Source organism: Pomacea canaliculata, linkage group LG4 (assembly GCF_003073045.1).
Source record: "Pomacea canaliculata isolate SZHN2017 linkage group LG4, ASM307304v1, whole genome shotgun sequence".
NCBI classification, from domain to species: Eukaryota; Metazoa; Mollusca; class Gastropoda; order Architaenioglossa; family Ampullariidae; genus Pomacea; species Pomacea canaliculata.
In genome coordinates this window covers 18,036,663-18,174,707 of record NC_037593.1, presented here as the reverse complement: position 1 = coordinate 18,174,707, position 138,045 = coordinate 18,036,663, and the positions used below count along the sequence as shown (strand labels likewise).

At 38.8% G+C, this 138,045-nt stretch overlaps 12 protein-coding genes across 20 annotated transcripts; 5 read left to right on the top strand and 7 right to left on the bottom strand.

Moving 5' to 3' along the window:
• Positions 1-237: 237 nt before the first annotated feature.
• On the bottom strand, positions 238-3,440 carry LOC112562440. Its single transcript, XM_025235718.1, has 6 exons — positions 3,179-3,440; positions 2,798-2,886; positions 2,007-2,170; positions 1,579-1,776; positions 1,181-1,274; positions 238-905 (listed from the first exon to the last, which is right to left on the bottom strand). The coding sequence occupies exons 1-6, from the start codon at positions 3,394-3,396 to the stop codon at positions 514-516; spliced, it is 1,155 nt and encodes a 384-aa protein (XP_025091503.1). The 5' UTR covers positions 3,397-3,440; the 3' UTR covers positions 238-513.
• A 3,455-nt stretch (positions 3,441-6,895) lies between these two features.
• LOC112562576 lies at positions 6,896-9,884 on the top strand. The gene is made up of 4 exons (XM_025235890.1): positions 6,896-7,521; positions 7,901-8,064; positions 8,284-8,575; positions 8,963-9,884. Exons 1-4 carry the CDS (start codon positions 6,927-6,929, stop codon positions 9,313-9,315), a joined length of 1,404 nt encoding a protein of 467 aa, XP_025091675.1. The 5' UTR covers positions 6,896-6,926; the 3' UTR covers positions 9,316-9,884.
• A 456-nt stretch (positions 9,885-10,340) lies between these two features.
• Positions 10,341-35,159, bottom strand: LOC112562575. Of its 2 annotated transcripts, none has more exons than XM_025235888.1 (20): positions 34,890-35,159; positions 32,945-33,006; positions 32,532-32,779; positions 31,123-31,462; positions 30,203-30,813; positions 29,789-29,942; positions 29,347-29,533; positions 22,071-22,490; positions 20,760-20,926; positions 20,121-20,296; positions 19,628-19,787; positions 19,108-19,172; positions 18,730-18,772; positions 18,519-18,592; positions 17,865-18,005; positions 17,544-17,759; positions 16,443-16,552; positions 15,454-15,619; positions 14,339-14,490; positions 10,341-13,914 (listed from the first exon to the last, which is right to left on the bottom strand). In XM_025235888.1, exons 3-20 carry the CDS (start codon positions 32,769-32,771, stop codon positions 11,883-11,885), a joined length of 5,454 nt encoding a protein of 1,817 aa, XP_025091673.1. In that variant the 5' UTR covers positions 32,772-32,779; positions 32,945-33,006; positions 34,890-35,159; the 3' UTR covers positions 10,341-11,882. The 2 variants fall into 2 exon arrangements, with proteins under 2 accessions (XP_025091673.1, XP_025091674.1); XM_025235889.1 differs by lacking the exon at positions 34,890-35,159 and adding an exon at positions 34,186-34,340.
• Positions 35,160-42,892: 7,733 nt separating this feature from the next.
• LOC112563065 (megakaryocyte-associated tyrosine-protein kinase-like) lies at positions 42,893-50,563 on the bottom strand. Of its 3 annotated transcripts, none has more exons than XM_025236778.1 (11): positions 50,349-50,563; positions 48,398-48,641; positions 46,874-47,030; positions 46,192-46,375; positions 45,526-45,960; positions 45,107-45,273; positions 44,557-44,732; positions 43,960-44,119; positions 43,787-43,851; positions 43,485-43,516; positions 42,893-43,029 (listed from the first exon to the last, which is right to left on the bottom strand). In XM_025236778.1, exons 2-11 carry the CDS (start codon positions 48,635-48,637, stop codon positions 43,011-43,013), a joined length of 1,635 nt encoding a protein of 544 aa, XP_025092563.1. In that variant the 5' UTR covers positions 48,638-48,641; positions 50,349-50,563; the 3' UTR covers positions 42,893-43,010. The 3 variants fall into 3 exon arrangements, with proteins under 3 accessions (XP_025092563.1, XP_025092564.1, XP_025092565.1); XM_025236779.1 differs by having other exon boundaries at positions 48,398-48,638; XM_025236780.1 differs by lacking the exons at positions 48,398-48,641; positions 50,349-50,563 and adding an exon at positions 47,871-48,183.
• Positions 50,564-52,110: 1,547 nt separating this feature from the next.
• LOC112561306 (zygotic DNA replication licensing factor mcm3-like) lies at positions 52,111-63,538 on the bottom strand. The gene is made up of 22 exons (XM_025233708.1): positions 63,383-63,538; positions 62,827-62,939; positions 62,242-62,364; positions 61,272-61,357; positions 60,908-61,038; positions 60,525-60,599; positions 60,202-60,285; positions 59,896-59,975; positions 58,741-58,846; positions 58,277-58,407; positions 57,979-58,035; positions 57,688-57,785; positions 57,059-57,267; positions 56,641-56,730; positions 56,150-56,234; positions 55,718-55,847; positions 55,395-55,548; positions 55,086-55,226; positions 54,681-54,787; positions 54,278-54,375; positions 53,776-53,884; positions 52,111-53,595 (listed from the first exon to the last, which is right to left on the bottom strand). Exons 1-22 carry the CDS (start codon positions 63,449-63,451, stop codon positions 53,394-53,396), a joined length of 2,478 nt encoding a protein of 825 aa, XP_025089493.1. The 5' UTR covers positions 63,452-63,538; the 3' UTR covers positions 52,111-53,393.
• Positions 63,539-63,675: 137 nt separating this feature from the next.
• LOC112561312 (tRNA-splicing endonuclease subunit Sen34-like) lies at positions 63,676-76,711 on the top strand. 2 transcript variants are annotated; one of them, XM_025233717.1, is made up of 7 exons: positions 63,676-63,825; positions 65,570-65,707; positions 65,987-66,087; positions 66,329-66,539; positions 67,061-67,222; positions 68,340-68,488; positions 76,568-76,711. In XM_025233717.1, exons 1-7 carry the CDS (start codon positions 63,690-63,692, stop codon positions 76,589-76,591), a joined length of 921 nt encoding a protein of 306 aa, XP_025089502.1. In that variant the 5' UTR covers positions 63,676-63,689; the 3' UTR covers positions 76,592-76,711. The 2 variants fall into 2 exon arrangements, with proteins under 2 accessions (XP_025089502.1, XP_025089501.1); XM_025233716.1 differs by lacking the exon at positions 76,568-76,711 and having other exon boundaries at positions 68,340-69,021.
• Positions 69,551-76,609, bottom strand: LOC112561309 (F-box only protein 43-like). Of its 2 annotated transcripts, none has more exons than XM_025233712.1 (5): positions 76,427-76,609; positions 74,422-75,122; positions 73,901-74,012; positions 73,475-73,639; positions 69,551-72,589 (listed from the first exon to the last, which is right to left on the bottom strand). In XM_025233712.1, the coding sequence occupies exons 1-5, from the start codon at positions 76,427-76,429 to the stop codon at positions 72,347-72,349; spliced, it is 1,224 nt and encodes a 407-aa protein (XP_025089497.1). In that variant the 5' UTR covers positions 76,430-76,609; the 3' UTR covers positions 69,551-72,346. The 2 variants fall into 2 exon arrangements, with proteins under 2 accessions (XP_025089497.1, XP_025089496.1); XM_025233711.1 differs by having other exon boundaries at positions 74,422-75,125; positions 76,427-76,607.
• Positions 76,712-79,632: 2,921 nt separating the features above from the next.
• LOC112561313 (tetratricopeptide repeat protein 32-like) lies at positions 79,633-80,968 on the top strand. Its single transcript, XM_025233718.1, has 3 exons — positions 79,633-80,005; positions 80,184-80,341; positions 80,726-80,968. The coding sequence occupies exons 1-3, from the start codon at positions 79,854-79,856 to the stop codon at positions 80,872-80,874; spliced, it is 459 nt and encodes a 152-aa protein (XP_025089503.1). The 5' UTR covers positions 79,633-79,853; the 3' UTR covers positions 80,875-80,968.
• Positions 80,969-81,235: 267 nt separating this feature from the next.
• LOC112561311 (U5 small nuclear ribonucleoprotein 40 kDa protein-like) lies at positions 81,236-87,166 on the bottom strand. Its single transcript, XM_025233714.1, has 9 exons — positions 86,957-87,166; positions 86,136-86,265; positions 85,838-85,931; positions 85,134-85,299; positions 84,599-84,721; positions 84,141-84,261; positions 83,272-83,354; positions 82,722-82,887; positions 81,236-81,605 (listed from the first exon to the last, which is right to left on the bottom strand). Exons 1-9 carry the CDS (start codon positions 87,062-87,064, stop codon positions 81,553-81,555), a joined length of 1,044 nt encoding a protein of 347 aa, XP_025089499.1. The 5' UTR covers positions 87,065-87,166; the 3' UTR covers positions 81,236-81,552.
• A 1,240-nt stretch (positions 87,167-88,406) lies between these two features.
• Positions 88,407-96,569, top strand: LOC112561310 (zinc transporter 2-like). Its single transcript, XM_025233713.1, has 9 exons — positions 88,407-88,839; positions 91,895-91,962; positions 92,266-92,394; positions 92,588-92,734; positions 92,963-93,116; positions 93,890-94,187; positions 94,663-94,768; positions 95,044-95,178; positions 95,450-96,569. Exons 1-9 carry the CDS (start codon positions 88,802-88,804, stop codon positions 95,593-95,595), a joined length of 1,221 nt encoding a protein of 406 aa, XP_025089498.1. The 5' UTR covers positions 88,407-88,801; the 3' UTR covers positions 95,596-96,569.
• Positions 96,570-98,502: 1,933 nt separating this feature from the next.
• Positions 98,503-111,986, top strand: LOC112561307 (zinc transporter 2-like). 2 transcript variants are annotated; one of them, XM_025233710.1, is made up of 9 exons: positions 98,503-98,845; positions 106,164-106,222; positions 106,602-106,724; positions 107,940-108,086; positions 108,368-108,521; positions 108,776-109,094; positions 109,464-109,569; positions 109,804-109,938; positions 110,373-111,986. In XM_025233710.1, exons 1-9 carry the CDS (start codon positions 98,646-98,648, stop codon positions 110,516-110,518), a joined length of 1,389 nt encoding a protein of 462 aa, XP_025089495.1. In that variant the 5' UTR covers positions 98,503-98,645; the 3' UTR covers positions 110,519-111,986. The 2 variants fall into 2 exon arrangements, with proteins under 2 accessions (XP_025089495.1, XP_025089494.1); XM_025233709.1 differs by lacking the exon at positions 98,503-98,845 and adding an exon at positions 101,738-102,467.
• A 521-nt stretch (positions 111,987-112,507) lies between these two features.
• Positions 112,508-130,149, bottom strand: LOC112562889 (membrane-bound O-acyltransferase domain-containing protein 2-like). Of its 3 annotated transcripts, XM_025236473.1 has the most exons (13): positions 129,953-130,149; positions 124,518-124,658; positions 123,531-123,676; positions 122,833-122,910; positions 122,139-122,231; positions 121,615-121,731; positions 121,236-121,374; positions 120,589-120,633; positions 119,415-119,505; positions 117,767-117,972; positions 116,504-116,701; positions 116,064-116,215; positions 112,508-114,944 (listed from the first exon to the last, which is right to left on the bottom strand). In XM_025236473.1, exons 2-13 carry the CDS (start codon positions 124,593-124,595, stop codon positions 114,794-114,796), a joined length of 1,494 nt encoding a protein of 497 aa, XP_025092258.1. In that variant the 5' UTR covers positions 124,596-124,658; positions 129,953-130,149; the 3' UTR covers positions 112,508-114,793. The 3 variants fall into 3 exon arrangements, with proteins under 3 accessions (XP_025092258.1, XP_025092259.1, XP_025092257.1); XM_025236474.1 differs by lacking the exon at positions 129,953-130,149 and having other exon boundaries at positions 123,572-123,676; positions 124,513-124,973; XM_025236472.1 differs by lacking the exon at positions 129,953-130,149 and having other exon boundaries at positions 124,518-124,966.
• Positions 130,150-138,045: the final 7,896 nt, after the last annotated feature.

Below are 138,045 nucleotides of genomic sequence, written 5' to 3'. Positions count from 1 at the left end.
TTTATAGATAACAAGTTTATTAAGAGTCAAATGACAGAATAAGTGTGTGTGTGTGTGTGTGTGTGTGTGTGTGTGATATATACATATAAAAAGACGATGACCACATCTATGCACGTACATGTGGTATGTAATACTCTCGGTGTTAACACGCATGCTCAAGCATATAAATGCATAAGCGCGCGTACACACACATACACTCAACCTTACAAAGTTAATATCCACTCAACATAACTTCCTAAGTACTGCTTTTTATTTAGAATAGAATTACAGAATAACATGAGACATCGCATTTTGCAAGTATGCCACAGATGGAAGCTTGTGTTGCTAAATCAGAAAGTTTCTGTAAGCTAATCCTCATAGTTCGCTCCCTACGGCCATACTGATGCTCAGGGACTTTGTCTTTGAAGCTGGACGTTTGACTATTTCGATTATGTCATCTTTTATCTAACTAGATGGGTAAGTGCGGGCAAATAGACATCGGTAGGGTCGACACCAGTTGAAGGTGATGACAGCTCAGTATTTAGCGAGGCGGGTGCCGGGCCCCATGAAGCACGCCTGCCAAGCCACCTCCACCGACACACTCTCAGCGACATTGAACCCCAGGTTGGACAACTGGAGGGTGATGGACTCTGGTGTGGCCAAGGCGAGAACAATGTCTCCCAGAGTTCCTGGTTCTCCCACGCTGTATGATGGAGAGCCGTACTGAGGGTACCTGGGATCGTAGGCGTTGCCGTAGCCGTAGCCGTAGCCGTACTGAAACGATTTGGAAGGTTTCTCGCCTACGAACTTGCTCTTAAAGCCAGTAATGCCATACTGAATCTGAGGCACGTTGCCACCGAAGTCTGTGTTGAACACAACGGTGCTGCGACGGTCATCAGCCGTCAGCGTGGTGACACCAGTCTCACCTGAAAGACATAACATGGGAACAAACAATCATGTAATGCAGCATATCAACATACGATTTACTATATCCAAGTTGCTTTAAAAATCCACACACACCTCTTAAATTATTAATAATTACAATGATAACAACAACAATAATAATAACAACAATAACAACAACAACAATAATGACAACTTCTTTTCATTTCAGTTGATTAATTCCAACTCGAATTCTTGTTGTGTAATTTTAATTTTCACAACGACTTCCTCCCGATCGTTGTCAGTGTCATGTACTCACACGATTCGAAGGATGTTAAGTCTTGGATAGAACTAAGCTGCCCAACCAGCTTTTCGATTTCCTTGTCCAAAACAGTGAATTTCATTTTGGAGATCTGTAAATGTAAATACATATGATTTCATTAACACTCTTTTTACACGTTTGTTTTCACGTGTTAAACTGTGAGGATAACAGAACAATCTCTACGAAGCCATTCGTAGGACGAGACGCAGTTTCCAGAGGTTACTACAAAACATTAAAGATGTTTAAATATCATGTATGCAATTTATAGGAGATTAATGAACAGGTTGTTAAGGAATAAAACGTACCTGCTCTCCCTCTTCCTCTCTCTCTCTCACACACACACACATACACACCACACACACACGCACACAGATAATTTTCTTAATGACACGTACGACGGTCAGTTGGGTCTTGAGGTTCTGAACGGCCGCCAGGAGCGAGGAGATGTTGCGATCTTGATTGGAGTCGACAACCTGCTCTTTGGCTAGAGCGATCTTCACGTCTTTCACGCCCTGGACGTTCTCAGAATTCCTGTACTCCAGATCCTCCACATTCGCCCTCAGGTCGCCAATGAGGTCATCAAGGTCAAGCAGCTAAAAAAGAAACGCATTGCACTAGCATAGTCGCAAGTGTGTTTTGGCATGTGTGAATGGGTGTGTGCATGTAAGCGTGTATATCTGTATGTGTGCATGTAGATATGATTGTATATAGATGTGTGTGTGTGTGTCCACAAAAAGCTTTCAAAACTTCAAAGTATACTCAAGCGATTTCCTTCTCCATATCTGGGTTAACGGTTGATGTCCACGAAGCAGCAGTTACCCACCTTCTGCTCCAGCTTGTCAAGCATCTGGCCCCGGACGACGTTCTCCTGCTCCAAGTCCGGAAGGTCCAGAAGTGTCAGCTGTGTCACCAGCTTCTTCTGCAGACTTTGCTGAGAGTCCAGGTTAGACAAGGTCTCGGCACTGAAGTCCAGTTCAATAGACAGTGCTGCAAAAACACAAGACAGAAATACTCAGCACCCTGTTGATATGTTCACCTAGCAACTCAAAATATTTTTTAGAGTCACTGACTGCACGTGCACTTTTAAAACGCGTAAGCAACGATTTTCTTTCAATTTACAAAATCTTGAAAGTATTTTAGAATTTGTAATACTTATATGATAGTGAGGACAGCGATTTCGACAATGAGCCCAGAAGACAAAATTAATATGTAAGCAGATGTAACCCTACGGTGGAATGAAGCGGAGAGGAATAATTATAGAAAACTAAATTTGTGAGAGCAAACCTCGTTAAAAGTCTTTCAGAGATGTAGAGATGTTCTCTTTGACCACTGACAAAGGAGAATAATAATAAGTTTTCATAGTGACTGCCATTTGTGCGATCACATAACTAGCAAACCTTAGTGCCAAGAGGAGAAGCTGAGTGGAAATGTTAATTAGACATTCTGTGAATATTATTACAATTATGGCCTTCGTTTACTACATCAGATTTAAACACACGTGAGTGTGTGTGTGTGTGCTAACTAACAGAAACACCCACTAAATGACCCACTGCAAGTGGAAACATCAGATGTCTAGTGTTAATGCAAGTACATCAGATGTTTAGTGTTACTCACCGGCAAGGTCTGCAAAAAGTCTGTCCAGCTCATCGACCTCATCTTTACTCGACACTGGGAATGATGGGAAGGATGGCGGCTTCAAGTACCTAGATGGTTTATAATGCTGATCAGAAACGATAGTGAGCTACTGAGTTATCACCTGTGCATACACGTGCAGACTTACAAACAAACGTTCATGCACCCACACAAGCAGTTTACATCCTGCAGTCTTCAAACTTTGACCTTTTCCACTTACATCACTTTTACAAGAGAACAGTGCTCGTGTAGAAAAGACATTTACAAAACAGAATGTGCATACGATGGCAACAGTTATGTTTTAAATATCATTAAAATTGCATATTATGAAATTTATTACAAATAAAACTAGAATTTTCATACCTTCCACTCGCAGACCCATAGACAGGACCATCCGGGTACGGTCCTGGTGGGGGCACGTAAGGTCCTGTGGCTTTGTTTGGAGCTTGGACCGACTTAGGAGTGGGGTAGGGCTGTGGAGTTGGAGGTGGAGGTCGAGTTGGCGGCGGCGACGTTTGAACAGAGACCAGACTCGCCAGGACGAATCCCACGATCCCCGGGAAGGCAAAGAAAGACACCATTGTGACAGACAACTCTTTCTTCAGGGACAGGTCGTCAGCAACGTTGAGGGGCTTAACTGCAGTACAATTATGAAGAAGTAGACTTACTTATATACACACCATGAAGTTTAAAAAAATCCTGAGCTTTTAAGAGCGAAACAATGGGATGGGAAAACTGATAAAGCTGTCTTATTTTTGTTTTGACGTTTTTCCAAAGTTCTTTCCACTCAAATTTATATTCATGTCACTTTTCAGTAGCCCTCAGGCTTTGTTGATGTTATCATCGCCCTCTGTAGGAGTCGTCACGATGGTTTAAAGTGGTACAAGACAGTTTCGTTCTGATTATAGTTTCATATTATTAATGTCCTGATTTTATTCATGCTCCTATATGAATAATGTTGTAGTATAGACCATATTTTATAGTAAAAGTCTAGTGAAGTGCAGCAATTTTTTAATGATTGGGTAAGGCTGAGTGTTCTAGATGTCTGTTAGCAAACAATACTAATATGAAAGTCTTTTTCTAAAACGTTTACCGTTACCGGGTCTTTTCTTGAAGGTGGTTGCATCTTCAATCCCAAAACTCGCGAGAGAAGACATGAAGAAAACAGTACATGTTCCAAACATGTTCCCTTATTGAACTGACAAAATTAGCATCTGCTCTTGCTTATCTTTGTCTATGGCTTTTTGAACAGTTACTCCCGCTTAGCTGTAACACAGTCAAATCATGCTCGCCATTAGACATGGGTGACCAGGACAAAGCCGTTATTGTCTCCATTGTAGTCATCTGTAGCTGAGAATAAAAAGCTGATTAAAACTGCAATTAATGTGTACAATGCCGGAAGTCACAATGCTGACCTCTGCTCTTAGCTGCTGAATGAGATTAGGTAATTGTTCATTGGATCCCTTAGTAAACCCTCAGAGAACGTTCGAGGGATTTGTTCTTTACTTATTTTTGGGATGAGTTCAGGTTGAAGACTTATCTTCCTTTTACACATCGGTAATAACATTGGATCTTAAGTCGAGTTGAAAAAGCAATGTTCAGCCAAAGAAGCAATTATTTTAATATACTTCAAATTCAGATCAGGTTCTTTATGGATCATAACGTTTCTATCTCTTTACATATTAGGCTTTCACAAAGACAGTTTATTGTGTTTATAGGCGACAGCTGGCATCTTTATGAAAAGACATTTTAGAGAAATAATGTTAGGTTTCTCAAATACGTATTACCACAAGCATGGGTGTAGGCAAATATATTTTAATTTATTCTCTGACAGCGGTATCTAGAGGAGAAGAAAACATGCCTGCAGGAAGTGGACAGGCCGTTGGTTTCTATTTTAAGTCAGTAACCGCCTCGGTCATTAAAATTCTAAAAGAGGAAAGTTTTGTGATCACGTGATAAGGACAATATTGCACATAAATATTATGAATACAAGTCCTGTTTACACAATATTTCCTGAAGCGATATTGCTACGAAGGCAATGAATGTCGGGAATCGTCTTTTATTGCTTGTATGGACATCACTGTGGTCTCAGCCCCGGGGATAGAGCCAGTGCAGACAATAAAACAGTCTGACATCTGACAATGTACTGTTTACCTACCCACATTAATATTTCTGTACATGGATCGTCAAACACTCAGCACCTTACAAACAAAAGAATACACACTAGGCATCATTATTTTGTAAGTACTACTGTACTCGTCAGGTGACTTAAAATATAAGATGACAAATCGCATTTTCCAAGTTTGCCATTGTTGGAAGTTTGTGTTGCTGAAGTAAAGAGAGATTTTTTTTTTTCGTATCCTCCATTTGTAGACCCGAGGGAAGAACCATCCGGGTAGGACTAGCTGTTCGTACTCGGGTACGGGTGAGACCCGTAAGGTCCTGTGGCTTTGTGGGGAGCTTGGCCTGACTTAGAGTTGTGTAGGGCTGTGGGGGTGGAGGTCGTTTCGGAGGATAACCAAGATAACCAAGAAGACTAAGGAAGAGACTATTGTGACAGACAACTCGTTCTTCGGGAGCAGGTCCATCAACAGTTGTCAGCAGTGGCGGGGGGAAGGACGAATTGCAGTCCTGAAGCGCTAATATTTCCACCCTGGAGCTACAAAACTGAGCTTCCAGTAGTGAGACAGTCGGATGGGAAAACTGATAAGGTTGTTTCGTTTTTGTTTTCTTGTTTTTCTAAAGTTTTTTCCTCTCAAATTTATATTCAAGTCACTTTGTGGTAGCCCTATGGCTTTATTGATGTTATCATCGTCCTTCGGATCAGTGGCGTTAATTGTCATCTAGAATTAATGTGTTACAAGACAATTTATGTGATTTATGCTAAGGATACAGTTTGGACTTTCGTTTCATACTGTCTCTTAACTTCGGCAATGTATTTATATTAATAATATAGTTTGGATCACAGTTTTATATTAACATTTTAATTGGGTGCAGCATTATCCTCTAATGATCTGACTGTTGTAGACCTTTGTTGGTATATATATATAATATAAACGCTTGTATTTCTTTATCATTTCAAGGTTTCTTCTGAAAGTTGGTTTACATTTTCTTAATTTGAAAAGTTTCGTCTGTTTCTGAGGAATGAGAACTCATGCTTATGTGTGAAAATTTGTTTTATTATATAAACACATTAATCTTGAAATTCTATTTTCAATTTCATTGCCTGTTGTGATTCAGAGAGTGAGTGCCTGTCTGGAGAATGTCATTTGACAAAACGAAATTTTTGTAAGTCGAACGAGAAGGCATGAAACAACCAAGGAATTTTCCAAACATGAGCTCCAGTACTGAACTGACAAAAAGAGTCTCTTACTCGACATGGATTTTTTCTCCATTAATCTTGACACTTTTATAGCTAAACATCACTCCTGGCTGCTTGTAGTCCTCTTGATGTCATAATCATTCTTAAATCATTAATAAGTTTAAACACGTGTTGGAGTCATATAAGTTCCTTCGAACTCGGTCCAGATTATTTTAGCCAAGATTTATCTCAAGAATTTCTTATTCTTCACTGTTATTTACAATCGACTTCATAAAGTGCTGCAAAACACCTGCAGTATAGTTAAAAACGAACTCAACATAAAAAAATATTACTCGATAACTATCAAATGAACACAATGTTTAAATCAGTCTTTAGTGAGAGTTTTACTCTCTATTTTCTTGTTGTTTTAACAGCACATCACATTTTTTGTTGCACTTACCTTGCGGCAAGATTATATATTGCAAACTTTATCTCATCAGTAATATTCTGTATGAGACATGCATAATAATTAAGCGCCATTAAAATTAAGAACCAAAACTTAAAATAGCTAGTCTTTAAAAATATTTGGAATATTAACGTGTGTCGACAAATATGTATATTTTATTATTATCTGATAGCAAAGAAATAACCCCTAGGCAACTGATTCCACTGTTGTGCCGTGTCTTGTTTTACATCAACAATCGCTGTCAAAGGTCACAGCAATAATAGACGACAGTGTATAAAAGCGCCCTCTAGCTGCTGACGCCCTCTGACGACTCTGAGCCTCAGCCTCGTTACTCAGCACTAAGCATGAGTGGCTCACCTGCCAACAGGTCCTCCCCAACATCAGCGATGACAGCGCTTCACCTCCTCGTCGTCGTGCTCACGGTGGTCACGGCAGTTGCTGAGTATCACCCGCCCGAGCTGCCAGCAGGTGGCTACGGCAAGTCTTCCAAGTATGCAAATAAACCCGACTACAAAAAGACTGAATACGGAGATAAACCTACCTATCCTCCAGTGTACGACAGTAAACCCGACTACACAAAGCCCGAGTATGGAGGTAAAACCACCCATGCTCCGGTGTATGACAGTAAACCCACCTATAAAAAACCCGAGTACGAAAGTAAAACCACCTATGCTCCAGTGTACGACAGTAAACCCACCTACAAAAAGCCAGAGTATGAAGGTAAAACCACCTATGGTCCAGTTTATGACAGTAAAACTACCTACAAAAAACCCGAGTACGAAGGTAAACCTACCTATGCTCCAGTGTACGACAGTAAACCCGACTATGAAGTCAAACCTAATTACGGTCCAGTGTATGACAGTAAACCCTACGAAGATAAGTTTACCGCTGGTTCAGTGCCAGAGGCAGATGTTCAGAGGGCCAACGACGTCGTCATAAGTGAGTATATAAACATCTTCCTCACCTCATTTTGTATTACCTGTAGTTTTTACCTACACAAGGCGCTGTCCATGACCGTGTTTGTATGTTTGTGTTTGTGTTCATTTAAATGTTTGATACATTTTTTTCTTCCCGTGTTAAACGTTTGCAAATAAAAAATGATGAAACTAAACAACACTGATCTGTAAGAAAATCACTATAAAGATAACACTAAAAATACACTAGTAAAAATCCGGTGTAGCACGGATTACATAATTACACGCTAAGTTCATTTATTGTAATTTCTCTGTTTTAGTTTTGTAATCGTGATTCTGTTTGTTGTCAAAATCATACACAGAGCGACATTTGGTGTAAAGGTTCATGTTGTGTGTGTACCCAGCTTTGTTTGGCTCTACTGACGAGCTGATTAAAGAGTTGAACACTTACCAGACTCTCATTGGAGTTGCTGCCGAGCGTCTAAGCCTCATCAACCAAAGAACTCTCCCAGCACTCACACTCGACAACTCTCAGACAGACGCTGCTATTTCTCTCTTGGTGGAAATGGTAAGATTTGTAAAAGTCTCTGTTTATACTTGGAGTAAGCCTGAAGGCAGATGTTTTTATTACACTTAGTGTATATTATTATCAATACTTGTTTCCTAGTTACTGTCACGGATCGCCGGTGTGTAATGTGCGCCATTGGATAACACGTGACTTTAAACTTTAACATTCCACACTTCATCACAACTTGTGTTACTCTTCTTGTCTCTCTGCTTGCCACAGATTGACTCACTGCGGGACCGCGCAGCCCGTGCTGACGTCACAGCAACCGCAGCCCTTGCTTCCGCCAACGCCTCCAGTGACGTCATTAGGCAGCAGCGCGCCCTGGTGGCGCAGATCTCAAAGAACAACACGGACGACGCCCGCAGCATCGCTCAGTTCCAAGGCGACCTGAGGAACTTGGAGGCTTACTTCCTGAAAGAACTGGACACACAGATCGGCCAGCTGACCTCTCTGTTGGCAAAGGAGCGACAGAACCTCAAGACCGTCACCGCCTTCGTGAACGGCCGCAAGTGTGAGTTGAAAGTCTGTCCTTTCCACTCACCTTTCACCTTAATTACCTGTATGTTACGTGCGTCCGATACCCATCCGTCGACCTTTGACACCGTGAATGTCTGGGACTATGTTCAGGCTGTTTCAGTAACAGGTTGTTAGCATCCATTGAGTTTAAACACCTATTACTCTATCACCGAGAAAGGGTGAGGTGGAGGAGGAAAGGGAAAAAGCAACTCCAAGCAATGTTTTGAAACAAGATCAGGAATCGCAATCACTAGTACAAAGACTAGGCTGACAGTGTGGTTTCGTGGATCTGAGAAAATGAATTTGAATATCGTTCGTTTTGCTACTCTGATGTATTTGATTCTTTCTGTCAATAAATGCTGTTTGTGTGACATTTGTGCAGGCGAGTATGGCTTTGTCGTCTTGGTGTCTGGGATCGACACAGTGTCAGTACCGTTTGAAACCGCGTTTACTCAACCCCCGACCGTCGACTTTGTCCTCTCGGGATATTCTTCATCTATCGACGCCCAGTTCTTCTCTCATGACGATTACCCACCACGGGCCACCAATGGCGATAACTCTCAGGGAGACGACTCATCACACAAAAGCACCGACCAGAATGTCCAGATTGTAGTCTCTGACGTCACGGCTCGAGGGTTCACGGCTCGGGTCATCAACTCAAGTCCGGACAACTTCCAGTCTGCACGTGCCGTGTATGTAGCGTGCCAAAACCTCAACAATGAGCTCCGCCTGTAGGTTTCCTGTCACCATGACAACGGTCTATATGGTGCCCTACCTTCCCCTATGCTGGGATCTGTGCAGTCACCATAGAAACTGTAGAAAATCCTTCAAACGACAAGCTTACAGCTTACACCTTGATGATTAATTAACGATGAATATGATTGTGTAGTTATGCATTTATGTGATCAAATTTGGAAAAGTGCAAAGCAAGCATTTTTATTTGCTTTTGTTCTTATTTACTATTTGGGAATTTTTTGTCTACAATCTTTTATTCTTGTTCTAGTGGAAACAAGTAGATTTATTATTATTTTCTTTAATTGTTTAGTGTTTAATATGCAACTACTCTGACCCAATTTTTAGCAAATATTAGCTGCCTTTAGCTACTTAAATATTGTCTTAGCTTGTAAATATTCTTGGATTTATGTGCTATCAGTAAGACGTTTATTCACCTGCCAAATGCACGCCTGTTTCATTATTCTTTGATTGACCAGAAAGTGGAACTTCATCCCTGTAACCTGTGTTTTACGCCAAAGTCATGAATGTGTCTTGAATATAAAATGTTAACAAACCAAGATGTTGTGTTTATATGTTTATGCTGTCATTAAGGAGCATGTCAAAAGTGGTGTGTTATTCATTTCCCCTGTAAACAAACTGCAAGACTTCAAGATAAAAACGAGCAAGAGACGGCCTAGTACTAGGAAGAGTCAATTGAAAAGTAGCGGACAGCGAGTTTTTGTACATACCAGACATACAGATTAGCAAAAAATGCTTTGTTAAAAGAAAATTCGACTTTAATGAATAATCAGGGCTTCTGCTAAGGCTAAATTCTTTGGGGTCCCAGGGACCCCTTCTTCAGATTTTGGGGGGGTCCCTGTTCTTCGCCCAACTTTGGAGGGGACCCCATTGACGAAAATTGAAGGGGTCCTCCGAACTTTTAATGCGTACTGTACGCAATTTTTGGCGTAAGCAGAAGCCCTGATAATATTACAAAGATATCAGTAAATAATTCTAAAACTCAAAGCGAAAAGAAACAAATATTGATTGAACAGTATAGAGTCAAACTTGTAGAAAATACTATAGAAAAGGTATGTATATATGTATATATACTGAACCATAATTAAAAAAATAAATCTTCATGAGATGCAACAGAAGAAAACAACTCTTTATACAACGAATCACTATTTTCAACTACATTTATTTCTTTAATAGTGTTGCAAGACAGATGAAGACATATTGACGCTGTTCTAATATATTGTATTAAATTAAAAGCTCTGACATAATTTTATTGACTTGGCAATTGAAAGGAGAGACAGAAAGAGAGTTGTAACACACCAAAATTAATCTAATCACAATCTTAATGTTTTATATATTTGCTACAGAACTGTGTATGTTACGTAGCAAAGTATTTTGATTTTTCTGTAGAATATCATTTCTTGAAATGGATTTCATTAGCTAAAACTGATTTTATATACAATGCAATGGTTTCAGTTTTAACTATTAAGTATGATTGCAAGTAAAACTCTTACTTGACACGTTTATTGAAATACTATTTCATAAACACTTATTTGGTTCTTTGATTTTCTTACATTTTTTGGATCAGCTTTCCATTTTAAATAGACTGAAATATAAGATATAAGTATATAAGTATTAGAACACAAAAATTTTAACTTCAATGTAGCATGATTGATTATTGAAGTTGTAATAAGTACATATGGAAATACAAAAAAACACACAAGTGTGTACAAATTTAAATGCATATATAATAATATTAAATTTTTCTTTAAATTTTGTTTAGTTTTGTATGAAGCAAATCCAAATACAGATGAGTATACATGTACCGTTGAAAGGAAACATCTATTGTATCTATTGTATTGTGTGCTTATAGACATTGATATACACTATTTAAATACATTAAATCAGTTATATGAAAATAAAAAGCTTCTTTAATCACACTACTTTCTTCCATTTTTAAACAACCCATGATTCGTATACAGAACAATTAATCTGCTAAAGCACTAGATTTAACACGACTAACATTGCGATTTAAAACGGGTATACTACTGTAAATGTTCATTTATATCTACATGCATGTATATAGGGAGAAAGTGTCAATGATGTAAGTTACATTTGCCTTAACAGAAAAGACACTGCGTGGCAAAGACATAGCCCCGTCATTGAGTTTGACATGAAACATTTCTTTCAACTGTGATTCTGATACTAGTTGACAGATTACAGATGTAGAGACTACAGACTACAGTACTCAACTCTGAAAAACAATGATGCACTGTGTTTCATTGAGTATTAAAGATGCATGGAATTTCCTTAAAATTACATAGTTTATTACAAAAAAGGCTTCATTATTTCACCAGAATGACAGTCCAGGTATTTTCCTAGTGGGCTGGGAAGTTTGCAGGCAGACAATTGTCTGATGTCGGTTTGGCGTGGTATTTCCTGACAGAGATTCCTTCTATTGTATCTGTCATGCGTGAGTATCAGTCAAGGCATTCCTTCAGTGACTTGCTGGTCAAATATGCTTGCTTGTCTTGTGGTCTGGGAGTTACTAGAAGAGATCTTCTCTGGCTTCACAGTGTGTCATCATATGGATCATCTGTTATCTCATTACCAGGTGTGTTTCTATATACTGGATCTATGGCCTCAACAGCTTGAGTGTTTGTATATACTGGATCATCCATTGCCTCAGTAGCTTGGGTGTTTGTATATACTGGATCATCCATTGCCTCAGTAGCTTGGGTGTTTGTATATACTGGATCATCCATTGACTCACTAGCTTGAGTGTTTGTATATACTGGATCATCCATTGCCTCAGTAGCTTTTGTTCTGGCATCTATTGCCTTTATTGCCTCACTTACTGGTATACTTTTATCTACGGGATCGTCTGTTGCTTTGTTGTCTGTATCCTCTGTTGTATGGAAGGCATTGTGTGTAGGTGCATCTGTTCTCTCCTTTGCTGTAAGTAAAGTAGAAGGTAGGACTTTTAAAGTATGTTCCTCCTTTTTGTTTGTAAGATTTATATTCTTGACTTCTAGCTGAATTGTACATGTAGAGGTGTATTTCGCTTCACCTGCCAGGTGAGTGGACTCTCCACCTGCTAAAGAACTTTCACAATCCTCTCTGTGTGCTTTACACGATTGTAATTTATGCTTACGAGGCTTAGGATGCGGTCGTGATAAAGATGTATGTCCACACGAAGATGATGCTATTGTCTGCTGAGGCATCGGCCGTGATGTCGCTGCTGGTGAAGATGATGCCGTTAGTGAAGTAGAGATGGGTGACTGTGGCAAAAGAGCTGCTGAAGGTTGATCCTCTAACCTGAGAAGTGACTGGGGTGGGACAATAGGCAGTGGTGACATGGGTGGTGATAAACCGGATGTTGCAGGTGGAGAGTTTGACTCTTGAGGCTTATCAGGTGTAGAAGGAGGTTTCCTCAGAGAATGACGTGGTGGAAGAGGTGGAGGATTGGATGGAAGTAAGCTAGGAGTGGATGAGAGTGGGTCTGAAGGAGTTGTTAAAATTGAATTTGAAGGAGTGGGTGACAGTGAGCTTACAGAAATGGATGTAGCGACCAGCCCAGACCCACGCGCTGGACGAGGTGGCGGACTGGAGTGTTCAAGTGTAGATGAACTGCTAGGCCGGCGAGGCGGAAGCGGCGGGGCATTGGTGGAGGACGATGCCCCTGATGCAGCTGACGGTGGCGAAGTAACGGGGTCTGAATGTTCATAGTCTGCATAACGGCGAGGGGGGAGGGGTGGCGGACTGACCGACTGTGGCTGTCGGTGCTGGGAGGAAACTTGCGCCACGTGACGATGATGAGGCAGAAGAGGGGATGGTGGCGACGCTGGTGACGAAACAGGTGTTTGTTCTGCCAGGTGAGTTGATCGCGATTGTTCGTGTGGCAACTTTGGTTCCAGTGTTGATGGAGGTTGCTTCGCTTTCAGTGATAGCTTTTGTTCAGGTACAGATGTTGGATATTGTTTAGTTGTTGATGCTGGCTGCTGTTGTTGGACTGAGAAAGAATTTCGCTTACCAAATGGAAAAGATAAAGGACCTTCTGCCAAGGATAAATTTGATGCTAAATCTGATCCCGCTATTTTTCTTTTTGTTTGTCCTTTCTTGAGACCCGTAGCACTCTGTGCATCATGTTCTAGGGGTGTTTGGTTTCTAGTGCTTCTCGTGTTATATCCTGAGCCCGTTTCAACCCGATCCGCATGACTCTCGCGATCCTGGGTCACAGACTGCGAAGGTGGCGGAGGCAGCGGATAATGAGGTCGGGTAGAAGGCGGGAGGGACCTCTGTATACCCGAGGCGACCACTGGCTCAGAACCGAAACTTTCGTACAGCTCATTGGAATCGTTATTCCATGAAGACTCTGACTCGGGCAATAAGCAAGACAAGTGGTAGTCTGGAATGTCACTGTATCCTTCGGCATTATCATCTTCTGCTCTTTGGTTATGACATTCCACATTGCATCCTATTTCTGAGTTAATTGTATCAGGGTTGTTATAAACATCATCTGTTTCTGCTTCACTGTAACCTTCAAAATAATCATATTCTGAGGTCTGGTTGTGGTTTCCAATGCGCGAGCTGTCTTCCACTCTGTTTTGAGAAAATCCGAACAATAAATGAGTCACAGAACAGCTATCTCTTCATTCAGTAAGTTGCACATTTAGGAGAAGAATGCAAAACTATTTTACATATAGATTTTATATAAAGATATATGTATTGTAATTGCGTGTATTTTAAGATAATAAAAAGGGAACGATTGCACAAGCTCGTCCAAACACCCCCTCGTCATCACACACACACACGCCCACGCCCGCGCATCCATACACATGATTATATATATATTTATATAACTATAGAAAAGTGCATGAATGCTTAATTAGGTATGATGGATAAATTCCTTTTATATACATATATACATATTTTATATACATTCCTGACGGATTTTCTCTCTCTTTCTCTCAGCTACACATATATCAACGCGTACACCCCTCCCATATCTCAAGTTTATACTCACCCAGTAAGAAGTTCTTGTAAATCTTGTATTGATGGTCGCTCTGATCGTCGTGGTTCCCAGCATTTCAGCATCAGGTGGTAGAGGACAGGCGGACAAGCAGGAGGTCTCTGTACTAATGCTGCTGCGCCCAGGTCTGATATTCTCGAGTACAGCTGTGATCAAGTCATGTTAATCTGGCTTACAACATTGAGATCTTTATACAAAATACATGTTCAATGTGTGAGCGAGGAGCTTACAGATATGTCCCGCATTGCCTTCTTGGATAAATAAAGTGAGTGTTATCTTAAAAGCTAGGGATGCATTTTCACGTTTTCGTAAGGATTTTCAAGATTTTAAGGTTCGAGGTTCTTTATTAATCTGTCACACTCTAATGGGTACCGAGATATTCAAAAAAGTAAACATGCACATATTCACACATATTCCTATGTACTCTCTCTCAAACACACACACACACACACACTAATTCTACTAGGTCACCGACTCAGTAAGAAATCTACTCTCAGTTAATAATAAATGGAACTTATAACCATTAAGATCGTAAGTAAAGAGAGAACTTATGTTTACGTTGGTCAACAATTGTTTTTAGAATTATAAAAGATAATAAAATTCATCCCATACATCCTTGGTGTTACAGTCTCTACAATGAATTTCGTTTCTATGGATCTTAGCTTGCCTACATTCATTCGCTAGAAAGTAACTATATGGTTATTAAAGGGAGATATTAATGAGGAGAAATTATTTTTAAATAATGTCTTCGGAAAAAGGTGTTTTTGAACATTCTATAATCTGAGTATACTTGTTTGGAGTCTAGTTCTCCTAGCCAACTTTGGATATACTGATCACGAAAGGCTTTATCTATTCTCTTCTGAAACCAGTAACAGGATACATTTATTGGTCTGGTTTTATTCATATTCCACTAAGGCCAAGATCTTTCATGGTTGTCAAGACAGTTCCAGCCTGCATTTTGCATTCTTACCTAACATGCCCAGATCAAAATATTGTTCTGTACCCATAGCCATATAAAATAAAAATACTGACACTGTAAGTAAAATAATACCATGATAGCGGTTAGTCCGTAGTCTCTACAAGTAAGTAACAGCATATTGTGTTCTTACCTCGGAGTCGTCGACCTCTGCGAACGGGTCCTGTGCATGTTTATTTACTTCCTCGCCAACTTCAACTCTACAAAAAGTGTTGAAGACCCACCACATCAGGCGGCCGAAGCAAAAGACATCAGAGGCTTGAGAGTACAGTCCATGCTTCACAACTTCCGGCGCTGCTCTGATGATACAATTTTCAAACAAAATAACCGATTTATTATGTATTCTGCATGTGTTCGTGTACATATCTTGCAAGTCTAAAGATAGTTCTGGTTTGCACGTGCACGATATTACATAATCTGGTAGCGTGCTTTATTATCTTGAGCAATAATGATTTGTACAGGCCGTTAAGGAACACTACCCCCCACCGCCTACTACGCTTCGCAGTTAATACAGTCTGTGTGGCAGAAAAAGTCCATCTATTTGTAGGTGCGAATACACCAAAATGAAATAATTTATGATGACCTCAGTAGATTTGTTTAATATATTTATCTGAGATAAAGTTTGAGATATCCGAGATATTTTTCAAAATAATTTTAAAACACACATAAGACATCTCATGATCACACATAAGACACATAAAGAAGTAAATATCGTAGGGTGATAATGTAAGGTCCTAAGTTTTTCTACGGTTATGAAAACAAATTACGGATCCTATAAATAATGAAGCATCCATTTTGTTGTCTTATTAATAAAAGACTTTTTCTACACATCGTTCCCATATTTCTTTGTGTATTGCATAGGACTTTTTTGGTCACGCCCTCAGAGTACGCTTCTATACAAGAGCTATATCATCGCACATCGCACATCATCAGCTCTGAAATTTCATTTCTGTAGACTGACGCAGAATTTGTCGCCTACCTAAAGACTGATCAGATAATCATAATGGTTTACAAGATTCAAAAATTCCGTTTTTTACAGAGGAACAATTCCAGTTACCCCTCCCCTTTCTCACTGCACACACGTACAATAAAATCTCTTAAAGTAAGAAAATAAAACTGCACCTGCGGAGAGCTTCGCTGTTTTGAGGGGGAGGAACTTCTATCAGCTGACCACTCGCGTTGACGTGGTGTTGCATGCTGCGGATGTTCGCAATGGACGCGAACCAGACCACCTGCACAATAAACTAGTAATGACGATTGTTTCCCTGTTAAATATGACAGATCTAAGATTAATCCGGTGGCATGAAGACAATTACATTTCTGTCCTCATTATCGTCATAATTGTGGTCATCTACATTAATATGTTCAGTTAAAAATAGTTTCTGAAAAACCTTGCCACTTTATTTGAATCCTTCTTTTGTAATTAGGTATCTGAAGGTGGGAGTTATGTACAGGTTTTGCTGGCAGCACTAATGGGCACACCTAATGGTGTATTAATGAGGTTTACAGTCTGTTCTGGAACCATCTAGTTCCAGCATGTGTTCAAGCAAACATTGCCCAGGTTCATGGCTTTAATAAAAACTATAAAAATTTGGCAGTGTTGCATATACATAAGGGTTAGCCTATTGCGTATGTTACAGTCGTTCGAGTGAATGTAACAGTCCTCACGAGTGCAAAAAATTTAACATGTTCCATATACAACAATCAAGCAATTCTAGACAGACAATAAAGGAGAACGTATTAATAAACCCAATAAACTCGTCTGGCAATTTTGCTCACGGTCATTGTCTAAGTAAATTCATTAGAAACGTAATGGAATGGGGTTTTTTAATTTCGGAGTAAATCTGCAAGAGACAATGTAACATGCACAGACGTAGTTCAGATACTGCGCACATGTCGATGAGAAGTCAAAGAAGCCAAACGGCCACTAGGGGTGAAGGTTACGTGCATTCATTATCTCTGAAAAGGCAGATAACCCTAACCGTTCTCTCTAAATGCCAGTGTAGGACTTTAAATAAACTTGTCAGCTAGTCTTCTCTATTCCTTCCCCTGCCTCACTCTCTCCCCTGATCAGTCCTATTTCTCCTTTCATCATATATTGACCTTTTAATTAATCAAATTAATGTGTACAATCGCAGACTAGTCCCAGTAGTAGCTAAAAGAGATGCTACATGAAATAAAGAGATAGCATCTCAGACACTGTCGACATAACGCAGTACTTACTTTATTTATCTCCCCAGTCGCGGTCGGGACCTTCTCAATGAAGATTTTGTCAGCACAGAAATCACACAGGACAAGTCCTCGTGAGTGGAGCTCAGCGATGGCGGTAGCAATATTTCCCAGGCACTCGACATACTCCTGGATATCATTCCCCAGCCATCTTCTCACCACCGCTCGTTCAAGGGAGCAAATGCTGTACTTTGCAGGAATGGCAAATGACTGAAAAAGTATTTTAAAAAATTACTGTCAAGAAGTTCTTGTTTTTGAATTGTCTACGAACACAATGACACATTCTTTATTACCAAAGGTGAAACAAGAACTCACAATCTCAAGCTCTCTTTCTGAATTCCTCTTTGGCTGACTGATCAGCGGTGATATTCCCGGCAGATGACCTTCAGTTAGGACAGACCAGACATCAGAAGAAAAATCCTTTGGACATAGCTCCTTGATTGACATTGGGCTTCGCTGTAGATACCAAAAGTATATCGGCGCGAATTCATCACCTTACTGTGAAAAACATTTTAAGAATAACCAGAAAGAACTAAAAGCTCGTTGTGACAATTTTGTTGGATCAGAAGGAAAAAAATAGAAGTTGGAGGTAAGAAATAGTAGGTAGAAAAGCAAAACACTAAATAAAAAAGCGAATGATAACAAGAATAAAAGAAACGGAGAGTAATGATATGTACGAAAAGGAGAAGGAAACACAAATTAGGACTCGGGGCCAGTTGGTGTTTCACGCAGAGCCAGGTACTAAGGCAAAGCAGCCGACTCTATAAACAGGTGCCACATGCAAAGAAAGACCACTGGTCCCAAGACGAAATCTGAACCCGATTCAGCCAATGCTCACTGCCAATGTAGAAGAGTGGGTACTTGTAGAAGGAAGAGAACGGGAAAGATAGATAACATAAAACTTAGAGAGAGAAAGAAAATTAAACTAAAAAATACGACTGCTTTATTCTGGGTGCAAGAGGCGCTTACTACAGGTCTCTGGTGTCTTTTGGAAGTGTTTACATAGTCTTGTCTTTCCTCTGAAGTTTCATCTAATGTCTCATCTGGAAAAGAAAAAGATGGACGATACATCTGTTCTCAGTGGGCTCAAATCTTTGTTGACTAATTTGCCAGTTGAATATAACAGCATTAACTAGCACTCGAGTCGAGGTGTCAGCACAGATTTGTCAATTTTACTTACTGAAGCCTCCAAAGAAAGTGTCGAGCATTGAAATTACTGGACCCTGAGGAAAAAATCACACAAAAATAACATCGTAAAAGAAAAAAAATCATTGACACCTCATATGCTGACAAAATTAAAATGCATGCATGTCTAAAGGAAAGAGGAAATAAAAGCCACAGACAAATGAGTAGCAGTAGAAAATATCCACAGCCCGTAATGATTCACGTGCAAAGCTCCGAGCAAAACGGATCCATATTTATAGTTATTTATATTTATAAACATTATGTGTACCCATTTTTATATAAATTTATACACAGTTTTTTGCAATTTATTTTGTCCAATGAAGTGCAATAAATACCAAGAATTATTATAGACTTTTCCAGGAAAGCACTATACCTTCCTATGTTCTGTTGCTGCTTGACCTTCTGCGTGTATGTCCGGAAATTTCACGCTGTTCAAGTCTGCAATTAATCTTTTATCAATTTATTTTAACATAACTTGCAAATCGAGATGTATAAGTGAAATCTTATATCAATTTTTCATCATCTAATACTTCGTAAAAAATGCAGGTCAGAAACCCCCTAGAATACTACAGTTTGAAGCTATAGAGGGGGGCGGGGACACCATATGGTCTTCGAAATTTTAGGAAATGCATCTGGACTGGACCGAAATGCATCTGGACTGGACCCTGCAAGAATGACCCGTGCCACCACATGGTCAATAATGTTAAGGGTAACAAATAGCTTTTAAAATACTTTAGTTTGATTTCTTTCAGCTCAGAAAATGTTCCTTGGAGATAAAGAGAAAATGTTCTTAGACAGTGAGGATCAAATAACAACAGCAATATGTTACCACCAGAGAGCACAATATTACAAATTAAAGAGAAGAAGACGAGACTAAAGATTTCAATGACAACCTTCATTCATTTTATCAACAAAAGTGGCCAGGACATCTATGACGGCCTTGACCTCGGGCAGACGTGACGAGGGTTCAATGTTGGTGAGCTGGATGATGACTGAATGGACAGGACCTGGAATGCAGGCTTCGTCGCACAGTGTTCTCCTGCCAGCCACCACCTAAACATGTCGAAAACTGTCTCTTTTTGGTTTTTATCAATACTTACAGAAGTCCGTATAATCATTCAATACTATATAGTCATTATATAGTCTCTCTTTCAAGCTACAAGATAAAAGGTAGATAAAAAGTGTGCACTGTAAACGTTCCGTAAGTCAACAATTGAAAGACATGTTACAGGAGTAAACTTTAAATGATTTTGAAAATGTGATGGACCATATAGAATAAGAACTCCAACAGCGTCAATTGTGGATTTGATGAGACTGACTTGTCAAAGACTACTTTTTGAATTGTCACGTAGTATGACACACTGTTATGACATTTCTGTAACTCACCATCGGGATCAGTTCGGAGTCAACTGGCCCCACGTCAGCATAGGGCAGTCTGCCGTGTGTCAGCATCTCGTAGATCAGATGGCCCACCATCCACATGTCGGACATTTTAGAGAATTGACAATGCCGCAGGGACTCGGGAGCCGTCCATCGCGTAGGTATGAAAGAGCATTCAAAATCTGCAGAAACGTGGGTGAAACAAAGTACACAAAAAATAATACATATCATGGTCTCCTCAAAGATCCGCAGTCTAATATGTCTATATTAATGCAATTTCTATCTACCCTTGGTAGATTCAATGCAACACAAATTTGTGGGGGTTGATTCTGAATATATTCTGTACGAAGATTGCATGTTAATAAAATCCTGGAATGCTGCATAAATGTCGGACAATACCAAACAAGACGTTAACTTGACAGAGGCATTTGGGTGAAGCTGCAGGTTGGCTCTGAACTAGTTCTTGTATTTCCTTTTCGTTACACGAAAGTGTTCATAGTAGCCACTCTACCCTTTCAAAGAACACTAAAATAAAGGAAACAAATAAAAGCTCATTCAACGTAACCGAACTTCGTGTCGCCCAGTGACCAACAGTTGTTCTATTCTCCACTGGGGGTGAAAAGGAATAAGAAGTGAGCACCTGACCTCTGATTGTGTCTCCTGAAGGTCTGCGCGCCTGCATGAGTCCACTGAGCTTGACCTGCCCACTGGCGGTGATGAAGACGTTTGCAGCAGTCAGATCCCTGTGCACGATGTTGTGTTCATGAAGGAACTGAACCCCCTTCAAGGCGTCGATCACAAATATCAAAAGCCTGCAACAATACAACGAACACTCTTTAACCATAGCTACTGTCTCTATGAAGACTTGATTGGTGTTTAAAATCTTTGACGGAAAAATTCAAAATACTCTCTTTATCAGTTACTTGTATCTCCCGATATTAGTTCAGTCGGATTCGGATTATAGTGAGTTCAGTCATTATTAAAAAACACTCTGTAGTAAACATTTATTGTTCCTTCTTTTGTTCTTTTTCACGTTTTTATAGTAGTAGTAGTATTGCTGTTGTTCTCTTTTCTCTGAAAAATGCTGTGCGTTGTAGCCACTTCCCACCGAAAGTCAAGAACAAGCTGAAAGAGCTGTACTTAGTTCCTTGAGCTGGTTAATGAAGTGAGTGAATAGATAGATATCTTCAACTTCACTAACGTAGGGAGTTAGCAAAGTAACTATTTCTCAGACTGCTTCAGAAAAACAAGCAAAAGTACATCTCGGCACATCACCCACATTCACACATCCCAGCAGTCTATGCTATGTTTACAAAATGTGATTAGAAGTCGGAATATTAATGACTTTTCCTGTTTAATAAAACAAGCGACTTGTATATACATTATTAGAGCTGGGTCTTATATTTCGAGCTGCTATATGGGAAAAGTAAAACTAAAACGAAGAAATTTTAACGATTATTACCAATGTTTCTTGTAGATTATTATTCTAAACTAATTACAGAATGTACTCACCTCACAATGGTTGGATGAAATGCATAGAATTTTAATACAAACATCGTCAGATTACACAGATCTCCTACTGTTGAATGTCTTCTTGTACTAACCCCCCAACCCCCAGTTGATCATAGGGCCGCAACTGTTAAATATACTCTGATAAAAGTCATTCTTCTGTCCTTCACAGTTGTATGGAGTATCTCCATTATACAATATGAAGTATATTAAATAATCAAAGTCGGATGTGTTGGGTCGGTGTATCTTTTCAGGTAAAAGCCGCCAAAATGCAACAAATCGCAAGATTATTGTTCTTCGCAATGGCAAGATGTCAAATGACAGCAACAGAGAAAGGCTATTATTTCAAAATAATAAAAGCTAATAAAAACGATAATCCAAATGAGGTGATAAACATGTTAAGAAGACTTTTAAAATATATATATATAAGTAAAATGCCGTGCTTACTTTTTCAGAGAAAAACAGTTGTCATTCCTGCTTTTGTTCACAAGCATTGACTGCAGAGCGTTGGTCGAGTAGTCCTCTGTGATGTAGAACTGCGGCCAGCACATATCACAGAAGGCTCGAAGCTCAACGAGGTGAGAATGCTGGAACTCCTTCAGCAGTCGAAGTTCATGAAACCTCTTGTCCTTCAGGCTGCATCGGACTTCGTTCCGGTGCTCATAGGTCGAGGGGCGCAACACGTGAGTCAAAACGCCATCAGCACCAAGCTTGTGCTTGACCACAGTCCACCCGCCGCGCACCTCGTCCTTGTCCTCGTCCTCGTGAGAGTTCTTGGTGTTCCTGTTGTCTTGCAGAAGAGGATACAGAAGGTCTTGCGTAGTCAGCACCAGTCTTTCCCACAGAATTGTCGTCATGCTCCCGTACCTTTGTTGTCGTGAAATTTTTACTGTTAAGACATTTCCTTGTATAGATATACATTGCAATGTGATTATGTACATTTTCACTTCACACATTACACCTACGTTACACTATAACAATTTTTAGACCTCATGAGTGATGAGGTAAAGCAGCGTCAAGTGATATGGTGGTGGTCTCTACACATGGTGCATGTCGCATGTCAGCCATGTTTCTGTGTCTGTGTTTCTCTCAGCGCTGGGGACGCTGGTAATAGAAAGACCGCTCACAGCAGACGACATCTGACGTCATATTCCAGGCTATTTTTACCCGGTTCGAGGGGGGAAAGGTCGAGGTCTTTTTTTCGCTGACTGTAGCAATGCCTGACGTCATGCCCACGCTACGTCACGCGTCGTCTGCTTGATGCTGAGTCTGCTCCTTGTTGCACCAATGGGGGCTCGCTGTTCATTGCCCCTCCCCACCCTATCTTCAGTTTTGTAGCGTCACGTGGGCAGGGCCGCCGAGAGCCAGCCCGGGCCCCGGGACAGACGACCTCTCCGGGCCCCTTGTACTTGTAATCGTAAATTATTTTCCCAGCATATAATGTATGTTTACAATTCGAATCTCAATATCTACACTTCATTCAGTGTCACGACCGGTAGTCGGACATTGCGCATTCTTTACGAAGAACGACAAGAGATCACTTCAGATTGAGACGTTCTGTTATTTATTATACACCAAAAAGAAAAAAATACTAAAAAAAACATAAATTGTAATACAAGAATTTCCAGCAGGTCAAATTAAACCATACAGCACAAGTTCACTGTTATCCGTTCTAAATCAGAAAGTATACATCCTAGGTTGGTTCAACACCGACACTACGGCAGCGCGCAGGCTGCTACAACAGTTCTCATACATATGTCCGTTACAATACACATCTAACGATACGTCTCTCCGAACACCTTCCTAGCCACCAGCAATGTCGGTGTGCTCATTAATGTTCATCACACACATACACACAGTCCGTGTAAACCGTCTTATTCTCCCTCTAACGTTGACGGTGGAGATAAACAATGGGGGGTACGACCTTCCCCCTCTCTCTCTCTCTGGAGGTAAACTCAAAAGGCAAAAGTCTTACTTTGAGTTGTCGGCACCAGCGGACAATCAAATCGTCAATGTCCTCGACACTCCATTGCACGACTTTTTAAAGACGACAGCGACGGCCCTCCACACGGTCGGTGTGTCGTCGTCGTTGTCAAGTACGAGAGTGGAGCCCACTTGCTCAACACTCCCCAGCTGTGATGAGATGCGGCCCGCCTATAGTCGTCGGCTCGGGTTGTTCTTCTCTGGAACTTCTCAGCTCGGCGATGTCCACCGCTCCCAGTAGCAGATTCGGCGAGGAACCTTCAGCAGCAGTTCTACTGAGGTTGCAGTCCCCAAAACACAGCAACAGCAGCGGCTCCGTAGCAAACACGGTACAGCAAGTCCGTCATCAATACACTCCACTCACAATTAACACAATTAACAGCCGCCGCTGTATCAATCAGCTTCTCGATCGCTGGATGGCTCTCTCCCCCCTCAACTCGCTGCTCGATACGTCCTCTTGTTACTCGTTTCTCCCTCCCCCCCCCCCCCCGACCGACGCTACGGTCCGCCTTAAATCTTCACCCCCAGTCCCCTAGACCAGGTGTCGCATTCTTTCAGCCGCACGTGAAGTCCGAAACTCACGTGGGGTTCACGACCTCTATATCCGTCAACTAATTACGCCGTTGACTGTCCATCGCAGAGGGGCAACACACACACACAGGGCTGGCTACGCCACCCCGCTCCCCCCTCCATTTCCTTTCACCAAACTCAGGCGCAATTGCCACAAAAAAAAACAACAACAAAGGAGGCACGGACTGATCCGTGACATTCAGTAACGAAATATAGACTGCAAACAGTAGGATAAGTGCACTAGGATCTACATCACTACTTGAACATAAAGTTGTTTACATGCGAGTGGTTAGTAAATGAGGACAAATGATGTTAAAGGATCAGACTTGTAGCACTTGAGGGGTATGTGCATGAGTGCGTGGTGCGCATGGCACTGGCATCGATATAAATCCACACATTTTGTCAAACTCAACTAAATTTGACAGGAAGATTATCAGGCAAACGGACATCACCTGGACAAAATGCAGTACCCATGCTAGTAATGAATGCAAGAAAGTGAATGAAATTGTACCCGTTACATTTTACTCTACCGTGGGTAAGTAGACCTCTTCGTTGCAAAGGCGTAAACTTTGAAAAAGATTGCTTATAAGGCCTGCAAGATCTCGCACACTGTTCTATTTAGTAAAAAAAAATAGTAAAATACAGTCAAATCTCTCTACTATTCCACCCCGCTACTATGCCACTCTCGGTATTGTGCCACTTTTGCTCGGTCCCGACTATAAATTCAATGTAAAAAAAAATTTACTATGCCACTATTGTGTGACTGTTAAAAGACACAAGTTGTGAAATTCCACGCAGTGCTCGATTATTATACTGTACGGTAGTGTGGGACATGGCAGTTAGGTGGGATGGAACCTAGCACGCACACAGGGAGGGTGGAGGCTGGCGATGTGTGGGGTGATGGTCGCTGGCCGGGTGACAGCGGGAGAGCGGGAGGGGGTCGACTAGCGACAGGATGCAGGTGTGCGGATGTGGTTGGGAGGGGTGGAGGATGAAGAGGTGAGGGGGAGAATGAGAGGAGACAGCTAGCGCCAGCCGACGATTCTTGAAAGCTTTGGACTGACAAGTAACTTGAGCAAATAAAGCCGTTTTTACGAACCCTCGCTACTATGCCACTTTTGCTCTGTCCCGGTAGGTGGCATAGTAGGGAGATTTGACTGTAGTGTCATACAATAATCACCTTTTAAAAACTGCCTAGGGCTAAGACGTATCTCTCTCGTAATCTCGTTAGTACCTCTTCTAATTGTCTTCTGTCTATCCCAACACTGTGGTATCACATCGCCCTTTTGTACTAAGCTCACTGACGTGCAAGGAAATGTTCTCTATGTAAGTGATTTATACTTCTACATGTAAAGAGGAAGAACCAAAGAAGTAAATGCCTAAACAAGTCTTCATCGAATAACCTCATTTAAAAAAAGTGTTTGCTGCGACGAACAGCAGAGCACATCAGTTATCATTTTTATCAACTTACATAACAAACACGCAGCACCTATCGAAAGTCCCTTCCTATATTATTCCTTTAGCAAAACCGCACGCGCGCGCGCACACACACACACACACACACACATTTTGAATTTATCCAACTTTTTACGAAGCATAAACTCGGTCAACTTCAACCGCCATCAGTCACTAGCCGTTAAAATACCTGCTCAGTTTTAGAAGACAAAGCAACTGTTTTAAAGACTAGTTAGCTAGTAACTGTTAATACTTTTAATATTTAAGGAGATTAGAAGGTTTTGTAAAAATGACAGAAAAATAGAAATGTTTAGCATATTTTAGCTGAATCGTAATAGTTCATAGAACAAAGTTATACAAGACTAATATTGTCATTTTACCTGCTGACTAAAAACTTGTAACCAACATGTCAAATGGCTACGTAGAGTGGGCTGTCGTACCAGAAATAACACCGAGATTGAATTCCACACTGAAGTTTTTTATTCAGTTTTGCTCGGCGTCTGGTCTAACTGCTCTCTCTCAAATTCACAAAAGCTGCCATCCCACTGTCAGTCCTACTATTTCTTCTCCCTACCCTCGAACATTCTAGCCCTTCTTCGCAGACATTTTACTGTGAACATTGCTACATTGTTGAACATCATTTCCTCCCTCGCACAAGACATTTTACTGTGAACATTGCTACATTGTTGAACATCATTTCCTCCCTCGCACAAGACATTCTACCTTTTACATTGCTGCCGTGCTGAACATTCTGGAATATAGATGCAAATCTACAACCCAAAGACATTATACTTCGTACACTACTAGAGTGCTACAAACTTAATGAGCTTTTCTCACAAACTTCATTATTGTCAGTCAATTTGAGACGCTAGTCACTCTCATTGACACTGATGTTCCTGCCTTGTCAAATGCTATTTGCCAATAAACAGAAAATCACAGAAGCATAAATAAAAAACTAGTGTACTTACCATAATAACAAAGTGCAGCGTATCTCGGCTTTTCGAGTGTAGAAGACAGCGTGCGACAGGCAGGAGAGTGAGTGTGAAATTAAGTGACTATTGCTATCTCTAAGGTCCAACTGTCCAAGCTTTCTTTGGTCCAATGACTCCGATCGAAAGGGATGGGAAAATTAAATGTCAGGTCAAACACACGGCGACTTTACCGCTGACTCGTCTATCTCATAAAAATGTCAGTCTACACCTCCAATCAGGGCCGTGCTTAGGGGCAGGCGGACGAGGCATCTGCCTAGGGCCCCGCGCTTCAAGGGGCCCCGCGCTTTTGATTGATATGTGACTTTAGATCCCAACTAAAACCGTATGATCGTGGCGTGAGGGCCCCGCACATGCCCTTTGCCTCGGGCCCCGCGGGGGCTAAGAACGGGCCTGCCTCCAATTGCTCCAAACCCCGTCCATTTAATTCCCAGTCCATTCCGTGGAGTCTTCCAGAAACTATCACACCCCCACCAACTTTCCATTTTGTCGTGTTGTCAGCAACAATGCATTACGGCCCACGATGGCCGGCATGGGTGGAAGTTGCTGTCATCTTAGTCACTGGCCTCTAAACTAAAACATAATTTGCCTCTACCTTGATTGTGGGGTTCAAGACATGGAGAAATTTAATGAAAACGTGGACAAACTAACACTTATGTCATAACTCATAACACATCTGTAAACCTTTCTTTTCTTCCATTCTTCATCGTGAAACAAATATACGTTACACGAAGCTCCTTTAAAAACACATTCAAATATATGTGATAATTCGAAAAGCAAATGTCGCAGCCACCGCAAAACTCAATATACAGCATCATATATGACAGCTTCCTTGACGACAACTAGCGCACAATCAGAAAGATTCCGAGGTGGCTTTGGGGGACGGATGGTGGATAGATAGTATCTACTTTTCACCGGGGGCTTTGTCGGCAAAGAGCAAAAGAACCACCGTGATCAATTTATAAACCTAATATTTGCGGGACAGCAGTTTTTAAAATGTTTTGCAGTAATGTGTTCTATTTTGCTGGCTGCGATAGTATTACAGGATAATATAGTCTCATTGTATCAAGGATCTACTGTGTAGACTAATGTAGTTGTTTGTTTGGTGATGGAGATACGGTTAAGGAAAGTCTCAGTGTTGCTTAGTAACTACGAAAAAAAGCAGCCTTGATGTCTCTCGCTTACAGGCTGCAGCGCCAGGGGCGGGCCCCCACCATGTCGGTTCACAGAGTGGCCACACATCAGTAACATACCTGCCTGATCGCCACTGTTAATTCCGATTTGCTTGCAGGGCCCGCCCCCTCCTCCATTCCCCCCCCCCTCCCGTAGTGACACCTGTAGCCAGCAATCTCAAGGCACGAACGTTCTTCAGGGCGGTTCACACGCGATAAAATCTTTGGTGTCCAGCAGCCGTCGCCTCTTGGCTTGTCCAGCGAGAATATGATACCCGCTGACTACACTTCTCACGACAGGCCCCGGTACCCCGAAATTGTATTCTACAGACTTGAAACTCAACTTCTGCATGTGTAATGCTTGAGTGTTCTGTCCTTAGACCTTTCTTTAAAAGAAAAAGAAAAGGAGAAGAAGAAAAAAAAAAAATCCACTGACCAAGGCCGGGCCCCCTTGACAGCCGCGGGCCCGGGTACACTAGACCCCCCTGTCCCCCCCTCTCGTCAGGCCTGCACGTGGGTGTTGCGGGCTTGTCATCTTGTAACTCTTATTCCTTTTTAACTTCTTATATTCTTCATATCTTCGTGTGATCTTGTCGATCTGGTCCTTGTTCTTGTGTCGTCTCTTCAACTTCATCGTCTCATTCTTCAGCACCCTTTTTTTTTTCCTTCCCCACTCCCTTTGTGTATGCGGAGTCTTGACTACGTTTCGTCCTTCCTTCATTTCTTCGTTTCGTCGCATTCGTCTTCCGGTCCTGTGCAGTGGTGGTCAGCGCGAGGCCACAAAAAACTAAAGTAGTGTAAACAGAGTACACGGTGTTCTACGTCTAGCGAGAGGCCATAGGCCTCAGGGGCAAGAACTCTGACAGCACTGTGCCGCAGTGTGTAAGGGTGTCTTTTTTATCTCCCTTATTATTCTGTCTTTATTTCTGTTATTATCTCTTAATTGGGTGTGGTGTAGTCCTGTATTTTCTCTAAAGTGTATGTGTGTGTTTTCCTTTTTTAACTGTTTATCCACATGTGATTAAACTCACTATTTGTACCGTTCATTTCCTCTGTGTTGTGGTCTACATTCATCAAAGGCTCGCTAGGGTCTGGGCGAGCGAGTGGGTACGTGTGTGTTCGTGTGTTGGTGCCGCATTTGACGACCCTGGCGGCGATCCGCGACAGTTTATGTGTGCGAATGTATGCCTACAGCGTTCTTTTCTTCCTTTTCATATATCCCTTCTGTCGGTATTTTCAGGAAGTTAGGATATACTAAAAGCTCTATAAGCAATACAAAGCTATGACACTCGCCTGACTTTCAGTCGGTAGTAATAAAACTTATTAATAAATAAAACACGATTAAATTTACTGTAAATATACATGCTTTATTTTTTTAATCAAATTTTTTTTTATTCATTTCTACGCTCAAACTTATTTAAATTTTGGCTTTCCGTGTGGTTTACTTACAGACCATATTTCAAAAAGTTTTGTTATCAATTTGCCAAGGTAAAGAAAAAAAAAGGAATTCCACAGATAACCGTTTGGTCGGTTGAAAGTCGATTCTCAACTTACGTGTTATCAAGGACGAACAAATGAAGTGCCTGCATACGAATATGCCTGTTATGATGAAAGAGAAGTGTTGTGAGCTGTTGAAACATCAGGCTTTTGTCCTCTACACAGAGAGATGACAGAGCCTCAATAAGGCGGGATGCTGCCTCCCGGCAAACTTCATTGAAGTTAGAACTGCATACCAGGTCCGCTGCAAACAAGTTCTGTAAATGAGTATCAGAGGGATTACACATCTTTGAATAATTATGTATTTCATAGCTTTTCGATCCAAGGAGTATGAAAAACCAGTGAATACTAAATAAATCTCTAGGATCTAACTCATCTTGTTAATTATCTTACATATATGTTTATTATCTTACATATATTAAAATATTTGAATCCTTTAAGAAAAGTTTGCTTCTGACACTTTTTCCGTCTAAAAAAAGTCACTTTTTTTAATCTTTACTTGTTTTGTGCTCCAAAAGCGCGGTCATCCCGCAGATAGTAACATTTGCAACCAGAATAGTTATCAATCCTCTTGTTGAATCTTTTCCTCTGCCTTGTATGTTAATCTGTGAGCTGGGGAAAATGCGGAAATCAAAGGGACAATTTCTGTTCAGCTGTAAATAAAACAACAGTACAAGAGAAAATATTAAAATGCAGGCAAGATATTAATTACATTTTATAGCGAACTTTTTTAAAGAAGAAAATCTGTTATTGTCGATGTCTAACTATATTGTTGTATTGATGGATACGTAGCATGTACTTTATATATTTATATGACCGGGTGATCAATTGAATATACACAAAATATTTTTTATACGTTAAATGAAAATTATTTGTTACAAATGGTTTACATTTTTCTAGGTTGTCTCTTTACCTGTATAATTCGTGAAATAAAACCTAGCAGCTCCATTATCCATTGCTGTTTAGGTTGTTGTTTAAATGTGACATCCCGCTTCTTACTCTTCTGTTCTCGCCAGTGTGATACACAGAGGTGTAAAACTTTGATCCATAAATCTGCAGTCCCTCTGACAGACTTCCTTTTATTTTTCTTTAATTCTGCTGCCTGGAAAAGTGGTCGGCTGGTGATGACACCAAAGTGATCATCGCATTCTTTCTCTTTATTCGCTTCTTTACAGGCCATGATATAGCAGACGAGTGTCATCAGATATGTGACGATAGTATTGACTGGCATGGTGTCTTTTTGTAATAAAAGTGTATTGAACATGGCGATCTCAGTCTCCTTTAAGTCGGTTCTTGACCACGGGGTCGGGTCGTTACTGAGAAGTAGCAGCTGCACAAAACGCAAGGTACGATCGCGAAGTGCGGGAATGTGAGTTCCTGCCAGGTGAGCGAGGTGAATGATCTGGCGTCTCCTGTAGAGCTCTGGCAGCACTTTATTGAGAATAAAGAATAAATCTTGCGGTGACGTTTGGTTGAGAAAGGTGGACCACTGTTCTTGATTGGTACATTCAAGTACACTTCTTCCTGAAAATATGCATTGACAGATGTTGCATCACAAACATTTGATTTTCGAGAGCAGAAAAAAAAGTCGTCCAAGGAAAATTGAAAATTAAATAAATGGCTGAACAAAGAATAATTTAGTTTCAATTGAAATCACTCATGTACGTTTATATAAAAGATGTAGAGAGATACGAGCGATAAAGACCACCCCCATCATCATCATCATCATCATCATCATCATCATCATCATCATCCATCATCCATCATCCATCATCATCATCATCAAAGAAAAGGGCAAAAGCAGGGTCTAGAAGAGAAAAGAAAAGCTCTTACTTATTTTCTCTTCAGTAGCTGATGAAAGAAACAGTAGCTTATGCAGACACACCACTGGATGTTCTGCACCCCGATGTATAATGTTAATAGGTGTAAAGACTGTTTTCCTGATCGTATAAACTTCCTCGAACGAAAGAGGTATTTCTTGTGTGAGTGTCTTAGAACTCATTTCGTAAGCCATTTCCTTGACAAATGTTTCCCTCACAGCTTCATCAGACAGATTCCAAACGTTGAACATGTGGACATCCAGGTCGTCTGGGAAACTCGATGGCGAGCACGGGATGCGAAAGAAAGACGTTTTTTCTGGGTCCCTCATCAAAACCTTTTTCACCGGCTTAACCTATGATATAAAAACAGTATCTTTAATACAGAAAAGGATCGCTACATCACTTGTTCTAACCTTTTGTAGATCTTCTGAAATTTCGTGTACCCATATATTTCATTGTCTTTTTTTTAAAAATTTGATCTAATTGTTCCGAAAAAAAAATTTGATGGCCCACTGATCTGTTTTATTAGTCGGACAAAATTAGTTACTCCTTTGTCCTTTGCCTACTTTTCCATTTGTTTGTTTCATTCGTTCTTCTTAATCTCTAGAATAGTCGCTTGCGATTTTATATACACACACTTCGAAACACCCGTTTTATTAATATCATCTTTTCTACCGTATTTGTCGTATAACTTTTAGTTTTAGTTTAGTTCTTGTTACTCTTCGAGGAGCTCGGAAACCTAGCATGTGTCCATATCATCTTCTTCCCACTACCAAGGACCGTAGTTATGTAGTGAGAGTCAGTAGTTTTCCCCAGGGTAAAATAAGAAAACTCAAGGTAAAGCGTCTTGATTTTGAAGTTATAAAGCGGAGTCCAGAGCCCGCGGACACTATTTTGTTTCTTGACCCCAAGACACATTTGTCACCCCTTTATAAATACTGCTCCAAGGGAAAAACAACATCTTGAGGGTCTGAACACCGCTTTAAAACAAGGCGCTAGTCCATGAATTATTTACTTTGCCCCAGGGCAACAACTTACCCTCCCTTCATAACTACGGTACCATGTCTTAAATATGGAATACAGCCGATAAAGAAAAGATGTAAAATAGTTGTATCTCTCTCTGTCTCTGTCTCTGTCTCTGTCTCTGTCTCTGTCTCTGTCTCTCTCTCTCTCTCTCTCTCTCTCTCTCTCTCTCGCACACGCGCACACACACTAATAACACATGCGCACAAACAGCATGTACACCTACAATCATCACAATGCATAGAAACATGTGGCATAATCTTCACCTCATATTTGTACCCAGATACGCCTAAACAACACAGTAAGAGTTTCATTGGCTGAGCAGATACCTGGATGTAGTGTAGTAGGGGTACTTTTCATTTACCCATTAAGTTATCATAAAATAAATAAGGGTCATACCATCTGAAGACTTTGTGGACAAATATGGATGATGGTTCTCCTGCATCTCTTGAAAAGGTTTATGAAGTGATCTGAAAACAATCCTCCGAGACCGTAGTCACCTCTTGCCTGGTAGACACACTTGACCCCTCTCTCCTCCAGAAGGGCGACCAGACGATCCATGTGTTCCTTACACTCGTCATTCAAACAACACGGCACGTGCACCGCGTGCGACATCCCCTCCTGCTGCGCACTGGCCATCCTGTAAGCTTAGATATCGTAGAAATATATCATCAACATTGAAAGATCACTATATTCAAAGTTCATCCTGCTTCACCGTGTTTTATTATCACAGCACATACAATTTACTACAACTAATTCTGAAAACCATTTTACCGTAAGTGGTATCTTCTACAGAAGAAAATCAAACAAACCTTTGGCGCACCCTCTATCTCATTGAAGATGGAGGACTGAAATTTCTTCCCGGTCAATATTACTGCAGACAAAATATAATAACTGTGAATAAGACATTAAATTAACAGACAAAATTTCAGGGAAATCTTTAAACAAAACAAAACAAAAATTGATCGCTGTTTAGAACAATTGTCACTAACCCACACATCAAAAGCAGCAAAAAGTAAAAGATTGCTGTCAGATATAAAGCAGGACAGCAAGAGAAGTTGTATGACATTCGTGTAGGTCTAGTGTAAGCACATTCAATAAAACACACACATTCTCTCCTTCCCTCTCACTTTCTACCCAGTCTCTCTCCACAATCTCTCTCACAAAAGAAATGCCACGCCCAGATTCATTACAAGAAATAAGTCAAACTCTCAAAAATGAGTATAGTTCTACACAAGGAATAGTTTCACAAAAGAACCGGGTTGATGCACAAACATTTACGCTGGAATAAAGTTTGATAATCGAGGATAGTAAATCACTGCCATACGTGGTGGGGTACATGCCATGCTCGGGGCACATAGGGGCTGAGAGACCCAGAGGCGCAAAGGTCAAATTTTTATCATAGTACAGTAAATATTGGCTGTCATGTGTTGAAACGACTTTTTCTTCGCCTAACATCTGATTACGGGTACGAGATATAGTCTCAATGTCCGACAGCGCAAAACACAAATTCTTCCTCCTTTACTGGTGGAGGGATATTTCAGGTCTGATTTTTCAGAACTGTGCTAGTGTCCTCTTTTCTGAGAAATGAAACTCTCGCTATAGTTTTTTAAAAGCTTTACTGTAAATTCATACCAACATATTTTGCGATCCGAACTTTTTTCTTCTTTGTAACTGTTGGGATTCGGTTGCCCTCAGTACAGATTAGTTATAGTACACTTATTTCTTCTTGCCTTTTTCTGTCCTTATTTCAAATCTCAGGTACAAAGGGAGTAAAGAGGTTCGAGGACGGCAGAGGTGGAAAGGGAAACAATCAGAAAAAAAATGTCAAAATTTTAAAAATATATATGTAAGCCCTATCACAATATTAGTCTTTTTCTTGAATATCTGTTGTTTTATGTTTATTAAAATAATAATAAATGCAAAATGTTTAAAGCGCATACTCACACTCCTAACAAACTCTTTTCTATGATTAAAAAGTTATATTTTGTCCCACTAATGGACGGAACATTGTTCAACAATTCGGCAAATATTGGAGTCATCTGTCACTTACATTGCATTGCCAATGTCCTTGTTTGAAGATATCTTCAGTCATTACCCCGCACAGTTAGATTCTTATCTGTATTTGTACTTGCCTGAGTTATTTGTGACAGAAGACATGAGCGCAGTAAGTGGACAAACATGTTGTGCGGCATATTCGGATATCTCTGAGCTGTGCTATTTTTCTGTAAAAGTAATGGGTGGGGTGATAAGGGAATGTCTGAAAGACGACTGCATAAAGGAAGATCCCACTAGCCGACATCACAGGGGGCACTCGCTTTTACAGATTTCAAAACTCTCTTTGGTGTGTGTTTGTGTTAAAACTTAACCCTGACAATTTGCCAGAATCATGTGAGGATCACAGAATAACTCAAATCACATGACTAATTTAAAAATAAATTGTCATCCTTGCTCTTTCTCTCTTTTTTTTTTTTTTTTTTTTTTTAGTCAAAACGACGAACGAACGAACACAACCCTGATAACAACCAACCTCCACTCTACTTGTTAGTTGATGGCTGGCAAAACATTGGTACAATTCTTCAACATTCTTCTCTACTCTGCCTTCATCCACTTTCCCTCTGTGTGTCGTGATGATGATGATGATGATGATGATGATGATGATGATGATGATGATGATGATGCAGTCTTATATAACAAGTCCGGTTACAGCTGAACGTCCACTACAAGACAGGTGTACATGCATAACGTATGACTCACCGGCCAACACATCCTCCCCACCGATGACAGCTTCACTTCCTTGTCGATGTGTTCATGGCGGTGACGGCAGGAGCTCAGTACCCGCCTGATTTATACCTGTGCACAACCGACTGTGCCACCTACCTGTTGTGTGCTCAAGCGTATGACAGTAACCCTACACCCCTAGAAATATTATCTACCTATGTCCCAATAGGTGGGGCAAGTTCAGGAAAGCGAGAAACGTTGTAAGAGGTGAGTATGAAAATAGCTTCTACATATCATACGGCAGCGGTTCTCAACCTGTGGGGCGCAACGTGCTTACAAGGGAGGCGCGAAGGTGGTCCTTTTTTAAAAGTTTCTTATACCGGTATTAGTGAAATTAGCTTACATTGTGTAACCGAGTGGTGAGGGCGATCAAACTCCAAATCTCTTCTCCCTATTCAAGTACACTGTCTCGGCATGCAGTGACTTCTCAGTTCCAAAACTCAAAACACAATCCCCCTCTCAACAATTAAGCCTCCAATCTCCCTCCTCTCGCCTTTTGCGCTCTCTCTCTCCCAGTCTCTCATCGCTGACTCCCCTCTCCCTCTCCAGTCACACCTCTCTCTTTTAAAAAAAAAACATCTAAAAGGCACGCATTCAGGAAACGTCCATCATTCACACCCTTTCGCCCTCGCACGTGGTCAGTCCTAGTACTCTATAGGTCCCTGACAGAAGGCCATGACCAGACAGTGCGGGGTGGGGGCTTCAGAACGACCGATGACTGCTGCTAATGGCATATTTATCGGACATATTTGAGAAGCTGAACGTTGTGAATACTAATCTAAACGGACTGCAAGAAAGGTTTCAGCATTACTTCGCTGAAATTGATGTGACTAAATACGATTGGATTCGTAATCCATTTCTGGCTGATCCTAGCACAAGCGGGTTGTCCACGCAAGAAGAAGAGCAGCCCATCGACCTTTCGAGTGACCAATCCCTGAAAATGGTCTTCCACACAACACCAGTGCCAACATTCTGGATTAGCGTCAACGGTGCTTTCTGAGAAAGCAATGAAAGTTCTTCTGCCATTTTCAACTTCGTATATGTGTGAGCAAGGATTTTCAGCATTGGCAGCACTGAAGTCGAAATACAGAAATCGTGTGGACGCAGAGGCCGAGCTGAGAATAGCAGTGGGTACGAACATCGCACCCAGGTTCGCGGACGTACCGGTGTTCGTCGGGGGGGGGGGGGGCGTCACAAGTAAAAGGTTGAGAACCGCTGTCATACGGGGTTTTTATTTTGTTGTTGTTGTTGTATATATGACTCTTTGTCCTTTTCTCACATACTTGTGATCATGCATTGCTGAATAAAAGATATCCTAATCGTTTAGTTTCATCAAGGACTTGTATAGGTGCCAAGACCAACGCTTAGCCTCGTGCGAAGTTCTTCGCTGTGAGTCTCGGCGAGCCGTAACAAAGAATATGACTAAACCGGAAGCTTTGTGGTCTAATGCCTCGTTTTGTAGTTAATCTGAAATGTGAATAAACCGGAAACTATGTCGTCTAATTCCTCAATTTACTGGAAAAAAATTCGTCTGCCAGCAGTCTAGGAATTTTAGTTCGTGGTTTCATGATATTAGGAACCTTCCTTATTTTTATTTATTTTAATCGTCACTTTCTATCATGAACGGCCCCATTGAGCACTTATTGCATGAAATCAACTTTAACTGTTTAATTATGCTTGTTACCTTCTGTGTCACGTGTGTCTAGGAATTTTTGAAGATCCACAGACACTCACCAATACTTTTGTTAAGTTCTTCTTTTCATTACTTTCACTTTATGAATCAAAGTCATGCATTTTTATTTACATTTCTATTCACAACTATCCAGTTAATTTCAAATTTCTTTGACGTTAGTGGCAAAATATATTAGTTTTTGTTTAATTGCTTCTGTGCAGGTTTAATAATGAAAACGTATGCATACTGATGTGCAACTACTGCGATCTATACTTGGAAACAAAAAATCTGATATTTAGCACAGTTTGTAAATAATCTTGGATTCATCAGTGGGAGCCAGTGCCAAACTAAAAGCTTCATTCACAAAACGAAAAGTCAAGAGATCGTAGGGTAAAAGTTTATCTGACATCATCAGACCCACTAAAAACAACACTAATAATCATATCTCTTAATTATTAGTAGTATTGAAGTATTGAAACAAAAGCAACTACGCCTATATCACGGTAAAGCAGCCAGCTCTGTAAACAGAGGCCACCTGCATAGAAAGAACAGCAATACCGGGACAAGATGTGAACCCTGTACACCTAATTCTCACCGTATTGATGACAAGCGCTAACAGTTACGCTACCAGACCGTCCGGCTATATCACGGCAAAGCAGCCGACCCTGTAAACATAGAGAGAGAGAGAAAAGAGTGCCAGTGACGAGATCTGAACTCGTCAAAGCTATTCCTCATTGTATTGGCGACAGGCGCTAGAGTAGTGCCACCGGACCGTCTCTCTGTGAAAGGGTATCAGTCACACAGGTGACTCATTTTCACAAGCATTTTCATGAAAAGAATGGTCATAGTGCTAGAGAGCAGAACGAGCGAGCCATACTGGTAGCAGCAGAACAGGGTAATGAGGTATTAGTCAGGACACGAAGATCAGACCAGATGGAGCTTGACAAGATGCAGTCTGTCATCGAAGCGGGCGAGGAGGGAGTGGTGGAGGGGCGTATGACGGTGGCAGTGGAGGAGGTGGAAGGCTCAGCTCTGTAGGTCGACGGAGATGGGCTGGACGTGGGGGAAGCGGAGGAGGGGGAGCCTCTGAAGCGCTAATCGCAGGCGGCAGTCGACGCGGCGAAGAAGCGGCACGAATGCTGTCCTGCGGCGAGCAGGCAGCGTACGTCACTTCCGGCTCCCTGTAGATCTCGCTGTCCTGCCGAGCCACTGCTGCTGATGCTGGTGCTGGATTGGTGGAGGAAGCGTTCCGTGTCAGAGGGCTGCGCGCCCCTTTGCTGTAGTCAGGCCCGATGTCATCGTACAAATTATCTGACGCATAATGCATGTAGTAGTCGTCATCCGTGATGGACGTGTCATCGTCGTTTGACAGAGATCCTCTCCTCGAATGATTGATGACGGACAGGAATTCCGTCACTGTAGTCCCAAACGGACTTTCGAACCTATAACACCAAGAGCAATAATAATAATAAAGTAAATAATAAGAGCGCTTTATACCACCATCAAAGGTTAGCTCAGAGCGCTTGACAAAAAAAAACAAAACAAACAAACAAACAAACTATAAACACACAGAATAATAAGAAGAATGTCATATGGATATGTTGTCCGTATTTGTGACCCTCCACGACGAAGTGAGACTTAAGTCGCGCGGAACAGTTTTGAGCTAGAGGCCCCGAAAGGTGATAGAAAAATAGACTACTGTGTTAAAATAAAAGTTAGAAATTGATTTTAAATACGTTTATCGCGGTACCCTACTTCGATCCTTACTGCTTTCTGTCGAAATTCAAACGCTGTTTCGATACTCATTCCCTGTTATAACCCCATTGTGTTATACCTTGACAGAAAGCGAGGAGTCAGTATGTTCAACTTTTTCAAAGAACGATTCAAAAATTAACCGATCAAAAGATTTGTCTGCAACAGTTTAGGAGTAAACAGACCCGGTCGGCCATCTTGAGGCTAATCTTTGAACCCGCTTTTCTCAAAATGGCTGCCACACTTCAAACGTTTATAATTCACTCAATTTTAAGGCTAGAAGAACAACTTTTGTATCAAAAGAAATGTCAGAACCTCTACTTTTTAAAAATATGAAATTTGGCAAATCTGAAATTCGCGACTTACGACTCATTACGTCTTGGAGGGTTACATTGTAAGCGAGGCTGCAAATGTTCCTGTCCAGAAGTTGTCTCATATAGTTTATATAGCTACCATATAGTATACAGTACATAATACACGGTACATATTTACACAATGTATATATAGTATGTGCACACCGTGTGTACGGTATATATTATACACATTGCGTACAGTGCATACGGTGTATATGGTACTATTGTAGATATAGTACATAGCGAAACCACATTTCGCAGTCCACATAGCAAATAAAAACATGAAAACACATCTACAGTGTATAGTAGACATAGCTCCAAGCACGACATTCAACAGAAGGCCCAAGTCGCATTGGAACGACGAATGAGCCGCAGCACACGCAAAAGTCCGCCGAGCAACAAAGTCCCAGGGAAGAGAAGACATAGTCAAAGAACTGTGTCGATCGCGAAGTCTCCACGTTGACATGGAATCGAAGTTATTGACACGGATCAAAGAGGCACCACAATCCAATCGCATGACGGCAGGCACGTCAAAATATACCAACAACAACTTCAACACAAAGACGACAACAGATAACACAAAATACGACAGCGCGTAGCCAGTTAAGGTGAAGAGACATACAAGGGTTCATCTTCCCCACATTATTATCATCATCATAATGAAGGAGGATATGCATGCATACATGTTAACAGAGGCGCTCGCCTCAAAACAAGAAAGAAAGAAACGGGAGGTAGAGACCATAGAATAAGATTCCGCTTAAGATAGAGCCGGAAGTACTTGAGCGTCCCCACTTACAGAGTAAGACATTCCGTCAAAACCTCCATTGTAGGCCGTTTATAACAATGGGGGCTAAAGCACTTCTTTATCTTCTTGTAGATGTGAGTGGGACAAGCTGGGGGTTTCTCCAGCCGCTGCACAGCCGTCACATCAGAAATCTTCGAGTAAATCTGCAAGATTCACGATAAAAAGAATAAAGCGAGTCTAAAAGATTAAAAAATACTCCTTTCTTTTCTTCTTCTTTTTTTCTGCCCCCATTCCACTCCGCATCTCTGATGGGGGTCTTTACGCACATTCTCCATCCAAATGTTTTTCATTTACTACATTAAATTTCTCTAATGAATGTTGGTGGTAGGGTAGCAAGTTAACAAAGGTGTGCGTAACGCGACAAGATCACAATGTAGAGCACAGACCCCCACACAAAGTTCATACTCACACCGTACATGTTATGTATCACGTAACCTAATAATTTTCAAGATATATTCAATCATTCCCCGTTATAACTTACTATAAGTAGCTCCAAGTAGGAAAAAAATCTACTATGAAAATTTCTACATGTCGCAGACTTGGACAGCGCGAATATTCGCCTCCCTTAACATTACAATGTCGTTAGACTCAAAAATTCACACAGTTTAAAAACCTGCACATAGTTCAAGTTCAAAATAGTTCAAGTTTAAAATCTCAAATTGCTGCACCTTCTAAGAGATGGGTTAGTGTGTTCAGAAGTACTGTTTTAACAGCGCACCTACGAGGTCAGTGACCTGACAGTCTTTTACAGTCAGTGTGAGTGCGTGTTAGCACGGCGATTTCTTACTTCTGTGTCGGGTACACTGGCCAGTGGCTCAATCGTCGATGCTCTGTGGCTGCTAGGACCATCAACCCCAGCCTTACAGAAGGTGTTGAAGACCCACCACATCAAGCGGCCGAAGCAAAAGACATCAGAGGCGTGAGAGTACAGTCCCTGATTTACAACTTCCGGCGCCGCTCTGACAACAGTTTCAAGAGACGGTGACTATTTACTTGTCTTTTAATCGTTAGATTATTTTATTGGGATGAAAGAATCAATGGTATATAGAAACAGAGACCAATTAAGACCGATGCGATAGTGCAGGCTGTATATAGATAATTAATATGTCGATAAAGTTTAAAAACTTTAAATACAAAGGGTTATGCAAGATGGAGACCTAATGGCATGCAATACAGAGCTGCAAATGTTTACCTGTGAAGGGTCACTTTGTGAGTAGGGGGGACGAGATGAATGTGCTCATTGCCGATAGTCCCCTTCTCTGGTGCGCATGGCAGTCTGCGCATGTTTGCAACGGAGGTAAACCAGACCTGTGAGGAACATCAACTGGTCAGCGCCTTCTTCTACTATAGTACGACGTCATTATTTGTTTTAAATCGACTTCTCTGTCGTCAACATGTAGATGCTTTCTGTCTACATAACGACAGCCTTACTCATAAAACCATACGAATTTTCCACACTTTCACTTTCAAATCATATATATTCAACTAACTTTTTCCCACGTACACCTCGAGCATTTCTCTCGTTCGTCTACTCCCTCGTGATACATATCCCTCGTTATGCATACTGTCAATCACATACCGTTACACATAGACTTTTTTAATACCAAAATGCATAAAGAAGCTTCTAACGATCAAAAGTTTTGTATTTTGATTATTATGCGGTCAAATAGCTTATACCCTTATCTCTAGAGACGTGTTCGAAATATTTTCAACGTAGATGGTATCAGCGTCGAAATCGCAGAGAAGAAGTCGGTGTGAGTGGAGCTGTGCGATGTTTCTTGCGATCTTTTGCAGGCATTCGATGTAGTCTTTGATGTCAGGTCCCAACCACTTTCTGTCCACAACAGTTCTAAGGGAACACAGGCCATATTGTGCAGGGATGGCAAGAGACTGCGACAAACAGGGATCACGTGAGGTGGGTTTAGAGAATTGTTTTAGAGTGCGTGTCATTTAGCGTCCCTCCCGGTAGAGAGAAAGAAATTAAACAAAACTTGGGTCATGAGGTTTGTTATAGCAGATAATCTACTTTATATCATTCTCGCGTTTGTAGTATAGAAAATAAAATGTTGCATCATGACATCTGTAAGTCAAATAACCCGTTGATTGCGGTGACTAAAATATACACATAGCTAAAATGTAAAAATATATAAGCATAAAACAAATGTGGTTTATTTTATGATAAAGTGATACCAGAAGAGTATTTTACATAAAATTGTGCTCGCAAAAAAATTAACCTTCATCATTAAAACAAGCTGATCAGAACCCCTTCTGCAAACACTAAACAACAAACAACACGGAGGAATATCACGTGATACACAGCATAAAATAACCGTATAACGGAAAAGGTTGAATAAATCTCGCACGTATACATAAAAAGTATGCTTGAAAGTTTCTCGTAGCTAAAAAGCTAACGCCGCAGGTTTGATCCAATTTTAATAATCTTACAGATTTCAGAGCATTCAGTAAGCTGCCCTAACCTTTTAGGGCATGTTTCGTGCACTCTGATTGGCTGAAATTCCTCAGACCCTATTAAGGGGAGTGGGGGGGGAATTCCTCCCCCGGGAAGCACTTGGCTCTCCTCTTCATGGGAAATGTGATGATGATGATGATGATGATGATTATTATTATTATTATTATTATTATTATTATTATTATTATTATTCACTTGAAGAACGCGTTATCTTTGACATTCCCTTAAAAAAAAGCCGTACGTTCTGTGAAAGCCTTTATCACTTTAAACGAGGAGGACGACATTTTATCCACTTTCATTAAATTAAGGCCTTGAAAAGTATCTAAATGAGCTTCTTCACCTTAACTTAAGCAAAATTTTGGATCCAAGTTTACTGTGAAAGCAATTTAAGCACATATGGTATTCTGGACTATGGCACTGTGTAGCTTTTGCCGTTCTTGCAGTATAAACAAAGCCAGTTGTTTTTTCTTCACAGAACAGATAGCAGGCCTTTGCCGATAACGAAGGCCTTTAGTAACAAATGTTTGTCGTTTGTTATATAATAAGGTCATTTGTAAACTATTCTTTTGCAATTTTTATCGGCCTTTTCAAATGGTGCATTATAGGAATAACTCACAATCTCAAGCTTTCCTTCTAAATTTGGTTTGGGCTGGCTGATCAGTGGTGCGATTCCGGGCAAGTGGCCTCCGGTTAGGAGAGACCAGACATCAGAAGAGAAATCCTTTGGACACAGTTCTTTGAATGGTATCAGGCCCTTCTACACAGAGAGAGACATTATCAGAGATTCCAATCCACAGTTTTTTTCCAAAATGAATGTTGACATGTATTTTTATTTTAAAAAGTATTAAAACTCCCGCAATGTAACTTTTAAGAAGACATGTAACTATTGACTATCAAAATAAATAAACGAGGAAGCCATACCCGAACACCATCCTTATTGTCAGAACTCCCTTGTCTCGCATTTTCGTAGCCAGTGTCGTCAACCATGCTGCAGAATGCTGCTGTGTGAACAATCCCCTGGCTAGCATTTGCATAGCCAGGCTCATCAATCATGCTGCAGAATGCTGTCGTGTGAACAGAAAAAATGTTTTATTATGGTATTAACAGGGATGCGAGTTTGCCCTTCTTTGCGCCCATCCTACATTTGCGTCGGTTAGTATTCGTTGTTTATGATGTCACACACATGCAAAACTATGCAGCAATATTTATGGGTCGGTTCCAGCCACCCTTCTTCTACGATGACGTATAGCTGTGACAATAAATGTTCTTACCAAGCTTCTTCCATGAGTTAATACATTGTTGTTTCTATCTGTTTGTCTGTCTCTTTTTTCTTTTTCTGTCCTCCCTCCCAAACATACTCCCACTGCCCATTAATATGCATAAACGTACACAAGAATGCGACCGCATGTACGTGTGCCACGTGCTTCTGCATATCCTTGATCCCATGTAACCAAGACAGAACACAGCGTAAAGAGCATTTGATCCAACAATGATGCGAATTCGTAACAAAACCACTTACCGGCTTCTCCAAAGAAAGTGTTGAGCTGGGCCCTGTGACATTGTAAGATAAAAAAAAAAGTTTTTCCTTTAATTTTACTTTTTTTAAAAATAGGTTTGCTTTTACTTCAGAATTTGGGGATTTCGATGTTTAAAGTGTTGGTTTTTGTTTCCTCGACTTATTCAAAATCTTACTACAAATCAAGAAAATATGGATAAGATCACAACAGACTGTTTGAATTGCTTTTTTTAATTTTAAAAATTTTGTCCATATTACCGGGTAATTTAGTTTTCCTTAAATTGTCAAAAAAGCTGAATAGATACCTTTCTATGTTCTGCTGCCGCTTGTCCTTTTTCGCGTATGTCTGGAAATGTGACAGCCATCGGGTCTGCAATATATACAACATGCAGGTGAATTATGTGTCGTATGTCGCAGCATTGCTATCACATAAAAAAAAATTCAACAGTAACCAGAACATCTTTGATTAGATAACAACCTTCGGTTATGCTTTCAGCAAAAAAGCGCAGCTGCTCACTGATGGCCCTAACATCTAGAGGTCGTGTCGATGGCTGGATGTTGGTCAGCTGGACGATGGCCGAGTGAACAGGAGCGGGAATGCAAGCCTCTTCACAGAGTGTTCTCCTGCCAACTACCACCTAGCATGTTTACAAATAAAATAACAAATACATGCTAGTTATTAAGAACTCATCTAAAGTCTACAAGAATATGATTTTACTTAGTAATTTACTTATCAAACTCGTGCACATGTTACAAACAGCAACTTATAATAGTTTGCTGAGTACAGGTATGCGTGTACATGTATAGCCTGATTGCTGAATTATTTTTTCGTCAGTCTTTTCCAGAGAAACTGGAACACCAGTATTTTGGGTATAAAAGACGTGCTTCATATAGCGGACTATTTTGCGATAAGACTTGTTTTTCTGACAGTTAATGGCCCTGAGACGATAAGATTTATTGTAAATAATACTAAAAGAAATCCATATCATGTTAAGCACATATAACTTTATAGTAAATCCATATGAACTGCATATTTTAAACAAAACTTGATGTTAACTTTTTTTAAACTGTTTACCATTGGCATCAGCTCTATGTCATCAAGTGACGCGTCAGCATAGGGCAGTCTGCCGTGTGTCAGCACCTCGTAGATCAGATGGCCGACCATCCACATGTCGGACATTTTAGAGAACTGACAGTTTTGCAGGGACTCTGGGGCAGTCCATCGCGTGGGTATGAATGAGCAGTCAAAATCTTTGGAATTATTAAAACGCGTTTGTAACAAAGCAATGGAAGAAGTCACAAACATTTTCAAGATCTTGATGTGCTGATAATCGATTAGAATTTCAACAGCTTAGAATGAAGAAAATTATTTTGCGAACTTCTGCAATTAATAACTGGCCATCCAACAGATGAAATTCAAGAAAACAAACATCAGTTATTTACTTGGGCTGTCGTTTATATTTATTTAAGCAATGGAGGTGATGACTATCAGTTGCAGTTGCTGCAAAAGCTTTCTTCACATAGAAAAGTACTCTAATAAGAACCTTTTATCCTCCTATTAAAGTATCAGAGATCTACATCAGTTCAGCCAAATTCCAACCATTAGATAAACTATAGTAACTTACCTCTGATTGTCTCCTCTGATAGTTTTCGCGCATCCATCAGGCCACTCAGTTTGACCTTTCTGTCGATGCTGATGAAGAAATTTGCGGCCGTCAGGTTCCTGTGCACGATGTTGTTATCATGGAGGTACTTTACCCCTTCCAAAGCGTCGATCAAAAACATCAACAACCTGCAGCAGAGCGCGATGCTTTTTAACCTCCTCACTGGTGTGGGAAGCAAGTATAAAGAACCGCTCAGTAACTCAAGTCTGGTTCAAATCCGGTAGCCATATTTTAATGACTTAATTACTAATATATTCTCCAAGTTCTTCATTCGGTTTTATCCATGCTCGTTAGAGAGATCAGTGAAGGAACTTATTCAACAATGTATGCATATTATATAATTATAATGTAGATTTTACAGCCTAAATCAGATAACATACTCTTTCACGGTAAAATGATCGTTGTGCCGGCTTTTGTTGGCAAGGAGGGTCTGGAGAGAGTTGGTGCTGTAGTCCTCGGTGACGTAGAACTGCGGCCAGCAAGTCTCGCTGAAGGCTTGCAGCTGTACGACGTGAGCGTGCTGCAGCATCTTGAGGAGATGAAGTTCATTGAACCTCTCGTCCCGCAGACTGCAGCGACATTTCTCGATGTACTCCGTGAATGTGGGACGGATCAGATGGATGAGAACTTGTTTGTCTTCGCTGAAGGAGCAGTACTTTGCGACTGTCCATCCACAGTGGGGCTTCTCCTTGTCTTGGTCTGAATGGTTTGTACTCGCTGCATTAGTCACCAAAGGGAAAAGAAGATCTTGAGTGACCGACAGCAGACGAGGCCACACAGTTTCATCGAAGTTGATGGACAGGTTTGGGTTAGCACTGAAACAAAACAAAATAAATCTTTCATATTGTTAATCTTGATTTTAACCAGCAAAGTCTTTTTCATTTTTAGTGAATAAGTGCTCATTTTATGATTACCCAAAATTATTATACAGTTCAGGAGTAACAGATTAGGATAGACACTCTGTTCATAATTGCCTAACATTTTGATAACGTGCACAAGAAACTGAGATTATAATACATTCTATGGTTAATTATGTTCGTGACTACCTTAGATGATAATACAGGCCAAAGAACTCGATGCGAATGCTCTTATTGTTGTGAAATACAAGTGTCGTCAGCTGACCAGCATGCTGAAGTCTTTCTCGTTCTCCAAGCATCTTAAAAGATTGTCTGAGCAAATCTCCAACTTTCTTGCAAACTTTGGGAAAGTTTGAACTGGATGTCAGTAAACCTGTGAGATTGAGCCAGTCATAATATTTTCGTGTTGTGTTATTTTTTCAGGTGGTTTCAAAAAAGAAAATTTAAACAGCTATTCTGTTTTTTTGGTGAATAAAGACATTATAAATTTAGCTGCTCAATTGTATTTTATCAAACCACATATTTAAGGACTAAAACTAAATCAATCAAGTATCCAAAGCATAGTCTGTCTTGTCTTGTCTTGTCTTGTCTTGTCTTGTCTTGTCTGTCTGGTCTGGTCTGGTCTGGTCTGGTCCTGGTCTGGTCCTGGTCTGGTCCTGGTCTGGTCCTGGTCTGGTCCTGGTCTGGTCTGGTCCTGGTCTGGTCCTGGTCTTGTCCTGGTCTTGTCCTGGTCTGTTCTGGTCTGTCCTGTCCTGTCCTGTCCTGGTCTGTCCTGTCCTGTCCTGTCCTGTCCTGTCCTGTCCTGTCCTGTCCTGGTCTGGTCTGGTCTGGTCTGGTCTTGTCTTGTCTGTCTGCCTGCCAAGTTCTATACCTGCTTTGAACTCTAGGAAGGCTGTCAGTACGCTGATGTTGACACTGGCTATAACTGTATTCATCATTGAGGTTTTGGAAGTCTCCTTTGATTTTGACTTTAATTCGATGCACGACCAGTGACGCTTGAACGAAGCCAAATCGCAGCTTTTGTGCAGCTTGGAATAAAATCGACAACATATTCTTTTTATGACAGGAAATCAAAGTAACTATCAAAAGGCATGCTATACCTGTCGCATGCTCTTTCATTTGGTATTTACCAAAATAAATTTGATTCTTACTTTGAAATCATTATTTAATGCTTTCAAGCTCCTGTGAGAAAAACTGCCTCGAATGCATGCTCAACTATAGAAAAGCTTCAGGTTATAAGTTACTTTAAAACAAGTTAGAATGACTTCTTTGACTTGCAAAATCTAGAAATAACAAACAGTGAAACAATAGAAAGATAATGAATTATTCAGTCCCTTCCACCATTCGATATTTTAATTTAGTTTTTTTATTTTTAAATGATGCAAGAAATAGAAAAAGATATTCTGCCTCTAGGCAGCTCCACAGATGCTCTTTGCCCAGTTAATTGGAAATAAAATGTAGGCTTTGTCACGGACGCCGGTGCTCTCACAAGCAACACACACACACGACGTCCGTACGTGCTCTTTCAATACACAAAAACAACGATTGCCTGCGGCTGTCCACGTAATGTAATTAAGTTTTTCGAATGGCTCAGGACTTACAGATTCCAAAACACATATGCATAAATAATAGCTCGCCTCTTCAAAATACTCTATTGGCGACACACAGCTAATGATACATACAATGTTTATCTTTGGGGCACTTCTCCGATCAATCACACTTAGCTCTTAATCTTAATCTCAGCTCTCGTCATCTATGTATGGGAAACAAACAGCTCTCACAGTTCTGTTCGTCAACACAAAGTTCCCATTATACAATGTATTATCTCAATTATAATCGTACCAGCAGACGTTGAGTTCTTCACTTACAGTTTCTTGGCGGCACGAAGTCAACGGTACACCCGCCCACACACACCTGGGTGATTTACCGAAGGCGATCGAAGATTTATCTAGATCTAATCCTCGATCAGCAGGGCTCTAACACAATTGCCGTTACACACAGAACAATAAACTTTGGCTAGGCAAGGTACTATTACTGGCATCTACCTTTCTATCTTAAAACACACACAACGTCCTCTCTCATGTCCGCCAGTGCCGTCTGCTCCTCTATATTTTTCGCTAGAGTGATCTCCCTTTCCTCGCTGACACTCATCAATGCATGGCATGCTATTTACCATTGTAATTTACAAGCAGCGAAGGCACGAACTGATCCGTGACAGGCTTCAGCATATATATTTCAACTTTCATTTCTTTACATCTTCCGTTAAATCTTCTACAACATTTGATACAGTGACGCACATACAAACACACACACCAGCAACCCCCAAATTCTCCTAAGCCTATAAGGCATATCTTCCAATCAGAACTTTTTAGAACATTTAGAGACAAGGACATACCTTTCGGAGGAGCTGGGTACAAATATGGATGATGGTCATTCTGCACTCAGTGAAGTGCTGCTTGAAGCGATCGGCGTACTTGCCGCCAGGTTTGTAGTCTCCTCTGGCCTGGTACACACTGCTCACCCCTCGCTCCGTGAGGCGACTGATGAGGTGGTCCATGTGGTCCTTGCACTCCGTCCGCAAACAGGACGGCACGTGCACGGCGCGGGACGGTTCCTCCTGCTGACTACTGGCCATACTGCTAACAAAAGAGAAGTTTCTTGATAGAGAATAAAATTTGGCATAAACGAGTTTAGCAACCTGTATATGAGCTGTGATAAAATATTCGCATGAAAACAACGATGGCAAACCTCAACATTATTACATTAAATAGTTATCTAAAGCAAGCTAGAACATATCATAACACAAGTTTGAGACCCTGACTGTCTTAGAATCGACACCAGTACGAAAGTCATCCTTACTCTCCTCAAAACGTATAACCTTAGTGTTAAACCTATCTTAACTGCATTCAGTGATTCTGAGATCAGTGGGTGCTATGCACATTTCTTACCAATTTCCATTTTTATTGCTTATTTCTCACAACATTTCATAATATAATTGTAAACCATTATATTCGTCATCAACGGCATTGACGATACATTGACGATACATACCCTTTAAGCTGATTTTTTATTATGTCCTATACCATGTATAAGGAGTATACTGGATACTGAAAATGGCAGAAGTGCAACTAAGTTTTGAAAAGAGAAAATTGACCTCATAAAATGCTATTGAAAACCGATAATATCACTGGAGTGTAAAGACAGTATGAAGGACATTTTCATAAAGATCCACCACTATTTATCCATTTCGCATTTAAATATTATTCTTGTTAATAAACAACGTCTTTATTGTCATTAAGAGAGTGAGTGCATTTTTTTTCCATGCATTTGTACATTTTTACCATTAATCTTGTTTATAAGTCGATAAGCACTGCATTTATTGTCATTTAAAATGTGAGTACATTTTCTGGGGGGGACACCCTGTGTATATAGGTAGAGAGAGAGCGCTCTTTGTGTCTATGAACAGTGACGTCACGAGGGCTTAGCATTCCACATATTGCCGGGTTTGCGAGGAGCACACCTCGTGAGTTTGAAAAGCGGCATAAACAGAATATCCTCCTCCTCTTTGCGTATAGTTTAGTTCCGAGTAACAGTTTTATCGCAGCTGGTCCTTGAGTGTGCTCAACATGCTGAAATGACAGCCACAACGCCATGTCACTGATATTGAGCGAGGGGAGATAAGTTTACGGCATGAATTGAGTACACAAATTATGTCGAAATGTAAGGTGGAGTCTTACTAGACCAGGTGAGCTGACAACTCTCAGCGAGCAAACACAATAACATTTTTTTTTTTTTAATTTTACAACCTAGCTAGAGAGTTGCAAAAATGTAATCTGAACTGTTAGGGCCCCAATACCCCGGATGTACACCCTACAACGTCTTCCATTTTATTCACACGGTTACTGAAATACACTTTATTATTATTATTATTATCCTCCTTTAAGCTAAATAGGGCAGGGTTGAGTATCACTGTCAAGTCAGCGAATATACTTAACGCACTCACGGTTGACCTGTTTATATTTCTCTACAAATCTGACACCATGTCAGTCGAGCTGACAGAACAATCGCCGAAGACTTCTTCCTCGTTTGCTCGGAGATACGTTTGAAATCATTTTACCTGAAATGTACTAGACGCACAGACTCAATGAGGAGAAACAAACGTTCTGACAAAACAAAAAAAAACTTTCATCGAAATAACACGATAAAATGAGCAGGTGAAACACCTAAAGGAGTAAATTACTGTATAGACAAAGTGATAGACAATGACTAGAGAAGAAGCGATGGTTGCTGTGTATTCGGAAGCGAATCCTATTGAATGTTCAGAGAGCAAACGATAAGCTACTTACGTCGTTTCGGTGTACTTCGGACTGTTCACTGCACACAGGAAAGACCTGCTCTGACATTTGAATCAAGGGTCTGCTGTGTGCAAACTGCTGTTCCGGTCGAGTTACGCTAAGCAACTACACGACGGCACTGAGAACAGCCGCCTTCATCTCTGTTCATTCCTCCGCCGTTGATAAAACTTCGGTATCTCTCAATTTTCTTTCCTCTCATTCTTTCCTATATGACTGCGTGCGTACTTATATCAGTGTATTTGTGCGTGCGTGCGTGAATTTTCTTCACACAGTCGTAACATGAAACCTACATACCAGACTATTGAAAAATGTAACACTGTCGTAATGCCAGCGTTGAAACACTTATAATTTGTTGCAATTATATGTGAGGGTTTTTGTTTTTGTTGGAAGAGCGGGGGGTGGGGGTGGGTGTTAGTAATCTAATAGTTCCTATTTGTCTTAAGATGTAACATGCCTTTTCATCACTCCCAATAGTTATTGTCTCTTAAAAATTGCCTGCGGCTACATAGTTTGTCGAGGAAAGAGAGATACAGTAAGTGTGCACGAATTAAAGATTGTTGAAATTCTAAACACTCGAATACAAAAGGTTGGACAACAATTGATAAAGCACAGAGTGGGTCTACAAAAGAAAGGCGGTACGTACCCCCAACCTATCATTGTGCGTTTCTATACATGGGAAGTTGGTGAAGGGGGACACAATATTACAGTAATACAAAATATTTATCTGAAAAATGCCCTATGAAATAGAGCTTAAGGTAACTGCTGATGTAACCAAATGACAGAATTAGAGCGAGTGGAATAAAAGATGGAAAATTCGACATACAATAATGGCCGAGTTCATATTGAAGAGAAGCGTACCAGCACCTACACATGGTCCAAGGAATTCACCAGCCTGGACACTCCCCCCCACCCCATCTTCCCCGCAGAAATAATTCACACGGGGATGACGTCAGAAGTCTGGATTTCCCTCCCATCCTTCAGACCACGGACGTATATAGGTTCTTGCTTTGACCAAAACAAACCGAGGGAGACAGCCACGATTCTTCTCTCCGAAAGAGGAGAGACAGTTACCTGCGACAGGTACCCCATGTATTAAAGGAAGCACGATCCTACTCATCAACCAGAGGCAGTACTACAGGTCGTCGCAGAAGAGACCATTCTTGCAACGGATCTCAACATGTGCTGCTCACCGACGTGTTCCGGTGGTCACTGGTCAGCACTGTCCTGACCGTTCAAGACGCGAACAGCAGCTAAGAACGTGGGCCTGGCCCGCGTTCTACAGAAAAAGTTAACCTTTCTTTGCTTGAAACTCGGGAAAAAACCCTACTTGAAAGACTGACATCTTTTTTAAAACCTTGTCTTTTGGTGTGTGCTGTTTTAACAGACATGTACAAAGCTGACAACTGGTGCACAGTGGTTTGACGATTTAATTTCTGCACTGCAGACCACACACACACATACGTGCGAAAGAAAGGTTCAGATATGGGTCTTTTATTGTTATGAATCGCTATCTTTTACTACTTGCAAAGTTTGAAGTCAAAGTAACTGAACATGCTTATAAGCAAATTTCTGAGATGGAGATAGGTGGGGAAAATGCCAGAGACAAGATTAAACCCAGGTCAGGTGCCTGCCTGCCTGCTTTGACCACTGATGAATGTCCTTATTGCACAAGAACTTTTGCCATGATTTACAAGTCGCTCATTCATCCTTCACGTTGCACTTAAAACTAAAATAACCATTTCAACACAACTCCTTCCTTTATCATGGATTTTTATAGTTTTTGAATGTGAGCTCCTTCATCATAGATTTTTATATTTTTAGAATATGAGACAAACATTTGTTACTGGATGAATGACCAGCAAATAGTAAAGCTAATAGCATTTTGTCCATACAACATGCTGGAGCAGAATTACTTTTTATCAAGTTCAGGCAAATGTTATGTCATGCCTGTATGCAGAATAAATGCTTGAAATATGTATATAAAAAGATGTATAATGCCATATTGCTGCCCTACAGGCAAAAAGAATGGCACACACGAACACATGCAGCATAACATACAAACGTCTGTACAATAACATATGGGATGATGAAAGATATGCAGCCAGCAGTTGCTCCCAGCTTGCTCCATTCATTTTAGATAACTGTAATCCATGCTGCAGTTCCTGTCATAGTACATGTCAAATAGCTGCACATTAGTTGTGGTTTTTTTTTTGTTGTTTTGTTTTTGCTGCTCATAGCAGTCTGCAGAATGTCTCTTTAGAACACCAAAATGTTAGCAAGTTGTTAGAAGGGAAGCAGTTCAACTCCATAAGTACTATCAAGACATTCAACTTGTCATCATCCTTCATGAGTCACAAATCTGTGTGCTTTTATATATTGTTTTGGTCTGGTACTTTATGATTTGTTGCAACACTGCTATAATCTGCAGAAAATGTTATCATGGAAGATTTCTATTTCTTTCTTGCAAGAGCACCAAATTAGTTCAACTGATTTCTAGCCAGACTACACTGCCTAATTTGAGTAAAAAGTGCGGTTGCATATTTCAATAATATTTTTTAAAAAGTCCATCTTCTACATCCAATCTCTGTAGATCTAGGCCTAAAGTTAATTAGTCTTTCCTTCTATTTTCCCACCTTCTGAAAAAAAAAAAAGAAACCCAAAATTTTGTCCCATAGAACTGTGTACAGCAATTCCATACTACTTCACAGATTTTAGCAAATCCTAAGATTTCTACATTCAAAAGCATAAATAATTGATACATTTTGTGTTCTCACTATATCTCGCTTGACAAAAATCATATCCATGATGCAAGTCTGATCCTTAAAGTTAAGCATTGTATTGCAGCATTTTTTCCCATAAAGACCCCACAAAATCTAATAACTACAATATGAACAGCAAAGCCCTAGTCTGTTACAATTCTTAAAATTTATTCATTTCCAAACCGAAACAAACAATATTTTAACACAATCCTGCTTTGTTGTGGAATTTACCATCAAGCTTAATCCAAAATCTTTCAATGAAGTAGCAATGAACAGCTCAAATCAAGAAGACAATGTTATCAGAAAGCATAACTTGGTTTTCATCCATCATTGCTAGGATAGCAGAGGTAACTTCTTCCTTGCTGAACTGTTCATCAGGATGCTCAGCATTGACGTGTGTCACGACTTGATCCAACTGTACAGACTGTGCACGCTGAGCCTGGAACAACTTGTACAGTGATGTCCGGAAGGCATTCAACCTGTGGAAAGGATATGAGCAACTATGGTCAGTTTGCTCCAAAGAGGTACAGCCCAGAATTTTTAATAATGGATTCCTTTCACTATATTCTTGTTCCCATAATTTTTTTAAGTAAAATTTAACAGTAAATGTTGCTCTCTTAATTTATATTGCAATTTGCCTTAGAAAATAACAAACTTACCTGTCTTGGCTAACCTGCACACTCGCCTGAGCAGGTGCAGGTGTGGATGGAGTGGATGAACCCTCAGACTGGCGACGCTTTCTACGACTGGTTTCCAGAGACTCTGGCTCTGCTCAACCATGATTAGACATGAAGTTAGATATTATAATTATGTGACAAATATGATCATATATCATTACTATGTCAAAAGCACGATTAGATATCATTACATATGATCATTACTTCACAGGCATAATTAAATATGATTATGTCACAACCATGACTGGATTTGATGATTATGTCACAGCCCTCACATTTCTTGATTTTTGGATTCTTATTTTCTTATGCCTTCCACCTAGCTAGACTAGTACTTAGGTGATTTATAATAACAAACATTGATTTCCAAAAACGTAAAATATAACTGTTTGTGCAAAGTAATATAATCTTTTATAAAAAGTGATTCACATATAGTCAAAGAGAACATTTACTCTCACTCAACCACTTCCCACTATTGCAGATGTACCTTCTTCTCCCTCTGTTTCAGACTTGGCAAAGTCATAGGGATCGTCACCTTCTCCTCCTTCCACATTTGGTTTTCTTTTCCTTTGACTTTGTCTTCTCCTTAAAAAAAATTTCGCCTTTTACTTTTTTGCATTTTAACTATCATGTGCATAATTCTTATTTATTTTTCCCTCTTGTCATGTAAACTAAAAAGACATTTTATTAAGAAACTATTACTTTTCATTTTCCCTTATCAGCTAAATGCTCTTTTAAAGAAGTGCAAATATAGTTCTATAACGTTAGGTCTGAGAGGCAAGACATATTTGCCTCCATATGCTGCTAAGCTGAAATAAAATACATTGTTATGGTAATACTGGATGCTACAAAGCCAAAGAAACTACACCAAGTGTAAACTTGAAACTTACTGCCGCTTGCGAGGAGGGGCTTCAGCACCATCACTATCACCACCATCGTCACTGCTGGAATCATCGCTGCCTTTAGACTTTTTCTTTCTCTTCTCCTTGGCAAGTACCTAAGTTAAAAAGTGTCACATCTTTTTTCCCTCAACTCAAAACTTTCTAAATAGCCAACTGTTTTTTTCCTTCCATTAACAAACCTTTCTATTCTTTTACTAAAAATGAATGAACTACTATTTTCCATTTCAAAGTAAAATAACATCAAAAATATAAAAAGTTTACAAGAGTAAAAACAAGCATCTGGCCAGAATCTTGCCAAACATTGGCAGAATAAACAGCAAAACATAAGGTAAATATAAGGGAAAAAAAAACTATCAAGAATTACGTGAATAATATACAATTTCCTCTACACACCTTCTTGAAGTAGGCAAACTGAACAAGTTCTACAGCACATTCTGCATCCTGCAGATCGACTGTTTTGGACAGGCGACATTTGGCATGTGCAGTGGCCAAACGAATCATAGTTTCCAAACATCGGGCAGTGACTGGCTGTGTCTGTTGGGAATTAATCACAAAAATATGCATTGCGTTCGTGGTAATACTACGCCATTGTACACAAAATATATCATAAGATTAAAGATACAAGTCTCCATGAAACTCTTGCGTGTCTACAGATTAAAGAAAACCATGAACATATCACAACTAGCAGCACCAACAACTCACCCTTGCCAGGTTGTCCTGCTGTAGGGAGTCCTGACTCCGGAGTTGAGCATACTCCTCAGCAATCAGCTCTGATGCAGGGTGTGTCAGCACAGGAGAGATGGCCTTGGCTACGTGAACATATTTTCGCATGAACTGCATGCTGACAATGCGATCACTGAAAACAAATGTACAGGATCAGTGGTCCCCTCAAATTTTATACAAAGCACTCAGTTCTCAGTTGCAAAGTGTATGTTATTTGTTCCCATGTTATTAATGAAAGTTTTCTGTAACCTAAAAGGACACACACAAAAGAAACAAAAGGTTAAAGCACTTAAGTCACTCACCTGCGCTTCCGTGATGATCCATGAAGCATGTGGTCATATTTTTCATACATGGGGGTGTCAGTCTGTTCCTGCTCATCAGCATCTGGGTCTCGTGTTGCTAGTATACTGGCATCACTTCCCATTGGCAGTACTGCAATAGAGAATTGTATAATGTTCGAAACAATTAAGGAACTACTGTTATCTTTTTTTATTTACTCCTCAGCTGTTAAACTGTGTGACCAAAGTCCAGTTGATTCCCGTCAAAATATCTAGTTTCATTACAACAAGCATGAACATCAATTCAGGTCACTCACCATCAGAAAAATACAACCAGTTCTTAGAAAACATTTCACACAATATGTTAAAAGGGCACTCTATCATTTCTCTCTACCCATCAATAAATGTGATTCACAAATTTTCCTGATTAGTCAGAAAGACTTAGGAGACACACACCATCACCATCTTGTTCTCCGTTAGCTCTGTAGCGATGCATTCGCAGAACATGATCAGAGATCTGACGGTCATGCTCAGGATCCATCTGACAAAACCAAGAAATGACAGAGTAAAAGCTTATTTGCAAGAGTTCTTTGTTCAAATAAATGAAATCTTCAGGCTGAATTGAGATCTGTCCACTTAAAGTATATAAAAGGACCAGAGCAGTCACAGAGAACAGGTCCAGTAACTGAATTTTTTTTCTAATAGCAAAACACGTTACTCTAGCTCAAGCGTGCAAAACAATCCAGTACATGAAGAGACAAGGACACAAAAGTCTTTTAGCACACAGCTTGGCTAATAGAATCTATGTGATATTAAAAATAGCTTTTAATATTTCTAGATTCAAGACAGGACAATTACTTATTCAAAATAATCAGAGTATTGTAAAAAAAAAAAAAAATACTTTTCTGAATATGAAACAAATTGAATATGCCAAATGAAAGGCTTACTTTATCAAGCACAATGAAAAGCAAGTCAAAACGGGACAGCAAGGAATCTTGCAGTCCAATATTTTCCATTGGTGTTTTATACTGATCATACTGAAACAGATGAATTCAAGGTCTCTTTTCAAACATATAGTAATGTGGACAGATGATTTGGTAATGTGGGCATAACTGCACATGCAAACATTCTACAAGACTATTTAATTTGTTAAACATGTAGCTCATGTCTGACTAAACTACAAAAGCTAACACAACTGTGAAACTGAGACACAGTTGCAAGGCAAGAGGATTAAAACTGTGGTGAAATCTAGCAAATGAAAGTTTACCAGAACTTGTCTCAGAACTCTTCAGTGTATTTCTTAAATATTATTTTCTCTTTTATTCACATTGAACTTTAAATGACCACACCATAACCATTACTCACTCGTCCATAAACAGGGTTGGCTGCAGCTAGTACACTGCAACGTGCATTCAGTTTGGCATGGATGCCCGCCTTAGAGATGGTTACTCGCCCTTGCTCCATCACCTCATGGATGGCTGTGCGGTCAATATCTGACATTTTGTCAAACTCATCAATGCAAACAATGCCCCTGTCTGCCAACACCATGGCACCAGCTTCAAGTCGTCTTTCACCTTCAGAAAAAGTTCAATTATTTAAGAAAAAATTCTTTAACTGATGAATAAACATACAATTCTGAAAGTAAATTCTCTTTTTTCATGACTTAGTAGATGACATGACCACAGGCTATAAAGGGTTACACTAGCTCTTTAACAATCGAAAAGTTTTCTCCCCTGACAGTGAGCTAGCCCATGTCTGGTGAGCATAGCACTCCACTAGCAACTGGTGGTCAAACACAAGGCAAAAAATCAACCAAAAAAATCAACACAAATAGACAACTGACTAAATCAGATAATCAGCTCCATCAGACACCTTATAGCTTTAATGTTCTCTATATAACAAGCTATTTTTAAGAATGTTCTGCCACCATGTCATTTTGCTGGGTTTAAAATAAGCCTTTTGTCTCATTTCTAGATACTTTATATAGCCCTTGCCTGTCTCTTGATCGGTGGTCACTGCTGCTGTGAGACCAACTCCTGATGACCCACGACCTGTTGTTGGAATTGCTCTTGGTGCAGTGTGCAGCACGTATCTGTTAAAGGTAGTAAAATTACACATTAAAGATCCAAGAATGATTTGATATCCAGCAGCTCATTTGTTAAAACATGTTTTAAAGCTAAAAAGTTTCCTTAAATATCAGCAAATAATTCTGATCTGTTTAAGGTCTTCCATTTATGTAATCTGCCCTTCTAACTTGAATATTTCATAGAAGTTGTCAGACATACCTTAGCATCTGAGACTTGGCAACAGAAGGATCACCAATAAGCAGAACGTTAATATCCCTGAAATAATACAAGCATGACTATACAACTGCTGTCCACAGTTTAACAATTCTGCTAAAATAATACTGGACATGCATAAATAAGTGTGATTTAATGAAGCAGATTAATGGAAGTAATTATAATGATGAATACAAGAAGTTTGTCAAGCAATAACCAATACCCAAGTTATAAGCTTTAAAATTTTCTTTTTCAATTACTTCCAAATCATCATCTCTCTTTAAAACACATCTTTAACTCTTACCCTCTGATTCGCGTGCCGTTAGCCAGAACTTTCTCAGTGCCACCTAGCAGCATACATAACACTGCTTTCTTGATATACTCATGGCCATGGATGGAGGGAGCCAAAGAACGAGCAAGAATTTCAAACACATCCTGGTAACAAAGATGTCCCCATATATTTAACACTGCTACAATCTTAGCATTACAGATTAAGAGACTGTCACTTGAGGATGGATGACAGAGATGTTTTCAGACAAAAATTTCATATATATATATGTCTTGAAAAACAATTGTACAAATCAAGTCTTTGAAACCAATTCACATGTTCAAAATAGCTAGATATTCAGACTCTACGTGCGCTAAAACAGTGCACATCAGTATGACATGTTTCTCAATAAAATCTTTCGATCTTGAATCTTTCATAAAACAAATTCTGTAATTAAAATATTTATAAAATCTGCCAGAAAAATTGAGGTCTTTACTGACCTTTTTCTGCTTCCCAAATTCTTTGATTTTGGCAACATCCTCCATAGAAAAGATGGGAGCAGTTTCCTTACTCATTAGTGAGATATTGTTTGCAATCAGAATGGTCCTGTACAGGTAACGAAAGTACAATGTTAATCAAACTCAAATTTTAAAATACTTCATGCCAAGCTATATCACAATTAGTAGCTGCAGTCAGGGGTAGTATCTAGCACAGGGGTGGGCAATTAATTTTCTCAAGGGGCCGCATGAGAAGTTGGGATAGTTTTAGAGGGCCTGACTAATATAATTAACTCAGTTGTACCCAATACTTTATATATAGTATATATACTGGAGGGCGGGCCAGCGGGCGGGCCGGTCAGAGACAGGAGGCGGGCCGGCGTTTGCCCAGGTCTGATCTAGCACCTCCACAGTCATCTTCACCACCTTCAGTTCTACTAGCCCTCTTGCCAAGTAAGTTTCAACACTTTTTGTCCTCCAATCTTTTAGCCTGCTTAACACACCCTTCATCTTTATAAGGTGTTCCAATGACAATGACCAACTTTTGTAATCTCAGTGGGCAATCATACTTAGAAGGTGTGCTCAGATGCAAAAAACAATTTCCTGGTAATTTTTCTCTAGATGTTCGACCAGCTTCTCTTTTTTTTTTAACTAATCCTGACTTACACAGCCTTTTATCAGCCCACACAAGGTGAAAGCCATTAATAAAGTACTCAGAGTCAATTGTACCCTGATGGCTTGGTCTTTAGAAAAAAAACTGCAACACCCATTCAAACAGGTAAAGTTTAGTCTAAATAAGAACTGACCTTTAACCTGTACCATGGTTTCTAGTGAGTCTTTTTTCTTTTGGTTGGTAGAATTTTTTTTAAAGTTAAAAAAAGGTGACAAAAACCAAGATAATAAATGCATTTACTTTCACTTTGTTACTTACCTTAAATTGTATAAATGCGTGAACATTTATTTATACTAATCACATCATAAAGCCTGGAGTTAAAATGCACAACCAGACCACTGGTTATGAAAAATATATAGTATGGACATCAAGGATAAGGTTACACCTATTTTGGATTTACTGGGCAATACCATGCAAGTTTGTGTGTGTGTAAGAGACAGCAAAGTGAGACAGAACAAGAGCATGAAATAGTCCATACTATTTACCTAAAGTTACAGGAAGTAAAGCTGTTCTTCTTTGCAGGAAGACATCTGTATGTGCCAACCACTTGCACCCTATCTCCAGGCTGAAACAATTAGAAAACCCTTAATACTTCAACATAGGCTATCAAGGCATTTTAGTATTTTCAAAAACTTGTTTTAGAATTGTGCAGAAAGATTGCTCTGTATAATGTTTATGTTTTCTTGACTTACGTGACTAGCTATGGCAAAATACTACAACAAAAGCAATTATGAAAACACATTTTCTCTTTAGTCTGAACTGTCATTCTATTCAAAAAAACAATAAAAGACCTTGCACTGGTCAACAAGGTCACTGTCTGCGACAATGTCAACAGAGCGTGGCAACTGTCCTGGAGGTGCTTTCTCAGGCATTTCCTGAATGGAAGAAAACCTTATATAAAAATTTCAAATATATTATAAATCTTGCATGTGTTCAAATGCTAATCTATGCTACATCACTAAGATTAAACATATAAATTGTCAAGTCAAAATTACGTAATCTCAGTAAATGATGGAAAATACTGTCAAAAAAATTTAAATGTGGCTCCTGATGAAGAATGATTTGTCACCGGGTATCTTTACTTTACTTCCAGCATCAAAATGAGAACACTGACCTGTATACTAAATGTCTGGTGATCTTTGTACACTGAAAGTCCATATTCTGTTTCCAAAAGGTTCCCATCTTCATCCTATAAAAAAGATGTGTATATATTTTTTAAAGGACCGTTTACAAATGGTAGCTATTCAGACCCTTTAACAATTAAACATTTTATGCATCTAATTTGTTATTGATGTTTTGCAATCCAATAAATGTGATCAATTCCATCTACAACTATGTTTACCCCATGAACTTCAAATAAGATAAAAGAAAATATATTTATTGATTCTCCTGTATCTGCTGAAATGTACAACCAATATCCAAAGCTATCTGAAATGTCTCAATGTCTTAAACTTTAAGACAGTCTAAAGATTCTGCTAATTTTTGTTGTGGACATACCTTTGTTGGGTAGAGGCCCCCAGATGGGTAGGCCTCCAGGGATGTCATATCAGTGTATCGACGCTCTAAAGTCTTTTTGGTAGCTGGGCAATAGTGAACACTGCGTATCACCTTAGGCCGAATCAGTGAACCTAGAAATAAAAGTACATTATATAATTATTTTAATTTCAATATTCACCACCATGTATCTGCCATTGCCATAACTTGCACATATTAACCCAAGTAGGTTACAATACAGATGTTATTTCCAATTTGGAATATGGTAGCATTATTCAAGACCATAAAAACAGTTGCAGCTGCAAAAGTGAATGCACAGTTAAACTTATTGTACTACGTTCTTTTTAAAAAATCAAATCCATCTTACACTTGGTGACTATGCCCTCCAAACACACCAGATTACCCAAGAATTTGCTGGTGAGTGTTCTTGGTGTGACATGTTTACTGCCAAAACTGAAATAAATGCAGGTTACATCACATTAATGCATAGTTTAACACATTAGAGGTGTATCACACAACTATTTTTCTTGTAACTAGACAGAGCTTATTTTTTCATAATACTTCTCCTAATCTGACAAAATAATCCCCATCTACTCTTGCAATAAACAAAAACCACAAACATCAACATGTACAGAAAAGGTGAACCCCTGACAATGAATGTGTATGAATATCATTACACCAGCCAGGCCAGCCAATGACAGAGTGAGAAGTATTTCAATCAATTAGATTTGGAAATTAAAATAGTGCTTCTGACATAGTTGTGCACACAACACTTTCTGTTGTGTTTCTTGCCAATGGAAGAGTTTACTACAATTTTTGGGTTAGAGCCTCTAGTGACAGACCAGCCATTTAAACTAAGACTTATGTCAACCAATGCCTTAACAAAATCCTTAAATTACTAACCAGAACCACCCTAACAGCACAGTGGGACAGCAGACCCGAATTGATAAAAAAAGCTGTTCATGAGATATGGTTGGCTTTAACATGCATTAAGACAGCATCCAGCATCATCATGCAGACCCTAATATGGAATCAGTGGGAAGAAAAGTCAAGGAAACCAAGAAACACTTGAAGAATGGATCTTTTCAAAGATGTTATACAGACAGGCCTAAAATGACAACTAGTGATGGTGACACACAACAGGCAAAACTAGAAGATCCTTGTAAACAATCTATTCTTTAAAAGCAGTAAAGGTCTCAACAAAACAGAGCTACAAATTATAAATTGCCACATATGATACTATAAAACACATGGAAAATGTTTTGAGTAAAACCATTTAATTAAAGGCATTCTTCTGAGCAGATAATGCATTGGTTAAGACGAATGATAATATCTACCTTCCTTCTAGTCCTGTGTGAAATTCCTCATTCTGTTTACTGTAAACTGGGTCTATAGACTGCACAAATTCTTTAAGTGCACGATTGAAACATGCAAGTTCTTCAAATGCTTTGTCCACAAGGCTGAAAAAAGTCAAAATAAATATCATATTTACAACTACAATAATTTTAGTCTAATAATATCAATCAATTAATGATCATCAATCTTGTAAGCTATTATTTTTTTTTCCAAACTACTAAATTTTTGGGTGAGAGTAATTCTCCCTCGGTTGAACATAAGAACGTCAATCATTTGTGAATGGTGAAATGATGCAGTCAATGACCTAATGTTTTATGGCAAATAAAAATAACATTAACTTAATTATGCATCCATTAACCAGAAACATAAATTATCAATACCGGTACTTTTATTTCATGCAATTACACAAGGTGAAATATTCGGAATACTCAGCACACCTTCAAGCGCAACTCTCCAAATGAATATACACCTACAAATGTATATAAGCCCTCGATCGCTTGAGATATATACAGGTTAATCTAATGATGCTACCAGACTCTGCAAATGTTTACGTGGTGTGTACCTACGCTGCACATCGTTTAGGATTTTTCCTGCGCAGGTCATTGACATTGACAGTTAAGCGAATTTCATTGTTGGTAATCATGTCACGAACTTTTTGCTGATAAATTCCCTGATCTTCCTGCAAAACACAACATTGACAATTCTTCAATAATACCAATGCAACCCCAAGAGCTATTTGAGTAGAAGAAACAAGTTGCAATACGTCCCTCAGATGATATGTTCATCTTTAATAAGAAAAAAAAGTTATGTGATGCCATCGATGTGTGGTGGTGGGAGGGCTTTCATTTACTAATTGTATACATGCAGTCCGATATAGTGGAAGTACAGATGAACCAAAACAAAACAATTAATTCACAGGTTCATTCAGGGAATATAAACAGTGACGATGTTGAACAGTAACTAAACATTTAAGAAGTGCATCCAATAATATATTTTTTTTAATTTTTACTTTAAGAAAAAAATATCAGTGACTGCATGATAAGATTCGGTGACAACAGCCTATATAAAGGAAATGATGTTTCAACACACATTACAGCAAAATACAACAACGTACACACTAACCTCATCGTCAAGAAAGTCCAAGTATTCCCTCTGGATGTCACGTAAACGCTGATCGATTTCGACAGCCATTCTCTTAATTTGCTAAAATGTTCTGTACTACGAACAAGAACACACAACAGATTTCGCGGGAAATTAAATCACGTGACTGCCTCTCCGTCGGTGCTAACCTATGACCTTTTATCATCCTCGTAATAAATATTAATAATAATATTATATTTACAAAATTTTACAGTCTCATTTAACAATTAAACGACAGTTTAAATCTACGTATAATGTGAATTATATTATTATGTAAATCATTATTCTGATGCTCACGTTTGTTGACAATATGGCGACAGAGGCATGCTTACTTCCAACAGCAGACGAACAACATGTTCTTGATGACTGTGGACCCATAGCCATACATTTAAGAAGTGGACAACCAACAGTTTGGAACCCTAAAGGTATTGCATGCTGTAGCTTGTAAGCTTTATTTTATTGTCTATCAGGTTTGTTATCAATAGAACTTCATGTCCAGCGAAGTTAAAGCATCTTACACCTATAGGTATACCTTTCGATAATCTGTGTAAAGATATAAAAGTTTGAGTGTATACAATTATACAAAATGATATAGCTCAGTGATTTACTTTTTGGTCTCTGTGTGATTGTTAATTGCTTGAAGTGTTAAAATTTGGATGAAATGATGGATCACATTATTTGAAAATCAATAAACTTGAGTTACATGTATTATTGGATTATAGACTATCAAAGTTAACCGGATTAAATGAAGATCGCTAGATGTAGGGCAAATTAGGTTTCTGGTTGTCTAGAGTTACTATTAAAAATTACCCCTTTTTTTGAGGAATATGAAAAGTGTTTTCGAGGCTTTTTTTATTTTTATTAATGTGTGCTGGGGTAATGTTGTTGTGGCAGAGAACCTCATGGCACCAAGCAATTATATTTTTTCCTTCTATTAATAAGATGTACTAATTATTAATATATATGTAAATTAACATGATGTACTTGCATACATTTATGTAAGGCGCCTTGAATCTGGCTGATGCTGGAAAAAGGTGCTATACAAATGTGCTATTTGTTATTATTTTATAAATAGGTTGATGGTTTATATTGTTAATGGGCTTTTGGGTGGAATAGAAGTTCATGTGCTCTTCCTGTGTTACTGTTAGTCGAAAGGGAAGGGGGTTGGCTACATATTTGTTGGAATTCTTACTCCTACCTTACTTTGCTTCAGGGTTGAGATCGGTTTTTTTCTTGCAGTCATGCCTGATCTTAACCAGGAAGTGTTCATATATACTGTGATAAATGGCTTGTTTTTACTGGTGAACATGATCCAGTTCCATGTGTGTATATGGCTTGTTTTGCTTGTCCATTTGTCGCTTTTTATTTTACTCCTGTGATGTTAAATATTCTATACTCTGTGTATATTATCTTTTTATTAAAGTTTATTAGTGTATTATCTGTATATTAATGTTTATGTTTATTGCGAAACCAAGTTTTTTAAACCCAATAATGTACCCCCAACTATACCAAAAATTCTGTTTTGATTTGGTTTTATAATGTTGAACTACAGTAATTAAAAGCAATTTTGATTAGTAAACTTTTCAACTTAATAAACTTTACTAACATAAATGTTTATTAACTCAAAGTAACAGGAAAAATATACACACTTACAGTAGGTGTAGAGAGTTTACTGAGTACACACTGCATCAGGATCATCAACTAAAACTTATACTTCCACTAGAAATTGATTTTATTTGAATTTTTATTTTAAAGTATTATTTCTTTGATATATATATATTTTTTATTTTGGCCAGTTGCTTAAGTTCCAGTTAAAGCAGAGTCCACTGGACCTATTATACATGTAATGCTAAATAATATTGCAATACTAAATAATAGTGTCTTATTATTTGTATTACTTCCTAGTACTTTTTAAAGTAGGAAACATATTCTAGCATTTTGTTTTAAGTTACCGAGTCTGTGAATGTCACTCTTTAATGAGTTTTGAACTGTTCCATTGCCTTCTAGTTCTACAAGGTGCCAAGTGCTCTGGTAGAATGTTTATTTTTATGATGAAAAAAGAAAGCACAAGGTTTTTGTCATCTGTAGATGAATGAGTACTGAGACAGAGAGGCAGCCTGAGGCATGGCATTTACAGATGGTAAGAGACATTATGTGTATTCATGACAGATGCACTTAGACTGAGAGAAAAATATCGCATTGTGGGTGTTCTGACTGGCTGTCTGCCTAGAGCGCCAAGACAAAATGTACACCTAGGTCTTCCTCTTCAGCTGATGTCCGAGGAGCTAACACTTCTACTGGAAAAAGGCAAGCTTTTATGTTTGCCTTTGGAAAAAATTAAGTTTTTTGCAAGTTTGTTACCTATACAAAATTAACTACTCAAATTGTTGAAAATAACAGAAGAATGTTTAAAATTTTAGTGAAAGAAATTAGAACAGGTCCAAAGAGAGTTAATTGTTAAATTCTTTCAGTGAAAAGTTCATTATTGTTATTTGTTTATGCTCAAAAATTAACTTTCCATTTCTTAACTAAAATAAAGCAGTGAGATTTTTTTTTCATTCGCACCTATTCTGTTTCTTTCAACAGGGTTTGCAGAATTGCTAAAAGACAAACCAGTATCTGAAGAGCAGATTGCTAAAAGAGTTAAAATAATGCAAGCTCTTAAAACAAAGAAATTTCAAGAGCAGGTAATTATGAGGTGTTAGTTTATCTCTATCCTGTTATTTGGGTGTGTTTACATGTGTGTACATATATGTATGTGTGTGAGAGAGAGCAAAAGAGAAGGAGTGAGATTTAGAGGAACTAATAAAATGTTAAAAAAAAATTCTGTATGTGACTGAAACATGCAGCGATGCACTGCATAACATTGTAAAATTTTTAACAAAAGACTTTCATGTGGTGATACCAGTTGTTTTACTTTTTATTTAGCAAGATCTTTACAAGCAAGAGAGACAGCAGGAAATGATACGCCAGCTTCCTAATATAATTGAAGGGAAAAAAGCTAAAAGGCAACATGCAAAGTCATCAGATGATCAAACAGATTCTATCAAAGAGGAACTGTTGAATGAAGAACTGGAAGTCAAGAGCATGCCACTGACACCTACCCCCGAAAAACACATGTTAGTGCAACTTTTGACAGGTGATTAATTTAAGGATGTCACTGTAACACTGATCATAGGAATTCTTCCAAATCCAGGTAGTTTTAACTTTTATCTATCATGCTTTTTTTTTTTAATTATGTCAAAAATATAAAATGATTCAGAAGAGAGATTGTAATTCCTTCATTGCCAGTACAGTACAAGCTAACTCTTTATACTCACATCAGAAATTGAGATTGTGGGATGTAATGACACATTCATTTCCTTTGGAGTACATTTTTTCATGAACTGTATGTTTGAAAAATGTGGGTCATGCTATGTAGATGTTAAAAGAAAGCATAGCCTGAGACAGGGGAGAAAATGAATGTATTTTTTTTTTTTTTTTTTTTTTTGCACAATCCAAACTCTGAAGAAGAATTTATGCAATTATTATATCAGTGTATAATGTCAACAACTGGCTGCAAGTTTATTTTGCAAACTCTTGAAAGACTTTTTTTTTTTCCCATTTAATAAGAGTAGACCTAAACCAATATTTTTTTCCTCTTATGGTATGGTTTACTAGAAAACCCTTGGGAAAATGACACCATGAGCGTGGAAGAAGACTGGGCATATCCTACAACTAGTTTTGAGAAGCTTCGTTATGCAGTTTTCAAGGACCTATGGGAGAAGGGCTTCTACCTAACATCTGGCCAGAAGTTTGGAGGAGACTTTCTTGCTTATCCAGGTAATATAAATTTATAGATGATCACAAATTGCTCTTTGGTTCAACCTTTATTAAAAATTCAGTTAATACATAAGTCTGAATGCTTTGTTTTGATATTCTTTGGTAGTTACTACAGGTGTGCCCAACCTACGGCCCGCATTTGGCCCATTCATTTTAATTTGACACAGCATAATTTCATTTTTAATGTCATGATTCTGGCAAAACCACTATATTCTGGCTCATGAGATTTTATGTCATGTTACCCTCAGGTGAGAAAAGGTTAGGCACCACTGTACTACAGTAGTAATGTTATATATTTTGCCTTTTAACTCCTTATTTTCCTGTTATCCTCCTTGTTTTCATCTGCATCCACTAGATTTATGTAGAGGGTAGACATAGAATATGAATTTGAGATGATTACAGTTTGATGGTGGAACGTCAGCTTCAGTCTGTCTCCTGTAACGTTTGATTGTCCTTACTTAAAATGTAGAATTGTCAGGGCTGGGATTAATGTCATGTGTTAACCAGTGACCATATTAAACATGGACAATGCAAAGGCAAAAGGGATGAATTAGTATAAAATTAATAGGATTGCACTTCTTACACATGACCAGCCTTATATTAGCTCAGTCAGCATTCACAGGAGTTGAAAGGCTACTTGCAAATGAATTATTACATTCCTACCTCATCTGCCGAGCACTCAAGTTTTTTGCGCAGTTGCAGACATCATCTTTCAACCACACATGTTAAGCTGAATTGTAATAAGTTAGGGAAAGCCATCCACTTCTTACAAAATATGAAACAGGCACAACTTAGGTATGCAATTCTTAGCAAGAAGCTTGGCAGAACTTTGCTGTAAATAAATATATAGTCTTTGCTGTAAATAGAATTGTGCGGGGACTTGTTTTCACCAGACACTTCACAAAGATCACAATGCCATTAGTCATATGTAGGGGTCTAATACTAATGATGGAATGACTAATAAATAAAATCATGAAATGTTTTTCAGTGTTAAATCTGGTATGATATATTTACTTTTGTTATTCTTTTTTTTTTAATGTGTTTGTAATGCAGACCAAAAACAGCTTATCTGACATTTTCAGTTTTTTTTTTTTTTTTGCTTTTACTTTTGTTGCAGGTGATCCATCAAGATTCCATTCTTTCTATATTGTAATATGTGTGGACTATACACAAGACTTATACACCCTTGATATAATATCAATGGGGCGTCTTGGTTCAAATGTGCGAAAAACCGTGCTGTTATCTTCTCAAGATGTTAATGGACAGGTAAAATACACTTCTCTTCAATGGACTGGTCTTGCATGACAGATTAAAGATAAAAAAAATTAACTGCAATTTTGTGTGTGTGCACATTCATGTTCATCTGTAACTATGTTTAAGCTGCAGTGGTTACCAGATTAGTGTGCAGGTTATTAATCATTAATCAGATTATATGATTCAAGATTATGATAATAGAATAAATATCAAATCCATTGACTTTATAGCTGTGTTGCATGCAAAATTTCTCATATGCAAAGCAGTTTTTCCTTTTGTTTTTGTGGTGGGAAAAAGGGGTATTTTGATATAGAGATACAGAACATGAAACTGAAATCTTGTAATACTTAGCTAAATTACAGTGTTACCTCAGCCCTCAACCACAAACTGTTCTTGAAGGCTGGATGAATGCCAAGTACCACCACCAGCCCCAAACGTTCATCCTGTTTAATGTCAATGCATTTAATTTGTTCTGGCACTAACTACCTTGTATTATTTGTAGTATTTTATAGTATGAAATATAGAAATATATTACTTAATATCTATCTTTTGTGTACTTTTATTTTGTCAGCTTTTATGATTTAGTATTATCAGTATCGTCAACTTATGCCATACTGAATTGCTAATTAGACGGCGTGTCACTTTCGCTAGTTCTTAAAGTAATAAGTTGGTGTTTTTAAATTAAATTTTTCTTTCCTTCACTTTAAGCACTTCTTGAGTAGCATGATGACTATATGGTACATATATATATACGTAAATGGGGGGGGGAATACTGAACCATGCTTGAGGTCTATGTCTTCTGCTCCTCACACTAAGTGGTGAAAACAAAAAGCTTGATACCTCATGGTGCAAAAAAGCAGGAGTGGAAGCGACGGTACCTCATAGCTTCTATACTTAATCAAACACTGAAAAAATTTAATGGCCCTAGAAAAAGATCCACCTATTTTGTAATAAATTTTATACTTTAAAAGAAATAGAAATAATGAATTTTTAAAACATCAATTAAGGTCAATCATGTCTGTTTAAACAGTTTTGCATATTGTCAGGTCCATGATAAATTGTCAAAATAACCACTTTTTTGACAGGATGTTTTAATACAAAGAACAACACAAGTATTGAAAAACAGAAATTCAGAATAGGCATGTTCATTAAGCATTTTCAGGATGGCTTGCAATGCTGTAATTTCAAATGTAATGATAGGATAAATTTAAGACCGGTAGTTTCTAAATGGTTTCTGTAAGAAAAAGTCCAGTTAATTCAACTTTAATTGATGACATTAAAAAAGAACAGTCAGGAGCCAGTCTTAAAAACATGTCGATGCAATTTGTCAGACACTTGAATATTTAAACATGTGCTGCAGGTCTTATAACAAAATGATCTTCACAAAACCAACTATTTTAAAAAAGGACTTACCTGCAACTGTCCGCCCCTCATTATCATGCAACCATTCATCATCATCATTCATAAGAAATGACACCTTTCATAAGTAATATAATTTAGTATTTAAAACAACTCTCATTGGAAACACAGGTACATTAAAAATTCATGCAAAACATCTGTACCTGTTTTGTCTTAAACTATGTGCACAAGGATGATGTCATGTTTAAAGTATAAAAATCATGCACATTATATATAATGAAGCTATTTCAATAAATATGTTACTTCTTTAGAAATTTACTTTAAAATATTCCTTTAAGAAATGTAATCTTAGAGCATGCTAAGTTTGGGAAAATTTACTTTGGCAAACACTTTTACTCTTACCTGTTATGCCATTCAGTGTGACAGCGTGACACTATGATTAAAGTATATTAGTTCAGAGGGAAATAGATGTTAAAATTAAGAGTTTTGGATCTTGTTACTCAGTAATTTTTTTCTTTTAAAAATTTCAGCATGAAGTTACAATCAAGTTTTGTACATATGTCAGGAATCTGACGACAATTGTACCAACACATGCATTTTACATAGCATTACTGAGTAAATTTTGGGGGAAGGGGAGGAGCATAAAATGTTCTATTAAAAACTTTTCAAAACCCTTTTATTTAGTTCAATATCCTAAGAACCTGCATGTAAAATTTTCTTTATTGGAGGGGAGTAGGAATTGAAAAATTATAAAAAATCTCTTTTCATTTTTATGGTTATTTTCGCACCATAAACAGGAAACTGCCTAGAAGTTATTAAATAGTTCTAAAGAATTTCATTGTAAGTTTAAGCCTGGTCTGCACTACAAGAAGCTAGCTTTCTGTAAATACTGAACATTTTTGTTTTTATGTTTATAATATTCATTTGAGGGATCCTACAAGTATCAGACCACAGCCAAATAATGATCCATACTCAGTATGCTTTAACTGTGTAGGCCCAGAGGTCTAAACTCATGCTTTGACATAGGTACCCTTGCAGATATTTAACAGCAATTGTGGAATGTTTCAGGAGCTACTAGTTATAATTAGTCTAAATAAATGGAATCTGTTGCTGATGAGACAGGTGATAAGTTTTAGTTGGCAGTGGCAAATGAGGACTGCTATTCTATTCGTGGTTTGCACAAAAAGGGCAAGTTAGGTGATACAAACATGTAAGGAATGCCAAATGAAGCACTTATTAGGATGGCTTTTTTTAATTATTTTAAAATGACTAAGGTATGAGGGAAATGAAGAAGGGATGGCTAACCAACTTGTAATAATCTGAATATTGGAAAATTTCTTTTAGTATTCTATAGGCACTTTGTAAAATTATATAATTTACAACTTTGTGCATGTACTGAACACATGGCCATAAAAGATCTTTTAAAAATCTTGAGCAGTCATGAAAATATGCACATAAAGGTGGAATATTTTTAGTCATATACTTTCAGCTGTGGAATGACTAATGTGTCTAGCCTTTGCTGCCTGAAATATAATACTTTTTATCTGTGGATATAATATAACATCCATGTGAACACATTAGGAAAAGCATCATAAAAGAAATGCAGAACATACAAACAACTTATACTGATTGAAACATTTGCTCACAAACAGTTGAGTAAAAGCACTTCTAGAACAGTTTTGTTTCCAAACAAATGTGCAAAAAAAAAAAAAAAAAAAAAAAAAAAAAAACTGATCAGAGGGTGTCTAATTCATTTCTGTTAACATCCAAAGTCTTTTAGTGAGAAACATTGAGGATGTAAATGCATTCCTAGATAAATGCCTCACATCTAAATATAATAAATCTTGTGCAAGCAGTTCTGAGACTGATGAGTAATAAACAAGTTTCTCCCACAGTGTCGCTACTTAAGAGTAGTAAGGTAGCGCCACCATCACAACTAGTTAGAGGTAGTTGACACACAGAAATGACCTCGAGATCCTCAGCAGAGTATTATGATTTGGCGTTTTCTTACACGTCACTGTCTCTAGGAGAACCCTGATGCAATCACATTCTCAGGCTCAAACATTGTTTAATGCAGAATACTCATAGTTGGTACCTGTCAACTATGTTATCATTAGTCTTATGACTCCTTTTTCAAACATACCTTCAGCCAGCATTTTTGGTTTGTGATATACCACTGCATTTAGCACTGGCATAAGACTAGAGATATGAACACGTTTGAAGTGAAGCACCTTTGTTCTACTAATCCTTGCCTCCCTTCCTTATGTTAAAGCTGCCAGCATCATCTTGGATCTATTTTTGCAAATTACTTTTCCATATCACTTTTTCACAATTGCAGACATATTCCTGTTAACAGTGTCCATTACAGATAAGAAGCTGCCTCTTGGAAATCATGTCCTGAGCTTAATTTGAGATATGTTTTTGACATTCACTTTTAACCAAATGCTCCATCCTTTGCCTGCAGCAGTGGCAGTCAGCTGTAGCATCCGTTAGATAGCTGCCTTGACCAGATCACAACCTTCGTAAATTCTTTTTGCTCTTTTTACTGCCCACAGTGTCTGTTCTTGTCTTTTTCATTGCTATCGGTTCACAGGGATTTTGGTAGTGGAATGGAGCTAAACAGAGTATGCAAAAGTCATATTTGCACTGAGGACTAAGGCATTGCCCTCGATCATGGGTTGGTAAGACCTTTGATACGGAATGGCATTTTGGACAATGTCGTAGATTTTCTCCCCATCGTAAAGTTCGTCTTGTCTGCAATTTTAGAAAAGAGGCCTTTTTTCAAACTTCATTGTGCTATGAATAACATTGCTGTAGATATATTGTTAAAAAAGAGCTGGGTATTGTAATATAAAGGAATCTGGAAGTCAAAAAACCTTAAGTTACATTCCCAGGGCTTCTGCTAAGGCTAAATTCTTTGGGGTCCCAGGGACCCCTTCTTCAGATTTTTAAGGGGCCCCTGTTCTTCGCCCAAATTTTAATGGGATCCCATTGACGAAAATTGAAGGGGTCCTCCGAACTTTTAATGCGTACTGTACGCAATTTTTTGTGTAAGCAGAAGCCCTGTATTCCTATGTGAAATAAAGACAACGGTTACTCAAAGGCAGATTATGTTCTTAAATTAGTAAACCATCAATTGTTTTATAATACAAGCTAAAGAAAAATTATATTCAAAGAAAATAAGCCAGAAGAAATGCACTTAAGGCAGTTTCTCCACACCCCTTCACCCACCCATTTGTTGTTGTTTTAAACTGTTATTTAAATGTTTTGCCAGCATCCCAAATACTGCAGGATAATTTTTACCCCTTGCCCTACCTTATCTTTGCAATACCTACAGATAATCACTGTATATGTAGCTTGTCCCAAGCAGGAGTTTTGAGTAAATTGTTATATATTCAGATTCTTTCTTTCCCTTGATCTAACACTTGGTGAAAGACGTGACAACAAAGGGAGAAGGATATGAACTGTTACTTAGTTGCCCTTCTAACATACCAGATTATCTTGTAAATCATAGCATATGTAGTGTGACTTTATTCTGTTACAGCAGTGGAGCAGCATGCAGGAGTCGTCCTAGTCTTATTTCCAGGAGGAAAAATGATCATTAATTTTCTAGACCCATAAAAAGAATTGCTTTTGTACCTGTTCATACAAAAAGGATGGTGAGGATGAATAGATGTGAGTTAAAGGTGAAACTCCTAGCTGAGGCAAAGGATGTATAGGCTGGATTTCTGTAAGTCGACCTGAAGATGCTGTCATTGCTCGTCGCTTTTGAAGACGCGCAATATCTTTGCTAACTTCATTCTCCTGCAGTCCACAAATATCATTCCTCAGATTTAAATTCTTTAAACTATGCTGTTCATTTGGTAAAAAGCCACTATGAACACAATGCTCTTCATTTACCAACATACATGCACTTTATATTTACTCTGTATTACAACTTCAGTCATGAGCCTTGTAGTCACTCAGATGCAGTAGTAAGCAGCTTTAACAATTTTAGATTATAAAATGCAGGAAAACATGCTCAAGTTTCAAAACTTAATGGCTGTTTTACTGAAAAATACTTACTTTGCCTGATGTATCCTTATTCATTAGCTGTGTGAGAAACTTGTGATGCATCTCACTGGCTTTTGCATGCTGGAAACAAAGCTTTCTCCAGAGGTTGCAAACATGACTTATCCTGCAGACAGTTGTATATCAGATTTGTCAACTCAGCAAACCCAAAGATACCAACAGATTTCAAGCCAGATAAATCAACTGGTTTTACAGACCTTTTGGGGTAGAAAGTTTGAAGGATTTTTTCCAAACTATTCCCATTCTAAAAAGTCACAGATTTGACCTTTTTTCTGTGTCTATAAATGTTTCAAAGTTTATATCTCATGAATAGAGGCAAGTCATTTGCTCGGGTGTAGAGATATACAGCTACTTAAACTAAAATGCCGTACAAACAGACCTGAACATGCATGCACTAATTTAATTACCAAAATTTCTCAATTGGGAAATATTATTCCTTTAACCAGTAGGTCTACTGAACAAATAATGCCTCCACTGAAAGTTAAGTTTGCACAACAACAAGAAAATCTGATTACCGGCATATATCCTCTGGCTGTAGAAATGGTAATAATAGTGAGATCACATCCACACCAGAGAAGTGCAGTTCACCAACAATGTCTACTACTTCTACACCTATTCGCCTCCCAATCAATTTCTTGGGACAATGTTTTAAAGTCACAGCATCACGAAAGCTTTCAACAAAGTTTGCATGATGGCTAGAGCCATCTAGCGCTGTATTGGAATGGTAAGCTTCATCTTCAAAATGCTCAGTTTCTTCCCAGATCTCATAGAATTTTTCTTCAACCTTGGAGTGTTCAGTGGTGTGCTTTCCATATTCATGGTAACTAGACTCCTGGAAAGATGTAGGACTATAATCTGTTTCACTTTCAGCATAAAATGATGGACTGTCACTTTCATTTAGACAGTCACTACTGCATGCTGAATGAGGAAATTTTAATCGAGGAAACTCAGTTAGAGGAGTGGATGAAAATTTCACTTTGTCCCTCCTGTGGCAATATGTGCTGATGCATGAAGAATCATGAGGGGACAAGTGAGGGGTTCCACCAAACCCACTGTCATCAATTTTGGGGAATGAAACTATGCTGTCTAAAAGCTTGGGACATGTTCGCTCCACATTAGGGGTGCTGGTACACACTGGTGATGTCATTGGCAAGTACTCTGGCTGGCAGCTCACAAGCTTTGTCACATGGCACATATCTTGTTGTGATGCCTCCATCTGCTGTTAAAGAAAAGTTTGTTTGCAACTTACATAGTAAGACAGTAATGATTGTCAAAAATCAGAACATGTTCAGTATTTTAATGGTCTCTAGATGGTAGAACAGAAAACTAAGATTCAGTATTCTGCTGAACTTAACGCGATTTTCTACAACATTCTCGGTAAATTTCATAGATGTTCTGCCTGGCAAATGTATACGATATGAGGCAAAGATGATCCAAATCAAATGGTGATTCCTTCTGATACAAACATTACTTTGTAATCTAAGACTGTTACAAACTTGAGCTAGTTTTTAGTACTTTGCCAATAAGATACTAAGTTACAGTATGGTTGTATATAAAACACATGAGGGAGAACAAACTAGACCAGGTTTAAGTTCTACAAGTCTCATTATGTTTATGTTGAATTTTAAATTCATTTGATGCAATACCAGAAAAAAATTGCTCCATTACTAGAGACCCTAAAGAGCCTTATTTCCTGTGATGATTCGAGAATGGTAGCGGCGATCTCAAAGGAAATCGCCGACTTCCTTCGGGCTTTTACAATAGTTGTTTTGTGCAGTCACATATTTTCTGCTGTTTTACACATTTTCAAATCATCTGTGGATGTTATACCACTGACGTGATCTAAGGAGTATTTACCAGCAAATTAATTTTGCAATAACTGGCGTATGATCCAGTAATAATATGCTCAACGTTTAAAGGCGGGAAAGTGGCAATCAGACAGTAAATCGCTGTAAATATAACGATCATCGGCGAAAAACCTCAAAAATAAAAGTTTTTAAATGATGCCTAGCAAAAAGAGCATTGTAATTCACTTCAGCGTGGCAGATAGTAAAAGCTTTAGTTCATCGCACATGTAAAATCAAAATTAGCCATCATTTAGTACATGAACCATTTTTTTAAACAAAAAACAGTAGAATCGCGTTAGGAAAAGAGGGGCGATACATGTAAAATACACGTAAAATAATCGCTGGGAATAATTACGCTACCTTAGCTACAAAATGCCCCGGTGCTGATAACCGGTCAGACCCTCCAACACGCCGAAAGTAACTGAGTATAACAGTAACTCTCCAAGCTAAAGATAGTGATGTACAGCTTGCTTTGCACCAAAATGAGAACGATTTTAACAAAGTCATTGTAAGATTATATAAATCGATCGTACCTTTATTCTTTTCTTGTCTTCTCTTATATAAATTAACCAAAATGACAAGTGCAAAAGTGAGATACATGCAGCTTATTCTGTTCGCGGATGGAGGGGGTAAACGGGCGAGCGGGAAAGGGGTTGTTACATTCTCAACTTACCATCGTGTTTTTTCAGCTGCTTGAGTCAATCAAATGTTTTTTAACCGGCCAAACACAAATTTAGCCGATTTTTCTCGTGTAGACAAAGATTCCACCTCCTATTCGATGTGTAATGGTGATTTCTCCAAAATATTTTTCCAGCTATCGCTCCTGTACCACAGCTGAGTTCAAATTGCTCGCCAAGTAGACGACGTGAACCAATCGTCGCAGAACACCTTGAACTTGAATGATTGTTTCCGGGTCAATTGCTACTTCGCACATGAGACTACAGACATAACACAAGTTCGTGGTGAGACCTCGTGAGTATTGGTGTCAGAATTTATTCAAAGGTGAATATGTTTGTCAGTTACTTATACTGGAAAGAATTTTTATTGTTTAAATTTTATAAAGGATAATTAACATTGTACATAATAAAGCTGGTGGTGATGATCGTAATAAGTCTGACGTACTGATCCAAGGCTGCAGTGGTTTCTCATGCCCATCACTATGATGACAAACACAGAGCAATGATAATGACAATGATCAAATTTATTTGTCCCAGTGGGCAGTTGGAACATGGGAAGGTGCTCTAGTTACAGTAAAGTTAAAAATAAAAGTAGAACAAGTTCGTTACAAGGTGCGCCGTTAAGATTTACATTACCACGTGAAAGGAAGGCAAGGGACACACATACTTATATATAAACAAAAAACAAACTTGCATCAAGAATAATCATGTGCGCACCTACAACATCACACACGCACCACTGACACTTCATCTGAGGTTGAGCAGCTAGACCGCAGATGGCACAAACGATTTCAGGTGTCTGTTACTTTTACATGTTGGCATAGAATAACGTTTACCTGAGCTTAATAATACAAATTCTCTAGTTAGTACATGTTCAGGTATTGACAAAATGCGTGAAGCTTTCCATACTATTTGTTGATCACAGAAAGAAACTAAATCCCTCTGTCGGACACTAATTATCTTAGTACAGATGTATGTGGACAATACTGTTCAGAGTGTTCCTATCAAGGACAGAGACATTGCGAAATCAGGATACAAATGAAAAGGATAAAAGACTCTCAATAAACGACTGGTAGCCTAAGATTGCTTGACTAACTGAAAAACTATTGAGCTTACAAAGTTGGGGTTTTGACATAAGTGAATTGGGAAGAAGTTATTATTGAATTTGTGAGACATTTACCAGATTTGTACATTGGTAGAGATTTAAAATCTGGCTTTTTTCCAGCGTAAGTTTTGATAGATTTTCATGATTTTAGAAAAAGTGATATTATTTGCAACATATTCTGTGCATCAGGTGGAATTGAAGAAACATGGAGACTCCAAAAGATAATCAGACAACAACAAAGTCACAAACAATGATCTACATCTGTGGAGGTAACAGCTGGTGTTGTTGGATTTTTTGTTTTTGTCTGAAGCATTCATTGTCTGCAAAATTTCAAGTTCTTAAGTAAAGACAAAAATTTTTTTTAAGAGTCAGGCCATCAGTATTTGATCACACATGTATAAGCCCATATACTGTATTTTATCTGTATTTTCCATTCAAGATTGTCATTCAGAAAATGAAATCAAGGCACGTGATCCTATTCGTTGTCGAGAATGCGGTTACCGCATCATGTACAAGAAAAGAACAAAGCGCTGTATCCTTTGTAATGATTGTTTATACAACTATTAGTGCTAATATTATACTAGTAGAGTATGATTTTGAATAGTGATATGTATAGAGAGAGGAAACATGTCATTACATGGAACCCAGGAACTAAATGGGCAGATGTTCCAATCACATTGTAATGTGTGTAAATCTCCATATCATGTAAAGAAGATTTTCAATTTCAATTACTTTCCCATATCAGCATCAGTAATATAGCACTTGGCGAGTGATTGTTTGCATATGGCTTTATTAAAAGCGATTAGTTGTCTTTCTTTTTTCATGAAGATTCAAAATAGACAGTAGACGTGTGAGAAAATAATTTGAACAATTAGATAACACCTCGAAATCAACAGTTGTTAAGAAATTTTACTAAAAATTTCAAAAAAATAACAATTATGATCCTTAACTTGATACAGTGGTTGTATTTGATGCCCGGTGAAAACTCAGAAGAACATCTATAGTGTCTTCACCATCGGCATTGTTTCTGTTCATTTTCAGCTATCAGTTCGGATTGCTCTAAGAGAAATTTGGTTTTACTTTGTTTTAGGGTTTTTCCCCAGACTCTGTAAGAAACATTCGTCTCAGGATGAAACTTGAAACTCGGTTTCTCTTGGCATTTATTATCTTGTAGGTGATTTTTTTTGTTTTTGCTTTTTTACACATTCTTACTCCTTCTCTTTGAGCAGGTAACAAGAAGTACACTAGTACTAATTAACATTAATAAGTGTACTGAAACTTAGAAATTTTCCCCCCCTTTTTTTTTTCTTTCTCGTCAAAAGAACAATCCTTTTCACGCTCATCCAACCACCCAAACAGAAATTTGAAGTTGTCACTTTTTTACGCTTAAATCCTTTCTTGTAAACATTGTTGGGTTTTTTTTTATGCCCTAAAAACACAAACTGATTGTGAAGTGAAACCCATGAAGTATTCATGCTTGTAAGGTGTGGCACCTGATAGTTGTTATGGTTTAAGATCTTCAGAAGTTAGCACTTGTTTTTAAATGACAGTTGAATGTTGTGCATTAAAATTTATGGTTTGACTGTATTAAATGCAGAAAGTGAGATTGCTTTATGTGCAAATGTATACATGTTGACACCACATCAAAACTGTTTATGTGTACCGCAACATTGTTCTAATGGGCATGAGAAAAAGTAACAACTATCCAGTTTTTGATGTCAGAAGAATAAAGCATTCAAACTTTTTCATGTTTCATTTTATCATTGTGTCTGCACAAATGCATGCATGTCTGAGCATGAGAGTATTTACGCTTGAAAGTACAGATAGTTGTTTTGTCGTGAACGAACAGCATCTTTTTAACATATTTGTCGGTTAAAGGTGATTGCCAATCGGGTGCCAAGTAACTTCGTTTACACAGCACATCTATAGAAAAGTCTGGAAAAACGTCCCGACCCAATGAGGATGACAATAAGTCATTTTATGGTAAAAAAAAAAGTACCGTTAACTTCTGTTAAAAGCACTCAAATCTTAAAGAATATTACTTTGTAGCTACACGAAGTCGCTCTAGAAGATTTTGATAGCAGATATACTTTGCATTGTTGGTTACTGATAAGACTTTACTAAAACCTAGGAAATGTTAAGCAAGATGGCTAAAATACATGGATATGATGCTTCCGTTGACTTTTAAGAACCACGAACAGTAAAAATCTTAATAGCATTAGGCTCCAACATTTTCTACAATACTGCGAGTAGTGGAAGGGGACTTCACTCTTAGGACCAGGAGGAAGGGGACGTCAATCTGAACCGTTGTGTCCGTGATGAATTGCGACGACTTTTTCGAAGCAGAGAGATTAGAAAAAATCGGACAGAAAGAGGAAGCATTTAATGTATATTCACGTTTCATCGCGTTCGCAGAAGAATGCATGCTTAACTGTAAAACTACAAGTTCCTACCCAAACTGTCAGTCAATGTAAGGGTTTGCCGACGTAGATTGTCTATTTTTCATTTTAACAAACGGGTTAATGTTTATCAAATTCTACCATGTCCTTGACTGCTATAACTCAGAAAGCACTTTTTCAGTGTTTATTCTAATGAAAATATGATGAATTATATAGAACTTTATATCTTTTTTTTTTTCACATTTGCAGCCAAGAAAAACTTGCTCTGGCATACAACAACCGAGGGCTTTTGAATTATCAGAATGTCGAATTCAAAGCAGCAAAGCTTGATTACACAAAGGCACTGGAGTACAATCCTAACTTAGCTGTTGCATTCTACAACCGAGGTCTAATCCATTACAGACTGAGTAAGCTTAACATTACTTAGAAAATAGCTGTCAGTTCAGTTTTTTGTGACGGCTGTTGCTTTGCTTTTCATTAGGTGAAAACAAAAGAATGTGAGAGTTGATGCAGAGAGAGGATGAAAAGTGATAAAACTTTATAATTTGAATTATTGTCCGTGTATTTCAATTCTTAAACATGGGTTAATCTGTTTCTAGGCAATGATAAATTTGAGTTTCAGTTTTCTTTTAATATTGTATAAAAACCTCATGTTATAGTCTCAGTGTTCATGGAGCAGAATCACTGCCTGTAAAGTAAAGGTTACTCAAATAAACGTATAGCAGACTATTGCAAAGAATCATCATGCCTGGTCAACAGTTTTGGGAAAGAATTTTTTTTTTTAATTTCAGGTAACTTTCAAGTAGCGGTAGAGGACATGGAGAGAGCTTTGTTCTTAAAACCTGACTTTGAGCATGCTCAGAAATGCCTTCAGCAGAGCATGGAGGACTTAAAAATGGCTATGGCAAAAGAAACATGCACATCAAATTTGTTAAAGTAAAAGCAAGATTGAGAAATACAGTTGATTGGACTTTTAAAAACTGTGATTTTGAAGTACTTATTTACTATGTGTTATTAAAATTAGGCATCAGTTACCAAGTTTTGTTATAACTACACATTTTTCAGTGGCTATTTAAACCAGAATTTTCAAAATTTTATTATAAAATTTAAATAATAACTATATTATGGCTAAAAAGTTTCTCATACATAAATGTTCCCACAAAAATGGCTTGAATGGCAAGTAAAATCGAAAGTGGACAACGCAAGTGAAAGTCAAGGTATCTGACAAAGTAAGCATGCTCAATTGCAAACAAATGCGTGTAAGCACACACACACCCCTTCCTGCAAAGCCAAAGAAGTCGTGGCTAAAATGAACCATTTTATTCCCCATTCACACTCACATCTTCCACATAGACCTATATTTATATATCTAAATGTAACTGATGACAAAATACTTCAAGAAGGTATTGGCAATACCAAAACCTTCAAAGAACATTTTGATGGAAGTGGTTGGTTATCTTTTTTTTTAGCTGCACTGAAAGAAATCTGGCACATCCCAGATCACAAAGACACAATGCAAAGTCAAATGCATGCATATAAACAGTCACTAAAGTATGCATACAATCATGCCAGCAAGCAACCAAGTACGCACACTCACACACCACACATGATCTGTAAATCACTGGTCCAGTTCCCCAAGATAGATCTGTTTGTCACTGGAACATGACAATACTGCAAGAAAAAGACAATAACCATCAAGGCAAAGTATATGGCAAATAAAACCTTTTAAACTTATTTGATGATCCTTTATAATGCAGCCACTTTTACAAAACTAAACGTGTAGTTGGTGCAAAATGTATGCTGAACACTTAAATCCACAAACCTATCCTATTATAGACACAATAATCATAAATGTTTATTCAGCACGACTACAACCCTTTTGTAGCAAATTTCCTCACAGTAACCATAAACAAAAAAATTCAAAATTTTATAATTAGAATTCAAGTTAACACACTAGTAATCTATCTTCTGTAATATTCTTCTTTTACCTGGAAGCTTCTAGCAATGTTCAGTGATTCATAAAGCACCACATCAAAACAATGTATGAATCACCTCCAGATTTGTAACCCACTCAGGATGATGACAATTTGAATGTATTTTGTAGATATTATTACATCGGTGGATTTAAAATGCTTCCCAGGCTTGTGAACTCATTGGATATTACGGTTTTCCAAAAAGCACGTCGCAAACTATTCTAAGAGCAAGAAAAACAATAACAACTCATGTCTTGGCTTGTGAGCTTATTGGATAGTAGTTTTCCAAGAAACATTTTGCAAAGTACGAGCAGGAAAAACAGTAACGACTCCTGTCTATTTGGTTCATTCTGCGGCTAGAACTTGGTATGGATAAGATGATTTGCAGCCTCGCTTGCATTTTTTCAACTAGATTCCGCAAGCTGGGAGCGAATTGCTGGTTTCATCCTATTTGTCATTCTATAGACATAACACTTGCATGTTGCATGCATCCATGTATGTGTTCTTATTTTACTGTGTACTTTATTATTATTTCTCTAAAGTGGCGCACATACTATGACTCTGTATTACACTGTTGTTTGTTTTTAATTGTGTAAAGCGCATTGAGTCTTTTGCTTTTAATCTAATTTCAAAGGATAACTTCCATGCTGTGGTTTCTTAAAAACACGAGAAGAGATGATTCCCTTAAATACAATTGACAGTTTATAGAATATTGCGAAGGAATTTTGTAAGAAATAAGTTTGTGCTATTTAATATTTTCTGCAAGAAAATGTGATTTAATAATGCAAGCACAACATGTATTTAGGATACTTACAAACGGGTTCATATGGGTGAAAATCAACATCATTGACAGAGCCTGCATGACCAGGAAGTTTATAAATTATGCGCCGAGATGTTGTGTCCCAGACATAAACAAAGCGATCACCAGACCCCGAGGCCACTTTGCTGCCATCTGGTGACCAGGTACAACGAAGCAGATTCTGCAAGTGAATGAAAGTTGACCTCCATGATTATGCAGAATTTGACAGTGCTATGGCTTATGCTCAGTCTCAGTAAGGGATGTGTGCACATAAAACTAAATGAAGATTATAGTTAGAACATACCTGGTTTCAGCATTGTTATAGCAGTTCAGCCAAAAATACTGAAGTCAAATACTTTACAGCCTACATTAGAGCTATCATCAAAGGCAGAGAACTAAAATGGTTCTGAAGCCCACACAATTTTTACCTTTATGCGGTTTCTGTTTGTTACCACTATGGCCTAATAATATATGGCTTTTATAACCAACAGCAAAATGTAAGATAAATGGTCACATAAGTTGAGTTTTAAAGAAATCTAGCAAGTTCAATTACTTAAAGTCTCACCTTTTCAAATGTGTGTTGGTGGCCTGACATGATTTTCACACATCGCTCTTGTGGAGCATATGGCCGGACATCCCAGATTCTCACTGCACATAAAAAGTGTTACCTAAAAATGATGCATTCATCACAGAAATGAACTGTTTCAATATTTTTCCTCAAAAAATACTTGATAAATTTGACAGAACATCACAAACTATAGATGTTTATATTTAAAGGTAAAGATTTCAGTTCAATCACTACTCAAAATATTATTATTAATTTCATTTGACTAAGTCATTTTCTTGCTCTGTTTATCATTTTATTTACAACTTTCTCACCATGCTAACATTTGATTTGGTAAAATAGAAATAAACACACTAATAGAAGAAAAGTGAAACTACACAAGCCAGGGTACATGGCATCATTCATTTAGATTGCTCCCCATTTTTCTAGCTGTGATATATAAAATCGGGGGAAGGGAGAGGGGTAACTGGATAAAGAATTAGGTGATGCATTTGGGTGTCATCACTACCGAACAGATCAAAAGACTTTATGAGTTGGGGAGGCAGGAGAGAAACTGGCCACCCGATAAAGGCAAATTAAGCTTATCAACCTTTCTCCCTTGAGGAAGCATATGAGACTTTTTTCCCATTTCATTTAGAGTCACCAGTAACATTTAAGTACAGAGAAAATAAATACACCCTTGGAAACATACTCTAATCAAACATACCCCATGATTGAACCCCACTCTCCTTTAGTTATAAAAATTAGAGAGTACCCTATTGTCTTCCAATCTTAGGTTAGTTATTAAACTAATTTTTTAAAAAAACCAGCAGTTAAAAAAAAAAGAAAAAAAAACCTGTACAGCAAAAATGAGGTTAAAGTGAGCTTACAAGTGTTGTCCATTGCATTAGATAGAAGGTAAGACCCATCAGGGCTTAGCTTCAAACCTGTCACAGTATCTGAATGGCCTCGCATGCGGTATGCCACATCATTTTTACGAAGATCCCAAACCTAGCGACAGATGGAATGTTTTACAAAGTATATAGAAACAATACTCATTAAAATACTAGTTATCAATCTTACTTTCAGCGACTGCAACACACAAGCTTGTATTTCGTAGAAATAACTGTACTTTCATGTATTCAATAACTGTACTTTCATGTATTCATGCAGACACATGAAATATGGTGTTATTGCATCATTTTTGACAAGTTGCATTCCTTAAGCCCTAACTCCAGCTTTTCTTAATGGTCTGAATGCACACATTCTGTTTTATTTGACAAAATACTGGATTGAAAATGGTTTAGCACTGGTAAAACCAAATTTCTTTAAAATATTTGTCACTTGCCTTGATATCGTTATCAATTCCTCCAGAAAAAATCTGCTCTGCTGTGTCATTAAAAGAAACTGCTGTCACTTGATATGTTGACTGAAAGGTGTTGATAACACCCTTCTTACGAGCATCCCACATCTGAAAGAATGATGGTGAAGTGTCCACATGAAAGGCTTTGAAGTATGTTAGAATTTCGCCCATAATTCTAATAAAACCTAACAACAATATTATATAATAGTTAAAGTTGTCATCGTCATCAATGATTTATCTGTCTTGTGTCCCATATTCGAAAGTTTCCCTTCCTTGCTATAAAGGTCACATTTATATTTTTTGATTTAGTCATTCTTCACTTCTTGAAACTAAACCACAGCCAAAAAGTTTTTTTTTTTCATCTGTAAGCCATAGCTTATTAAAGTAAATCTACTTTGTCAACATTGTAAGAGGATGATGATGCCAGTGCAAAAGGCGCTGGTCAAATCAGTCAAAACAATAAAGAACAACATAAATAAGAGCAAGATAGTAGAAGACTCTAAATAAGGCTTTGACTCACCTTGATAGTGCCATCATCACTACCACTGCACAGATACTGGGGTCCCCTGCGTGCCGGACTCACCGAGTTGACAAAAGATTGATGACCTTTCAACTTTCGCATTCTTACTCCTGCCTCTGTGTCCCATACTGCCAACGTTTTGTCTGTCGAGCACGAGAAGCACATGCTGCCAGACAGCCCAAAATATTTTAAACATTAGAACAATTTAGAAGTACATGAATAAAACATATGAGAAAGAGAAGAAAAGAAAGAAAAGATAAAAAATGAATTAACTATTATTGCAATTTTCTGGGTAAGTCCAGAGCTGCTGATAGTGAAGTGTTTGTCATGACATTATCGCTGAGGATCATGAATTTCATCATGTGACTGGTTAGACTAGCTTGTCATGACATCCTTAGCCACTGACAAAATAAGAGGTAGAACCAACCCTCACAATAAAATTGTTGCAAATTCAAGGGTAAAAGAAACACCAGAAATTAATGTTGGATGCAGTTTGACATATAACATTGATATATCGACTATATTATAAATAAATACCATTTGTTAAATGATCACCGTGCCATTCAGTATAATATAGGGACTGATGGCCTAAACAATAAAATATTCTTCTTATCTTCCGTATAATCTTTATGATGGATCTACAAATCATACCACTGAACCATATTTTGTCTAAGTTCTATTGATTACCTCTGCATTCAACTTACGTTCCATCTGTTGAAAATTGCAGTTCCATTACTGCACCAGTATGCCCCTTTAGTATTGCAAAGTTTTCACATTCTCCATAAACTGCCCAAAAGTCTGAAAAGCATTTTTTATGAAAGTTGTAATTACCATACTCTTTAAACAATGGCAAAGCTGGAAAAATTATCAACTGACAAATAATGACTATGTCATCATCAAAAGGATCTAACACTTCCTTTCACTCAATTGCTTTTTATTCCACAACAGGAATATGTTAGCAATAAATCAAATAAATGAAAAAACAGAAAAGTAGCAGCTTACATATAAGCCTATCATAGCCCGCAGATGCTAGAAAATGACCATCTGGTGAGAACTTGGCTGTGTAAATCTCGCCCTCATGACCCGTTAGCAGCATGATAGGGGCCAAAAGGTTTGAAGTCCTTGGTGGTCCCTGATAAAAGATTATTTATTTTACAAATGATGATTCAGCATGAAAGACTGCAGCATGATAGATTAAAATTTACTTTATGAGGGCCCATGAAACTGTTTGCAAATCAGTAAAGGGGACTAGAATTAAGGTTAGGATTAGAGGTTGGGTTCCTGGATATACATTGTAGGGTTTTATCCCCTAAGTATGTTATGGTATCCATAACAACCTCTGTCAATGCATAGTAAGCCATTCTAAAGTTGTTTCCATGGCTGTCAAATTACAGCCTACCACATTTTTTACAAAAAAAAAATTATGCAAAATTCATGTCTTGAATATTGTTTTAATCACTGGTGAAGATAGCTTCAAAATCAAAGGTGAAAATACATGAAGAAAATCTAAATGGCTTTGAAGCAATGAGTAAATATCTTATCTCAAAACTGCTCTTTTTTATGAGAAGTGCCAAACAAAATGATATAATATCTCTGCTCCACTGCATATATCACTTTTCAACAAATTTTGTCAGCAAACGTAGTCTAACAATTATATAGTATTATATAGGCATAATTATAGAACATTTCAATCATTTCATTTATTGAGCTATTCCACTAACAGATTTCTGTAATAAGATGTTGACGCACAACTAAATGTCTTTCCCAGTAATACCTTATTCCCTGCGTGTGTATACTAACTAAACACCATGCAGCAAGCGTACCGTCTGCATCAAAGACATGTTTTCGTCGCCCGAAACAGCAACAAGCTCGTTCCGTGGTTTCTTTGCTACCACTAAAGCACCATCCATGGCCTTGCGTTTCAGATCCATCTTAGTAAATCCAGTGAACACCTTAAACTTAGATCGAAGACAAACCTGCCGCTCGGTTTGTAGTAAAGCTTCCGGTGTCTCCCGGAAGACATTAAAAAGTTTACCTGAGCGGATACAAAAATTTGGAAATAAACAACTTTAAAAAAAAAGAAAAAGTCTCATCCTTGCCTACATATTCGATGCTACTAAAGATTAAGGTATTTTTGCAGGATATTGTTTTAATTAATTAATATTTCAACCAATTAATTGGTGGAATGGTTAGCAAAGGAGGAAATTTCATTGACCGCGGGATGTGACACAGTAACAACCTGTGGTAACATGTGGGCCGTCAGTGTTGGTGTGTCTCACTGTCTGTGTATGTTAGTGGGGATAGTTGTTGGTCTCTGCACGGACGTATGCATTTTATGCGGTAAAATGATGTAGATTTTTGTTACACCCAGACTAAATTCTTGTTAATTTTAAATGCCGGGTCAAAGGCGTGATCATGCCATAAGTATGTATATATGCTTCTTAATATTTATATGTTTAGAGTAATAGACAATTTATATATTTGCGGCCACAAGATTTTACAGAATAAAGTTGTCTATTACATACATAATTACAGTTGATGGAGGAAAATGGATAATCGTAAATATACTTCTAAAGTCAGTTGTGATATTTGGTGATCTTCAGTGATTTAAAACATGGACTCAGAAGTAGCGGTTCCCCGTGTGGAGGCGAGTTCAATGTGCTATGCACCAAAAAAAAAAAAAAAAACACCTTCAAACTAATCGACAATCAACAATACAAGACACACACGCATCAGCAAATGATCGAATGACGCGCGCAGTGGCGTGGGAATTTAGATGCTCGATCGGCTTTTGTGGGGTGAGGAAAAAAACCCATGGTGACAATTAATGAACGACGTATGATCCCACTCGCACATTAGTAAACAAAAGAAGGATGCGTACTTAGTAGTAGCAAACATCACAGCATGTGCTGCTTTCAGTGTTAAACTCCAACGCAATCATATATCACTTAACAAGAAACTATTCTCATTGAAAAACGACTCACCCGCGGTACATTATCGCAACTACAAATTAAGAAATTATATATATGTAATAAACTTTATAATCATTTTAATGACACTCTAGGTTTGTAAGTCAGTGTGTCAAAAAATCTCTGCGTCCTCTTTTGTAGTGTTTCTTTTTCTTTCCATAAATCGCGATATAAAAAAAAAAAAAGCATAACTTTTGCCTGTTCTGTTGCCCTCGTAAATATAAGGATTTGTCAGAACAGGGAGCGGCGGATCCAGGCTTTCGAGATGAAATGTTTCAAGAGACTCTTCCGGACAGGCCCGTATACTTAGGGGCAGGGTTATGATTTCGGAGTATGAAAATATGATTTCGGAGAAATGTCGATCCGCGCATGCGTAAAGCAGGTCAATGCCAAAATCCTGTAGGAAAAATATAGTCGCGACTCCTTGTCGCACCCTGGATGTACATCAACGCACACGAGCCCGGTATATGCAATTTCCACACAAACGTTATTTGCCCAATGATTATTTGGAGCTAGTTTTCTATTACACATCTTTTGTTTTGTCGCAAGTGACTAAACTTAGATGAACTCTCAAAGAAACAATTGGCTTGATCGTTTTCCTTCCCTGTCACGTGGTTGCTAAGAAATCTGCAGGCTAAGGCTGGTGGCCTCGTTCACTTTTTGTCGTGTTTAAAATCAGTTGCTCCCTGTCACATCGATATGGCACGCAGGTCAACTACCAGCCGTATAGAATTCACGTAAGTTTGGCCATCAGTTTCATGTTTTGATAGGTTCATGATTGAAAATTACTTTAAAATATGGAGCTATGGAATCGAAATGAATGTCTTTGGTTACGTTGTTAACGTCGTTTATATTTCAAATTTTTACCACGAATACTGTTTGTCTGAGTTATTCAAAACATTCTTAAATGAAGAAGGGAGAAAGGAGTAACGAAAGAAGAAATGAAAGAAAAGAAAATTTTGTGATGTCTTGCTGGTACGCTCGACTTGCACAGAGGGTCGATCGCTAGTTTGAAATTCGATCTGCCTAGTGGCAGGAAAACTTTGCACACCAACAGTGTTGGTTACCTGTGACATCCGGAAAGTTAAAAGGGAAAACCAAGGTAACTAACAACGATAGATAGCAATGATAAATGACAGATTATACTGCTACCCAAATGACATCCATAACGTGGTAGTGAATGAAAGACAATAAGTAAACAAGCACACGAACACCTGTCTCATTCCTATTTTAAGATAAGGATTTCAGTGACAACTTTTCATTATTTCTTTTTTTTTTTTTGGGGGGGGGTAGTTATTTATTTATTTTGCTGTATTTAATCTCTCTGCATTGGGTTTGATTAGTATTGTAGTGACTCTGACGTTCTGAATCATGTCCGGTCAAAATTTTGCAGAACAAAAACATGTTTTCCTTATAACCGCGCCTTAAACAAAAGGTCGGAGGCACTTCAAATAAGCTTTTTAATTGTGTTGTCGAGTGACATTAATGAACCGTCGTGAGAGAGAGAGAGCTTTCAGTCGCCTGAGTAGACATTATCAAAACGCTGCATGGTGTAATTAGAGATTGTGCAATAATTTTAAATCAGAAGACAGTGCGAGAAATGACATGACAGAAAAACAGAAGAATGCCATTGCAAAACTAAATGAACTTCCTAAGTTGTTACGCATTGAAACCAGTTGCTGTGACGGTGGAATTTGTTCGAATCCTCGAAGTAAACAGAGCCAGTGTCCAACCACGAACTTGCATTACTGGACTGCTGGTAGACGATTTTTTTTCCAGTTAACTGCTAAAACGAGGCATTAGACAACAAAGCTTCCGGTTTAGTTACATTTTTTTGTTTAGGCTCGCCGAGACTAACAGCGGAGAACTTCGCAAGAGGCTAAGCGTTGTTCTTGGCAGACAGACAGCAGTCCACCTATACACGTCATTGGTCCAATGTTCCCTATTTTTTTCAAAGCAGTGCTCCGCTTTGGGGGATCAAACTCAATGCTGATAGTGAACGATGTTCATGTTCTTGTTGCCTCTGTATCTTCTTTGAGGGGGTGGTTGAAGTCTTGCCCCCCACCCACCCCTGCTTCCTACGCCACTGTTTCCGTAGACTGCAACCTTTCCGTCCCACTCACAAACTGCAAGCTATAAGTCAAGGTTACGAAGGCATCGCTAGGAGCTGTTCTTGTCAAAACTACTCACACAACTCATTCGACACTGTTCCAGTCCAGTGAGTCCGCCATCTTCACGCATTATGTTCAGTTTTTTGTTTTGGGTTTCTTGTAAATGAATCCGCCCTAAGCTGTGTTTTAGATACGATTGTAAGTAACCGATTTATTTGCAACCCACTTTTTAAATGTGATTTAGAACATCAGCATGCTTTTATATCAGCATGCTTTAATAGCCCAAGTAATCCTTTGCTTTTCCCTTTCTGAGGCTGTTGGACTTTACATTTCGTATGCTCCGCCCTAGATAGGATGAACCACTTTCAATTCACTGTCCCGACAGCCAGCAGGCTGCGAAACCTCAATTTTGACTGATATATATATATACTGCTATCGATATACCATACTGCTTATGAAGCATATGCCATCGTTCTGCGTAATGTTGTAAAGTTCTTCTGCTTCCCTACAACACCGAGGAAAAAAAACTCTAGGAAGTGCAGCTCGTCCTGTTCAAATCCAACAACAACATTGATAACAAAAAAGTTTTTATTTTTCAAACAGCTGATTGTTCTCCTGATTTAGTTGTGCTGCTTTCTCCTTTCGCTTTCGATCCCCGTGCTCTGCTGACCAGATTTAGCTTTCTCTTTCTCCACTGTGGTGGTACTGATTTCAAAGAGTGTTTAACTGATAGACTAATCTTTTTCGCGGACGATATATATCGGGGCACTTGTATCTTGGAGCTCATTTGTCACGGATGGGGAGTTCAGGTACCCTCCCTCACCCCGTCCCCGAGCTCTCTCTCGTTTTTCATAACAATAAGAATAACAAAACAGGCTGGTCATAAATTGGCTGCATATACCGCCTGACTAGGATTGAGGAAGATTGTTTTGCCGGGCTAGGTGGCATTCTATTTTTCCCTCTCGCGCGGGGAAGGAACCAAGGTTCGAGGTTAGACAAAAAAGGATCTTCGAGCCGGTAGAATGTCTTTGAAGGCTCCAAGTGGGCTCGCTCAGACAACCCGTCTTCATTCAAATTGAATCCTGCTGCCCATTCATCTTCATCTTTTGTTTTCTTGCAGTGTTTTAATTCAACTTCCCTAATGTCGGATCCTCACGTTGTATCCGCGAGCAAACTTCATGTATCCCACTTTGGACATAGGATCTCGTCCCCCACCTGGCTAACTTCGGGAGCGGAGCTACAGACTTTTTTGCTTTACTCCGTTTTCACATAATTCCTAATGATAACCTGTCAAGGGGATGGGTGGTGGAATGGTGAGATGGGCAAGTTACCGGCGTAGGAAAGAAAGGAAAAACATACTCGAGGAACTGTGTTAAATATACAGAAAACAGCTTTTGGTTTTGCGTTTTTTTCTTTTTGAGGTTGTCGCGGATAATTGCTATACATTTCAGAAGGTTCTTCAGGATCTCTATTTTCTGTACCAAACATACAGTACCATGCTTTCGGGTTTTCCTGTAGAATTTGAATAACAATTTACGTCGTTTTTGATTTGACAAACTCAGAAATATACTCAAATTTATCGCCTCTGTCATTGAAGTCGCATTTTATTATACATACCTGTTCACACTCATGAAAAACTGGACTAACAATCTTTTTAATTGTATTCTTCTAAAATGATTAGGCATGAACTTGACGAAACAACTGAAGTTTGGCAAGACTGCGGAACAGAAGAGAGTCGGGGAAAGCAAGGTGACTAAATGAACCTTTGACCCTTTTTCGTCGATATACAATACTTGCTAAGCATCATGATTAAACATGTTACTTTCGACTGTTTAAAATAACCTTCTTTCGTTGTTTTCTTCTAATTTCACAAGTTTATTACAATACTGTGATAACATAGCTTCCTTATTATTTTTTTCCTCTCTTATAAAGCTGTTTTACTCGCTTAATTGAGATGTTCACAGAGTCATCTTTGAAAGGGTTCTTAAAAAACAACAGTAACTAATTATTATTTACTAGCTATGGTGTTCACATACTTTGGAATTTTTGTAGTCCAAGGGCTTAAAGAAAGGAGTCATTGTCACAAATGGCCAGATGAATCGCGTCTGGACAAGAAAGCAAGAAAGCGGCTGCTCATCGCTAGCTTCCTTTGTCTCATCTTCATGGTCGGGGAGCTCGTTGGTAAGTTTGGTGCAGCAGGTTTCTCTTGAGTCCAAAGATGACGGGCATATTTCGTGAAAGAATAGAAATAAGCATAGTATTCGTGTTTTCTATGTGTATTGTGTTTTTATGGTTGTTGCGTCTGTGAGCACATGTTTCAATTGATATATTACACCTCATCGAGAGATTCTGTATTGGTCTACATCTTCACCAGGTGGCTACTTTGCGCACAGTCTGGCTGTGATGTCCGATGCTGCTCACCTGCTGACCGATTTCGCCAGCTTCATGATTGGTCTAATGGCTTTGCATCTTTCGAGTCGACCGTCTACAGCGCGATTCAATTTCGGCTGGTACAGAGCAGGTGACTAGTTAGTTTGTATGCCTGGTCTGAGTGAGCGTTTGATATTTTCTTTTTCGTACAAAAATGCGTCCTTTGGGCCCTCTACAGTTTGAAATGTATGGGTATTTTTACGGTCTGGAGGTACGAATGCAGTACCCCCCTTTATGTAAAGAACGAGAAGGCTAAAGCCCCAAGATAGAGAGAAAAAAATATTAAGTATTAATCTTGACTATTTTTATTTATTTCCAGAAGTTCTTGGTGCACTGTTGTCCATTATAATGTTATGGACAATAGCTGCTGTGCTGGTGTATTCCGGTGTTCAGCGCATACAAAATGAAAACTACAAAATTGATGCCACGATCATGCTGATTACGTCTGTTACTGGTGTTGTTTACAATATCATGTGAGTTGGACTGTGTTGTAGTCACTCATGCATGACTGTTGCTGATTGTAATTCAATTTTTGCTGGCTACTAGAATATTTTATCCAAACATTGTGAGAAGGAGTATAACATTTAGAACATTCTAATGATTCTTGTCTCTATATATCAGGCTGTTCTTACCTCTCTCGGATCTCTCCTCACACTCAGTAAAAAGTTGCTTAATTTCAGTCTATTGAGCGCACCTGTATATAAGCCTCACCAGCTAAATTTTTTTTAAATCTCTACTTTTTTTCACAAATAAGCCGCACTGGTTTAAAACCCACAAGTATATTACAACTTAAAAGCTGCATCGTAGGCATTTCGTCTCCCATGATGAATGTGTGCTTCAGCAGCTAATTTAAATGCTTCAATTATTTGTGGCTTTGATTTTAAATTGTGAGCAGTTAAGCAATTAACACTGTAAGAACATGAACAGTTCACACTTTAACATGGAGCTCATCGAAAATTAATCAGAATCTGAAAAAACTGCAGGGTTTACAGCTGATGGAAAAAGTCGCGGCTTATAGTCCGAAATTTACGATACTTGAAAAAAAAAAAAAGCCTAGTCCAAATATAAATTGACTGCAATTTCTTCAGATTTACAAAAACGCACCTCTTTTCAGGCTCGCTGAAAGATGATCAGGTATAACACTTTCTCATAAAAAAAATCCAAACAATGAAGAATAGAAACATAGTTAATTTATAGACAAAAATATTCTTGTCGTAGTTTGGACACTTTGACATTGTCGTTTCAGTATGGCTATATCTTTACATCAGCACGATCATGGACATGGCCACAGTCACAGTCACAGCAGTTCACAACGTGAGAGGTCCATGTCCACCACCTCTCTATTATCACCAGATAATGGCTACGCCATTGGTGACCACTATGGCAGCATGACAAGAACAGAAAATAACCATACCCAGGTACCATCGAGCCAAAGTCCCAAAAAAACTTCGAACATAAATGTCAGAGCTGCTTTCATCCATGTCTTGGGCGATCTGTGCCAAAGTGTGGGAGTCCTAGTGGCTGCTATCATTATCTATTTTAAGGTGAAGTATAGTGTAATAAATTGCTTTTTGAGGATTTTAAATATCAAAAATATATGTTGGTTTCTTGGTCTGGAGCCATGCAAAAATTATTTCAAAATAGTGAGTGCAATTGTTTTTCATGATGAATCTTTTGTTGACTTGATATGTTCAGGTTTTTTTCGTAATAGATGTAAACAAAGTTATTCCCCGAGACATCAGACAAAGCAATATATACCCAACTGAAAAGACACAAAATATTTTAAAAGACATTAAAATCGCGCCATCAGCTATATGATTTCTTCGTAGTCATTGATAATAGCTTGGCTGCGTTTAAAGTAAAGCATCGTTCTGGTTTGAAATAGTTTATTTAAATATAAAATTGACTGAAACCGAAGCTTACTAAACGAAGTAAAGTGTTGGTTTTGTTACTGTAAATTCTCGAGTTATAAAGAAAAATATACTGATGTATTGCATGTGCTGGAACTGCATTTTTCAGCCTGAATGGAAGATAGCAGACCCCATCTGTACGTTCCTGTTTTCCATTTTTGTCCTCGTTACTACTTTGAACATTTTGCGCGACATCACATTGATACTCATGGAGGGTGAGAACAGGCATTTAACTGTACACATCTGCTAGCACTTATATTTAGCCATTTATATCAATATATGAATATTTATATCCATATCCATATCTTTTGACCCCAACTCAGTATTTTCGCAACGTTTTCTTCAACATTAACCAGAAAGTTCGTTGTTTATTCATTTAAGAATATCTTTATTTAAAATTTTTATTATCTTGATGAAATATGGAGGTGAAGATTTTTTCCCCTCTTCAGACAGTAGATATTTTCTTTCCTTTCGGTTTTCTTTCTTTCAGGAACCCCACGGAGCATAAGGTTCGAAGAAGTGAGGCATGCCTTACTAAACCTAGAAGGTGTCCAAGATTTACATGATTTAAGGGTGTGGTCTCTCACCTTAAACAGGGCAGCTATGTCTGTCCATCTTGTCATAAGTAAGTATACCATCCTGCTTAAGCAAAACGTGTGCTACCAGATGTTGTTTTGCTCATCATAGTTTTCTAGCTTGGATTAGGAGTATTCTGAATTTGAAGCTTCCCGAATCCTATCTGAAAGAAAGAAGAAACAAAGCGAAAAGAAATGAAGCCACTTTTCCCCTTCCCTTGTATTTTGTATGATATCAAAGTGTCACAATAAGTCAAGTGCAGCGCTTCTGTCAAGCAAAAAAGAAGTCTGTTTATAAGAATTTTTCTGGTTATGTTGCAGGAGATGGGGTGAGTCCTCTGCAGATTGTGAAAACGGCTACCTTCCTGATCCAAGACAAGTTTAACATAAGCCAGACCACTATTCAAGCAGAGGAGTATGCACAGGAAATGGAAAGGTGCGTCCAGTGCCAGGAACTTAGAAGTTAGAGGAGCAGAACGGCAGACAGCAGACTCCAACACCACACGCTTGTACATGAGAGCCCAAGTTGATTTTTCTCGGTTCAGACTCAGCTACTTCATAACCACTAGCACTCCTCGCACCTTACAATCTGTATACATTATTGATAAGGTCTGTTTGTGGTGCCTGAAATGACAGTTGATGTGACCGCCACGTCCGGCAGCAAAAACATTAACAAGTCGGCGAAGGGTGGCATCATCGTTTGACATCATCTTTTTTTTTCTTTTTGTAGATCTCTTTTAAGTTAATTGTCTGTTGTTTTCTAAATCTGTGAGTCCTACTCATGTACTTTATCTTTATGTTGTTGAGTGTGCCTAGACATATCTCACCACTGTCTGTTATCTAATGTTCAGTTATCATTACTAGTCAGAGAAGTGCGACCTATATTGGTCGTGATACCGTGCTATACAAGTACATGTATACTTATTATTATTATTATTATTATTATTATTATTATTATTATTTCCTCTTTCTTCCTTTTTTATTCACAATAATGAATGCATCTGAAAACATGTACAAAGTGAATTTGCTTACAAAGCTTACAACGCTAAGATTATTGAGTCACTTGCTAAACAGCATGAATGATTGTTAACTTTCTGATGACAAGAGAAAAGGAAGTGTATCCCAGTGACTCACAAGGAAAACTGTTACAATATAAAGACATCGGCGGCATTTAAAAATTAAGAAGTTGAAATATTAGACCTGCTTACTGCTGCGGATTTTCCATGGCAGCTACAGGATTTAGATAGCTGACGACAGAAGTACAGCCGAGTGCTGAGAATTACGGATTTCCTGTAATGAAAACCACGATTGCTTGTACGTCGATGAAAGTGCAGGATGTACTAAACTTCCGAGAATGAGCACGTGACCAGTTCTGGTAAGACAACTAGAGCCATTGTAATAGCGCACAAAATGATTCAAAATTAAATTTCTTGGAAAGTCATAACTTCTGTTCTATTCGTCCGATTTTGATGAGCTTGGTAATAATGTTCTTGTGTTTTAAAGATCTATTTGACTACAACATAATTAAGCTGCTTAATTCCAGTGTATAAAAAGGAAAAATCACTTAATATACCTAATGGGATTTGGTACAATGGCAGACAGGGAATGACAGAAGTGACCCAAATGTGAATGTACTCGAGAAAAATGTATTACTGAGAGCAAACTTTGGAAAAGAAAACATAAAATCAGTATCATTATGTGTGTTTGTGTTGGGGGAAAAAAAAGCTCTCAAGTGTACAGCCATGAGTAATGTGTGCAATAACATACTCATCTATTATAGATTTTCGATAGTCAACAATTTTACAGCGTTTCTCATAATCATCCACCGTCTAAATAAACTTGAAAATCGTGTCAATAATAATTACGCGCTGTAATGAAACGAAACTAGTGTTTCTTACAAGTTGAAAACACTATAGAAGGGTATACTTATTACTGCTGTTAGTTTACTCATTTTAACATTAGTTCAACCTTTATATAAGTCCGTGGTTTTACCAACTCTGCGGGACTGAAGCAGATATACAATGTGTCGTCAAGGCACGTTAATTTGGACCTCCTTAATTTCCAGTGTGAATGTCAGTATTGGGCTATACATACATTCAATGTTGAGTTAGAAATTAGCGAGGAAGAGATGGAAAAGTGTGAACATACTGCCGGAGGATATTACAGTACTCTATCAATGATATGCAATCCCAATGAAGCAGGCTATGTTTGAGATGGGGCACTCGCTGGAAAATTAAACAAAATTAAAACTGAAACATGAAAGATGGCTGTATACCAAACATCAAAGATAACGAACTTTTCAGAGCATCCCTTTTTTGATTCCCGAAGTATTCAAAGTAACATTTACACAGATTTTTGCCTACAAATCAACTGAGGCTATCAAAGGCAAGACTGCATACGTATACTATTGTGGTCTCCATAAAGTTGTCAATAATTAACAGCATTTTTTAAAGAGGCGTTTGGTGTAAGGCTGTAAGCAAACAAATTTTTAATTCAAAAAGTTTGAGCGTAACAGTGTAACAGGGTAAGTGCAGTGCTCTTCCCCCAATCTTTCCACAACAACAAAACACAACCCTTTCGTTGCTTCTGGATCCTTTTACTCCAACGCCAGTCGATGGCTCTGGCTATGGGGAAACTCTACACAACACACTAGCGCTCTCGGTGGAATGTGCTCCCACCTCTGCGCGCTGTCTCCTCACCACTGGCCTCTTCACCCGACCTTCACGCTCCACTTCCCGCCAAACACACCCGCGCACCTTCATCCTGTCGCTAGTCGACCCACCCCTCTCTCCTTCGGTCACAGGGTTGTCACCCGGCCAGTGATTACCCCACATCGCCAACCTGTACCTGCCCTGTGTGCGTCTGTATGCGTCCTCCATCCTACATATACAATGTTCCATCTACCATAAAAGGACGATAATGACGATCTCCGTCATATTAAGTTTGACTTGTGTTTTCACTTGACTTTTGCCATAGCGTTACTCTATATTTTTATTAATTTCTGTGCACCGTGTGAAAATAGAAATTAATAAATTTGTTTACAATTTTAGAGCAACTAAAAGTATGTTTTCAGAAAAAATAGAAAATTTTTCCTTAAGCAGGAAAGAAAACAAAAACAGGTTACACCCCAACGATCTCGACATCGAATTCCATCATGGTCGATTTCGAACTGTCGGCGTGTCCAATATATCTCCCAAAAGAATACATGTTTGATGAAAAGTTCAAAAACAAGCAGAATACTGTACTTTGCCAGTCCTTTCCATTTGAATAGTCTCAACATGTTTACTTTATGAAAACGTGAACGTTGTAGAATAATGTCGTTGTTGTTGTTTTGCTTTTTTACACAAGCGACTTCTTGGCAGACGATCTTTAACGTGTTATGCGTTACCTCCCCTAGCGCGAGCTTTGTGTGTTACGCCTCCATACGTTGTTCGAACCCTAGTTTGCCTGCTTCCTCGGGACATGAGCTCACAGACTGACAAAGCTTCATTAAGCTGTAACTGCATTAGATGCAGGAATGGATAATAATTTCTCGATTAATGCATCAGAAGAAGATTTGCTCCTGAATCCCGATGTATCGATTATTTCTTCGAGCAACAGCAGAGGAGCCACTCCAGTCGTTCTCACCATTACCGTCGACCACTTCAAGACTTCCGAAAGAAATGGTGCTGCGGATAAATCTCAAACATACAACGTTGTGGCAGAGGAAGATGTAAGGTTGGTGCTCTCTCTCTCTCTCGCTGAGGTACTTCCCACCAACATGAGGGGTGCACGCTACGTTTAGATGCGAATTGTCATAAACATCATATTGTTATGGTCATTGGCCCACTCTCTTCCTCTCTTGCTTGCTACCATGCTCACTCACTGATTAGTCTTATTTATCCAGATCCAGGTAGCATGATAATCCTTTTTATGGCTAATGTGTTATATGCATTTGGAGGCGCATTGATCTCAGGTTTTTTTATGTTCAACACTCAAATGAATTCTGCTAGATGAAATTATTGTTTATTGGTAACAGTTTTCTTTTAAAGCAGAAGATGTAGTGATGGGGAATTTAATAGTAGAATTAACCATAATTGCTGACACTTAAAGCACTGTAATATCCAGAAACTGAGAACTGCCTACTTTGCCAACTGCATGTTCAGCAAAATAGGGTGATCCAGTCAGCACAAACTAATCAACCAAAATATCTCATAAGGCACTACGAAGAGTATATAGAGCATTGAGATAACTCTCCATTATTATGTGTATAGACATTTGAGTCATTTAATCTTTTCATGCTCTAGGCCAGTATTTCTAGCACAAAAAGATCAAGTTTTGATTGAAATTGTAGTGGGAGGACATTGAGAAAATTGTCTAGCTAAATTTGCATCTCTTGCCATAACCCCTCATGCCAGACTCTGTCAAAGGCCTTTTTAAAACCTATAAAGTTGTGATAAAGGTCCCACTGGTGCGGGAGATCTCCATCAGAATGCGACAGTTAATTAAAAATGCTCAACTATGCTCCTACCTAGTCTGAAGTTAACCTGTTCTTTTGCTAACAATACCTCAGTGATTGTACTGATGCAGTTCTGTATTACTATCAGCATGATTTTGTTGTGGGGCTGATAATTTTTATGATTCTGTAGTTCTGGCACAGTTTTCTGTTTCCTATTTTTTTTTTTTTTGGAAGGGGTATGACTAATAGCTATGTCCCCATGAGTGAGCTAGGGCAACTGACTGACTAGCTGAAAAAGTATGTTAGATTTTGCTTCAGTTTAAATGTTACATAAATGAATTTTTACTTTTTTAATCTAAAGCTAGAATCTCATCCAGTTTTAAAGAAAGATACTTATGAAAGCTATTTTCATATTCACAATCAGTCATGGCTTACCCAGTTTTTAATCAATGGCTGCTTCTTCATCAGGGCCATGAGCCTTGACCCTTGAACTTGACAAATGAGTAATTCTGGTTTAGGCAACTTTGCCCCCACTGAGACTTTGACTTTAAGATAAGCTGTTTGTTTTGTATGATACTGAGAAAATCTTAGTGCTGGACCTAAGCATTATACTTATGACTTTAGATAAGTAATAGATGACTACATTGTAAGCTGCATTTCTCAGGTTAGGTATGTTGCTCATTAAATAATGCTGTATCGCTGTTTTTCTGCATGAAATAGAAGCTATTAAAATGTTTTTTAGGGTTAGGGAAAATCACAAAATGATCAGATGAATATGCATTAGTTAAAAAGTTGATTGATTACATGTCTGTTTCATATTTGTTGATACTGTACATGCTCAGTCACTCATCAGCTGATACTCAGTACATGGATATTTATAAGGACTGCAGTGCAGTACCGGTTCTCCTTTTTGTCTGCTGTTTATGTCACTTGCGCACACCGTTTGGGAGGGCGGCCGGGTGGCGCAATGGTTAGCGTCAGTCACCAATACAGTGACTTGCTCAAACCGTTTGGGAGGGCGGCCAGGTGGCGCAATATCACCAATATAGTGAAGGTTAGCTGTCGTGGGTTCAGTTCTCGTCTCGGGCACGCTGTTCTTTCTCTGCATGCGGTATTTGTTTACAGGGCTGGCTGCCGTTGCCGTGATAGAACCTTAGTTGCTGTCTCGGCGTAAAACATCTCACGCCATTTGGTATATGATTTAATTTATTTTTACAATTGTTTACAATGACTGGAGAGCGATCAGCGTACGTATAATACCCCCGCATTTTATAGACTGTGATAAGTCGGCTGGAACTGTTTGGCGACTCTCAACCCCACGTTCGGTACGCGCTTCGACATCAGAAAGACTTAAATTTTGCTTATATATCCGGAGCCAGCATCTTCACATTATTCAGAATGATTTCAACCATCATCCTTCGAACCCCTTCCGAAGAACCAATTGTTTCTGTCTTCATGGTTTCCCTGCGTGTGTCTGATACCTTCTTCCCCGTGGTCTCCGCGCCTGACAAGTGCTTATAATACTGTATATAGTTTAAATAACTTTAGATTATAACGTGTTTTAAAGGGGTAGACGTATATTCCATTTCTAATATTTAATGGTCTGTCATGGTCGTAGAATGCCGTCACCTTGACCAAATATTGAGCATATGTAAGGATCGTGGGGCACTCTAGTGTCGTGGCAGCTATGACGACTGTTCTTCCTCAAGTGGGGCACACATTTTTGATGGTTAATGACCTGCTAACCAACATCATAACTGGTTGTGCGACTTTGTGACTTCTCTCTCATTCACGCTCTTTCTCTCTCATATACACTCAGGTATGTGTACAAATAAGCCACACACACACTTGTTATGTACAGCACCGGCTGAGCAATAGACGCTATGCATAGTATTTGTGTTCTTCTGAGGCAAATACAATGAGACAAGGATGTCTTTTTATCGCTGGTCTTTATCTCTCTCTCTCTCCCGACCCCCCTCATCCCATCTTTTAAATCTGGGTACAAATGTTTTATTCGGGTGGCATGCTGTTTGAACACAAGTATCGGGTATAATCCCATTGAACAGTAGACTTGAGCAGATCGAACAGAAGAGAGTGGGGCATGGATATGTGCTTTTGATGAAACTGCTTTTAATAAACCGGGTGATACGGGTATTTTTATTTATTTCAATTTAAAATTAGGCTCAGAAGGTAAGGCTCGCTGCTTCGCATGCTATCAGAGCATTTATTCTCAGACCTGTACTCCAGTACTCTTATCTCGATTGCAACATAAGGCTTATCTGATGGCTAAGTAACCGCCGCATCAAGAACATCGACACGCGTGCTGGGCCAGAAGGTCATTGGCGAGCACAAGTTCACACAGCGAGCTCGACGGACACCTCCACGGGTTTTGCACGCTTCACGTAAGGAGTTCCTGCACTAGCGTGTCGTCTGGATACAGTTTTCATTGGCAAATCATCCGAGATGGACATTTTGCACACGACCTTTTGCTTTCGGGCCGTGCGGCGCGCTACACCTGTTGCCGCTTCGCTAGACAAATCGCAGGTAGCGTGGCTGTCAAGCTAGCAGAACTGTGACACTTCCAGCACCGACCACCTTTGTTCGTTCCTTCCTTCCTTCAATCATGTCGTCCAGTAGCCAGCGGCATCTGACAGATGAGGAACCGTCGGGCTGTCTCAGCCCCAAGAGCTCTGACGCTGGTGTCTTCACGGCTGTCGACTTAGGGTCGGCTACTCCCCGGTCCCTCGGCGTCGGGGATGCCCTGGAGGAGATGCCAGACAAGGCTCGTCGTGGCATCCACAATGAAGCCGCCAGCGGTGGTGATCAGCAAGGCAGGAGGCGAGCGGGAGAGAAAGTCACTTTCGTCTTCGACAACACTAACAACATAGTCACGTTTGAAAGGTAGGGGAAGTATAATGGTCATCGCCGGTCATGTGTCATGTCTTCATAGTCCTGTGGTTTGAAAAAAAAAAAAAAAACTAGCTCAGTTTTTATTCCATTGTCTTACATTTTGTGGGGCTTTATTTTATTATTATATGTTTGTTGTTTGGCTGAATGGCCTTGCTGGTTTCGATCGATCGATTTTTGTTTTTTTTTTTGTTTTAAATGTTGTGGAAAAAAAAATTCCAGACTGACAGATGTATAGGCTGTTGGGCATTCTGCGACAGCGGTTCTAATTTCTACATGTTTAGTCTGAACTCACTCCCTTCCAGCAACCAGTGCACTCCCCGAAAGAAGACCAGTCAGTAATGTACCCTACTTAGGCATCAAATAAAGTTATAATATAGTTGTTGGCTAGTCCTAATCTTCTTGTCTTATCTTATCTTTTATGTCACTTCAGTATCTAAGTATCATCTTCCACTCTTCTCTCTCTCTGTGTAAAGGCAAGCTCTGTGTGTGTGTAAGAGAGAACGCAAGCAAGGATGCATCCTTAAGACTGTAAAACTGGGGGAGGAGGAGAGTATGGAGTGATGGAGGAGGGATGAAGAGTGAACGGATTTCGTGGCTTAAAGTTGAAGTTACTCTCGATTTTATAGAAAAATGTCACTCTCAAAGACTTGAGTGCGCTGTGAGGGGGGAGGTCAGTGTGTGCGAAACGGTTGATTCGAGAAGCAACAGCAGCGCCACCTTAAATGCAGTCGAGGCGTTGGCACGTGTGGCGTTGACATTATCAGTGATGGTCGTCTGATTCTCCCTGACAGTGTCACACAGGATCGCTATATACCATTGCCACGTTATCATTTCAAAAGAGAGTTTCTCCCCAGAACATCAGCAGCTGCTGTTTTTATTAAAAAGGCAAACAAACTCGTAAACACCTATAAATTTCATGAGATGTAGCCTGGATTTGTTTTTTTCCCTCTACTTTAGATTGTTTGGCGGATATATGTGGTAACCTTTGGTTTATTCAGTTTTGATCTCTTTATTTTCGGCTCTTTCTGCTGAGCTGAACCCCGTGTTTACATTTTTTTTTTTCATTGTGTTTTTCACATGGCGATGCAATGGTGTGCAGGAACAGCGACCGACTCCATCCCATTCCTTCCCATGATCAGATCGCTCACTACATAAGGAAGCAAGCAAACCGAATTAATTATCTTACGCACATGCTTCGTTCCCAGAAGATGCACATGAATTCCCCACCCCACGACCACCAGCACTACATAATGAACTATAGCTAGGACCACCGTGCATTTCTCACGTACAGGGTCAACGCAGCCGTGCTCAATAATGGTTGAGAAATTCCTCGCCTGTTGTTTTATGCAAGGTATCGTTCCGCGCCAAGTGATGTAACGCTGTGCTTCTAGCCCCAGCTGACCAAACAGCACTGTTGCTAGTTATCGTGAAGAGAAAAGCACCTCGATCCTTATCGTCAGTCCACGGACGTGTATAGGTGGACTGCTGTCTGTCTGCCAAGACCAACGATTAGCCTCTTGCGAAGTTCTCCGCTTTTAGCCTTGGCGAACCTAAACAAAGAATGTGACTAAACCGGAAGCTTTGTAGTCTCATGCCTCGTTTTAGTAGTTAATCTGAAATGTGATTAAACCAGAAGCTTTGTGGTCTCGTGCCTCGTTTTAATAGTTATAACTTGAAAAAAAAAAAAAATCGTCTGCCAGCAGTCCAATAATACAAGTTCGTGGTCAGTCCGGCTTAACGGCAGACAGTGTAAAAGGTTACACCGGAAGTCGAGGGCTGCACACTGCAGGCAATCGAGACAAATGCGCAAGGTATATCCTCATCCGTCGGTAATGGGTATTAATTATGAACCAGATTACAGGGACATGGTTTACAAATCCCATAAAAATACTGTAATATTGTGCTGCCTTTTAAAATAAAGTATTTGTAGTTGCAGATGATTATTCTGTGTCTCGGCATTTTAGGCGGAAACAAAATAATGAAATAATTTGAAATAATTGCACAGTGTGTATAGTACGTTAATAAACTTAATTATAGCGAAAAACAAGCGAAAATGAATGAAAACGGTTTAGCTTATACTCGAACTGCATGTGTAAAAACCTTCAGATATAATCTAAGCCTAAACAATTAATTATGTCTAAACAACAGTATCTTCTGTGATTTTAATTATGTCTGCGCACTGCGGTTTTTGTCGTCGGCTTCGCTTTAATTGTCTTCACCGTGGGATGGGCATGGCCACTTTCTCACGAAACATCTGGTTGCGATGTTTCTGTTTTACTTCGACGTATCACGAGAAGAGTTTTATGTTTGAAATGAATGTAATGGCGATGTCTGAAATGATATTTGTGATAATATTTATTCACCGAAAAGAAATGCATGAATGGCTCATCGTTTATCGTGACAATGACCAATATGCACATTTTGCGATTAAGACCTTTATAATCAGTTCTACCTGCTGTCTCATTGACCCTAGGTCTCCGCAACATAAACATATATATACATCCATGTACAATCATGACGCATTGCGGTTGTTGACCCCTTTATATGGTGAAGGCCAATATGTTTGCCTCGAGAGCGCAAGGAGTGTACGTATTCGCCCAGGTTTGGGGAAAATATAGTATATATTCTTGCGCAGCCCTTGGAATTTTTGAATTCCACTTGGTTTTTCAAGCGTGCAAAAAAGTCATCGCGGCCTTTACTCCTGCATTTGGCCTTGAAATCGCTTGATGAAAGTTCGGACTTTTTATACTTCACTTGAGGCGAGCAGTAAATATGTTTAAATAAAATGAGTTTTTGTTGAACTAAGCTTTAAAAGTTGTAAGTTGTTCATATTAAAGAATTGCAAAGAGCTGGGTAGCGTGGCGGGTACGTTGAGCTGCACAGCATGACATTATACATCTGTGTGCTCGTGGGCGGGGGAGGGGATCTATAGTCAGCAGAATGTGCAGTTCTGTGCAGTTCGCCTTTTCACCTATTTTAACTTTTTTTCTATTTAAAGTAAACTACAAATTGACTGTAAACAATGGCAGAATCAGCTGGTGACCATGGCATAGTGCATAGCCTGATTGCCCTCAGGTGGAAGTTTTTCTTTGGCTTTTCTTAGATGTGGCAAAAGCACAAGTGTCTGCTCAGGCATTCCCATTGTCAGTTGGGCGAACACTTTTGCAGACTGCTATACAGGAGTGAATACTAATGCTACCAATTAAGTGAAAGCAGAAAAATGTGATGCTTCAGCAAGACTGGCTTGTGGTGGCTAATGATATCAGCCTGACTTATTGATGATAGCCTCCTCCAGGAAGACAGTCATTATAGCTGTCTGTCATTGTAGTATCTGAAACTCTTGATTTTAATCTTGTTCGTGCCACTGTTTAATACAATAAATATTGTTTACTGCTCATTCATCTTTTGGGACCATGTGACAAGACATATTTTGCTAAAATTTGTTTTACTAAATCCATATTTTGTAAATGATTTTTCCATGTGTGTTTGTGGACACTTGGATGATTTACTTTTAATTTTCTCCACACAGCAGAATGTGGATACCTAATCGCAATCCCAAAGCACATGTCCACCTTCCCCCCTCCTCCATTTCTTATCCCTTTCCCAGGTAAAAATGAAACATGAGGTTTGTGACATACCTGTACTGATTTTTGTGTCTATAATTTGATTTTTTTCTTCAATGAACAGACCTGTGCATGATGGCATACAAACAGATGGGCATGGTGGCATGGCAGAGAATGGCCAAGGTAAGCAAGAATCCAGATGATTTTTACATGTGTATGTGTGCTTTCTAAACCATAAATGTTCTGTACAATGAATTGTTTGACTAAATAGACCTTCATTATCCATTTTTTGAGAACAAATATCTCAATCAGAATTAAGGGAAATCTTTGTGGTAGACAGGCAGGCTAATTCCTGAAAATTACAGTTTGATGTTCTACTTCAAATAAAAGTTAAGCAAACATTATGGATGCATCTGCAATGTTGAGAAATAAACTTTGTGTTTTTTTTGTTTGTTTTTCTTTTCCTTGCTGAATGATGAATTCCTCAGTTTCTAGAGGATTGCATTGAAAAGTCGATATATTGGCAGTATTAATGAGAATATTACAATTCTTTAATTACAAGCATTCATTGGAAGAAGTCACTGTCACACATGGCCAGAAGAATCACGCCTGGACAAGAAAGCAAGGCGAAGGCTGATTATAGCAAGTTTGCTCTGTCTAACCTTCATGATTGCAGAGGTTGTTGGTAAGTATAATCTGTTCTACATTACTTTGAAGGCCAAAACATCTCAGAGTAAAATTATTTGCTAGGATTTTGATCATCATGAAAAAGCACTTCATGCCTTATAAATCATTTGTATTAATTCCACATTGTGTTTACAGTAAGTTAACTCATTCAGCCGTGAATCTACCGTTTTATTTTCATTGTCATTTGTTGTAGCAGAAGCCATCATTACTTCAGTTGATATCCTTCCCCCATTACTTTACTGAAGTCTTGTCTGGCCACACTCCTGCTCCTGCTCAAAACCTTTGCTCCTTATCAGACTTGGCATTCTGTTCATCCATCCCACAAAGATAGTCAAATACCGATAACAGACCTTCTCCGTGCTTCTCAGCAGTGGAACTCTCTTCCACATCACATTCTCCACTCGAACTCCAAGGCTACATTCAAACGCTTTCTGAAAACATGTGTTCACTAAGTACTATCTCTGAATTACTATTCTGAACTCCTTTTGCAATATTGTCTATCATATTAACCATCATGTAATGACGTCATCTTACTCTGTTTATAGTACCTATATCCCTTCATACCTTTATGAATTGCTTTATGTTCTTCTCTTGTATTCTGTACATATCTCATGGTCCACTGTCTATTATCTAATATTTATATATCATTACTAGCAGAGAGTATGATCTATCTTGGTTGGATACTGCACATTACAAGTATGCATTATTATTATTATCTGTCTTTCACCACTTACTGTCATGCCCGTCTTTAAACCGCCATCTTTATGTGATTATAGTAATAGTGTAATTTATATAGTGCATAATCATGCTTACAAAGGACGGAAGGAGAAACAGCTATGAAGATAAGGAATAGAAGACACAAAGAGGAATCAGTGAACAAACAGTAAGAGATGGAGAGTGTCATTAATCTGCAGAGGAAGACAAACTTGTGGACCAGTCAATAGGCTATAATCACAGCTATTGACAACTGTCTTGATTGGTGTAAGGAGTAATGCTCATGGAACATGGGTTTCCAGTGCACATTTAAAGGATTCGATGGTGGGTAGATGGTGTGGATATGGAAGGGAAGAGAGATGTAGATGTTATTGTTGTGCAGTAACACACTTAAAATATATGCAATGTCAAATATACCATATGAAAACCTGTTTTGAGGATGTTCATTTGCACATTTCCTAGTTAAGTTTCATCTATCAGTTATCTGATTTTTCATCAGGTGGGTTCCTTGCACACAGTCTGGCTGTGATGTCTGATGCAGCACACCTTCTGACTGATTTTGCCAGCTTCATGATTAGTCTGATGGCACTGTATCTAGTGAGTCGACCCTCCACTAAGCGACTCAGTTTTGGCTGGTACAGAGCAGGTAAAGTCTTCATGGGGATGTTGGAGTGGGGGCAGCCTAAGCTTGTGCATAGGGTAGACTGTGCAGGTCTTAAGCCATCATCTCTGTCTTTGCTGTAGAATCCTGCAATTTGTTTTGAAAGAACCACTTTTCTATAGTTCTTTTATTTACTGATGAAAGTGCACTTCAGCACAAGATTTCTTTTGCTTCCTGGAAGCATTTCTAGTTTTGATGTTCATTTCAGTGTATGACATTAACTTTCTAACAGTTACATTCATTTTGTATGGAACATTTATCTGCAGAAATTCTTGGTGCACTGGTTTCTATCTTAATGCTGTGGGTGATAACTGGAGTGCTGGTGTACTCTGGTGTTCAGCGTATAGAAAGTGGTGACTATGAGATCAATGCTACAATTATGCTCATTACCTCAGGAACTGGAGTGTTTTTCAACATTGTGTGAGTTTACTCAGCTGTAAACTATGCTACATCTGATAATAGTTTTTGGAAATGCATTTTTGTATTTATTTTTAGAGAGAACAGCCATAAACTTTGGAAACAACATAAAAACTTAAATAAAAAGCTGTTTATAAGAGTTCTAAGGACGTATAAAGCCTTCAAATATAACAAAAGGAAACTGCTTTTTGTTTGATTTTTAAGTCAGGGTTTAAGGTGTTTTCTGGTTTTTGTTAAACTTCATGGTTGTGTTTCAGTCTGGCAGTCTCATTGCACCAGCACGACCATGGTCACGGGCACAGTCACAGTCATGGTCATGGTCACAGTCACGGCAGTTCCGACAGCATCGTCTCTAAGCCCAATTCACCTCTGTTGCCATCAGAAAATGGTGGCACCAGTGTAAGCCAGTACGGCAGCATGAGGAGTACAGATGGTGTCCAAGACCAAGCATCAACAATCCAAAAATCAAAAAAGAAAGCTTCAAACATCAATGTCCAGGCTGCCTTCATCCATGTTATCGGAGATCTATGTCAGAGTGTGGGAGTCCTAGTGGCTGCCTTTATTATCTATTTTAAGGTGAGACATTTGACAGCTGAAAACTATGTGAACAATAGTATACAATACAACATGTCTTTGTCTGCTTCTGTCCACAGCAGGATTAGAAACGTTCATTTGTTGGGAGCCATAGGTAATAAACTAAACAAAACATAGATATGCCTTACACACCTACAGTCACACTCAGTCTTCAGCGACAATTGTCAGAAGCACACCATGACTGGTGTTGCATGCTATGGACATTTAGTTTAATGCTTTTCTTTTAACATTTAGAGCATCTGTTTAAATTAAAAACATAGTTTATATGTGTGGTTTTTCAGGTATAAGCTGGAAACAGTATGGTATATGTTGACTCTGTGTTGCAACTACTAAAGTTGGTCTTTTTTTCAGCCTGAATGGAAAATTGCAGACCCCATCTGCACATTCCTATTCTCAGTCTTTGTCCTCATCACCACCCTTAGCATCATGCGCGATATCCTCGTAGTACTCATGGAAGGTAAGTATGAAAATGGGTTTGCTTGAACTTCATTTCTTTTTAGAAAATGCAGTCACTTTAGAAAAACTAGCGATTGCACTTTGGATTCTAAATCATCAAGATTCTTCTCTGAATGGTCGTCTGTTTTTTTAAAGTTCACTGGGGACTTTGCTTAGTAGAGAAATGCTTTTACAAAATGCAAAATTCTTCAGACTTTGCTATGAAATGTGTAATAATTTTCGTATTTCCTTGCAGGAACCCCAAGAAATTTAAGTTTTGAAGAAGTAAGAGCCACATTCTTAAATTTGGAGGGTGTCCAAGACCTGCATGATTTAAGACTTTGGTCTCTCACAATGAGCAAGACAGCTCTTTCTGTCCATCTTGTTGTCCGTAAGTATCAGTCAGTAAATTGTTAGGTGCATCAATCTCTCAGATCAGTGGAAAGAATTGGTCTTGCTTGTTATCAATATTTGTCATTCTGAATGTTTCATGCTCTGTCACTGTTTCATGCTCTGTGACAAAAGTAAGGAGTAAAATATCAATACATAGCCTATTTAAGAATTTAAGAAGTTTAAAAAATTCAAGAATCTAAGACGTTTCCTTTTATGTATAGGTATGATGGGGGAGAGAAGACTATTCCTTAACCTTTTTTTTTCGTTGTTGTTGTACATATCACTGCTGTGTTTCTACATTTTTCCCTTTTTTGTTGCTCTTTTTTGAGGGGAGAAGGAGGTCTGTAAGACCATAAGATAAGCTGCAATGCTCTCAGAGAAAATAAGAATCCTGCATATGTTAATTTTTTAATTTTTTTTTATGCATTTCAGAAAAAGGGGTGGATCCTCTGCAAGTTGTACAGGCTGCCTCATTTTTGATTCAACAAAAGTTCAACATAAGCCAGACCACCATGCAAGTAGAGGAGTATGTGGAGGAAATGGATAGCTGCTCACAGTGCCAGGATTTGAAAGACTAAACAAGCAAGACCCAAATGGCAGCCTTCCATCCTTCACCTTGTAGATTTCATCTTACTTTCCTGTATGGCAGCCTTTCGTCTTTCACCTTATAGATTTCATCTTACTTTACTGGACATATTTCACAGCACCAGCATCTCCTTCCCTTTTTTTTCCAAATGTTATAGACATAATATATTTGTAAATATAGTTTTGAATACTTTTCTTTAGATCTCATCAGATCTATCATGTTAGTTTTCTTCTCATTTTTGCTGTATTTGTCAGAATGTTTCTGGAGTTGAAATATAAGCTGCAATTGCAACTGATGGAAAGGAAGAGTTGCATTAAAATAAAAAATGACATTTTATTAATATTTTTGGTTATACTACATTGGTCATAAACTATTGCATGTTGTACTACAGACATACCACGTTTTCTAATTAATAAGTGTTAGCACTTGAATAGTATTCCATTTTGAGCAACCAGAAAATTATAATAATTATCTGGGATGGAGAGGGAGTGTCAGTATACTCTACCTCGCATCAAGTGTTTTAATGTTAATATATGATGATGAAAGTAAGATGGCCCAAAGGAAAATTTGTATTAAACAGCACAAAAAGAAATGTTGTCAGCAGTCTTTTAAATGTTATATGAGTTGGAAGGTAGGACTATTCATGAGGGCTGGGGGCATGTGACAATGAAGGAATATGGTATATTTGGGTGCGTGTGAATTTTTTAAGTTATTCTAGCTGAATCATGATAATGTTTACAATTCAATACTTTTTCCATAGTATAAATACATTTCAGCAAAAACTTATGAAATGTATCTCTGCTGACCTGCATTTTAGTATTTTGTGAATAGCATCTGTACACATTTTCCTTCCGGTTATAGAAGGAATGTTAGTTTATTCTTTGTTGCTCCTTTGAGGAGCATAGGGCCACTAGAAGGAATGTACTTCTGTGATAAGAAATATGTTAATGCATGCATGTATTGCCATGCATGAAAAAAGAAATGGATCTGCAAGTTTCATTGCAATATTTAGCAGCAGTAATGAAAATGACTATAAGGGCTTCATACACTCCATGGGTTGTTGCAGTTAAATGTAAATATGCAATTGTTTTAAAAGTCTATTTTTGTACCCTGTGGAATGTTGATATGAGTGAAGATTTTCCTATGCAAAGTATGTGCAATTTTTACATCAGCACCTTTTGTCAGTGAATGGCAAGGTTTCATTTTTAAGAACTATTCTTAAGACCTTGGTAATAATTTGATCGAATATTCCTAAACATTTTTAGAGATTTTGCATGTGCTCTAACTTGCTACGATCTTCATTCTGTATATAAAATTAAATCTACTTTGGCCTTAAACCGTACAATAATCTAAAACATTTTTTATGCAATGTATGTGTATTGAAAATTAGTGTTTTCGATTCCATTTGTTCTGTGATCATGCTCAAGAAAAAAAATAAAAAGATTGTTTTATAAGCGTGAGAGATCATCATGTTGAATTAACAGTAGCTGGCATTAAGTCTTCTTTTACTTCCATAGAGTATTTAATAACATTGGTTCTGCAAAGTGCAGCTAGACAGTTTCAAGACAAGGCTGGTAGATCTTGGGTTCATATCCTGGTTTTAGCACACCTAATTTCTCTGAATTTAGCCAGTCTAGCCGCAATGGAATGAATGCTTCATGGCCTTATCTTTTCTGGCTGTGGTAAACTTTGGATTCTTTTCTTCATACTCTGTCGTTAAATGACTTGAAACGTTTCTGCATTGCTTATTTATTGTTGGAACTTCCTGCTTTGCTCACTAGGGTAGTCCAGTGGCGTAACAGTTAACGCCTGTCACCAATACAGTGAAGGTTGGCTGTCCTGGGTTCAGCTCTCCTCTCGGGCACGTTCTTTCTCTGCAAGTTGCATCTTTACAGGGCCGGCTGCCTTGCTGTGATATAGCACACCAATTCCCCCCCCCCCACTCTGCCTTGCTCACTAATAGATTGAGTCTTTGTTTTTATTATTATATTATTTTAACCATTACAAAAAATAATAAATAACATATTCATTATTAAGCTCATTAAGCTGGATATAGGTGTGCAAAAAAGCAAAAAAGTCCTATAGCTTTAAAGACTATGTAAATATATGTTAAAAGGGTAATTATGTAAGATTTAATGCTCATTTTTAAAAGTTCAACGGTAAAAAACTAAGAACAAATCAGAGGGAGAAAAGTAAAACTCGGACTTATGATTAAGATGAAATAAAAGCCCTAAAAAAATAAATTTTGCAAAATTTGTTATACAGTATATTTAAATAAATGGCAACAAATGGCTAGTTAAGAACCATCCTAAAATGAAAGTTAAAATCCAGCTGGAGATGCCAGCAACTTAACTGGCCATCTAAGTAATAAAACTCAAAATAAATTAGATAAGCACAGAGGCCAAAATACATTCAACAACATATTCATTACCCTGACACTTGTAAAGGCACAACATGTAAGCACAATCACACCACTGTTGCAGGAATGATGTAGCAGACAAATCTACAATAAAAATTGCACTGAACTTGTAAATAAAACTTTATAAAGATGCTTCAATCAGCAATAGTTCTGCTTGCCTTTAAACATGGACAGAAAAACAAAGAAAGAACTGTGATGCATCTAGTTTTACATTCTAAAATAATGCCTATCAGTATGAGTATCTTCAGCTGCAAGGACTAAAAATATAAGAAAACATTCAGCATTGCTGTTCAAGCATCATAGACAATGCAAAGTATTCTTTGATATGTAGCAGCTCTTGCCCATATTCCTGCTAATGAAAGCTGGAAAAATAGAATACTTTTCTCCAACATTAAATACTATACCTGCTGACAAATACAGTATTTTTCCTTTTCAAGTGGATTAATAAGCACTTTACAAGGATTATTTGGCATACAACTGCAGCAGAATTGTCTTTTCAGATATGTAAGTGTCACCTGAGATTGGCATATCAGTATAAAGCAAAATGAAAATTGCATAAAAATGACAGCCCATGGCCAATAATCACCATATCTGTTTTAGTAAAGATACAGATTCCACTCTTATATGCTCCCTTCACATTCTTTTCATATTTATTTATACATCATTTATATAAACAAGATTGTAACAAAAGTAGAAAAAAAAGTTATTAGCATAAAATAATGTACCATAAACATGCACACTTTATGGTTCTGCAATTAAAGCTGAAATTCTTCCTTAAAACACTTAAAAGAATCAATAAAATTTAAAAAATGGTGTGAGAAAAGAATAAACCTATTACTGTCTTCACCAAGAAAAGGACACAAAGATTACTAAGATGACAGAGAAAGAAAAACGTTTCAATGGACACTCAAAGAATTAATGGGCTTCTGCAACCACAATACTCTATCATCCAACCCATACATTAAAAAAAATATATACAGCTGAAACAAAAAAAAGGCCCCAAGCTTCTATTTTTTATCCAAACTAGCTTCATAGCACAGGGCAGCAAACTGTCATGGTTTGCAATTAAAAGGGCATAGTATTGAGTTCATTCCTGAAATTTTACAAGAAAAAAGTGAACAGTCATCACTTAATAAACTGCAGATCCCACCCTCTCTGGTTTGTGCATGTCATTGTGAAGAAAGCTGTACATGTGCATGCATGCAACACACACAATAATGATTACAATGATACCAACCCTTCAAACCTATGATTTCAATTGTGAAAAGTTATTGACAAGCACATATCATTCATCATGTTTAAAGGAAGGCACATGCTTTAAAGAACCTTTCCCAGCCTATTCCGCCCCCCCCACCCCCCAATCCCATCTATTTAAAACCTGTAAAATGAAATATTGAGCAAATCGTGAGATAAGACATCTCTTATAAAGCTGCCAAATTTTAACATGCCACATTAATGTACTGCCCTATACACATGTACACTCACACACCCACACACATATGCACACACACACACATCCCTCTGTCATTACTTGGAACCAAGAAACTATTCAAGTCTGTTCTGGTAACCTAACAGGACAGCCAAGAAAGACCTCATTTCATATAGTGTCTTAGGTTTCCAACTCGAAAATTCCTCAAATAAATAAATTTTTTAGCTAATGGTACAAAATCACAGCAAACATCTAGCTCACCAGTACACATGGTTAACACATCCCAAAATCTTAACCATAGGTATAGCACTACCACTATACTACCTTTGTTTTCTAATGGAAGAAAATTTTTAATTATTTCACATATCCTTCAATGCCCTTCAGTCACTGTCAGTCGACCTGAATATTGGGAAAGAAAACTACGATGTTTTGACCTTGTTGCTATCCAGCATTGGGTCAGAATCAGTACCATGCTCTGGAGCAGGAGAGATCTTTATATGTGAGGAAGTGCCCTTTGGGAGTACCAATATGATCAGAACAGCAAAGATGTGGATCGCCCAGTACCATTGACTAGAAAATAAAAAACAAAGAGTGATCAGCAGACATGGTTATATCTCATTGTCTTTATATTTCTTGTATATCTGTATGTTTCTTGCCTGTCTGTTTGTGGTTTCTTTATGAACAGTGCATTGAGCTTGCATCCACAAAAAAATGTGCTTTAAAAATTCTATTATTATTAATATAAAGGTACTGCTATGGCTATCCAATCTTCTGGACATCAGTAGGCAAGAAAAAGGACTTGGTTTTAAGCTTGTAAGTACTTTTCTTGTCAAGTTACACATTATTTGTTGGTGTTATTTGACTTGACAGAATTACTGCAGGAGTGCTTAAATGTAAATAGGTCCATAAAATTACAGTTTTTATTTCAAAATGAAACAGCCAAACGGCAAGTTGAAGTAGGGATATGACATTGCTGCACTCCCTGCCGAGGTGAAATTACTGAAGCACATAAACTTAGTGGAAGCCTGTGTTTAAGAAGAAAGAATACTGTTGTCAGACTATTTAAAGATCATCTTTCTTTACCTCCCATTGATCATTATATGGCGTTTTCAGCCCCACCACCTAATTAATGCAACTGAATGCATTAATTCATTAGGATATCTTAACTTGGTCTCTTGCACAAACAAACAAAAAATGCAACTAACATGCTCTTAGAAATTTCTTTTTTTTTGAAGAAATATTTGTTTGTAAATTTGTGTAAATTGTGTTTTCCTCTGTTCAGTAAGGGTTCCAAATTCCATACAACTAAGGGGAGAAATAAAATGTTCTGAGTAATCTAATGCTTCTTGCTGTAGACGTTTGGTCTTCTAACTTCGATTGCAATTACTTTCGCCTAAACATTTTAGTAATACTTGAGACAAAATAGCTGACAGGTGCTAACCGTTATGGCATTAGACCTCGTGTCACAGCAGGGGAGGAGCCACAGATAAAGCTAAGACATATCCTCATAGTCAGCTTAATTGTAGCTCAGGCTTGAACAGGTAGCCAGTGAGGTGTATGGAGAAGAGATGTGACATGATTTTACTGATTTTACTCCTTTACATGAGTTAATGAGTTATTTTATCATTTGCCTTACAGTGAGAGTTTCACTTGTTTAATGTTTAGCATAAAAGTGATATGATGACTTACCTGTAGAAAAAGATGATGGGATCCAAATGTAAGAAGACAAAGGAAAAGACAATGTAGGTAATGGTGGCTTGGGTTGCTAGCAATGTTATCACATCATACACTATTTGCTTGAGCTTGCTTTTTTGGAAGTATGGCCGGATATTGCGGCGCACCTGAATAATGATAGAAATGTGCAAGGTAAATTTAAGAAAACGTGTAAAAATAAATATGCATTAAATATTACATTATATGCCTTATGTCAGTATTACCAACCTCATTTGAGACCTAGGTGCATTATTTTTACGCAGAACTTTCAACAGCATGTTTCCTTGTGTCAGGGCTGATTAACAATCAATATAATTGTACCATTATTATTATGACTTTATGATAAGTAGCCGAAGGGTTAGTGAACAGTAGTTCAACCTATTCCCTCTGTTCAGAGCAAAAGTAAAAACACTAACCTTTCGTGCCGCAACTGTGAAGACAGCAGAGGACAGGAACATGAAATAATATCCTGGCCACAGCCCATGCCACACAGCACTGAGGGTGAATGTTAGCAGTGTGGGATTCCAAGGAGCTCGGTCATAGCAGACAAACCGTAACCAGACCACAGTGCGAAGATTCCAGTTGTCAATATAGGTCTTGAAACTTGTTGCCATCTATAAAGTCACAAAGATTGTTAGGGACATTTTTGACAATAATTCTGAGGACTATATATATATTAGAAAACGGCAAATCTCAATTTTGTGTGTGTGTGTTAGAATGAGAAACTGATGCCTGCATCTAAGACATGGAAAACATTTCTCTTTCATATTCCATAATGAGTTAATGATGTTGATTGTGATGCATAATTTGATTACATGTATTATAATTACTACACCCTTTCATCTATTCTCCTTCAATAATCAACAGCCTCAGTTTTAGGCTTAGTAAAACAAGGTCATGCTCACTGGATATGACCTTGTTTTGGCTTTGCTGATGATAGATTGAAAATGCCTTGGCAACAAATTAGACCCAGTCTGGTTATGGACCAAACCATCTGGAGAGTGCCAAGCTGCTGTCATTGATTCCTTGTAATGATTTTGATGATGGTGATGATGATATAATCAACTCCAATCTTGTAAACTGAATCAGTCATTTTACTTCACAAAGAGGCCTTGTACTGATATATGCATGGTTTGTACACTCAACTATGGCATCACATAAGCATTTACTCACATCATATTATAGTTTTCCATTAACATAAAATCATAGCCTAGGAGAAGGGGCAACCTTAGGAATGTTTAAGCTGTACACTTGCACAGGGCCGCCAAATACCAGGGGCAGACATGCCAATGTATATTGAAAATAAAACAGAAAGAGAAAATAATGACACACCTAAGGGCAACAAGGCCAAAAGTGTTTCTTGTTAATTAGTACTCTGTTTTTGTTGCTAGAGTCGGAGCGGAGTAAGCTATGTGTAGTATGATAACGTTCTGCTATAATGAGAATATCATGGGCCACCACTTCGTTTTATTGACTTCGGCAGGTGAAAGGGCCACTGACTCTTTCTCTGCCCTGAGCCACCCCTGCTAACAGAGCCAACAATTAGACCAATGTTACCCAGAAACACCGAGTCACTTCACGATCATTCATCACCTAGAACATGTCATAGTGATTTAGACATGACCTTCAAATGAGTTCAATATCTTCAGTTGAAAAACAAGTCGAGAAGCATGACGCACCTCGACATGCTTGATGTGGAGATTTGTCAGAAGGTCCCAGCGTGGTTTTCCATTTTGGTCAAAGCCCGCAAAGCCGAAACCAGCAGCATTGTTGACTGCTTCAGCCAGTGTCCAACCAACATAGTACTTTGCTCGTTCACCTAGCAGGCTTAGATAAGCATGGAGCATGCGGTAGAAGATATTGTGTCGAGCAACAAAAGCTGGATCTGAAAAAGGTGAGAGATCAGTGGCATGGTGTGATAGCTATATGAGGTAGTACGGTTTTGCAAACCTCAACATCTATTCCTGCTTTATTTTATTGAAATTGTTTTAGATGGTCAGAAATTTTCTCATCTGTCAAGAACCTCGAATCAGAATCATTTTTCACACACAACTGTCTTTTGAGAATCATGTTAACTCTGTCTGCAAGTCTGTTTTTCTTGAATTGATCAGCTGTCTTAGACATCTCTCTGTTACATCCATAACGCAGCTTATGTTGGCATTTGTACTGTCCAGGCTCGACTCATGTAACTCTCTGCTTGTTGATCTACCTGACTGTCTGCTTGACATGAGCTCAGAACAATGCTGCTTGCATTGTATTCCACAAGTGGAAGGCTGATCATGGCACACCATTTCTCTGTGATCTGCACCGTCTGCCACTTTGAGCTCACATTGAATTCAAAATCCCCATACTTTACTATCACGTTTATTGCCTCACCCAAATCTGTTTGATTGTGTTTTATGCCATGCCAGCGACTAAGGCTATATCATGGTTCACCCCAATCTGTTAGAGCTCATGTTGCCCAACCAGTCTGGATGAGTGTGGGGAGGAGAATTTTTGTTTTCCACCGAAGAAGCAACTAAGGCTATATCAAGGCAAGGCAGCCAGTCCTATAAAGAGACGCCACATGCAGAGAAAGAACAGCATACCCGAGACAAGAGCTGAACCCAGGACAGCCAACCTTCAATGTATTGGTGACATGGCCAACTGTTGCATCACCAGACCACCTACCCTACCAGCCTGCATGAAGGTCAGTTCATTGTTCCATATATCAGACTGGACAAGTTCTCCTTCTCTGGCCCCAGTATTTGCAATGCCCTGCTTTTCTCTCTATATACATTGAGGATGCTGCATGCTTTCTGGTCTGGACTTAAATTTTATCTCTTTCTGAAATACCAGAAATACCTACTGTAATTGGTTTTTACTCTGATCGTTACTTTCTCCACAATCCCTCTCTTCACTCCTTCCTGTTCAGACGATGTTCACTGTGAATGTGTGTGTATGTCTCATTGTGATGCCCTTCTTTGTCATACCTACTGCCTATTGTATTTTGTAAAGCACATTGAGCTTGTCTCCGTGTGAGGAAACATGCTATATAAATCCTATTATTATTTAAGCTGAACTCATGCATTTCAACAGTTCAAACCTGTCTCACATGCTTGTATACTCAAAAGCAACTCTCACCATATTTTCATATCTTTAAAATGATTGTAAGAAGGTAAAATTCCACTACTGCCATATACACTTCTGAAAACTTGGTGCAACTAAGAATTGATCTTGTCCTAAAACAAGACAATGCCATTATCAAATAAGTACATAAACATTTCAAATTGTTTCCAAGTTTCTACAACCTTGTCTTGTAAAATGTTCAAATATATATGGACTTACCTAAGTGAGATTCCAGTGGAAAAAGTGTCTGAAGCACCACATAGACCACAGTCCAGAAAAAGGATGCCAACACTTTCTGCAGAACAGCTTTCTAGAAATATAAAGACTGTGCTTTGTATTAGTCTTGACAGCAACAAGAAACATGAATCAAAATACTATTTCATTTACCATACTAAAGCAGAGTGTGTGAGTGCTGTGCATTTCAGTATCAGGATATAGTTTGATTATGAATCACTCTGTCTGGTGAGAACCATCAATGCAAAGAAAAATGTTGATACTGACATCATTTTGGAAATAACTCAATATGAGAGAGAAAGTGAGAGGGTGTGATGCAGTGACCAGCAGCACCACAATGTTTATCTCCCTTTGCTCCAAATGACTACACATTTAGAGCTGATCTGCAAGTGCACGAAGTGCTAAAAGTAATTACACTTTGAGAGAATTCTAGCATTTATGGGACATATTACTTTCAATGTCTAGAGTGTTCTGTGGGATGATGCACATGTTTGAATGGTGTCAAGTAGATGTTTCTAGATTCAATAAATAGATTATAAGTACTGAGGTTGTGGGATGCATTTGCTCCCAAACTGATATCAATGTCAGATTGGAGAGTACCCTGTGGGACAGAGAGAGAGAAATGAGAAAATCAAGGGAATAAGACAGATGAATAAGTGATCAGAACAAAGTGAAAATGAGCTGTCGCCCTAAACAAGTTAGGGAAGGAGCATCAAGAGTACTGCAAGCATAAAAGTACAAGTGTTTCCCTACTTTGCTAGACTGATGGCAATGAATAAATGAATAACAATGACATAGATATAAATAAATAACAATAAAATAGACTCAAATGAAGTAGTGTATCCAAAGCTGACAGTAAAATTGACCTTAAAAGAGTTTACAGGAGATCCAGACAAACACTGCATACCTCTGCTTGTTCTGAATGTATTCACAATCCTTTAGCACTACTCCTACTGTCAACTTTAAATCCTATGATGTGTTATATATTCATAAAATCACAATAGAAAGAAAGGGACACAAACAAAAAGAGCTGAAAGACAATCAAGACATCCAAGCAGAAAAAGATAGCTAGTGCATGTGCACGCACACACACATCCCTAGTCTCGATCTCACCAATACACATACACACATGTATGGATATTTATAAAACAAAACTCACAGATGGAGACGGTATATGATGCCTACACTGGTAGTCTGGATCATCCTGGCATTGAAAAACAAAAAAATACTTATAGGATGGATACTGAACAACAAGCAGAAAAGAGACTGAAGGTTAATAAACTATATACATGTTGTTGAAGTTTTTGTTTAGTTCACAACTTCTTAAAATTTAATTTATTCTTTTAGCTTGTATACACACATTGCTACCAAAAAAGATTTCTAAACTGCTTGTCACTTTACAATCATTACATAAGGGAACAGTTGGGAAACACAAAAAGACATATGCATGCAAGCATATTTACATGTTTTACATCTAGAGTTATCTTAGGTTATTCAACTGTTATGGCAGGAGCATAAACTGTGAAACTGGTGTTTATATTAACTCAACTTGACCTAAGACACTAGATGCAAGCATTCAAAAAATTTCAAACCAAGTTTTCAAAATTCACATATACCATCAAACAAATATCACTGCTAATTAAGCTATCTTTAAAACTATTTCTAGCAAATGATACCTGCAGGAATAACAAATACAAATAGTTAGTTATTAACTTTTGTTGTCCTGTATGCATGTAAGGAATTGATTGCAATGATCTCATTTTTTTTTTTAAATCCCACATTTTTCAGGATTTTTTTTTTCCTTACATTTTCAGAAGCTGACTTCTGCCTGTAGTGTCTACCTTCAAAAAAATCGATGTACTCTTTGTAGAAACAAAACGGCCCAGCAATAACACCCTGGAATCCAAGAAGATAGCTGCTCAGCTCCAAGAGCCCTGGCTTTTTCCTTTAGACCAAAGTAATGAATTAGTTCTTTTGCACAGCTGATAAATTACATTCATCCATCCTTCACTCATTCTCTCCTCCTTTCTCTTCATCCTGATCTGTAAAATGCTGAAACCCTCAAACATTCTGTCTTCTCATTCTCATTCTGTATAAACATTGTTATTTTTTCATACATGAATAAAGACAGTCAATGAAAAATAAACCAGACCAATTTTTTTCTTTCTTTGAAACAGTGACATACCTTACAGCCAGTTGCAATCTTTGGTCAGAAAGTTTAATATTGTTGTTGTTGTGACGATGTCCATCTACCAGGTTGAAGCCCAGAGAAGTTATTTTTTGGGTAATAATAAGCAATGAACTGCAAAAAAAAAGCATTCAGTGGAAGGGACACAGTTGACTATTTGCTGAATCTCTTTACTTTTTCTCTGATGGTTCCTCAAAAGTATTTTCATGAAAATAAAAATAAATACCAGCAATAGAGCTTTAATGATGATGCTAAGCTTCATCATCATGAATACCTAAGGCCAGCTTTGTGAGGTACACTGAAGCAGAAAGCAGAAACAATGTAACGAGTTCTCAAACCCCACCCCACTATACTGCCCCCAGAAATATCTGCTCTACAAACTGCTGCCTTAAATGATGGTAGAAGACCTGGGCAAAAGGAATATTGTTCATATATCATTGCTGCTGCTGTTGTTTTTGCTGATGTTGATGCTGCTGGTGCTGTGAAAATTGTATCACAGAAAGAAACTGCACAGTACTCACAAGGTAAAATCGTAGCACCTGATTCTGAATGGGAAAATTATCATGTAGACGTGTCCTAGAATCAGACAGCCCATGCCATACACAAATAGGCCTCTGAAAAATAATATACTTTTCATTAATATTTTTGTTAAAATACTGAAAAAATATGAAATAATTAATGCATAAAATTTGAAAACTGAAGAACTCTGGACTGCCCTTTAAGTTGATTGTGACAAACATTACCACACAATGAAAGTACTATCAACTCATATGTTGTCATGTTAGTCTAAACTTGTGTTTGCCCAGTCAAACTTTCCCCACATAAGGTCATGTTAGTCTAGGCCTACATTTGCCCATTCAGACTTGACCCATAAATATTGTCATATTAGTCTAAGCCTGTTTTGCACATTTATAGACACTGGGTTGTTCTGGCTAACCTCTGTCCTTTCCTCTTTTCTTAAGTCCCTCTGTAGCATGTTTGTGTTTAGAGTTTTTAAATCTACCTAAACAAGACAGAAGAAACACTTCCACAATAAAGTAATCCACTAATCATAATAGGGCGTCAGCTTTCTCTTTTTTTTACTGTCCTTTTAAAAGCTTTTACAAAGAGATAAGACAGAACTAAGGGCAAAGGTTATTGTAGAAGTAGTGAACACAGAAGAATCTAGATGTAAATTATATCCCCAGATTTGAGGTCAAGGCTTAATCAACTCACATGTGAATCATCTGTGCTGGGCAAACAAGGATGATGACATAGCAGAATAAAGTTTCAGCCACCAGTAAAAAACCATCACTGGAATATGAAGAATACATAATGAGACCCTGCAGTGTGACATTCCTTCAAATGCAAGTCAACAAGATGGGAAGAGATATACTTTGCATCTGGTCCACTTCCTTATTAATCTAATTTACTTTATTTCATGTGCAGGGTTATCTCTTTTACTTTGGCCTCTGGCTGATTGCTCCTGACCTTGTGATCTCTTTCTCTTTTTATTAGACACAGCTTGGTTTAGCCATACATTTCCGATGTTAGTTCTAAGGTGCAAACAGTTGAAATGTTTGAAAAGATGTTTGTGCAATTGTAAATTGCTGATATTTGCTATGCTCATGGTATGAGGTTTTTATTTGTACATTCAATTTAGACGTCCTTTCAAAGGTGTGCCTCCAGTTTGGGACCCTGTGTCCATCCAGAAGGTGGCTTATTCAAGGAGTCCTCAGGTCTGTGGATAAAAACTGCACCTTTCCAACTAGTAAGCTGTCCATCAGAAACAGTTAACTGATTTATCAGGGAAGGTAAAGGTAGCAGAAGGAGAAGGCGAGGCTGTGTATTGCTTTGCCCTAAACACAATGAACTACTACCAAATCTGTACCTATTGTATTCATTTTAAATGTCCCTCACAGTCACATGCTCACCTTCCGACAACACAACAGATGATGGGAATACCAAACAACACCTGAAAAGCATGACGGTGATTGATGGATGCAGCTGGATTTGAAAGCCACTTTCTGGACACTGATGCCAGCAGTATGCACAAAAGCTGGGAAGCCACAAAGTTTGCCTAGCAGGACAAACATCCAGCTATTTCAGTTAAAACAGTAACAATGGAAATTTAAAATATTTATCTTAAACAGCAACACAGCAGGTGCAGCGTTTGAGAATTTTTCAGCTATGATTTATTATTTTTAGGAATGAACAGGCATGCAGGTGCACATCTATGTTTGTGTAAAAGAGAATTGACAATGTCTAGAGCCAGATGACAGCTACAACCTCTAGGGCATGTCTGTCGCATTTAACTGTCATGCTACTGCATCATGAAGAATAACAACACAACTATAACCTTCAATCTTTTTAATTACAATTAATCTACTAATGCATTAAATATGTCTTTAATCTGTACATAATCACCTACCCCTCTCCAAAACAAGTCCTTAAAATGAGAGAGAGAGAGAAAATATGAGATATACACTTAAACAATGAAAAAGTCACGCTCTAAACGAAAGTTTTTCGAAATGATTATAAACGGTCTGGGGTTAAAACAATGAAGCTACAGACGAAATATTTCATCCAGTAGTCTGAGGCCTTGAGATTCCCGCCCCTACTCCCACCCGCCAAAGCATAACATGATTTGCCACGCCGAGATATATAACAAACGTCCATGCACTAAGATTCCAGTCTCATGACTGACAGCTTTCCCTCTGCATCTTGTGAAATAACATACTCCAGTGATTGTGAACAATCCCCTGGGTGTACAACAGTACAGTCGGTAAGCAATGAGGCCTGAGTACACCTGCGACAGGGAAACAAACATGCTGAGACAGCGCTCGTTGTCTGAACTTAAGTCGACTTGTCTGAAGTTAAGTCGACTTGCAAACAAACTTCAGTTCATCTACTGACCTCACCTGGCTCACTGGAAGCCCCAGCAGACTAGCAATGCCTTGTAGCCACAAAATCCCATCGTACTCTCTGCCAACCGTCATGTCTGCATGCGGCCTATAGGTATCTATATGTTACCGCCAGGCTCGTCGTCACGCACCTCAGACCTGTAAGTGTAAACATCAAAGTCTATCTCATGTTCACAGACTAACGTCGCATATTTCTCTTTTCCCACAAGGGTCGAGAACTTATTCTATTTATACAAAAAACTGTACACCAGAAAGTTTCATATTAAACTAATTTCTTCCTTAATTAATCATTTGATTTCAAGAATAACTAAGTTTTCTGGCCCCCTCCAGGTACCCCAGGTCAAGCAGACGATTTTATGGATCACGTGATCCTCACGCATCGTATATAGTTTGGCGGTTTTTTTGTGTGTTTTTTTTTGTTTGTTTGTTTGTTGTTGGTTTTTTTGTTGTTGTTGTTGTTGTTGTTGGGTTGGGGTTTTTTTTTTTTTTTGTTGTTGTTGTTGTTGTTTGGGACTTTGTCGCGTCGGGGATCTACAGCTAGAAAGATTACACTTGACTCACTTTCTTCCACTCCCCTACCTTACCTGTTCTGTTACCTGTATATCTATAGCCAGAGGTATAGTCCTGAACGAGTTTTTGTTAGTGCATGTTCACAACAGTTTTTAACAGTTCGACCTATATATACCTTATTTCAAGATACGTGTTCGCTGTGGCAAATTCTGTCGCCATGATGAGCCCGAACGAAAACTAACATATATTTGAACTCATTCAATTCGAACGTATCGACGCGGTTGAGCTATTTAAATTATTAGTTATGAAGATGTTCGCATTCGTAGGTATACACGCTGTGTATATATATATAAGAAGATCGAGTATTTGAAAACTGTTAGCGGTGTAAGCAAGCATAAAAATGAAGATCAAGTATAGTTTTCCATGTTTATCCAAGCGAGGATCGAGTGGGGCTGATTAATCCTAACTGTACAGTGCTCGCGAAATATAAACACTTAATTAATGTCATAAAATATTTGAAATCGATCAGCTGAAATGCAATATATATGGCATTTCGGTCAGTTAAGAAATTGATATACTATGTCGACTGAAACCATATCGATCAACACTTATAATGAGTGGCATTAAAGGACTATACTGGGATGTATTAATGCATATTTACAGTACAGGTACATTATTTCCCTAAATCTGGGGAATTACAATCCACCCCTTCCATTTTGGAACTATACAGTACACCATCAAACATCACCATGCTCAGGAGGTCAGGCTGGTCAGCAGCACACACCTGGATATGTACCTGGATACGTCTATACGTACGTTTTTGTCTCGCTGGTACGATATGTTATTTTTAGCCTTTAAATGAAAAAAAAATTATTAGTGTGCAAAGCTACGATCAGGTATATATAGTCTTGTTGCTTTTGTTTCCGCTTTTTTTTTTTTTTGCGCCACGTGGCAAACGAGATTTTCGTGTTTGCCACTCTCGTGTTTGGAGTGGATCCCCCCTCGCGGAATGTTGTCGATCATTCCCCACTCTACCATCACCATAGCCGGTGGAAAATAGTCCGACCGTCCTCTGGGTAATCTTGGGAAAGATAAAGACTATAGGGACTTAACCCCCTATACAGGCCCGGATCAACAAACGATCATGTACCCTACATGCCGGCTTCAGGGTGATAACAAAAATGTGTTATGTAGAACCAGCAAGATAAGCTGAGAACTTGGTTATCCATTGGTGCATCGAACTTCCGGACTTTACACCAGTCCAGCAAAGTGAAAGAATTACTCACACATGAGCTAGAACGATATACCGGTTGAACATTGCGGTACTGGAAAAGGTCAGAGGTCAGGGGCCATAGTCTCATCGCGTCGACATTTTCCTGATCGCTAAACTCCAACGGCCCGAGAGCTGGCCGGCCGCTAGGCGAGCGCCATGCGTGCGAAAAATGTCGCCCGTGTAACCGCACTTCAGCAATCGGGCCGTCGACACCCTGACCTTGAGGGAATACCTAGGGAACTCCACGTGTGCGCATGCGCGAACCAACGTTTACCGAGAATCGAGAACAATGGAAGAAAAACATGAAGCAGACAACATATCGCCATATAAGAAGCCGAGAAAGGCGAACTGCATGACAAACAAGAAAATCTGGATCTTGTTAGAAGACTGAAGTAGTGTTCGTTATCTTCTCTTTTTATATATCTTGACTGTGCTTTTGTTGTTGTTGTTTGTTTGTTTTTGTTTTGTTTTGTTTTTTTTTTGTCAGGTAAGGTTGGAAAAGGTGTGCTTAATGAGTTCGTTGACAAATGAAATAATAGAAAGAAGAGCGCAATATGGCAGCGAATTGCAAAATTGCCGCCTTTTGTGGCGTAGAACATCGCAGTCTTGTAAGTTGGTTCAAGACTTGATACAAAAAAAAAAAAAAAAGCGACGTCCGCTCCGGACTCACTGACAATACCGAAGAGAATCTTCTTCTCCCCGCTCCCATCAAGTAAAAACACTCAGTCACACAACAACATTGAAATCACCATAGCTTTCTTTCCTTTGTTCTTCGAATAAAACAACCTATCGACACCAATTGCTTAAAAAAAAAAAAAAAGACCGGCCGGCCATCCCAGCATTGTGCGGCACGCCTCAGACTGTCCACACTGACAGCCCCATTAACTGGGATCTTTCACACCTCCCCCTTCCACCTAATTTTCCCAGGCCCTTTCCAGGCAAACAAAGCATTTAAAATAAAAAAATAGTACAGCACGTTGGTCAGCACACACATTTTGAAAGGTACCTGTCGCATAGAAACGAAGGGCAAGACATACTTGCAATGTCGGTGTGACACTGCGCCCTCGATTCGAAAATGTTAAAGCCTCCTGAATGTCGTCGACGATTTCCAGGATGTCAACTCTTCGAAATTTTAAGCGTTCGTATATCGTTATGTCATTCCATGAATCGATGGGATTACTTTGATCCCGAAATATCCTGTTTCTGTGAAGATTTCGGTCCGTGTCATACAGCAAAAACACCACGGCGGCCATGTTTAACGAGCCCTTCGCGAGTTACAGGCGCCAGCGGCCGTCTCTACACTTACAGGCCGAATCACCCGCCAGCGCAGCCAAAAGACGCGACATATTTCGGCCTCTAAACCACTTAGAGGGTGGTCGGACCTTTGATGGCCTCTAAGTGGCTTAGCGACGCGATGAGACTACGGCCCCAGGTAGCTAGGATTTGGGGAGACAGCAACTGAGGAGGGCCATTAGCTGTGGTACGACGGGTAGAACGCCAGACACCAGCATGTCGTGGGCGTTCTCGTATACATCAAAGACGTGCATGGGTGGATTGTTGTCTGTCTGCCAAGACCAACACTTAGCCTCTTGCGAAGTGATCCGCTGTTAGTCTCAGCGAGCCGTAACAAAGACTGTGAATAAACCGGAAGCTATGTCGTCTAATGCCTCGTTTTAGCTGTTAACTGGAAAAAAAATCGTCTGCCAGCAGTCCAGGGATATTAGTTCATGTATACATGTAGTCGGAGCTGTCATCAGCAGGCTATAATCTCCAATGTCTAGGTGCATGCTCCGACTTCCACGCACGAAGACATCGTTTCCAAAGACAGCAGCTCCACGACAGATATCCGCATCGGTATCGCGACAGCAACAGCGGTAATAGCTATAGGCTGGACAGTGTCTGCAGCAGCCATAACCTCAGGCAACAGTCAAGCGATGTAAGTTGGTCTGGTGTAGGCTATGTGACCCGACACGACACTTTGTCCAAGACTGTTCTTTGAAGTACGTCGGACGGAGGTCGACGCCGTGGTGGCTAGAGTAAGAGCTGGCTTACGAACGTGAAGGGGGGGGGGGATTTGGTGTTTTACGCCGTGTCAGCAACTGAGGCTATATTACGGCAAGCAGCCAGCCCTGTAAACAGATGCCACGTGCAGAGAAAGAACAGCGTGCCCGAGACGAGAAATGAACTCAGGGCAGCCAACCTTCACTGTATTGGTGACAGGCGCTAACAGCGCTAACCGTTGCGCCACCGGGCCGTGAAGGAGAGGACTGGTCGTCCTGTGCAGGACCTGCTCACTATCGCCCAAGATAGGTGTGATTAATTGCCAGCTGCGACCTCTGTCTTCAATATTGCTCCCCTCAAAGACCGATACCAGTTAATGAATGAATAATACGTTAATTAGATGTATCTGTGTACAAACGTGACGTCAGGATTCTGACCTATTTCTCTGTGATATTTGTAGACCAGTATCTCAAGAACAGAAGGGGATATTGACCCAGATCAATGGTATCTTGCACTGAGCTTCACTCAGTCATTAGGAAACAACTGGCACCTAACGAGACCTTTACTCTTCTTGCTCTTGCATGAGACAATGACAATGACATTTGACAATTGCTTTATTTTGGTAGGCCGTTAACCGATATTGGGGGAAGGGAGGGGGAAATCAATTATTGGTTCAAAATACAATGGTACAGAACCTAATGCCACAAATTAATTAAAATTATAACGTGCATTGAGAGTGCCAAAGTAAATTGTGTTATTAACAGAGAAAGCACAAACATTTTAATAAGTATGAACTCTCTTTAATTTAAAGTGCTTTATAACGGAAAAAAATCAATATTTCGGGTTAATGTTCTAGAGTTACTGGCAAATAAGATGGATGAACGAAACTGTGAAGGATTCTTACAACATTTTTCAGGAATGTACAACTGGCGTAGATCTTTGTATTTTGTAGTTACAATGGCAGCATTTTAGTGAGACAGAGACAAACCCCGTAACGCTGATTATGGCAGTTTAGAGTTGAAACACATAGGGGAAATCTGATTAAGGAATCTCTAAGATTAAAATGTTTTACCTCAATTAAGTAATTACTTAACACTAAAAATGGCGTAAATGAGTTGTAGAATGAATATCGATCACTACTTATTTTTCTGCTGTCACTTTTGCTCAAAGCAGTCTATGAGTCGTAGCTTAAATTATCTTAAAATTGCTTAACATTGCCTACCCCTTGACATACTCAGACAAACCAAAACCATAATAGTAAACTACTAACATGACATGATTAACCCATGTGACCTTTCCATTCCTATCTTATCATATCTTGTCATATATAACAATATATTTAGAACTTTTCTCGGCAGTCTATTGTAGGGGCAAATTAACAATTTTCAACCAATATGAAATACATCTCACATAAGCATTGACTAACAACGGGTATCAACTACATTCCCAGTGAATAGTTCCGTTGGGCTCTATATGCTGACACATTCCAAAAAAAGTTTCATAGCAAACAAAAAGACTCAATAACAGTACTATCTTCACTCAGACCCCGTACCTCAGAACTATATAAGCCCGTGCATGAGAGAGATTATGAGTATATCGCACCTTTTACGTGTACCAAGATATAACAAGACAAACAATTTATACCTACTTTCTTGTTAAGACAAATGTGTCCTCCAATTTTTGCGGCAAGACTTCAGCACGAAAGTGGTGCCATGGAAATGTAGTAACATCCAATTCCAGGTGTGTTCAATCTTCACAAAGCACCCGTGAGGAATAGCTCAATTTTGTGAACGGGACCAACGAAAATATAACTGTTAACGAAGGTCCTTTAACCCTTCTTCTGAAGGACAAGGATGGATTTCGTAAAGAGGAGTATTGTTAAAAGTATTGCTGAGACACTGGATGTCACAATCAAAGCTGTTGAGACATAGAAAGAGCGAGAGACTGGATTAGTAAACATGAAGCTATTGGCTGAAGATGGGTGACCTACAGACGACCTGATCGAGTTTCCTCATTACCAGAGATGCGATAATCCCCCGCAGTTTGTGTTAATCCCACACTCAGCTTCTTGATCACGACAGCCAGCAGTAAGACGGAGAAGTGAGAGCAAAGGTGTGTGTAGCGGGGCTTCCGACAGGTGTGTATGTTTATTAGCCACTGGCCCACATTGGTTTGAAATGACGCAGTACTGTCATCTTCACACCACCATCGGATTATAACTATTGGAATAGAGAACAGTACAATGAGACACACAGGTGAGAACTGAACAGTCCACACACAGACACACACGGGATGGAGGTTCAGGAAATTCATCAACGGGAGTGCAGCAAGCCATGCCGACTTTGCGGACGATCAAGCAATCACAAGGAAGATGATCACTGTGGCAGACTGCTTGGATTATGAGGTTCAGTTCTGGAGATTAATGGTCTTTTAACATGTTTCTAGTCAGCTTTGCCATGGATACTAAATAGTTCTCAGTTCACATGCACTCGGTCGCACAACGGACGTGTATAGGTAATACATACTCGTGGTCGCATCACGGAGCTTTATAATAATGTAACTCCGTGGTTGCACCGCATGCGAACTTTCGTTTTACAGAAAAAACAAAGAAGCCAATGAAAAAAACGAGTTGAAAAGTTATGTGCTGATGCTGTTCTCAACCATTTAAACTGGAGGATAAACAATCAGAATCAATCAGGAAAAAAGTCTTCTTCAGTTTTGCTATTACTTGACTTTGCGGGGAAGTGTGTCGTGTGTTGTGATTGGTTCTTACTGTTTGTATCATGACTTCCGTTTAATTATTTTGCGAAAGTATCAGCACAGAATTTTTCAGCGCAATTTAATTGGATAATTTTTGTCAGCCTTTTAATTTTTACCGAAATTAATTTTTTTCTTTGAAAATATTTACCTTTTAGTTTATTCTTCGTGCGATTCCTCTTCTTTGGAGGAAAAATCACTTCAATTTATGTTTGCTCTTGTACCTTATTTATGACCTTTAATCTTTAATTTTGAGGTTGGTTTGTAGATATTTCTGGAGTTCTATGCTGCTTTCTTCCAAGCGTAAAACAGAAGTGCGCATGAGAAGTGCGACTGATTTGGAGTGCATGCAAACTGAGACAGATTTAATTAATAAGCATTAGAAAAGCTGGTCTCCTCAAAACTGGATAAATGTTTATGATGCAACCACGGATTACATCTACCGCGAGAGGCTGAATGGGTGGCCATCGAGGCACACAATCCAAAATATATTAAAAATTAAATAATAAAATTATACCATCACAGGGTATGTGATCATTCCTTTAAGGAAGCTGGTGGTAAATACAAGTAATTTAAAGCTTTTATTTCTCAACTGTAACTTACAGTATAGAAATAATCTATTTAATCAACTTAATTAGCGTCCTTGTTTCTGATTCTCCGTGAATTTCACCTTTGACTTCAGCACCATGCAGTGCCTCCTCCGCTTCTACCAACTCCGGACTCTGTTTGCAGGTGTCAAGTTCTGCAACAACCGATGTGGCGATGTATCACCACACTATAATCCATGTCGCTGATGTAATATAACGCTTCAAAATCAATCTGAATAATCAAGCCACCACATCTTCAGTATTATATTGCAGATTGTGCATTCAAGTGACCACCGACTACATACCTTGAATTACGTTCTATTAATAACTTAGAATGTTTATGAAAGCCGGTGCATGGTAGATGACACTTTAGCTGCTGGTGACACAGCCAAGCAACAGTAGTACCGACTTATAAAAAAAAAAAAAAGCTATTGAGCGAGTTGTTTTAATGAGGACATCACTTATGAGAACAGCATATGACAGCAACAGAATAGTGTCATTGAAGGTTAGCAAAAGTCACAGAATCATAATCAAAGAAAGAGTTTTTTTTTTAAGTGTCAGCTGTGCAGATTGGAGGCCAAAGGCCGAAAAGTTTATACATAGCAATACGGTCATCACAGAATGAACAATTCTGGCAGGAATTTAGTTCCACTTCGAACTAATCAGGTAAAACTAATAGATAAAACGAAAGATTTTAAAAAAATACTAGGTTAGATAAATATAAAATTAAGGATATATGTTTTATAATTTTAATAGAATAACCAGGATATAAGATCTTGACAATGTCATTAAGGAGAAAGGGAACTAGAATAATCTATCCAAAACAGTTAAGAGGAAAAAGACAGCTATAGCCACCCATCCATTCCTTGTTTAGAAAAAAACCAAACGTGTGAATACAAAGGAAAGCAGCTGCTTTCAGGACAACAACATTGCTCTTCATCTAGCGTTACAATAATACCTCATCATTGATTTGTGGTTACAGATGACTCCATGATACCTTTGAGGGGAAAGGGCCTGTAAAATCTCTTAATCCCATAACCACTGTTACTTGAGCACACAGAGCTTTCAATCTGCTGGTAATGATATGATAGAGACGATAACAACCATGACAACCTTTAATTGATGTCGAAGAGCTTTTCGCGATCGACAATGCAGCCAACCATTCGTCGGCGCCACGTACGGAGTTTCTCTTTTGGTTTCATTTTTCTTTCCTCTTGGCAGAGTACACAGTGGTGCTCACACATGGCTGTCATTTCACACGCTTGGATGCATATCAACGCCACACGTGCACATTGCGGTCAACAACTTTAGTCTGCGATTGCGGAATCGCCCTCCTTAGCGGACGCGTGTATAGCGCTCGGCTGGTGAACCCTAACCTCCCCCGTGCTGTTCACGGGTGTGCACGTCATCGGGGTGACACAGATCTGGCTTGTCTGTTTTCTAGAGCTCCCTGCTCGTAGTCGCCTCCGTGACGACCTACTTTACAAGCTGCATGTTTTTTGTTTTGTTTTTTTTTTTTCTCCCTCCTGAAACGATCGCCTGTATCCGCGCGCGAGCGTGAAAATGAGTGTGTGAAAACTCTTCAAGTCAATTTACCACTCCCAGTACTTTTTTTTTTCGCATTACAACAACTACATCAAGACTGACTTATCTTAAAGTGTTTCTGTGTGTGTGGGTGGGGTTTCCCCCTTAAAATTACGGCTCGCATACCCTTGGACTTTGCTGTGTCATGGTATCGGTTGTGGTTCACAATGATATGTTCAACTCCATGGTGGGTTTGCTTTCATATCTCTCAACAATAACTTGTCAAGAAGTAACCAGAGCCACAGTATCTCCCTCACTTTATCTCTCTCTCACACTCTCTCTCTCACACACACACACAGCAAGAGAGAGAGAGAGCTAGAAGAATAACATTCGCTCGATAATATTTGTTTGTCACAATATGTAAATGTCACATTCGGTACAACCGGCAAATGGTGAGCTCGCTGTCAGAGTCTCGAGGACTAAGCAGACTCACCAGACGTCGTTATATCACGTCTGCACTCCAAGTATTATTCAACTGTCGCGAAAAACACTGACGGGTGTGTGATCGCACACATGGCGGTTAGAACTGAAGAATTGTAACTGTCATCGCTCTGATATAGTATTGTTGACTTGTAAACTGCCCAGACTTGCTGACATCCGTTACTTGCTCATGACTTGACAAATACCCGGCTTAACTTTCTGCCCACTCGACCTGCTTTCAAAGTTAAAACTCCGACCGTTGAGAGGGGACCGCCTTTGCACCCGTACTTGATAGGGTATAACTGTACAAGGTTAATTGACTATAGTCTCCAAACATCACACCGTGTCGCCAGCTCTTGTTTATGTCTTTGTGGCTCACATAAAGTTTGCACTCATCCCGACAGCAATGAAACGACAACTACTGAAGAGAATAAACTTCTTTTAAAAAAATAATTTATTTCCCAAGTGGAAAAAGGATTTTGTCTTGGTGTGATAAAAGCGTGCATCTTTTTACACCATAAAATATGGTTTTGCACACGCTTGCGCACACACACACACACAGACGGACTACCCAAATGGTAAAAACCTTTGTAAACCTTTATAAAATGTTTAAATTACTTTAAATGCTGTTAGGGTAGAACAGTCGTTGCTGTGTCACAGTCTGCGATTAATGGACAGGACTTCTTCAGCCAAGAATCTGGAGCGGAACCTACGTGTCCTTATCGCAAGTGCCCTGTAATGTTTTCCTGGGAGCATGTGTTTAAAGAATTGTTTGGGTGGGTGCGAAGGGTCCTGGATGGTCTTGTGAGACTTCTGTTTGAGGAGAAGCAAGGGAAAGCACGGCCAGAAGTCCTGGAGACTGACTTCACAGTGTGTTTGTAATGGTCCTTCCCCGAGCGGTTTTGCTATCATACCAGACGATGAGGGAGAAACAAAGGATGCTTTTAATCACAAAATGATGGAATCGTGCGACAAGCTCCTTCTGCATTCTAAATTTCTGCAAAATTCTTATAAAGTGCAGTCGCTGCTGACATTTTTTCGTGATGATGTATTCAGGTCATTTGAGACTGTCGTTTAAAGTAATTTGAATGTGACCTGTTTGACAGACTAGCCATCGAGGACAATCGACAGAAGTAGAACTTTTTCTTGCCTAAAATCAATTACCAGCTCCTCTGTTTTTTTTTGTTTTGTTTTGTTTTGGTTTGGTTTGGTTTTTTTTGGGGGGATGGTGGTGGTGGAAGGTAAGTGAGGAGAAAGGGAGTTGCACATTTAGAACGAAGTTGTTATCAACACACCTGTCATCTACACCTGTCATCTACTCTCTAGACCTTACCCCTGTTTCATCGATTCCAGAAATGGGGGCTTTAATAATTGTGTCAACAGATCTGCCGAAATACACTTGTTCGTAAAGAAATTGAAAAGACGGGAGAGAATACATCCCCGAGGGACATCAATATTCAGTTTTCTGGAGACAGACACCTTCATAGCGATCTTGGCAACCTGTGAACGGTTGAATAGAAAAGTCAAGTATCCAAAGACAGATAGACCGATTCACTCATAAAAAGACCAGCTTCTCATTCAGATTGTGTAGGATAAGGATGTTGAAAACTTTTGAAAAGTCCATATACGGGAAAGCAGCGGAAAACTGACCGCTCGAAAACCTTTGTAATAACAGATGTTATGACCACAGGACTGAAGTCATTCGTGTGTAACAGTGGTTTTCTTTGTAACTGGGACGATCACAGATGATTTAAATCACCGAGGCACGGACATCTACAACGAGCTGCTAAACATGGCAGTGAACACAGGTGTCAGTTGTCAGGATGAACGTCGAAACATAGTCCAGACCAGAAGTCTTCCTGCGGTTTTGTTGACGGAAAATGCTCCTCACCTTTTCCTCTCGAAATGGTGGCGAGAGGGGGTGAGCATCATCAAGCGGAAGCAGGGGTTTTCTCTGATGTAAACCTGCTGAAACACCTTTATCTTCTCAGCCAAACCGTAGGGGCAGTCTTCAATAATACCTCAAGTAATACCAGTCCAGTTTTTAATAACATTTACAGCCACAGATTAAAAAAAAAAAAAAAAAAATTGGTCTTTAACGGGAAAGAAACAATTTCAAGAAAGAACCCACACATGAACAGATGCAGACGATGATCTCATACTTCAATTTTCACAAAGCATGCCTTCTCTCACTCACCACAGACGATTCTTCCCATCTTCATTATTCTCATGTTTCTGTGATGCTTTCTGCTCAAGGCCAGTCGCTGCCCGACACCCTTCCTTCCTTCCCCCTTCACTCCTCGCACTCATAGCAGCTGCACTTGGGAATGAGTTCATTGACCCGGTCCGTGACAATATTATTATATTATTGCTGTTTTGTACATTTAAATCTAAAGACAATCTCAAGCAATATAATGACCATGAAATATAAAGTAAACATGATGAACCAGACAGTAAATATTCCGTAGAAACACGGCTTTGCACGCAAAAGGCGAATCAGAGCAAAATTTTTGTTTTAGCAGAAGTTAGCTTTGTGCACTTTTGAAATTGTTTAGTTTTGAAACATTGTAAGGAGAGGTTTTATTGTTGCTTTGTATTTCAGATCCCACTGATAGACATAGGTTTAACAGGTGAATGTGAATGGTTTCCACATACATGTGTATCTAAATAACTGTAGGGTAGGGTGGACGGAGAGTTAGTTGTTTTTTTTTTTTTTAATCAATTTTATATACAGTGATATTAATCGAGGGTGAATGAAGCATACATTTGCTCTTCTATTTTTAGTGGTTGCAATATATTTGGAAATGAAAATTTTCTGCACTTAGTTTAGAAATGTGATACTGTACTATTCCAGTGCTGTGCTACAGACTGTTTTCTGACTGGCAAAGCAGGCCGCCATTCCTGAATATAAATTCTTAAAAAAAGAAAGTAGCTTTATATTGCTCCGAAGCACCACTCATACATTTTTTATAGAATATGTTAGTTGTTGTGGACAGTAAAGCACAACAAAATGGTATTTTCTTAATCCTACTAGGCTTACGGAACGATTTTTGCTCATTTCACACACCTGCTTTGGCAACCTGGAAAACATCATCTCTGGCAGCTGGAACCAATAAATTTCCGCATACATACTCCTGTCGGTATACAGTTTCTGACTATGGCAGTCGCTGTCTTAGAACCCATACTTACAAAGCGTTTGCATGCAAATAAGTGAATAGATTCTATAGATTAATAATGTATCAAACCTCACATTTCGGACACATACAGTATCAATGGTTTTATATGAGCATCTAATAACTTATAATAGACTGAATATTTCATATTTCTAAGCGCCACATCCTTCTCATAAATTTCGCCACTTTACCGCGATAAATCAAAAGACAATATTGAAGTCATAAATATGTGTACATTTTTACTATTTCAACTTCTTTGCTTTTATCTTTCGACTTTACCTAAATGATTTTTGTCTTGTTCAGATTGACAACCGTTCGAAGGCATCAGAAGCTTGTTCTGCATCGTTCAGTTGATTCTGTAGCCGGAGTAGACAAATATCGTCTTCAAACAAAAAAAAAAAAAAAAAAAAAGAACCCTTGATGGGGAACTACAAACCGTGTTTTTTCCCTGTTGGTAACTTTAACTACTTCTGAAATTCTCATTCTTTGGGTCTCTTTTCTTCAGTAATGGTACTGTAACCGAGTGGTAAGGTGGGGTTGTATGGTGACAACAACAGTTCACACTCGAACCAAAAAGCCAGGAACAGTCAGGAGGTGTGCGACCCTTTATTCTCGTACAATGGTCACGGCTGGTCAATCGCCCGAGGCGCTAGAGGTCGGAGCTGTCTCTTCTTCGTCGTGTAGCTGTGCGCGCTGTCTCCGCCGACTCTGTTCTGATCTCTTCGTCTCAGCTCTGCCCTTATATACCTCTGGGAAGGGGTAAACTTTGCGATGCTCTGATACGGTCGGAACAACACGCCGTTTTACCCTAGCCAATCACCGCTATTTGGCATCTCTCACCATGCCCTAGCAGATCCCGCCAAAACTAACAACAACACTGGACTACCGGCCCACTACATCCCCGCCGACTCTTTCTCCAACAGCGTCCTCGCTGATGAGCTTTAGCTAGCAAGACTAGGGCTGGTATACAAGCTCACCTAATTATGCTGGCCTCGGGGGGGCTTCAAATATTTAAAACTCTAAAGAAGATCTGTTGCTGCCGCAAGCAACGCCTAGTCATATCAGCCGCTGGTACTATTTACCTAGTGGAGTAAAGATTTGCCTTGTAAACAAAATATCTGTACTACGCCTAACAGCTGAATCTGACCGACTGATTATTCTTTTCCCAAAATAACTGCTGCATGGGCACGAGGTGTATATAAGGGCAGGCATTCCGTCCA

Coding starts and splice junctions, on each gene's coding strand:
- LOC112561310 (XM_025233713.1), top strand. CDS start 88,802: ATGGCACGCAGGTCAACTACCAGCCGTATAGAATTCAC. Junction 88,840..91,894: donor ACCAGCCGTATAGAATTCAC/GTAAGTTTGGCC, acceptor TAAAATGATTAG/GCATGAACTTGACGAAACAA. Junction 94,188..94,662: donor CTATCATTATCTATTTTAAG/GTGAAGTATAGT, acceptor TGCATTTTTCAG/CCTGAATGGAAGATAGCAGA.
- LOC112561307 (XM_025233709.1), top strand. CDS start 102,190: ATGTCGTCCAGTAGCCAGCGGCATCTGACAGATGAGGAACCGTCGGGC. Junction 108,522..108,775: donor GGAGTGTTTTTCAACATTGT/GTGAGTTTACTC, acceptor GTTGTGTTTCAG/TCTGGCAGTCTCATTGCACC. Junction 109,570..109,803: donor CCTCGTAGTACTCATGGAAG/GTAAGTATGAAA, acceptor ATTTCCTTGCAG/GAACCCCAAGAAATTTAAGT.
- LOC112561312 (XM_025233716.1), top strand. CDS start 63,690: ATGCTCACGTTTGTTGACAATATGGCGACAGAGGCATGCTTACTTCCA. Junction 66,088..66,328: donor CAAAGAAATTTCAAGAGCAG/GTAATTATGAGG, acceptor CTTTTTATTTAG/CAAGATCTTTACAAGCAAGA. Junction 66,540..67,060: donor GTTAGTGCAACTTTTGACAG/GTGATTAATTTA, acceptor ATGGTTTACTAG/AAAACCCTTGGGAAAATGAC.
- LOC112562440 (XM_025235718.1), bottom strand. CDS start 3,396: ATGGTGTCTTTCTTTGCCTTCCCGGGGATCGTGGGATTCGTCCTGGCG. Junction 1,777..2,006: donor TTGACAAGCTGGAGCAGAAG/GTGGGTAACTGC, acceptor TTTCTTTTTTAG/CTGCTTGACCTTGATGACCT. Junction 906..1,180: donor CTTAACATCCTTCGAATCGT/GTGAGTACATGA, acceptor TATGTCTTTCAG/GTGAGACTGGTGTCACCACG.
- LOC112561306 (XM_025233708.1), bottom strand. CDS start 63,451: ATGGCTGTCGAAATCGATCAGCGTTTACGTGACATCCAGAGGGAATAC. Junction 54,376..54,680: donor GCCCCTCCTCGCAAGCGGCA/GTAAGTTTCAAG, acceptor ATTTTTTTTAAG/GAGAAGACAAAGTCAAAGGA. Junction 53,885..54,277: donor TGAAACAGAGGGAGAAGAAG/GTACATCTGCAA, acceptor ATGGTTGAGCAG/AGCCAGAGTCTCTGGAAACC.
- LOC112562576 (XM_025235890.1), top strand. CDS start 6,927: ATGAGTGGCTCACCTGCCAACAGGTCCTCCCCAACATCAGCGATGACA. Junction 7,522..7,900: donor GGCCAACGACGTCGTCATAA/GTGAGTATATAA, acceptor GTGTGTACCCAG/CTTTGTTTGGCTCTACTGAC. Junction 8,576..8,962: donor CTTCGTGAACGGCCGCAAGT/GTGAGTTGAAAG, acceptor ACATTTGTGCAG/GCGAGTATGGCTTTGTCGTC.
- LOC112561311 (XM_025233714.1), bottom strand. CDS start 87,064: ATGGATCTGAAACGCAAGGCCATGGATGGTGCTTTAGTGGTAGCAAAG. Junction 85,300..85,837: donor CAATTTTCAACAGATGGAAC/GTAAGTTGAATG, acceptor GCTGTCTGGCAG/CATGTGCTTCTCGTGCTCGA. Junction 81,606..82,721: donor TCACCCATATGAACCCGTTT/GTAAGTATCCTA, acceptor TTTTTCTTGCAG/TATTGTCATGTTCCAGTGAC.
- LOC112563065 (XM_025236778.1), bottom strand. CDS start 48,637: ATGGCCAGTAGTCAGCAGGAGGAACCGTCCCGCGCCGTGCACGTGCCG. Junction 45,274..45,525: donor GATCATTTTACCGTGAAAGA/GTATGTTATCTG, acceptor GCTCTGCTGCAG/GTTGTTGATGTTTTTGATCG. Junction 44,120..44,556: donor ACATAGAGCTGATGCCAATG/GTAAACAGTTTA, acceptor TAAACATGCTAG/GTGGTAGTTGGCAGGAGAAC.
- LOC112561313 (XM_025233718.1), top strand. CDS start 79,854: ATGAATTGCGACGACTTTTTCGAAGCAGAGAGATTAGAAAAAATCGGA. Junction 80,006..80,183: donor TACCCAAACTGTCAGTCAAT/GTAAGGGTTTGC, acceptor TCACATTTGCAG/CCAAGAAAAACTTGCTCTGG. Junction 80,342..80,725: donor TCTAATCCATTACAGACTGA/GTAAGCTTAACA, acceptor TTTTAATTTCAG/GTAACTTTCAAGTAGCGGTA.
- LOC112562575 (XM_025235888.1), bottom strand. CDS start 32,771: ATGGCCAGTGCGCAGCAGGAGGGGATGTCGCACGCGGTGCACGTGCCG. Junction 30,814..31,122: donor AGCTACTGAAGAGAAAATAA/GTAAGAGCTTTT, acceptor GCATATTTTCAG/GAAGAAGTGTACTTGAATGT. Junction 20,927..22,070: donor AACTGTTTTTCTCTGAAAAA/GTAAGCACGGCA, acceptor GTATTGTTGCAG/GCTTTTGATATTTGTGATCG.
- LOC112562889 (XM_025236473.1), bottom strand. CDS start 124,595: ATGACGGTTGGCAGAGAGTACGATGGGATTTTGTGGCTACAAGGCATT. Junction 122,232..122,832: donor CCAGCACAGATGATTCACAT/GTGAGTTGATTA, acceptor ATTATTTTTCAG/AGGCCTATTTGTGTATGGCA. Junction 121,732..122,138: donor AGGTGCTACGATTTTACCTT/GTGAGTACTGTG, acceptor TTTTTTTTGCAG/TTCATTGCTTATTATTACCC.
- LOC112561309 (XM_025233711.1), bottom strand. Junction 73,640..73,900: donor ATAAGGATACATCAGGCAAA/GTAAGTATTTTT, acceptor TGTGGACTGCAG/GAGAATGAAGTTAGCAAAGA. Junction 72,590..73,474: donor CATCCTTTTTGTATGAACAG/GTACAAAAGCAA, acceptor CTAAAATTGCAG/ACAAGACGAACTTTACGATG.